The sequence below is a fragment of the Channa argus genome, chromosome 22 (genome assembly GCF_033026475.1).
Source record: "Channa argus isolate prfri chromosome 22, Channa argus male v1.0, whole genome shotgun sequence".
Classification (NCBI taxonomy): Eukaryota; Metazoa; Chordata; class Actinopteri; order Anabantiformes; family Channidae; genus Channa; species Channa argus.
The window spans coordinates 10,545,745-10,686,112 of NC_090218.1; the positions used below are offsets into that span (position 1 = coordinate 10,545,745).

At 41.3% G+C, this 140,368-nt stretch overlaps 12 protein-coding genes across 21 annotated transcripts; 6 read left to right on the top strand and 6 right to left on the bottom strand.

Annotated features, from left to right (window-relative positions):
- Positions 1–3,532: 3,532 nt before the first annotated feature.
- Positions 3,533–13,225, bottom strand: sar1b (secretion associated, Ras related GTPase 1B). 2 transcript variants are annotated; one of them, XM_067492163.1, is made up of 7 exons: positions 13,061–13,225; positions 9,079–9,154; positions 7,590–7,709; positions 7,329–7,394; positions 6,766–6,869; positions 6,321–6,452; positions 3,533–5,221 (listed from the first exon to the last, which is right to left on the bottom strand). In XM_067492163.1, exons 2-7 carry the CDS (start codon positions 9,134–9,136, stop codon positions 5,105–5,107), a joined length of 597 nt encoding a protein of 198 aa, XP_067348264.1. In that variant the 5' UTR covers positions 9,137–9,154; positions 13,061–13,225; the 3' UTR covers positions 3,533–5,104. The 2 variants fall into 2 exon arrangements, with proteins under 2 accessions (XP_067348264.1, XP_067348265.1); XM_067492164.1 differs by lacking the exon at positions 13,061–13,225 and adding an exon at positions 9,283–9,407.
- An 820-nt stretch (positions 13,226–14,045) lies between these two features.
- sec24a (SEC24 homolog A, COPII coat complex component) lies at positions 14,046–33,480 on the top strand. Of its 2 annotated transcripts, XM_067491949.1 has the most exons (24): positions 14,046–14,434; positions 17,351–17,935; positions 20,903–21,067; positions 21,464–21,541; positions 22,127–22,189; positions 22,720–22,886; positions 23,299–23,486; positions 23,641–23,743; positions 24,685–24,811; positions 26,112–26,221; positions 26,353–26,465; positions 26,684–26,802; positions 27,036–27,091; positions 27,402–27,608; positions 27,985–28,108; positions 28,352–28,510; positions 28,968–29,141; positions 29,267–29,377; positions 30,317–30,492; positions 30,737–30,874; positions 31,083–31,187; positions 31,665–31,757; positions 31,843–31,946; positions 32,178–33,480. In XM_067491949.1, exons 1-24 carry the CDS (start codon positions 14,374–14,376, stop codon positions 32,290–32,292), a joined length of 3,441 nt encoding a protein of 1,146 aa, XP_067348050.1. In that variant the 5' UTR covers positions 14,046–14,373; the 3' UTR covers positions 32,293–33,480. The 2 variants fall into 2 exon arrangements, with proteins under 2 accessions (XP_067348050.1, XP_067348051.1); XM_067491950.1 differs by lacking the exon at positions 21,464–21,541.
- Positions 33,481–35,388: 1,908 nt separating this feature from the next.
- camlg (calcium modulating ligand) lies at positions 35,389–41,836 on the top strand. Of its 2 annotated transcripts, XM_067492293.1 has the most exons (4): positions 35,390–35,667; positions 37,467–37,924; positions 38,572–38,637; positions 39,074–41,836. In XM_067492293.1, the coding sequence occupies exons 1-4, from the start codon at positions 35,517–35,519 to the stop codon at positions 39,263–39,265; spliced, it is 867 nt and encodes a 288-aa protein (XP_067348394.1). In that variant the 5' UTR covers positions 35,390–35,516; the 3' UTR covers positions 39,266–41,836. The 2 variants fall into 2 exon arrangements, with proteins under 2 accessions (XP_067348395.1, XP_067348394.1); XM_067492294.1 differs by lacking the exon at positions 38,572–38,637 and having other exon boundaries at positions 35,389–35,667.
- A 945-nt stretch (positions 41,837–42,781) lies between these two features.
- Positions 42,782–53,594, top strand: ddx46 (DEAD (Asp-Glu-Ala-Asp) box polypeptide 46). The gene is made up of 23 exons (XM_067491528.1): positions 42,782–42,929; positions 43,184–43,348; positions 44,140–44,262; positions 44,492–44,579; positions 44,673–44,841; positions 45,065–45,303; positions 45,483–45,593; positions 45,848–46,013; positions 46,492–46,612; positions 47,353–47,528; positions 47,692–47,813; positions 48,110–48,188; positions 49,191–49,273; positions 49,480–49,644; positions 49,853–50,015; positions 50,519–50,712; positions 50,925–51,062; positions 51,500–51,649; positions 51,783–52,010; positions 52,200–52,418; positions 52,662–52,806; positions 52,903–52,976; positions 53,139–53,594. Exons 1-23 carry the CDS (start codon positions 42,913–42,915, stop codon positions 53,184–53,186), a joined length of 3,183 nt encoding a protein of 1,060 aa, XP_067347629.1. The 5' UTR covers positions 42,782–42,912; the 3' UTR covers positions 53,187–53,594.
- Positions 53,595–53,731: 137 nt separating this feature from the next.
- c22h5orf24 (chromosome 22 C5orf24 homolog) lies at positions 53,732–60,645 on the top strand. 3 transcript variants are annotated; one of them, XM_067491531.1, is made up of 2 exons: positions 53,732–54,050; positions 55,766–60,645. In XM_067491531.1, exon 2 carries the CDS (start codon positions 55,772–55,774, stop codon positions 56,393–56,395), a length of 624 nt encoding a protein of 207 aa, XP_067347632.1. In that variant the 5' UTR covers positions 53,732–54,050; positions 55,766–55,771; the 3' UTR covers positions 56,396–60,645. The 3 variants fall into 3 exon arrangements, with proteins under 3 accessions (XP_067347632.1, XP_067347631.1, XP_067347633.1); XM_067491530.1 differs by having other exon boundaries at positions 55,769–60,645; XM_067491532.1 differs by lacking the exon at positions 53,732–54,050 and adding an exon at positions 54,081–55,138.
- Positions 60,646–61,183: 538 nt separating this feature from the next.
- On the bottom strand, positions 61,184–62,581 carry LOC137108221 (tripartite motif-containing protein 16-like). The gene has a single exon (XM_067492584.1). The coding sequence runs from the start codon at positions 62,579–62,581 to the stop codon at positions 61,184–61,186; it is 1,398 nt and encodes a 465-aa protein (XP_067348685.1).
- A 1,675-nt stretch (positions 62,582–64,256) lies between these two features.
- LOC137107692 (tripartite motif-containing protein 16-like) lies at positions 64,257–66,797 on the bottom strand. The gene has a single exon (XM_067491534.1). The coding sequence runs from the start codon at positions 66,512–66,514 to the stop codon at positions 64,775–64,777; it is 1,740 nt and encodes a 579-aa protein (XP_067347635.1). The 5' UTR covers positions 66,515–66,797; the 3' UTR covers positions 64,257–64,774.
- Positions 66,798–66,919: 122 nt separating this feature from the next.
- On the bottom strand, positions 66,920–72,472 carry LOC137107693 (15-hydroxyprostaglandin dehydrogenase [NAD(+)]-like). Its single transcript, XM_067491535.1, has 7 exons — positions 72,212–72,472; positions 71,014–71,137; positions 69,899–70,005; positions 69,570–69,666; positions 68,486–68,562; positions 67,596–67,753; positions 66,920–67,464 (listed from the first exon to the last, which is right to left on the bottom strand). The coding sequence occupies exons 1-7, from the start codon at positions 72,302–72,304 to the stop codon at positions 67,350–67,352; spliced, it is 771 nt and encodes a 256-aa protein (XP_067347636.1). The 5' UTR covers positions 72,305–72,472; the 3' UTR covers positions 66,920–67,349.
- Positions 72,473–72,688: 216 nt separating this feature from the next.
- LOC137107691 (uncharacterized) lies at positions 72,689–76,645 on the bottom strand. The gene is made up of 2 exons (XM_067491533.1): positions 76,410–76,645; positions 72,689–75,401 (listed from the first exon to the last, which is right to left on the bottom strand). The coding sequence occupies exon 2, from the start codon at positions 75,372–75,374 to the stop codon at positions 73,623–73,625; it is 1,752 nt and encodes a 583-aa protein (XP_067347634.1). The 5' UTR covers positions 75,375–75,401; positions 76,410–76,645; the 3' UTR covers positions 72,689–73,622.
- A 1,686-nt stretch (positions 76,646–78,331) lies between these two features.
- Positions 78,332–81,366, top strand: txndc15 (thioredoxin domain containing 15). The gene is made up of 6 exons (XM_067492179.1): positions 78,332–78,529; positions 78,726–79,045; positions 79,577–79,723; positions 80,122–80,285; positions 80,711–80,841; positions 80,962–81,366. The coding sequence occupies exons 1-6, from the start codon at positions 78,433–78,435 to the stop codon at positions 81,156–81,158; spliced, it is 1,056 nt and encodes a 351-aa protein (XP_067348280.1). The 5' UTR covers positions 78,332–78,432; the 3' UTR covers positions 81,159–81,366.
- A 40-nt stretch (positions 81,367–81,406) lies between these two features.
- On the top strand, positions 81,407–95,708 carry LOC137107972 (pterin-4-alpha-carbinolamine dehydratase 2-like). 3 transcript variants are annotated; one of them, XM_067492180.1, is made up of 5 exons: positions 81,407–81,543; positions 82,230–82,672; positions 83,592–83,723; positions 93,856–93,936; positions 95,409–95,708. In XM_067492180.1, the coding sequence occupies exons 2-5, from the start codon at positions 82,574–82,576 to the stop codon at positions 95,502–95,504; spliced, it is 408 nt and encodes a 135-aa protein (XP_067348281.1). In that variant the 5' UTR covers positions 81,407–81,543; positions 82,230–82,573; the 3' UTR covers positions 95,505–95,708. The 3 variants fall into 3 exon arrangements, with proteins under 3 accessions (XP_067348281.1, XP_067348282.1, XP_067348283.1); XM_067492181.1 differs by lacking the exons at positions 81,407–81,543; positions 82,230–82,672 and adding an exon at positions 82,797–82,958; XM_067492182.1 differs by lacking the exons at positions 81,407–81,543; positions 82,230–82,672 and adding an exon at positions 82,805–82,962.
- Positions 95,709–108,253: 12,545 nt separating this feature from the next.
- On the bottom strand, positions 108,254–119,322 carry pitx1 (paired-like homeodomain 1). 3 transcript variants are annotated; one of them, XM_067492311.1, is made up of 5 exons: positions 119,169–119,322; positions 118,051–118,105; positions 113,579–113,728; positions 112,216–112,418; positions 108,254–109,545 (listed from the first exon to the last, which is right to left on the bottom strand). In XM_067492311.1, exons 2-5 carry the CDS (start codon positions 118,094–118,096, stop codon positions 108,997–108,999), a joined length of 948 nt encoding a protein of 315 aa, XP_067348412.1. In that variant the 5' UTR covers positions 118,097–118,105; positions 119,169–119,322; the 3' UTR covers positions 108,254–108,996. The 3 variants fall into 3 exon arrangements, with proteins under 3 accessions (XP_067348412.1, XP_067348415.1, XP_067348414.1); XM_067492314.1 differs by lacking the exon at positions 113,579–113,728; XM_067492313.1 differs by lacking the exons at positions 118,051–118,105; positions 119,169–119,322 and adding an exon at positions 113,838–114,050.
- Positions 119,323–140,368: the final 21,046 nt, after the last annotated feature.

Here is a 140,368-nt window from a genome sequence, read left to right on the forward strand (position 1 = left end):
AACGCTCAGTGTACAAATTGAAATGCATCAGGAGTGTGAGGTCTTAGCGCCCAGCAGGAAAATCATTTGTGTTAAGTTCAAGTGCTAGAACTAAAGCTCTTGATGTGGATTTCCACTTACCTACATTTCAATGAACATTTTTATTTCTAGATACTGTAATTGCAGATAGAAAAAAATAAACTAATATATAGGGTGAATGCAAATTTTCAGCTCCATCTTCTAATTAAGAACCACCAAAGATTTGCAACCACTAAAGTTGTCAAACAAATTCAAATCAATTAAAAGGTGGAGTAACTCTCTCAGTCTTCATCCTTATTAGAGCTTTGCCTCCAAGAATCAGCTGCATGAATAAAGATTTAATTTCACTGAAGGAAAATCTCCTCACAAACCAACACCCCTTATTTTATAATACAAAAGATCTTTCAGAGGATTCATTTTTAAACATCACATAGCAGTTTCGTCTGGATGGATGAGCGTGTACCTTAGAAATCCAGGTAAGGCTGGTGGGAGGGGGAGGAAGTCACCTCCTCTGGTGTAAGAGAGGAAAAACAGCAGTAGTACGTCAACTGAAAACTGCTATATTACTCTAAATACTACTGCACTGTATTATTATTTTGTTCCTCCTGTCACAATCCCATCAGGAGTGTTAACTGCTTTTATATCTTCAAATAACTTAGCACTTAGGTTATTACCTGTGTTCAGCTTTTTGGGACATTTAGTTGTTTCTTACATTTCTGTTTTTCTGTTTCCATGATAACACTGACATTTATGTAAGAGCCGAAACCGCTTTAAGTCTTAAATTTACTTGAATTGCTTTACTATAAGTGCTGACTATAACTATACTAGACAAAGTAATTTTGTAGTAAAATTAGCCACGTAAATTGGAGTGGCTGCACATGAGCAGTTGGCAACTGGGATCCACATGCGTAGAGAAAAAAAGTGTGGAAATTGGTAGCTGAATTTGGGACAAAACAAGCTGACTGTATAAAATAATAAGATAAAGAAAAGACATGTTAGATTTCCATTTCCTATACACTGAGATGACATTTGGAGGGAAAACTTAGTAATTCTTAAAAAAGAAATCCGGACTGTGGAATACGAGTCTAAGCATCTTTTGAATTTCAATATCGCGCCCCCTCACAATTTTAATAACGAAACCTCTTTTCTGGCAGATCCTTCCTTTCACACTCCTGCATCATGTCATATCAGGCTCCACTTGAGCTGGGAGCAATAACTCCATTCTGCACTCACCCAGGCAAAGCCCTGGCACCTCCTCCAACCCAAGACGCTCCATGTGAGATGGCTCCAGCGTGCACAACCCATAAGCAAGATCCCTCTCTGTCACACTGAAATCAGCAAATCTGTCCAAACTGTGCTTGAGCCAGAACCACCACAGGGCTCAGAAACCACACCTCAGCCTAAACCCAGTAGCCCAGTCCCTAATGTGAGTGCAGGCCTGGAGGGGTGAGGAGACAGTGTACAGGGTGCAGGAGAAGCTCAAAGCAAGGAGGATCACTGTGGACTGTGTGGGCTGGTTGTTCTCCTGATGCTCTTCTCCCCACTGATCATTATTGGAGTTGGCTGATATGACTGGAGATTGCTGTATATATCTTTCTTGTGTGTAGTGGTGATAACTAAGAATGCTGACTTAAATACTATATTCAAATATCCATACTACTTTTGGTATTTTAAGCTATTTATTATTTGGATTTTGTGGCATTTCATCCGTCAACTTTATTAGATTTAGAGCCAAGTATACTTTTACCCCATACATTTATTTTATAAATGAAGCTAAGTTCAATCAGGAAGAGCCTCTTTTATATTCTCCCTCTCTGGCTGAGGGAGCCTCACTTCCATCAACCACCAATCAGATCCTGCCACAGTCTCTGTGAGCCAATCATCTCATTTATCTCTCTGCACTGTCAGCTGTCATTTCAGCCTTGTCATCAGATCGGTGAGGTGTCTGAGATCCTTCACCACGCTCGTCAGACTCCTGCCGTCATATTCCGACCATAGATTTGGAGGTTCGCGCCCCACTCCCACACTGAATCTCTGAATCCTCAACAGCCCATCCTCATCCTCAGCAGTGCTGGTCCCAAGCTTGGTAGAATCTGGGGAGGGTTGCGTCAGGAAGGGCAAAAAAACTGTGCCAAATCAACAGGCGGACAAATGATCCGCTGTGGCGACCCCAAGGTCACGGGATAAACTGAAAGGACAAAAAAATGTTCAAAAAAAAGGACATGTTGGGTTTAGATCAAGCATCGTAAGACACAACTGGTTAGAATTAGGGCGAAGGTTAAATTCAGATTAATGTCAGGAAACAGTGCTCTCCTTCCCCAGAATCAACTCCAGAGAACAACATGCATGGGATGCTTTGAAACATGATTGGTATAATGAATCATTTACTGATATAAAACTGGTAGTGCTTTCCTTTTGGATAGCTAATGTGGCACTTGCTGAGGATATTAAAGCTTTTTCATATCATGTGCACCATCTAGTGGTTGAAGTTAAAGAAATATACTGTGAGAGTTAACACTGCTATGTAACCACACCCTGTATTTATCTCACCTTTAAGTGTCAGATCGTAAGAATTATATAAAGTCATCTCTTCAAAAGTAGAAGGGTCATGTGCAAATGTTGGTACCACCTCATATTTAAATATCAAGAAGAGTCAAACAAAGAACGACTACATTCGATATACATTGCTATACTGGAGTACAACTGTGAGGTACATAACTTGAAGGTTTCCATGTTTTACAGCAATACATTTGCTTGAAAGCTGTAGTTGTTGGTTATTACTGAGATTTAGACTTATATAAAACCTTTTCCCCCCCTGACAACCAGTGTGTATGTGTGTAAGCAGTTCCATTAACTGATTTCCTCTCTAGACATTTCTTTCTTTTAAATACACATTAAGTGGTTAAGAAGGTTTAACTCGATGTTTTAAAAGACAAGATAAATACATTTTACAATAAGTTCTTTTATATTTGTGCAGCTGAGATTAGTTTTTAGAGCCTCGACAACAAACTGGACTAATCGGTCAATGTTTATACATTTACATTTTATGTGATGGGTAATAACTACGTATTTTTAGAAAGGTACCACTGATTAATTTTATTCATATGCTGTTAAAAACTTTACTACAATTCAGAGGGAAGACCTTTAGTCCACTACATTTAATTTACAGCTTTACTTTTTGAAGATAATGAGTCTTAAAATATACAATCAACTAATAAACACAGATGTATTATGGATGAAGCAGCTGTCATAAAGTGATTAAGTCAGCTCCACCTGCTTTTATTGTTCCTCACCCACTTTTTACTCCATATAAAAATAGAAATAATTTTCCGCTTTTTAAAGTTGGGCTAGACTTCTATCTTTATCATATTTTTAAGCATGTACTTGAGTTTGTGTTCTGACATGGTTGATAATGTTGTAATGGGACTTTAATTAAAAAAATAGTTCTCTTGTCACTGATCTCCCAAAAGGAAAGGGAAAAAAAAAAAAAAAAAAAATCAGTCTGAATTGTCGGTCATTGTTAAAGCCTGTTACTCATTGCAAACATTTATTACATTTTTATGATGCAAACAACAGCAGGTCCCACCCGTGTTGGAATGGCTCATAACGAGTCATGGAGGAACAAAAGAGACACAATGGGACAGGGACAGGGACAGAAAAAGTGTGTATTACGCACAATTCCATGGTTTCCGTTAAAAAAAAACAAACATGACAACCAGCTCTCGTTGAAAATTTTGGCATCTTTTCCCCCTCCTGTTTGTACCCTGGAATAATGGTCATTACAAATCAAAAGAACAAGGCATGCATAATAGTTTCTGGTAATGCACAAAGACCAAAGGTTACCACTTATAAAACAAAATCCATGTACGATGTTCATGTACATTTCATATATAATCTATACATATGGTCCCTTTCTTAGAGGTGTCTTAGGCCTATTTACTTGTTCCCACTATGGGATAGTGTCCTCCGTTGTCTACTCTCGGTCACTAGATTCACCCTGTGAATAGCGCTGCAAAATACATCTGTAGGATGGACTTCTAATGTTGACGACTACTAGGTGTTACAACCATCACTTTATTCCCCCCTTCACCTCTTACTGCATGTTGTTATTCCAAAGTTTTGTATCCACTGTTCTACCACGATTTCATCAAACCTCACAGGGGTCAAAGCCCGTTTTATCTTCCATTAAAAAGCTCCTCCCATTCGTTTTACTACAACCCCATGCTTCTCTTTAAAAAAAAAAAAAAGGGAGCCCACAGTTTCCTTGGATCCGTATGATGCTATTTTACCCCCAATATAGAGAAGCCTGGAAGCATTTTAACTTCCAAGTAAGCTAAAGAAATGGATCTAATTTCTCATACACTAATAGAAATGCACTGGTTGATTTTAATAATTGCGCGAAACAGCCACATGTCTATGGTGAGGGCTGTACAGGTGGGCACACATCTTATTTATTGAAATCGTATATATATATATATATATAAAAAAAAATAAAAATAATGAAAATCCAAAATGTGGAGGTCAAGTATAATGTTAAATGAATGTCTTTACTGTTAAAATGATGTACTGCAAAGTATACAACTATGTTGCTCTCTCTCGAGCTTGAAAAGGTGTGAGTGTGTGTGTGTCTGTGTGTGTGTGTTGGGGGGGCAGCTCTTATCTACCAATGGACTCATGTACAGATTTACAGTCATAAATGCATCTATCATCACACTCAACAGGTGGCAGAAAAGGAAGGCAAGAGGGCAGCAAATGACCGAAACAATATAGAAAAGATTGAGCTGTTAGAATTTGAACACACTGTGTGATGTTGCTCTCTTACAAAAAGGAAGAGAGTTGGAAACAAATGTGTGCATGCGTGCGTGCGTACACGTATGAATGCTTTTAAGTGCGGAACCAAATGTTCGACCAATAAAAGTCTATTGGATCAAGTTGTACTGGTTTCTCAGAAGGTGGAGGCAGACTTGTTTAACCAAATATGGGGCTGAGTATGATGGCAATGGTGGCAACTGTGGGCGTCTTGAGTGATTGGGTTTAGCGCTCCTCTCTGATGACGATGACGGTGGTGTCGAGGGGCTCGGCTGCTTTAGTCGATGTACTGCGAGAGCCAGCGGAAGCCCTCGCCGTAGCCCTGCCTCTTCAGCACACTGCACATGAAAACCTCCAGTGGTCTCGTGTTCAGCTCCTTCATGGGAATGTTGCCCTGAGAGAAAGGCAAGACAGAAGGTCACAATCTACTTTTTTAAAAATGGAGGTCACAGGTTTAAATGGTATGACGATAGTTTTAAGTGATTCTGCTTGTTGTTCCTACAGGAAAATGCAAATTCTGCTCCGACTTTGGTTTAAAGCTGTAGTTTGCAAGGAGATAAAGAGGGAGTTCACGGATTAAATATGTAAACTTTAGATGTTAAGTTGATGTTGAACTTGGCAAATAAGGAACATTGTGATCCAGCCAAAAAAAAACCTGATTTTAGGTAAAGTTTTCAAAGACTAAGGTTAAATGTAGACTCGACAGAAAGGTTACGGCAGACTTGAGTCTGATATCAGGGACCATTACAGTTTTTTCTTTTTGTCCTTTCAGCTTATCCTGTGAGCTCGGTGTCGCCACAGCGGATCCTTGTCCGCAATTTGATTTGGCAGTTCTTACGTCGGATGCCCTTCCTTCCTCCCCCAATTTCTACCGGGCTTGGAGCGGCTCTGCACAGCTAGAGATGGGTATGGGCTGTTGGGGGTTCAGACCCTGTGGTCCTTGGACGACTGCCTTACCAAATGAGCTACAGCTGACCTTATCATGAACCTTTACAGTATTTTCCTATTTTTACTTAGTACTTTTCCTTGTATCAACTGACCATTGTACTATTAGTTTTCATTGTAGAGGTTTCAGCCAGTCCTGTTTTAACCATCCACAATTTGCTATAGTATCACAACAAACATTTACAATTAATATATTTAGGTCCATTGAGTCCTAATACTAGGCAATGTTATATCTGTTCTAATCTGGGACTTGGAGCAACCTAAAGACATAAAAACAGACATCAGCTTTGGTGATGTCTTGACTCAGATTTATTTTTACAAGACATAAAGAGCTTTTTAAACTCAGAGCTTAAGAACATTTTTGAATAGATAAAGAAAAGTCTTTCAAGTTGGTTTTGACAAAAATGACATTTCTTTCTCAGTGTGCTGGGGTGTGAAGACCAAGACTGGGCCTTCATGCAGCCCACTCTCTAGTCACCACTTAAAAGTTATTTCTCTCTTTTGTTTCCTTTCTGCTTTTACACTTTTCTTCTGTTGGGTCTTCTCACCTTGCCTGTTGTCTGTCCATACAATCCAAAGAGTTCCCTCAGCTTCTCTTCACTGATGGCTTCTTGCCTGTCAATCTTGTTGCCCAGGATTAGGATAGGCACGTTACCGATCGTCTCATCTGTCATTAATGCCTGGAAGAGCAGACGAGGTTTAATTATGCGTTCGATTCAAATTCTTGAGATGATAAGGGACATCATTGCCCTGCACTTTCAATTTGATACATTTACAAAAGGTACACAAGAAATCAAATAGGAGACAAAACAAATGCACGGCCATTTTATTAAGAATGGAAATTCACACTTTTGACTCTGCTGCAAAAGATTCCTCTTTGCACAAATTATACTTGCTGAGACCATCTACCAAATATCTCACCAAAATGTGTCATTTGAAAGTTTAGAGAAGTGTGAATGCTGTCAAAAACACTGCTCTATAGCAGGCACTTACATCAAGTTCTGTTTTTGATTCAGCCAATCTGTTGAAGTCTGCACAATCCACAAGGAAGACGATGCCATTAATGGCAGGGAGGTAGTTTTTCCACACTCTGCGGGCTGTGTGAACAAACACACAAACAAATATGAGTTTAAGTCTATCCCGCCTGTCTACATAAAATATGTTAGATTTATAGTGGAAATACGTTTACAGGATTTTTTGAAGTGCTGGAAAGTAATCATTTTGAGGTTCTTCTAATTCCATTTTACGTTACGTTAACTCCACTATATTTTATCTGACAACTTTAAATATTATCAAATAATGTATGACTTGTTCATTAACTGTCAGAACACAAAGTGGTTAAAAATGTATTCCACGTATTCATGCTGTATACAATAGTGATATTTATTTGTTGAAGCAATAATATAAATCATTCTGCATTCATTTTTCTTTTTTGCAACTAATGCTTCAGTAAGGCAAGTGCCAATTTCACTTGAATTAGTTGTGAGTCAGGTTTGTCACCAAAAGAAAAATCAATGATATCTCTATCAAAGACACACACACACACACACACACACCTTGTGCGTGGCCTCCAAGGTCGAAGGTGGTAAAGGTCATACCAGCAATCGTCAACTCTTCCGAAGCTGAAGGAAAGAAAGTGTCGAAAGGTGAAATGTCAGGCACCTCAAAATTCACTAACAGTCACTATTTACAAAAATGGTCAATCAATATTCATATAATATTTTTTATGTTGTTGTTGCTTGGCTGCTTTAGATACACAAGCAAATGTGCTTGTGTGAATGTGCATGTGTGCGAGAGGATGAGTAGCACCAACTCACTTGGATGTAAAGTTGGCACATGCTGTCCCAATCTGTCGTCTTTGAGCATGTGCAGTAGTGTCGTTTTGCCAGCATTGTCCAGGCCAAGAAATACTAACTTGCCGGATTTTTTGTACAGTCCTGAAACAAAGACAGAAGCATTTGAGAACTCACCCATTGACAGTAGAAATCATTTGCATGGCTGCATCATAATATTCAGCGTAGTGTTTGGAAATGTCCCTAGAATAAAGTGAACAGTCTGAAATTGAAGGCTTTTCTTGAAAAAGAAAATCCAAAAAAAAAAAAATAGATCTTCAAATCTCCAAAGCCTTGCTGTGCCGTTAAGTAATCTTTATGTTAAGTAGTAAACCATTGAAAAAGAAGGCATGCAACCTTTTCTCAACACCGCTTCTGCATTTTCTATTGTTAATAAATAAATAAAAATCAGGTACAGGTGGAAATTTAATTTAGAAATGGCCTTTTACATTACTGATAATCAATTCTATATAACAGTTACTTCCTTAAAAAGGATTATGAGACTTTTTGTTTGGCGGCCTCTGAGTCAGCACAGATACCTAGTGGATCTGTAATACTTGTGGCTGACTCAGCTATACTAGATGTCATCATTACTCACAACGGCACTATGCGGCCCGTCGGACAAGGAGAACAAGAATGACGGCTTCACAGGGGCAGCTCACACTCAGTGTGTACTAAAACTGTGCACACTGGGGAAAAGAGCTGCTCTTCCTGCACATGTGAATTGGTCACGTCCAGACAAATATGAGTTGAAAAATCGTGTCATGTTTCTGAGATACTATTGTATGCATTTCGTGATATATGCCATTGGTAGTGTGTTTTTAAACTGAGCCACTTTACAGGAACAAAAGCAGCATGTGTGAACCCAATGGGCATCAAATACATAAGACCTTTAGTGCTCGAACCAAGGAACTATAACGTAAAATACAATAATGCATTTGTTCCTAACCACATAGAAACAGCTTAAAAAGGGTCATATGACGTCTTTGAATATTAAATAAACTAATACATTGTGCCCAAAGAGAGCTTTAGGATAGGAGGCAAAGATGCTGTCAATATTTCTGCTGATAAACTTTTGTAGTGTGGATCTGGCACTTAGGAGCTGCTGAACCATGAGACTAACGGTATTTCAGATTTGTCTTGTAGAGAAACTCTACTTCTTCCTATCAGCTTACAGCTTACAGAACTGACTGACTTCCAAGAAACAAAGCATTCTACTGTGCAGAGCAGCCTCAGCCCTGCTTTGCCTTGTACCTTAAAGAAAAGAGGTGCACAAAAGACCTACACCTTCCTATAAGTTCTTTTTTAGGATCACAGAAGACAATCAGTCTACACACAATAAATCCTCTCAAATTTCCAAATCTGTTCATGATGACACTTGCACTTTTTTTTAACAATATCTGTGCAGTTCAAGCTTTGGGATTCCTATTCAAGCTTTCAACTCTTTAATTTGTGTTTGAAAACCAGTACTCACCTAAAAACTGTAGTACGCTATTGAAACCGCTATAAAACCAATCAAGTAGGAATGACATATCCGGAGGTGTTGAATCCTGAAAAACAACAAAGTGGACAAATGGTGAAATGAGGACATGAACACACATGCAGAGAAAGAAAAAAGAAAGAGCTAGGACATGTGTTTTTGCTGAAGCATCCATCGTTATTGTAGAGACAGGCTTACTCGTGTCCAGTTGTCCAATTATCCACTCCAGAACTGAACATTTGTTGAATCCCACGTTCCACAATTGAGCCCATAAAGAAGTAAGAACCCATGTACCTCCACAGCTACACACTCAACTATCCACGACTACCTTGCTGCTCTCCCTGTCCGTTAGCTCTAAAAACTGTGAGCAAATCATTGTGTCCCTGAAAACCGATTAGGAAATTTTCAAACGCTTCAAAAGGCAATTATGTAACTGGCAGCCTTATACATACACTTCTTAAATTTATAGTACCTTTCAAAGCAGAACAAACACGAGAGAAGACTCCTGTTGGCTTACAAAATTATCACAATGAAATTGAAGCAACATGAAAATTGTAACCATTTTTGTGGCTTTTCCAATTAGTTTCCATCTGAATACTTGCCATATGCATATATCATATTTAGAGTTTACCTAAACTACTCAATGTGGATTGAGAAATAAAAGTCCACACTAAACTGCAGTGGTACAAAAGTCGTCCTCTTTACCCGCAGCACAAACCAAATACTCACTGTGAGTGAGTATTTTCTTAACAGCACCAATTAAGAGGCATTGCAAACTTTTAAAGCGACCATGAAAAACACTGGGTGGTGGTGAGAATTCTAAATTAAAATTGCCATTTTTAAACAGCATATTTATAAGGTTAAAATTATGAAGACATAGAAGATAAAAGTAAATTTAAGCAATCTGCCAAGATTACACTGTATTGTGGAGCAATGTATGGATGAGAAACTTTAGTGCACTTACTAGTATGTTCAATCTAATAAAATAGCATAATTGTAGCCTGATTACAGACCCAGTCCCTACAGGGGAAAGTACCTGCAAACATTAGGAGAGGAACAATATACAACTCCAATTCAGAAAACAGGTGACCAAGAGTAAGATCAATAACAACCCGTTAGCACCATTCACCACAATCGTCCTAAAAGGAGACGGCACTCAGCTCTAGGAGTATGAAACTTATGCTTTCAACCTATCACACAGATATTGGTGACCAGAGATAAGAATAATGACTGGCTTTCTACAGTCAATAATTATCTTGTTCCTGAAGGAGTCTTTGGACACGAGGGCAGGACATTCAGAGCACTGATCACATACCATCTGACAGATCCTCAACAAGCAACTTGTCATGTTGGAAATGGAGCCTAGTCTTTTCCCTTTGATGATAAGCCTACTAGTCTCGATGTCACTCTTCCAAAAAGAAATAGATCTGTTAGACTATGGTGTAACTATGCGATATTAACAGCTTGTCAATTTGGTGTAAGAAAAATCCTTGCTTTGTACATTTCTCATTTAAATTCACAACCAAAAATGTTTGGGGAAATGTAATGGTCATGAAAATAACAGAATAAGTGGGGCAAAAAACACACACTTGTTTTCTCTGTACCCTTAAAGACATTTAAATCAAAGTGTTTTTCCAATAAAATGATGTGTGCTTCATTAGACACAAACACAGAGGCCTTTTATCTCAAGTTTTCTCTGTGACAGTTACAGAGGGATCAGGTAAGCTGGTGTCAACCTCTAGCCCTAGTTACCTAACATGCAAACATCTCCAGGGGTAAAGTATAAGGTAGCCAAAGGTCAAGACCACGCAAATACAGCTGAACTACACGTCAGCTGCTGCTACACTTTAGTCCCACATGCATCCAAGCCTGCCTCCACCAGTTGCTATGACACAGTGGGCTGGCATTACAGTGTCCCACATGTGGCGTGATATAGCTGTGAATGTGAAACAGCTTGACAGTAGCTGATGATAACTGATTATGAATATGAACCATTACAATTGCATGTAAAAAAAGAAAAAAAAAAGTGTGAAGTCATTTAAAAGCTTACCTAAACACAGATGCTTTAGTCTGTTTAAAAGTATGTGGGTTTGCTGTTCACAAGCAGTAAATGTACAAAATAATCAGCAAATAGGATAAAACAAACTATGTTGAAATAGATCAGAAACTAGTTATCATCATAATTTGCTGATTATTTTCTCAATGAATTGATTCCTCATATTGACCATTTTACATTCAGAAACCATACAAATTGTTCGGCTCAATGTCCCAGGGCACAAGGTGATCATTGAGCATCTTCTTTTGTCCAACCAACAGCAGACAACACAAAAATATTTTATTTTCTCCACATACATCAGCATATCACCTCATTTAAAAGTCAAAAAAATGCTACCCTTGTTAAATTTTATGCAACATAAAATGGTGTGTTTCAAAGTGAGCTACAATTTTCAAAATAGTATCTATTTTCTGCAACTCAGCTTTTAAATTAACCAACTACTGATTACAGCTCTATAATAAAGTGTCAGTAATATGTCTGGTGGCCAAGTTAAGGTTATTGAAGTTGAAAAGGATGAAATTGGCTAGAATTGTCCCTAGAACAACTGAAAGTACACACATTTTAGCACAATGACAAGTAACTAACTTTACTATGTCTGAAGAATATTTGATAAATGTTCCCGACTGTGTGGTTTAAAGATTCACATTTCGTCAAGTTCATCCGAAAACAATAGTCAGATGCTGCTGTGAACAGGCATTTCTCTCATTCATTGTCGCCAATGAAGAAATTATGTTCTAAAGCCATTTTTTTTTAAAGCTGATAAGGGGACAAAATCCACAGCTCTTGTATTATGCATCAATGGTTTCAAATCCAAATCTAAAACCAATACAAAGCTTCAATTGTCAGAGTTTGTCAAAGCATTTGGAAATATTCCAAATCTTTTTAAACCAAATTCCCTTGCTGTGGTGTGAGGGAAATGTGAGCTAAAAAGTCTGCAGAAGTTTACGCTATTTACTTAATATGACCAATTTCGAAGGTTAAAGTCTTATACTGCCTTTGGATAAATGTGCAAAAACATTTTACAAAAGAAGTCTCTTTTGGAATAAAGGTATATTTTGGAAGGAGGAATGGTCACAGCAAGCCTGTCTGTTTCATTGTACTCATGGACAGTGGCCTGTTCTTACATACAGACTTGAACCCATATTTTAATGTTAAAAAATGAAAGCACTTGAAATGCATTACATGTGTGAACGCAGCAGAGAACATCGGTTTGGCTTATACTGAAAAATTATCCTACGTTAACATTTTTTCTGGAAAAAATCAATAACAGGTGTCATGAAAAAAGGTTAGAATAATCACACGACAAATAAAATGAATATAAAATGACTTGGCTGTCAAACCAGTCCACTATCAACGTAGCAGCAAAGTTAGCTAACATGCATCCAAACAGGCTAACGTTACATAAATTGTTTGTCTCCGACATGTCTGGCTACGGTATAAAACAAAATATAAGAAGTTCCCAATACTGGAAAAACAAAACATCAGCTCAAATTCCCTCTTGAACATTAAAGCTAATCCTATAAAGGCTGGGTGAGGCCGGGTAATAGAGAAGCTAGCAGGAAGCCACTAGCTAGCTACGTGTCATATTCTCCGATAGGCGACGTTGCATTTAGAGATATTGGCTAGATTAGCCGTTAGCTAGACAAACACTTCACGGATGTCCAAACGACACTGTGATTTGTGATAGTGTATCTTCTTTTTAGTAATACCACATGCTGTTTAAATAATTATAACAGTGAGCCCATTACTATTTCTAAGCACCTTGAAGCTCGTTCACCCTAAGCGAGTTAGTCAACTTGGTGTTAGCCATGCTAACGTAGCACAGTTAGCAGCCGGGATAATTTGTTACCCAAAATGCCGAAAGCTCAATTATAATACTGCGTTCTGCTCATCCGCTTTGAAACATATACGAACACTTACCCGTTATCTAGGTATAGACTGGTGTACAGAGTGTGTTCGCGCTTATATTCATGAAAATTAGTCTCCCAGTCAAAAAAAGAGCCAGCGAAACGGCCAGGTCTTCTTCTCCTATTTCGTGTTTTGTTACTGAGCCACGACACTGCAATGGCTGACCAACAACTCCCCAGAAACTCTGCCCAGCCGCTTCCTGTTTATGTTTCACAATCATCTTTCCGGCAGGGAACTAAAATAAAGTGACTTTCTATGTGTATTTATATTTCTATTCCCATAGCTTTTAAAAACGTAAAAAACAAAACACATTAATAGGCTGATGTGCATGGGAGCTGTTTAAATATATGATCATTCTGTAGTATTTATTATCTAAATTCGTGTAAAAAAAATTCTGTTGAGCAAATTTGGCCTGATTATGAGAAAATCATTAGGCCAATTTCATTAACGTAAATTTGGTGCTTTCCAACAAGATGGTGTGATGATATATCTAATCTTGTGTTATATTCTGGTTTCTTTGTGAACCTGAGGCGGGTTTGGTTTTGCTTGATGCATTGCATTACAAGTATATCTCAGAAGATCATAATCAATTTTAACTGCGTACATACTTTCAGTTTCTGATCTGTCAGAGTCAGTTTGTGTCTATATTTGTTCCTAACTGTCTCTTTGGGGTCTTCTGGGGCATGATTATATCTTCATGGTTATTTAGTATGTAACTTTGTTCTTTCACTGCCGCCTTGCCTGCCTCTTTTTGGTCATTGTTCAACTGTTTATGGCCTCTGTGCCTAATAGGCGTGTTCTGTAATCGAAGTACATAACAGAAATGACTCATTCTGTCAGATGCAACAAAATATAAAAACACTGTAGCTGTACATAAGTCGGACGGTTGAAGCGGGTAGAATATTCCTCTTCCTCTTGTTTCCAGGACGCTCGAAATGCAGAGCACTAAAGGAAATGCCACGTGTACACACTGCGCATGCCCGGGGTTTAAGTTGATCCTTCTAGGTGATCCCAACTTCCGGCGAAAAGAGGAGAAGTGGTTCACACGATTACTCTGACAAGGCCTATCGTTACTCACACGTAGGTAGCTGAACGGGGGTTCGGTAATAGCCATGACCGTGTGATCGCCAACAAGAGAGCTAAATAACTCTTTCGAGAAACTAAGAGACGACGCCGTGTTTCGAGTTACGCAACATCGTCAGAGCTACAGGTTGAAACGTTACCCCTCGACTACCAGCTAGTTAGCGTGCTAGCTATAGACGCAGCTAACGTTAGCTATTCGCCAGCCAAGCACCTCTAAATTAGATCTTGGTGTCTATTTCAAGATGTCAACGGCGGGGTTCAACTCCCAGAATGGGACAGGGTCGGGACAAGTCTATGCGAATGGTGAGTAACATTTACATTCAAGGAAAGTTAGTCCAAGTTCCTCTTAACGCAACGAACAAGCTAACTAACAGTAGAACCAAATCTGTGGCAAATTGCTAACTGTTAGCGAATGGCTGTAACTTAAGGGAGCCGAGCAGGACCGAGCTGTCAGCTATAGGTACGCGGGGAGAACTGAGGTTAATCTTGACCTGTGTTACCTTACCGACTTACGAGGACAAAAATAGTTGCCATCATGATGGTACGATAACTGTCTTGCTAACTACTATCAAGTTAGCCAGTGTTTGCTAGAGTTAAAGTTACCTTTTGATTTGTGTAACTCAAATAGCAAACCAACAGGTTGACAAACCGAAGACATCATCACTATTAAGTTAGATAGTTTGTCCAATCATTTCACAATATAGTTAAACATAACGGCGATGATGTGATCACACCAGTAACTTGGCAGCTATTCATCACTTGTCAAGCTGCTCGGTTAGGAACAACTTTAGTGTCACATTTAAGGATCTAACCAGCGAGTTATGACTCGCATTTGCGTATCTGATCATTTATTCACTGATTTATTAGTTGCTTGCGTGTTGAGCAACACCAATTTTTAGAAGGCTAAAACCTCTGGCTTGTTTTCGTTCTACGCTATACTGTACATGTGGCACATTGGGCATGATCCAGATATGTTGCTGCCGAGCTTTCTCCAGGCTCAACCATTTACTTTCACTACTCCACTTTTGAGATCACCCACGTTTCTGTCTGGTTCCTATGAGAAAGCAGTCTAAGCACGCACAGTGACAGCTGACAAAAGTGTAATTGTGTGTAAACCTTCAGCTGCTTTTCTTATCTATGCCTGTAAGGGAGCTTCAGTGCACTGTGCAGATGAAGCCATCGCAAGTCCTGTTTACAGTCTCCCAGTCGGTTTTATAAGGCTGTAGATAAACGGGTGTTTAAACTTCCAATTTTCCCCCTGTATTCCTCTTTAATCTCATTCCTGTCAGCTTCGAATCAAATGGATGACTAAATGTCGTCAGCCCTGCTCTGTTCTTTGAGCTCTGCTCAGTCTGAAAACAATGTGTTTTTCTGACAGTAGAAACAAACTATGAGAAAATGTCAATAAAGCTGGATGAAGTGCTTGTTTTCAGAACAATGATTCTCATTCTTGCTGTAGGCTCTCACCAATGTTCAACTTGCTCCTTATGGTTCTAGTTTGGAGAGTACATGTAGATGAGTGTTATTACATTTAGCAGATAAATGATTAATTTACTAAAGGCAGAAGAGTTTCTTAACGTTAGATGATGTCACCTGGCACAGCAGGTTGACCAGACTACAATCTCTGTAGTATCAGCAACCACATGATCTCAGCTGAACAGAAAAGCAGCTATAAGCAGAAAAATATTTTTATCACGGTGAAAGCAGAAGGCAGTTTAATACCATTCATGTACTCTCCAAAATAGAACCCTAGGAAACAAATTAAAGATCAATTAAATAACCCTTTAATTTTAACAGTCAATTCAAACGTGAGTGAGTATCTGTGTAATTCTGCCACACCTCACATTTAGATTCTGTAACTGCTGATTATCAAATAGTATGAAGACCAAAGGCAAATGTAGTGAGCTGGCCTACTGTAATTAGCACACACTAGAAATCTTCTCCGCTCAATAGTGTTTTCTCATTGTTTTTATTCACATCGACTTAATGTAAATTAAATGGGCTGTAATGAAACAGTAGCTATAATAGGGTGGACTTGGACCAAAGACTAAAATAGTAAAGGTGGTGTCAATCATTTTAAACTTTCCTGTACTCCTCAGTTTTGGACACTTTTTAAAAATTTCCCTTTGTGTTTTACCAGTCAGCATATCGATCTTGGCTCTTTTTTTAAATGGGAAGGAGCTGTATTAGTTTTTATAAAGCGAATTGAGTTGGACTGTGTGGCGTCACCTATCCCCGTTTATTGAGAGGAGTTGTTTTTTAATCCCTTCTCACACTGCTGACCTAGCTGTGCTTCCAGTGGAAAGCGGTCAAACTGTTTGCATTATGTAATTATTTAGTGTGCAAACAGCAGTAATTTAACCACACACACTGTCTACCTGTTAGATTGTTATTTAGGTAACCTGTCATTTACATTAATTGCCACAATGATCTATTTTGGGCTTTACAGTACACGGGTAATAGGCAAGTATGTGAGAGATGTTTTTTTTTTTTTTTTTTTTTTGCGGTTTGCATAGTTTTGCATCATCTAGTATTTAGAACACCAATGTTCATGATAATGATTTTTGGCATTTTGCAGAACAAGAACCATTTTATAGTCTTGTATCTTTACAATACACAATAACATTTTTAACTATGTGTTATGTCTGTGGTGCTTGCTGCTGTGTTGAGGAAAGTGATGTCACACATGGATGAAAGACGCACACACTCACTGTCACTGAAGCCAGCTTATTCTGAATTAAATCCAGGTAAAGAGATTAGCCCCTGGGCTGTCAGTTTATTGGTCATTTCATGGATGTGAGTGCTTTTCATCCTGTGTCGTCATCTGTCTTTCATATACCATTTAAAAGTGTTTCAGATTTAAATCCAAGGATTTGCTTCAACTTAATGGCACTTGAATCACAAACATCTGTCTGCAAAGGTAGTAGATGGGCTTGTATGTCCCATGATGGTCCTGGTCAAGCATGACAGGACTATAACCAATAGCTTCGATCCTCAAGCTAAGTGGCATCTGGTACACAGGTGGGAGTCTAACAGGCTGTTTTCCTTTCATCACAGTGGCAGCACTGCTGGAGAGTTGTTTGACAGAAGAATGAAATTGACACATTTTAGAAGTAATGTGCACTTCACTGTGATGTTGACAGCTGTATATGTGTTGTTTTGGAGAAGAGAAATGTGCAATAATTTAATGTACCTCAACTTTGTTCTTCTGGTCTCTAGGTCCATCACAGAATCCAGCCGCCCTGCAGCAGCTGCCGGGGGTTAACTATGGCATGACTCATCAACCGACCTACAATCCAATGCAGGCCAAAGTTCCCCCACCCCCTGGCCCTGGACTCTACCCCTCTTCCTACCAGCCTGGTCATCCACTGACTTCCTACTCAGCTCCCCCAAGCCAGCCACTGTTGAACAGGTCTCCAATTGCTGTACCTCCCTCCCATACCCCTCCTCTATCTGCTAGCCCCAGCCTTGGTTTTAGGCTTCCCACTGCTCAGGCCACACATACCCCTCCTCCAGTATCTTCTAGTGGCTACTACCCAGGTCCCCAGCAGCTGCAGCCTATGGCTCCAGCATGGCAGTACAACACAGGCCCTCCACCACCAATGGGTACCCTCACTTCCATTAGCACACCTCCTCGTGGTCCTGTGACAAATCATGTGAACCCAGGTGCAAGCTTGAGAGCACCGCCACCTCCATCATCTGCAGCTTACAGTTCCGCACCACCAGCCCACCCCCCCCACAGCGCCAGCCATCCTTCAGGCCCAGGGTTGCCTCCCACCTCTCTACATGCATACACACAGCCAGGTACGAACACAAAACACAAAATTTATTTTTATTTTCAAATGACGGGTGAAATAATTGTGCAGAGATGAGGCAAAAATTCACAAATGATGCAGGTACTGGATTAGAGCAATGAAAAGGTGAATCTTCTTTTGGGTTTCAATGAAATCTTGTAAACTTTGGCCAATTAAGCTTTAGGGTCTTCTTTACTGTAATCATTTCAACACAAAGTCTCTGTTTGCAAAAAGCTCTACAGAAGGACTAATGTCTTTTTTAATTTATTTTGGTTCTCTTTCACTGACATGCTGCAGATATTCATATCTAAAGTTGCTGATATGTTGGAGCTGGACATTGCCCTCTGCTCCTGAACATGTTGTCTGCCTGCTCCCTTTGGCTTCCTTCCAGGCACAGAGTCTCTTTGGCTCTAAATTTGTACGAAGTTCAAATATAAATTTTATTGTTTCGGATTTATGGCAGGCATGACGTGGCTTTTAGGACAAATCCAAATTTCAATTTCAGTTTCTGGTGCAGATTGTGTTTCCAAAATAACTGCTTTCTACCCTTAGTATTTGCAGAATGCACACAACCGTATCGCCTGTGCTTTTAAAACATTTTCATAAATTCCGGTTGTAGTTTCTTGTCTTAAGGGAGCTTAAGGGTTACCTCAATTCTGAAGTATTTAGATTAGTGTCAAAAACAAAATTCCAGTCAGTGAATCTCAGTTACTTTGTTTTCCAACTAATCATTGATGTTTTGTCTGGAGGAAGTGGCTTTGTTGAGTCATATGAGTATAATAGAAGTTGTGTGTGTAATCTGTTGCCACATTTTGAATGACATTTTTGTTTAAATTAACCATGATTTCCTTTTTTTAGTTTTGGGTCTTATCTTTAGTGCTGCACTTCTGCATAAAAGCAGAGGTCACATGATTGCCACAGTCTGTTCGCAGCATATCTCTCAGATCTATGGGCACATTGACTTAAGCATTATTGTGCGCATGCAAAAGAGTTTGCTTGAATTCAGTGACCTTTCCCCCAGAAGCACCATGGAACACATCTGACCAGTACAATGGCTACTCTGAAAACCAGTTTTCCTTGTTGGAATGTATATTTTAAAGCAATTTTAAAATGTCACACGTTTCAGCAGCGACAATGATCTGCTGGGACAGTTTGTGCTGCTAAAAGTTTAATTGTACAGCTCTATATGGTTTAGTCTCCAGTCACAAGTATTTTGCAATCTATGCAATAGCGCAGTGCCAAATATGCAGTGTAGTAATTTTAGTCCTTAATTATGCCACCAGTTTTCCTCTGCGTTGCTTATTTGCTTCTTCCTTCATAGATAATAATTTAAGATTTGCAGTTGCCATTTTCTCTCACTGCAGAAAGTATAGTCACCCTCACAAGCCATGTCTTGATACCAGGTACTGCATTTTCCACTGCAGATATTACCCCCTTAATGTTATTGGCTGTCACAGCGGCGCTGCCTAAAAGTGCTCCGACGTTAACTTCAACACCACACACAGGAGAACAGCTGAGGACATCAGTGAAATGTTGTTCTCGATTCTCGGTGTGCACAGCAAGGAGACAAATGTTTTTTCCAGAAGAGGTTGGAGGCAGCAAGTCAAACGAGTGCTGAACAAGTTCAAGAGAGTTTGGGAAGCGATTCATCAGAGTTCTGATGATGTGATGACTGTGGTTGTGTAGTAACGGTTCTCTCTGACCAGTAGACTGCAGTGTTTTCATGTCAACTTCTGGTATTGTCTCAACTTGTTTGGAACCTCAGTAGAGGTGGTACCAGAACAAGTGATTGGTTCTATCCACAACTTTTGAACAGCACTTTCACATGTTTGCTGTTTTTACTATTCAATAAATTCATCCCCCTTGTTTGCCTCCGGACACATCTGAACTGGCTGTTCTGTCAATACGGTCGCAGTTTTGACATTAGCTGAATGACTGTCGTGCCACCAGTTGTTGTTGTTGTTGCCTCCACTCATAGCTTATAATATTATAACACCTCCAGGGAGCCTCATGTCTGCAAGAAAGGTGGTAACATGGTCGAGTTACTTGTTTTACATGGCACAGTAATGTTCATTTCAGAAGTACTCACTCTGATTATAATGGTTGTTAGTGAAAGTTTATCATCTCACAATAATTATGGATAAAGTGATGAGGCTTTTTGAGCTTCCTGGAATCAAGAATTTAGCTTTTTTTATGATAATGTTAAAAGGATTTGCTGCATTTTCTCAGTTGTATTTGATGAGTGTCACATTTTGATATGTTACAGCCTTTTTATTTTTTTTTTTTTTTGTCCTTTCGGCGTATCCTGTGAGTTCAGAGTCCCCCACAGCGGCTAATTTTCCCCATGTTTGGCACAGTTTTTACGCCGGATGCCCTTCCTGACGCAGCCCTCCTCGATTTCTACCCGACTTGGTAGACCGGCACTGCACAGCTGGGGAGGGAAATGGGCTGTTAGGGGTTCAGTGAATTTAGCTCTTATTCAGTAATTATTGTGTCTCTTGCCCAGAGACACTTTGATATATAGCCGGGACCAGGGATCGAACCACGGACCACAGGGGCTTTACCCAACTGAGCTACATGTTACGGCCTTATATACAACCCAAAATAAATCAAATGCATTATTTCCTCCAAATTCTACAAACAATACCACATAATGACAATGTGAAAGATGTTTGTTTGAACTCTTTGCACATTTCTTGAAAATAAAATAAAGTACACAAGTTTCTCAAAGGCGGTAAATACTTATGTAGTTAGTTAATTTTTAAATAAATTTGCAGAATTTCCAAAGAACTTTTTTTCATGTTGTCATTGGCTTTTGTTTGTAGAATTTCGAGAAAAATAATGAATTTGATCCATAACAAAATGTGGAAAAGTGAAGCGCTGTGAATACTTATATTTATTTTATTTATTTATTCACTTACTTACTTAAAAAAAAATTTTTATTAGTTTGAGGCCAATTGTTGGTTATTATCGCCAGGCTCCGCACCTCCACCAGTGAATCCCATGGCTTCCCACACATACCAACCAGGCAGAACTTCCTATGGGCCCCCACCAACAGGACCACCACCAGCCATGAAACCTACGTCCCCTCCCACTGGACCCCCAATAGCCAATGCCACACCGCCGCCCCCTAAAGTTGATGGTAAGTTTTGTTTTCTTTTAAAATTTTAGCACATTAACGTCATGTTATTTTATTGTGACACATGTTGTATATTAAGTTAGATTTTACAAAGACTAATACATTTCCAGCCAACAGCCTGGCAGAAACTTTAATTTGAAAGTTTTGGAATCCACTTTGCTAAGTAAAGAGAAGATGGAGCAATGGGACTTGACATTAAGCTTTTTCAACCACTTGCCTGGAAACCAAGTATTTGAAAAAAATCCGTGGGTGAAAACATGTTAACTTCTGGTATCACAGAGGGTTCAGATACTTGTACGGTAAAGTGAATTGTTGTGATGTTATATCAGTTTGGGTTAGCGATTTTTTGATCTGATCACCTTCCGTTGTTTCCCCTTCCTGCCTTTCTCTACCTGCCAGCTCAGTGTGGGGCGGCTGTTAACTGCACTCAATCCCCCACTGAGCCCGACTGCCAGGAAGGAGATATTGAATGTCCAGGTGTGGCCAAGTCTCTCAGTAGCTGTTATTTGTTGTGTCCGTGCTGTCCATCTTGTCATCTCCGTGCTGTTGTTCATTGTATCCAGGGATGCAGTTTGTTTTTCAGATGTCTTTTTTTTTTTTTTTATTGTATTCTTGCCAAATACGAAGCTTTGCAGAATCAGCTCCAGTCTGTTGGAGAACGGTGCAGATGACTTGTTAAGTAATCGGCCAATATGCTTCGCGTTGATTTCTATAACTTGTGCTTCTGTAGCTGGCTTTCAAGTGCTGCTTTAGCCCAATGTTTTGTTAGTATCAGTGCATCCCTGGTGACACATATTTCTTGTTGGTAGTTTGACTCTCTTGTCATCCACCTTCACCATCTTGCTCATGTGATGAATTCTGACTAAACGTCTTAAGTACTTAAGTACAACTGTTTCATTGCAATACTTTCTTCTAACTTCAGCATCATAAATAATATTTTAATACGTGTTAATGTCCATCCTCTTTATATCTCACTCTGTCGTTGAATGTTATCCATTTTCCGTCATAGCAATAGCAAAAACTGTCAATAAGATTATTCACGTCACATCTTTGCTTGCACAGGAACTGTGGCTGGCAGTGGCCCACCAGCATCCAACAGCTATAATCATGTTGACAACAAAATGGGTAAGGCTATTTTCTGCCAATTCATTTTTAATATAATACTTAATCATAACAAAAATATAAATATGTCCACGTCTGTGTCGAAAGGAGGAGTTAAAAAATGCCCCCTCTATGTGTCTTCTCCACAAACTATTACAAAGGCATTAAAGAGCTATTCCATTACACTGGGTTTGGCTGACATGTTCCTTTATCATCGTATAACATTGCTAATGGTGTTTGTTTTCGCTCGGCCACATTAACCATCATCTACAACTCCACTCATCAGCCACCAAATGTGTATTAACCCACTGAAGATAGTGGTCCTCACCAAATCTGCCATTTACATTCTGTTATTTTGTGAATCGTAGTGCTACCAGCAGACCTTGGAAGTTGGATAGTGTTGAGAAATCAAATTAATGTGTTCTTGGTTTGGCCTTTTCATTAGGATCTCTTGTGATTGGTCCAGCGCCACGATTTAAGGGTGTTCATTTTTTTTCAGTAACCCCATCAGGTTTGGTTTCTCAACTAAGCTGAACTTGTGTTTTCTTCCACAGCTAGCCTGCCCCAGCCTGGGCCCCCTGGTCGGCACTTGGGACACTACCCCTCCCTTCCCCCTGGGTACCAGAACACCTCCGCTCCCCACAGTTCCGCCTCTGCCATGCACCCTACAATCCAAGCCGCCACGCAGCCTTACACTCAAGCACCTCAGCAATACCAGCAGGTGAGAATGTAGGGAGCCTCATGCTATGCACTGATTTCGTGCTGTTAGAGCATTTTGCATATAAAATGTCTCTTCATGTGGTAAAGGATCCATTTGCTCTGCTACCTCTCGCATGCATTTGTTTGTCATGTTGAACATACGCAATACTCTTTTACACTTGCAAAAGAGTTTATAAATAAATACAATATTTTTTTTTTGACTGCATTTAGTTGTACCATGACTGTAGAGCGTCAGATATTTTTGAACAAATTATCATTATTATTTTTTTATACATTTTGGGGCAGTGACTATCAACTGAAATCTGTACCAGCTCATCAAAGCATAGGTAGCTTTCAGGGTTAAATGGATTTGGTTGTTATACGTTTTTGGTAAATAGATTAAATGAATAGTTTGTTCCTTTCCCTTCAATCAGCCTCCTGTTGGTCCAGGGCCGGCCCAGCTGAGTCCATCGTTGGCAGCCATGAGCCTCCAATCCAACACCCCAGAGGCCCTGAGAGTGCTCAACCTGCTGCAGGAAAGGAACCTCCTGCCACCAGGCCCAATCCCAGCCCCAACACCCTGCCTTCCCCAGGACCTGCAGAGGCTGAACTGCAACCCGGAGTAAGCTGTAGAATAAACCGCCAGAAAACCATTTACGCCGCCATTGATTTGAACCAAAAACCCACAGACTGTTCTGCTACACGGGCGTAAAACCGGCAGCAGTCATCTCTGAATGTAGTTCAAATACTGAAATTCTGTGTTTGTGCGTCTCCAGGGTTTTTCGTTCCACGCTGACAAGCATCCCTCAGACTCAGTCTCTTCTTAATAAAGCCAAGATGCCACTCGGCCTGCTGCTCCACCCTTTCAAAGACCTCTCGGTAACACCTTGATTCAGTCAATTTCATTAACCTTGTTATTCTCAGCATGTTTTAATAACCTTGTGGTCTAACTGGTATTACAAGGAACACAGTCAACGCAGCTCTGTTTTTCCTGGGGAAACAAAATGTTCTGTTTGTGCTTAAACAGGCTTCTTTCTGGTTGTATTATGTTATTGAAAGACTCGAGACAATGGGTCTCTGTGGGTGTGAGGGGTGGAAGAGAGAAGGATCAAAGCATTTTGTTGTGCATCCTCGTATCCAAATTCATAGTATGCTTTAATTAATCAACCTAATTATTTTGTAACAGGAACTTCTGTAACTTCAAAAGCTGAATATAGAAATGTATAATATACCTTTTATCCCTTGGCCTCCAATGATACCTTGTAAGAAATGCACTGCAGAGATATTTTGTGGTGTGATGATGATATCACTGGGCAATACATAGATGTATTGAGAAAATAATTAATATACATTGATCAGCCACAATATTAATAATGGGTTAACCACCTGTCAGCACCCAAATTGGTTAATTTGGAGAGTTTGTTTATGCTTGTACTTTTTCTTGAGTATTGCGTTATGTACATCTACCACATCTGTTATACACTGCATCATATGTTGCTGCACAGCCACTGCTCAGAGTGGCCGTGCTGACCTTTGTCCTCCATGACATTATCAAGGCCACCAGTGCTAATGTGCCCAGATCAGATAAGTACTGATTAAACAGAGAGAATCCTCAACTCATTTTTTTTCAGAGTCGGAATTAACTAAACACGCCCCGGGGAGAAAATATGTCAGAATGGATTTGTTTTCTCCTGCAGGAGAGACATTGCACAACAACAAGCATGTCTTTATTGAAATGTCAGTTGCAATGAGTTATAAAAAATGACTTTATCCAGAGGCTCTTTTCACTCAGGATTTGTTATGTTTTTGAATCCCCACAGCAACTTCCTGTGGTGACATCCAGCACCATCGTCAGGTGTCGGTCCTGCAGAACCTACATCAACCCCTTTGTCTCTTTCCTGGACCAGAGGAGGTGGAAGTGTAACCTGTGCTATCGGGTCAATGATGGTAAGGCATCGAAGAGACATGATGACCTGAGGGACTAGACGAGTCCTACAGCAGCAAAATGTTGTTTTCCATGAAATAATCAAAGAGGTTTTTTTTCAAGCTGCATTTTAAGAATTGTTCAACCAAAAACAGAAGTTTTATTGTAGATATGATCAGGTATATTTATGTTTTTAAGAGTAGAAAAAGATGCAGTGCATGATGGGAAAATACAACTACTGGTTAATAGTTTTGCTTCTTTTAACAGTTTTTACTTGGTTTTAGAGCAGTTTACTTAATATGCTCAGCGAGTAAAAAGCCAATAAAAGTAGTTTGTTAAAACACCCCCACGGAGACCATGTTTACGTCTCAACCACAGCTCACTGTATGTTATGGCTCTTGTGTAGCCTGGTTTGTCTCATAACTTAATAACTGAGCAGGTTCTGGTGGAGTCTGTGTAGCAGCCTCCACAATAAACAAGCCACCCTCCCTCTACCAGCTGTACCTGCTCAGCAGAGAGAGGGAAAAAAAGGATCATTGAGTCATAGTACCTCATTTCTATATTCATTTTAAACCTCACCCAGTGATTAATATCAGGATTATTTTTTTTATTTTATGTAGATTTTTTTTTAAAAGTATTTTTTTGGCTTGTGAGTTCAGGGTCGCTGGCCCCAGCGAATCATTGTCCGCATGATGATTTGGCACAGTTTTTACGCCAGATTCCCTTCCTGACACAACCGTCCACGACTTTTACCGGGCTTGGACCAGAGAGAGAAAAGCTGGGGATGGGAATGGGCTGTTGGGGGGTTCACAAACTAAATCAATAGATACAGATAGATAGAGAGACTATCTGACTTTTCAGATGTACAAATTAATTAGCTCCTATAATAGTATAATAACTTGAATTATTACAACTTGAAAAATGTTCCTTTACAATAAACTGGGATCAGATAAAACATTTGCAAATAACTATGGACAGTCTGATTAATTGCAATTACAATGTTTAGTGGTTTGAAGCCTGAATTGTTATTTATCCAGTATGTGTTAGCCAGCCTGGTAGCTAGTTAGCTAATGGCAAATATAAGTTTAATGACGAATGGTTTGGGACTCGTTGTGGTTAAAGTTAGTGCCTGAAAATGCTTAAAAGGTAAACTGCTGCATTTCAAAGGCGTTTGAAACTTGGGACAATGGCGAATGAAGGCGATTGAGTTACACATACAACCAAGTTACTTAGACTGAGAATTGAAATGCAGACAAACTGAACGCATACACAATTTAATAGTGAACCCTCGCTGGGTTTTTTTCTATTTGTCTCTGTATGTAGTTCCAGAGGAATTTATGTACAACCCAGTCAGCAGATCGTATGGAGAGCCACACAAAAGACCTGAAGTCCAAAATGCCACTATTGAGTTCATTGCTCCTTCAGAATACATGGTGAGTTTCAACAGTCTGCACTGACTCTGGTCCTGATTCGTCTTATCTGCATGCTCATATTTCTTTTTAGTGCAATATCGGTCTTTTATTGACCTAAGTAATGTAATTCGTGCACCCTGATTTGTGTCTAGCTGAGGCCACCACAGCCTGCTGTTTACCTCTTTGTTCTGGACGTATCCCACAATGCAGTGGAGACTGGCTACCTGAATGTGTTCTGTCAGTCACTGCAGGACAACATCAATGCGTATGTAAAACATTTCATTTCCAGTTATTGCATATGTTAAAAAGACTACTATATTTAAAAAAAAAAGTTCTTTATTCGTTGCCATAAAGTAATTTAAGTCAGAAGTAGCATAATGTCTTAGTTAGTTATAATGGGATCTGTAAAGAAAACTTAAAGTAGGTCATCTCTGTCATTGTAGCTTGAAGGAAAATGAAAACGTGGGTTTGTGTGTATTTTAGGCTTCCTGGAGACTCACGGACAAAGGTGGGCTTCATCACCTTTGACAGCACCATCCACTTCTACAACCTCCAGGAGGGACTCGCCCAGCCTCAGATGCTCATTGTGTCTGACATCGAAGGTGAGAAGAGGCCGTTGGCAAAGGCCAAACACTGGTTACTTTATTAACATGACACCGGCTGTCTGCAAACGTACTGCAGAATTGAACAATTGAATTTCTTCATTTAGTTCTTGATCTTATCAGTTGTTTCACAAACACTCTGATTTATGTTCTTTTAAATGTCTGACTTTATCGTAATTGCACTGTGTAACTGCCTTGTATTTGTTTGTATCATCACTTTCTTTTCTTCACAGATATCTTTCTACCAACACCAGACAGCCTTCTAGTAAACCTCAATGAATGCAAAGAGGTCTGAAACTTTACCTTTGAGTACATTTTAAAAACCTCTTCATCTGTCATATGATTATTTTTACTGTAGCTCACTTTTAGCAAATTGTATTCTAAAGCTTCATGCTGTGTAGTAAGTAACACTGATATCTGATATATTTAAGATGCCACCTCATTTCTAAACATTAAGGCCACACGAGTGCGTGAGATGCAACTTGACTCACCCTCCGGTCTCTTTGCAGTTAGAAGAAAATTTAAACGACAGGTTGCCCCTCAGGGTCCAATAGCTTGTTTGAAAAGTGAAGACTCACATTCTGTACTTGTTTTTTCAGCTTGTGCAGGATCTGCTAAAGAGCCTGCCAAGTTTATTTGAGAAGACCATGGAGACTCAGTCTGCTTTGGGTCCAGCTCTCCAGGCAGCCTTCAAGCTGCTGTCGCCCACCGGAGGTCGCATGTCTGTCTTTCAGACCCAGCTCCCTAATCTTGGCGTGGGGGCACTCCAGTCCAGAGAGGACCCCAATCAGCGTGCCTCATCCAAGGTAGGAACTCTGATTTCTCTGTGTGCTGGACCTCATTCAGTAGGATTAAGGTGGTGACTTCAGATATTTTTGATAAAATGAAGCCACAACTGTTGACAGTGTTTTGTTAGAGAAGTGTGAAACCACCATTTATTTAATCAAAATTTATCATGAAATTCAAAATCTTGATCAGAGAGCGGTGTCTCCTATCTGGAATTTAGTAAAATACATCAAACAGGTTAATCATGGAATATTTAAAGTTTATAGAATACGGTTGATCTTCAGAGGAGAATCCTAAAACTAAATGGGCAACATTTTTAATAATAATCATTTTGGATGGTTGCTTTACATTCATATTTAAGGTGTGATGTCTTACCCTGGTGTGTTGTCCCTTAAGGATGTCCAGCACTTATCCCCAGCAACAGACTTCTACAAGAAGCTGGCCCTGGACTGTTCTGGCCAGCAGGTTGCCGTTGACCTGTTCCTGCTCAGCGCTCGGTACTGCGATCTGGCATCACTGGGTGAGTCAGCGATAATCAGAAATTAGGAGGAAAAATCAGAGGAAACAATGGTGGAAGATTTATTTATGTTAAGTGCTCGGTACTTAATGCTGCTAATTTCATCTCGGTATTCTCTGTCTAAATGAATTAGTGGACAATAGTTTCACAGGAGGAGAACAAAATCTGTATTTTGTTCGTATAAACAGGACGATCAGCCTTTACATTTTCCATCATCTCTTCTCTTATGTTCATACTGTCTCCCAGGCTGCATATCCAGATACTCTGCAGGGAGCGTGTACTACTATCCCTCTTACCACCACCAGCACAACCCGGCTCAGTTGGAGCGTTTCCAGAAGGATCTGAAGAGATACTTAACCAGGAAGATCGGCTTTGAGGCCGTCATGAGGATACGCTGTACCAAAGGTCAGTTGGCAAGTGACCTGAAATTTGATCAAGTGTTAACTCTGTTATTTTTTTCTTAATATTTAATTAGATTAACTTGTAACTTTAAATTATATTCAGTTTCTCTCCCTGCATTTTTGTTATTTTTCCTCATATTTTCTGCAGCACTGTTCTACTTATAAATTATATATTGGGCTGCGTTGACTTTCCTGTAAATGACACTGACTGGCTGCTCTAAAAACAAAATGAGCAAAATGTTTGTGCTTTATGGCTCCTCGACCCACAAGGTTTTTATCATATTTGAACACAAACAATATTTTTCATTTGTATGCTGTACATACAACAAATACAGCTGCTGCACAGCAAAAAAAACGTTAGTGTTCCTCCATGACTTTACAGTTGAATCTCAGTCACGTCTTTATAATTTGGCGCGATTCCTCTAGCCTGATGGAATTTGTGTCTCGCTGTTTTTCTGCAGGTCTGTCCATCCACACGTTCCACGGGAACTTCTTTGTGCGCTCCACAGACCTCCTGTCCCTCCCCAATGTGAACCCTGACGCCGGCTTTGCAGTTCAGATGTCCATCGAGGAAAACTTGGACGACATGCAGGTTGTCTCTTTCCAGGCCGCCCTGCTTTACACATCCAGCAAAGGTATAGATACAATCACACACCCACGAGTGTTATGTTCTGTAAATCCATTGCAGTAATTGGTCTTTTTTTTTTTTTTTTTTTTTTTTCTTTTCCTAATTCAAATTACACATTATTGTGTTTTACAGGAGAAAGGAGGATTCGTGTCCACACCTTGTGTCTCCCTGTGGTCAATTCTCTGTCAGACATCTTTGCTGGAGCTGATGTACAAGCCATTACTGGCTTGCTGGCTTGTATGGGTATGTAAACGCTAGCAAAAGTACTTGTCAGTTGAGTACTTTGAAATGTTTAGCTTCACTTTTAGCTGATATTTGCTGCAAATCGGTGTAAATCTATGTAGTTTTTACTTCATTTTGTGTGTACAGTCCTCGAGTACCTGGATTTGCATGAAACATCTTTGAAATTATTCTTCATTGTTTTGATTGACTTGATATGAAATCATTGCAGGCTTTTCATCCACTTCATCGTTATTAGCGCTGACAGATGGACTTGAGTGGCGACAGCTGTGGTTGCCTAGCAACTGTCAAATAGCAAGCATTCTGATCCATCCGGGCTCATCTTACATTCACTCAGAGAACAGATGCTTGTTTAAAGATTTCTTCAAAATGTGGGACAGTCGTGTATATTATCAGTCTAAGCCATGTAAAGTGTGGATTAAGAAAAATTGCTGTAATATGTTCCCACAGTCTAATTAGAACAGTAAAAGTACTCTGTGCTGTAGACACACAGCAGTGAGACACGGCTGCACTTTGCGATTTGCTTTTTTGTTCCAGACGATTTGTAAAGACTGCTCTACTCCCTTTTCACACTAGTTCCTTGTCAAATTAGTAATGTGCGCTGCAGAGTTGGATGGACAACAAGCATCAGATGTGATGGATACATAAAAGTGCACTTGTTGGATCTTTTTAGTCTGATGTGATTTCAGTAGTGGGGATGTATGCTACAGTCCAAAAAGCTTTTGAATGCTTTTAGTCTCTGTAGGAGATGGTTTGAAAATAAAAAAATATAGAAAACCACAAGCTTTATCCTTTTAAAGAATCCCAACATGCGTAATACCTGTGAAAACAAGTCTGGCACTTGGAATTGCCAAACTATCGTGAGTCTTTAAATGCTGCCCAAAGGAGCTTAAAAGGACTAGATCCTCCTAATGATGACTTGAAATGTGTACCTCTCTTTAGCTGTGGACCGTTCGGTGACTGCAAGTCTGAGTGATGCCAGAGACGCGATGACCAATGCTGCCATTGACTCGCTGATGTCCTATCGTCAGTCTGTGTTGACCATCCAGCAGCCCGGTCTACTGGCCCCGGCCTGTCTCAGACTCTTCCCCCTCTACATCCTGGCCCTGCTCAAACAGGTCGGCTTTATTCACACATTCCAGTGAATAAATGTCTTCCTCTGCCTCTCCACTGAAATTTTTCCATCTCTGCCTGCATGTTAATTTTACCTAACTTACCTAAAATCTCAATGGGTGAGAAGTCTCAGTGGAACTTTTTTCTAGTAATTATTTTTTTTTAGTTAATTTGCCTTTGAGCTCTTCTGCCAGGATCCATTGGGCTTTCATTAATTCAGTTTCATGATTTTGTGTGTGCCTCATGCAGAAAGCCTTCAGGACAGGCACCAGCACCAGACTGGATGACCGAGTGTTTGCCATGTGTCAGCTCAAGTACCAGCCGCTGACATACGCCATGCTGATGGTCCACCCTGCTCTGTACCGCGTTGATGATTTGAATGATGAGGTACGGACCATCAACCAAGTTTTGTGATGAATTAGCAAAAAATAATAAGATAAAATACGTGTTTGGGCAGCTTTAGAAAAGACAATGTTGTTGTAGATTATATGGTTTTACTGAGCAAAGAAAAAAAACACTTTGATTTGTAAGGTTAAGACATTTTTTCTTCCCTGTAGGGGAACTTTAAACCCAATAACCATTTTTCTTTTTGTAGGGAGCTCTGAATGTCAACGAGCGGACCATCCCTCAGCCCAGAGTGCTGCAGCTGTCTGTGGAGAAGCTCAGCAGGGAAGGCGCTTTCCTCATGGACACTGGAATGGTACATTTTTAAAAGAAGCACACGTGACGAACAGAAATAAAGCTGATGTGTCAAGCCAGGCTGAATCCTGAGGGAAAAATCCAACTGACGATTTGTTAGTGGAATTTAATGATTGGCTAGGTTTTCTTTTCATAGCCTTGGTTCATATTATGTATAAAAAGAGGTAATTAAAGCTTAAAGTTTTGACATTTGGATGGAGGTGCAGTTTGGGCTGTGGACGTTAAAGCAGGGGTCAAAATCAAAGAGTTTTCTCTATGATGAAGGCTTCACTGATATCGATGAGCTATGGCATTGACAGTGATAGTAATTCTGGTATTTGCTCTATATTCTAGATTATTTTCACTCAGTTACTATTATGGAAAAAATAAATGTGTCCCTTAAACAACAAGGGCAAAATACACTTCTCGTATAAGTTTTACAATATTTTCAGCTGATCCTTTTTCCTTCATAAAGCCAGCTCTCTTTTCTGATCCAAAGGTGATGTATTTGTGGATTGGAAGAAACTGCAACCCCAACTTCCTCACACAAGTCCTGGGAGTTCACAGCTATGCTGCCGTGCCTGATAACCTGGTAAGAAACCTCGCGTTACAGCGGCCACAGTTTCTTTTTTTTTTCACTAATGATGCAAAGCTTAACCGGCTCTCATCTCTCATAGTATCAGCTTCCGGAGCTGGACACTGCAGAGTCTCAGAGAACTAGGGCCTTCATCAGTTGGCTGAGAGAGCAGAGGCCGTTCTTCCCCTCGCTGCATGTCATCAGGTGAGCAACAGACCACATTGTGTGTTGGAGCATAAACGGCCAAATAGGTTAATATGCTACTGCTGGTGGATAAAAAAAATGTGTCTTTTGTTCCAGACTCTTTTACAGAGGTCTGTATTTCAGTACATTTAAAGGGGGAAAAAAATAAGGATAATTGAAATGAAATCTGATGCCTTCTGAACATGGTTTTTTTTTTTTTTTTTTTTTTCACTTTTTGGTCGGTGTTCTCAGGGATGAGAGTCAGCTCAAAGCAAGCTTTATGCAGAACATGATCGAGGACCGAACAGAGTCGGCCCTGTCGTACTACGAGTTCCTGCTCCACATCCAACAGCAAATCTCCAAATAAATCTTCAGTGGGACTGTGGAGTGAAGGGAACACTGATGTGAGCATGTGCATACGTGTGCCTGTGTGTATATGTATAGTGTGTGTGTGTGTGTGTGTGTGTGTGTGTGTGTGACAGAGAAGGCAGGAAGTGGCGGACTCAAGGATATCTCTGGCTCCATCTCCAGCTGTGGTCCATGATCTCGGTTGAGAAATATTTCAAGCTGAACTCAGCATCGCTCGACTGAAACTATGTGACAGACAGTGCGAGAAGACTGGGAGCGACAAGAGAATCCAGTCTGACGCTAATTTTGGCACCTTTCACTCAACTGAAGCAATGCGTTGGAAGAAAAAAAAATTGAAATCGATGACGATGACAACGATCCAATGAATCAGTGTTTATTCTCGTAGAACAATGCTGACTGATACAGTCCAAGCAAACGGATGTGTGAGTGTTTCTGTTGAAAAAGCACAGTCTCTACTAAAACAAATCAATAAGTGTGTGTCTGCTTAAGACTAGGTTTATGAGACTGTTATCGAATTATTTGTATTCAGAACACCTGAGCTCTAACAACACTCTAACATTGCACCTAAAGGACAGAACGTGCTTTTTTTTTTTTTCTTTCTTTTTTTTTTTAATATTCATTAAAATTGTGTGTCGAACAAATCTGTAGACTGTTGTTAAAGGTGTTTAATGGTCGATTGAACCCCTTCCCATGTCATTGCTGCCTTGAACGTGTGGCAGTGGAAAAGCCTTTTCATCCGTCTGATCTGTCCTTCAATAACTCTCGCATTCTCTCTCTGGACATTCAGAACACCTCTGGCGACACCTCTGTTCCTTTTTCCTGATTAATTAATTTATGAGACTCCCAATCTGATTAAATTCTATAATTGCCTTGTATGGGAACTCACTTTTTATTAAACATCTGTTTAAATGCGGACTCTATGTGTAATATGTCTATATCTATGTATCTATTACAAGAGAGAGAGAGAGAAAGATATAGATATATAGATATAGAAGTTTTAATATAATAGGATATGGGAACTTCTTTAACACAGACATAACAAAGCCATTGTGATCTTTTAATCATGCTTATTGATACTTGTATATTGAAAAGACTGCAATATATAAAGGTGAAGGAAATGCTGATGATTTTAGTATAAACTTTTAAGTTGAAATGATGCTAAGAAAATAAAAAGTTTGGGACTTTTTATATGTAGTTTGTGTTGGTGGGTCAACTGTGTCTATTAAGTGAAAATGAAGACTACAGGAAACGAGTATGGACCAATATAGTTGACATTATAAACTGATGTTTTTTCATTTGGTCTGATTTCATACAGTTTGTAATCTATGTATTATATGAGCAAAAATGTATTTAGGAGCAGACAACTATGTTTTGATCTCAGAGTTTTCTTTCATAAAAAAACTGATTAAAATAAAAATAGCCTGTGGGTTTACAGAGTAAATTTCAAAGGTGTGGACTTCGACTAGAGTCAGACTTGAGTTGTGGATTTAACCTCGTACCTGACAAATATCGAGAACATCTGGCAACTTGGATTTTAACACCAAAGGCTTGTGACTTCACCTGTGCACAATGAATGAAATCTAATGAAAATTATGACCTGTGACTTCTCTCTTTTTTTTTTTTTTTTTTTTTTTTTTTTGGAAAGATTTGATGTCCTCCCCACAACATTTAAATGATTTGAATGCAGCCAGTCACTAAGTGTGAAGCTGTGTTTGGCAGACAGAAAAACAGATGAGATACTGAAAAGTTAACCAGTTTTGAGGGGAGATTTCTTTAGGTGCTTCAGGAAAGTAGTGGGCGTTTTTTTTTGTAAGAACTCTTTACACACATGCTAACAAGTATAAGTTGTAGAAAACTCCCAAACTAAAAAACAGGCATCTATGAGTATGTCTAATCTAATCTAATTTTTCAAGATTTGTCAATGTTACAAATATACCACCAATTTTCTTTCTGACATTTAAATAGACTTTCGTATTTACAATAAGACTCTAGACCTACTGGTGGTTTATTTTTCTAACCTGATAGAAATTTTTACAGCAAGCAGTGGATCACCTTTAATAAAGCTTTCACAAAGCCCCTTTGTCATGAATGTCATGAAGAAGAACTGTGGCTGGTTTTACCTCGGGTTAAACCTGAAAACTGGTCTGACTCAGGCCCGACTGTCCAAAGAAATCTATGTACATTTTAACAGAAATCAAACCTACTTTATTAAATATGGAGCTATTTTGGTGATTAAAACCCTTCAATGGAGCAGAAGTTTAGATTTTCTCTGGTTATCCTGTTTTATGAAATGCATCTCTGATGTAGAAACTGCTGGAATACAAAATGTCTAATTTTGTGCAAAAATTACTTTCAGGATTTAAAAATCTAGATTCGGGAGTTTGACTCACAAACACTTATCACTTCACTGTTTGATGTCAAAGCGCCTTCGTCTTTCAATCGTACATTCTTGTACCTATTGCCTGTAGTTCCAGGAAATATTCAACTGCTTTTCTATTTGTGTTAAAGATTTGATTTTATATTTACAAAATTACCCTTTTGCCTATAGATCAGATTTTTGAATTTAGTCAGACTCAGGGGCATTGTGCTCTATTTTTTTCTTTAGATGTGTGTAGTGTTTGACTGGTGGGCCATAGTTCAGAGTTCACATATAAACATTAGTTGTTTTTTTAAAAAATAAAACTACAAATGTTCTGATTGTGTTTCACCATGTGTAAATCTGCCTGGTGGTCCATAATAATACATTAAAATTTATTAGTTGATTACATTTCGTATCAAGAATCTACAACTGCGACGTAACAAAAGCTGTCCGATAATTCTAGTCGAGTAAAAGTGTTTTACTCTGTAATTAAAGTAATTAAAATATAACAATTAGACAACGTAACAAAACCTAGTGGGAGAGTACACTGGTTGGAATGCAATCACCTCATAAATCATTGCATATTTCCTGCTTTGATCATTCGAAATTAGTAAATTAAGCACATTTTATTGAGATGTTCCTGCCACTATTTGGTATCTGCTGGAAATCTGCTTTCAGCCTCTGCTTCCTGCGAGTCCGCAGCGAGGGCTGCAAACTCATGCAAACCGCTACGTCATTCTAAGCGATGACATCATCACTGCGCGTCCCTTCAGACAAAGCTCGGTTAATTCTGTTGTGTTCACCGTGAGCCCGAAGCGTTTGTGTTGCCCACAAACCTTTGGCTCGCTTTACTTTTTTTCGACATGGAGTCCGCGGAGGCCAACAGCGAGAAGACTGGCTCCGTGTCGGCGGCGCAGCGGAGAGCGGAGATGCGGAGGAGAAAACTGCTCATGAATTCAGAAGACAGGATGAACAGAATCGTCGGCTTCGCCAAAAACGAGACGGAAAATAACGGTATGCTACGATATAAAACCCCGTTTATACCGCAGTTACGCTCCGTGAGCCCTTTGTATATTCATCGGGACTTTCACGGCTCCATCCTCCTGCCTCCGTCAGCACATTACGTCTTCAAACCCTGCTCTGTTTTATTAGTCAGTACACACATATGACACAAGGTGAAATGTCGAGCAGAAAGAAACAGCGGCGTCACTATTAGGTGGGAGGACATAAAAAACACAGAACACTTTTGCTCCGGTTAACTTGGTTTGATTAGTACAGGGAATTCGCTGTGGTCCGATCTCAACATGAAGCACAGTAAAATTAATAATCGCAAAAAGAAATGAACGTTCTAATGTAGAGGAAGCAGAATGTAGAGTGCAGTTTAAATGGATCCTGTGCAGGGGATCTGTGTATTGCATTTTGTTGTGTATGTGTGTGTCCGTTGAAGATGGCTGTGGCCTGGCGAATGAAGCTGTGGAGGTGTCGGGTGGCCTTGGTTCTCTGGGAGGGGTGTTCTCTTTTTTAGAAACTGTAATGGATAGCTTGCATCTTACGTCGTCTTCTCACCTGTTTGTCCCAGCACACTGAAAATGTTTAGAGCCAAAAGTTTTGTTTTGCTGTATGTGTGGGTGTTTTCCATCTGGGATTCAAACCAGCAACCCCTTAGTCCTAGCGTGTGTGCACTGGCTCAACTAAGCACTGATTTAAAAACAAAAACAAAACACATTTATAGTTTCTTTTAACCAGTAGCTGAAACAATTATGGGATTAAACCATTATCTGTTACCACTTATCCTGTTCAGGGTCACTGGGGGTTGGAGCCTGTACCAGCTGTCACTGAGTGAGAGGCAGATCTCCAGTCTCTCTCCGGGCCATGACGGAGAGACCACGCAGACAAACATTCTCACTCGCATTCACACACAGAAAGGCTGCCGCTGGCCAGGGATGCGAATCGGGGACCTCCTAGCTGTGAGGCAGCAGCGCTAACCACTCCTGCATGACCTAAATCCCAGGGTTCTTCTATCATTATTCACGTTTCCATCAACCTTAGCTCGAGCGGTTAGATCAGCCTAAAGCTTACTGGCTGTTTGTCTCCTAAGGCACTGACAGTCTTAAACGGCATAAGCTGACAGAGTGGGTCATGATGGTTAGAGGTTCAGTCCACATGTCAAAGTCGGACAGAGTCCAAGAACCTCAGGTAGCTCCTGGTAAAGTCCCTTTGGATAAAAGTGTCTGCTACATGACAAAATGTGAAATATAATGTCTCTAAACTGAAGCAAGAACATGCAATTACTGTTGTCAAATGTAGAGTTGCAGCTTTCAATCGGCTCCTTATTTTGTCATCAATCATTTAATGGTGGTATGTCACAAAATTGTAATAAAAAAGGAAGCAGTCCAGTACAACTGCAGTCTGACCTGTGGCCACTGAGCAGCTCCACTGGAGAAGTCAGCTTACATAGCGTTTTTAACCAAACGGCTTTACAATGTTGCTTCTTTTTCATCCATACGCATACACACACACACACACACACACATTCTCACAACGATGGCGGTGGCTGCCATGCAAGGTGCTCAACTGACCTACGGGGAGCCAGAAGGGACCGGGAATTGAACCATGGACCCTGTGGTTCGTGGATCACTGCCTTACCAACAGAGCTACAGTCGCCCCGCTTCAGTGCTGTTGAGAAGATGACAAGAGCTGCATTATCAAATGTCCCACCCAGGATTAATACTGCAAATCCAGGGTATTGAACTGGCAAACTCCTCATACGCTCGCTTTTCTTTATTAAATGTTGTTATTCTTTTCCTCAACAGGAGCATCCCGACGTCCCACAGAGCCGCGCTTCCACCTCGACCTTGACAGGGCAGAGCTGTGGCCATCTCCTTCCTCGTCCCAGAGACCGTCTCCCTTCCTCACAGAGGTTTCGGGACTCGGCAGCCACTCCCACGGCACCACCCCAGAGAGGAGGGGCTCCCCACTGCCAGGCTGCAATGAGCTGCCTGGAGGCCTAATGGAAGACGATGGAGGGGTCCGACAAAGACCCAGAGGGGAGCGGGTGTCAGACGACATCAGCGGCTCACCACGCAGAGGACTTCAGAAGTACTTGTCTCGCTTTGATGATGCCATGAAGCTGCGGGGTCAGCTGGCCAGCGAGAGACCGGCCCAAGACGGAGGCTCCGACTCAGACGAATTTGATCCTTTCAGGATCTTCAGGCTCATCGGCAGCGTCCTGCTTGCTGTTTTTGTCAGGGTTTTTGTCTGCAAGTATCTGGTGAGTTTGAGTTTGCTGTAGGCACCTTGTTGCTGGGATAATGGACATAATCGATATCTTATGTGGGTTCATGATGCTACCAGCATGACACAGGAATGAAAAATAATACATTAAAAAACAAAGTTATTTGAATGCTTGTGTAGGACTGGACTACTGTTCGGTTTGATTGTCACTCATAAACAATGTGGAAAGGAATGCTGTCTTATAATCCATAGAGATGCCATGAAGAGTTTTTACATATTTTTATATAGTAGAAATATCTTCCAAAACATATCTTTATATGGAGAAGTTATGTCTATAACTTTGGTGAAGTCAGACTCACAGAAAGACTTGCTTCTGAAAGTGTTTGAGTGAGATCCGTCCTTCTATCCAGTCAGGGAATTTCAACAATTTCTGTTTGATTAGTCATTTCTGCAGCTTGTTAATGTTACTAGATTATGAGTAACAACAGTGCATTTGATTTGACAACATGAGACGGGTTTTTTTTGCTTTCTGTTATTTAATCACAGCACCCGTTTTCCTATCCTCTGAACTTATTAACTGTGTTTTTATTCAAATATGTTTTTGGACCCTTATAGTAATGGTGCATTTAGTGACCAGGAACATGACAATTATGTTAATGTAACTGCTTCTTGTTTCCATTCTAGTCCATATTTGCTCCATTTTTGACCCTCGAGCTGGCCTACATGGGTTTGTCCAAATACTTTCCCAAGGTGAGTTTGTTAACGTAATGTATATTTCACTTCATTTCCTAAAAGCAATATTCTGTGTGGTTTCAGGGCGATGTTCCAATTTGCTTGGGACATAGTTGTATTCCAGCTTGACATGAACCATGGTTGTTGCTCTGACTTCCTTGTGCTGTCAATTCGGCCTTAGTAGCCTCCACAATCTCCCGGCTGACCACACCCAGAGTGAATGTTGTTGAGACGTTGGGTTAAGGCAGCCTGCAGGACGTCATTGGAACAGAGACACGAAGCCACAGATTGGGTTATTTTGAATTCTAACTTTCAAAAAACGGGAGGGGTGCGGCAGGAAGGTCATCCGGCGTAAAAACGAACGTCTTTGGCTGTGGGGACCCCTGAAGGGACAAGCTGAAAGCCGTTGATCTGTGCATCATAATGATCATTCTGTGTATTCCTGTTCTTTCAGGTAGAGAAGAAGACCCAGACCACTGTGCTAACCGCTGCCCTGCTGCTGTCGGGCATTCCCGCTGAGGTCATCAACCGCTCCATGGACACCTACAGGAGGATGGGCGACGTCTTCGCCGACCTTTGCATCTACTTCTTCACCTTCATTCTCTCGCACGAGATTCTGCTGATCATCGGGTCAGAGACTCCCTGATGGACCGCAAGGACTCCGCCTCCTTGTCGCCCCCTCCCTCTCTTTCCCATAGCAACCAGGCATGCTCATTCATACCCTTTGATGTGGGTTTGTGGGTTGTTGACAGTCTGGAAAGGAATCCCCTTCTGCCTTGTGGTCGGGGTGGTGCATCGGCCGGAGGAGTGCCCATTATTTCAGTGCTTCAGGATTCCAGTCAGAGACCAGAGAGTCCAGTGTTTGTTACTGATGTCAGTTAGCTTTTCTCTGGGCAGAAGCTCAGCAGCAGAACAACTGTTTGTGTGTGTGAAGAATGTACAGCCAGTGATATTTATTTGTTAGGTCCTGCACAGATGGTAAAAAAAAAAAGTGGTAAAAGTCTGATGTTACACTGGGCGGCGACAGATTCCAATTAACTTAGGAATGTGAGTCTGAAGTCCAACAGGGCTGGGTGATATTTCTTTTGATTTATTTAAAGGATAAGCCTGGTCGTTTTCAACAATTTTAACATTTGTTTCAACAGCCCAGAGGCTTCTCTGTATACTTCTCAGCTTTTGCATCTCATTTAGTAAAAATACTAAAGGTCACACTTCACGAGCCACCAACCTGCTACTCAAGGGAGCGGAGGGCCTCACTGATCCCTGATCAGTCTCTAGAGACAGTTTCTGTTTGTCTATAGGACTTATTGATTGTGACCATTAAAAAAATTATCTAATCTCAAATCATTAATTTCCAAATTCAGATATTGATCCATATTAGGATATGGCAAATTTATGTCCAGTCAGATAAAATAATCAAACTTGTGGTAAAAGGCCTAAAAAGTGTTTTGTTGTGTGCTCTGACATTCGTGGCCCATCAGTGTTGTCACAGTGCGCTGATGCCCTCTGGAGTACATTTCAGCATCACTCCAGCAAATCCAACCACTGGAGCTCAGCAACATATTCCGCGCTGCTGTTGTTCTCCCAGTAACAGCAGCCACCGTGTCCACACAAAGCAAATACAGGCTAATGGTAGAACGTGGCCTGACAGTGTGTTTAGGTGACTAATTTTTTTTTTTTTTTAAGATACTGGTCTAATCAGAGCAGAGTCACGATACAGCTGATAAACCCCTAATGATGACACAGTTACACAGTCTTGCCTTCAATAGGAGAATTTATTATTGCCATGATGCAACTCCACTGAAACCTAACAGACAGACATGTTGAAATCTCTCTCAGCCCCGAGAATTTTAAATCTTAATGAACTCTGAAGACGGTTCACATAAGCTGTGCAAAGTGTCATATTCTGAACTTATTCAAACTAGACACCCGAGCAGGTGTCTGACTGTGCTGTGAAACCACATGTGCTCATGAAACAAAGAGAACTACTGGAAAAATTTGGAGTTAGATCTCCCAGCTAGTATATAACACTAGGAATGCATTTTCTTTTGGGTTTATTGTTAGTCAGCCATGCAGTGGGTCGGGTTCAGTGATTCGGATTTGACTGAATCTTTTTTTTTTTTTTTACATTTCTTCTCTGCTTTATATTTTATAGCTGCTCCTGTTTCTAAATCCTCAGCCTTTCTCATTATGTCCCAGTTTAAATGAAAATACCACTCAGTCTCAGTCTTGTGGATCTGATTGTATAACAGCAAGAAAGAAAAGGCAGAGCCACATTTTCACCACGTCCTCCAGCATTCAGGAAGTAAATACAGGGACAGCTAGTGAAACCAGTCTTTATTTAAACACACTAATGTCATAATCATAGGAGAAAAACACAGGATGATCAAAATTCTCAATCCTGATATAATATACAGAGCTAGAGCCTTGAACAAAAGGTTATATGGGATAAAACTTAATTTCTAATTCAAGAGATAAAATTATTATTTCGATGTTTGAGAGCTTTTTCTTTTTTCTTTTTTTTTTTAGGGCTAAATTCAATTTTCCCTATTTCGTCAACTAAGAAACTGACCTTGTTTTGATCAAGCAGCATTAAAACTAGCCACAGGCAACATCTAACAACTTGTTAGCTCTGTGTTTGCAGTGCTTCATGTTTTCTGTCCAGGGTTCAGAAAGGGTCCATCTACATTATGACGCTTCCTTCCTTTTGTTTAAGTAAGATGAAGCAGTTAATCGTTGAACGTGGAGTGTGTTATTTTGCACGGCTTCGAGCTTAAATACACGCAGTGATTTTCAAACAGTAAATGTTCGTAATGAAACGTGTCATTGGCGAGGATGGTTTGGGGCGGGTGGGGTCCTGGAAAGTGACAGTGGGCGTTTTAATCGTGTTGAAAACATATTTTATGTACAGTATACTCTCTACTTCTATGCCGTTATTGTCCTCGCTTCATCCAAATTAATTTATTATTGTGGATTTTTTATTTTTTTTTTCATGTAAATTAATTGGTGTCATTTATCTTACAACCTAACCTGTCTGACCTACTTGATTGCTTTTGATAAAGTTTACAGATTTCGCTGTTTTTAATTGCTCTTACAGTACATTGACCTTAGTAACAAATGTAGTGTTGACATGACGTAAACTGTCTCTGCATAAAAACACAGTAAATAACCAGACACTTCTAATCAAATAAATACTACTTGTGTGATGTACTCCTCAGATTTGGTTCTTACTTTCTCCGGCAATGATGTGATGAAGATGCGATAGGTGTTGCTGAAAAACTGCTTTGTCATTATATAGTTTGCTTCAAAGAAGTGATTATTATTTATAATTGAAGTGAGCATAACATACTGTAGTTTTCTAGACTAGGCTCCATGACAAAACGATAGTTTCACTGTAATTGAAAATGATCTGGTTAACAGGAAAACTAAATTGAGCAGTAGCTCTGTGCAATGATTCTTAATTATTACAAAATAAATATCTTGTCCAATGAAATTCATGATGATGATGATGATGATAATGGAGCAAACATGTAATTAGAATATACAGTGGGCTTTATTTGATTTGGCATATATTTAACATATAGATTATTTAAAAAGTATTTTATCTCACAGTGATTCCCTTAATCTAAAAACATCAGACATTTAAAAGAGTAAATGCTCCACTGACATTTTATAGATCCAGCAGCTGGGTTTTTCCATGCCACTTTTTAGGTATGAACATATTTGGCACCTGTTGACTCGAGTCTCGCTCCATTCATTAGGAATGTATTCGATTGCACTGTGTTGTCTGGATAGAATGATAGACTTGCCGAGTTCGACACTAAGCAGCATCTAAAGACGGTGAGTTGAACTCGGACAATAGTGAGATATTCCGAAGTCTAGAAGTTTTCAATCAGAAAAGAAAAAGTTAGTGTGATTTTGAGTTTTAACAGTTTTTCTGCAGAGGAACAATATGTGCCACGGTTCATAATTTAAAGCTGAGTATCTTTAGATTGAATCATGTCAAACTGGGCTTTTTTCTTCAGGGCTAGAAACGTTGGAGCTGAGGAATTAAAGCTCCCTAATGCTTGAGCAGAGAGCATGTTTTCTGCTGCGGGCGTTTTTGGAGTCGCGGTCCAGGCCTCCGGCCGCTGGGGGGCGCATCACGGTGCTGGCGCCGCAAGTTTCAGTTGAACTGTCGCAGTTTTTCGACGTGCAGGTTCAAAGACACAAACAACCGTCCGCCGCGCAGCCATCGTTGCAGCTCATGAACTAAAAAGACTTTTTCTCAGGGTCAAAGTCCGCGAAATAGTAATGGGACGTGAGTCGAGGTATGTCCGAATTGCCAGTTCAGTTTTTGTGGTTGTCACAAGCTAATTCTTGCTGCTGCTAAATTGCCTATTTAATTTCGAAGCTAACGTTAGCATGCTAGCCAGCACATTCACGTATATCATCCTAAACCAGTGTTAATATCACAGATTAAGGTTTTACCGAATTACGATGTAAAACCTTTTATATACCGTTAAGTGGGACGTTTTGCCGGGTTTTCCCAGCTAACACTGTAATTCCGCTGTTTGCTCTCCAGACACTACAGGAAACGCTCCGCAGGTCGGGGCCGGTCAGGAAGCCGGTCGAAGAGTCGCTCCCCGGACAAACGCTCCAAGAAAGACGACCGAGACCGAAACAGGAGGGAGCGCTCACGGAGCCGAGACCGCCGCAGGTCTAGGTCCAGAGACAGAAAACGAGCCAGGTGTGTTGCTAATTTAAGACACAAGTGGTTGTTAAAGGAAAGCACACACTAACACTTGAACTGTGTCTTCGTAGCTTTTCAGCTTGGGGGGGTTAACGGTGGAGAAATGGTAAAAAGCAATAATCTCCTAACTCCTCATCTTCTAACTGTAGACTCCCTGCAAAACTTTCAATTGGACAACCTCCGTGGTATGAGCAACCAGATTCAATGCTCTCAAGTGACAGAAGTGCAAGACACGATTTAGTACAAGAAAGCAAAAAAGGTTTAATACATCTATATACATGTGCGGTTTTGTTGAAACTTTTTCCTGCACCACAGTACTCTGACATAAGTGGTGCAAGAAAAGTTAAAGTTTCAACAAAGCTGGTCCTATTTTATGCTTTTTGATAAGGCATTTTCAAGCACGGGCAATGTAAATCAATATAAATCAACAAATCTTTAACTGAATGGTTTTCAGGGCATAGAAGTTGTAATTTGTTATTGAGAACTGACTAAACAATGTGTTTTGTGCAACCTTCAAATTTATACCATGTCAAACCACTAATGCCTATATCAGCCTCCATGAGACAAACTTAAACTGTAAAGGGCAACACGCAGAAGAGATGGGAACAGAGTTGTGTTTGCAACGGCCAAATCAGTTTAACCCCAACACAAATCACAATTAAGCATCTCTGTTTTCAAGGAAAGTTGTTTAAAAGTTCCTAGGAAGTTGTCGTTGATATAATTGTACATGGAAATATGGACCAAGTGTGAAAATACTTTTAGAAATTTAACATACTGTTGTTCTCCAGACGCTCCAGAAGCCGAGACAGGAGGAGATCCAGAAGTAGAGAAAGGAGGCGATCTGGCAGCAGAACTCGAGCTTGGAGGTCCCGTTCTGGCAGCCCCAGCAAAAGTAGAAGAGCAGATGAAAAGTAATTTTTTTTTTTTTTTATCTCCAAGATAATCAAATGTAATGCATAAACTAATGCTTAATTTGGTACAGCTTGTGTAATTCATCTGGACAGGGTGAGGAGTTGCAAAAGGCTCACTTTAATTTCAAGCTAAATACAAAGAGTTTGTGATCCCTGTGAGCCTGGATCTGATGGTTGTGAGGTTCACAAAGTTACTACAGTTGTTTCTCATTTTATTTTTCCTGTGCAGGTCAAGGAGCAAGGAGAAAGACGGCATCGATCCCTTATCCGAAAAGAAAAAGGTTAAAGAGGAGAAAGAGGATGAGAAGGTTGAGGACGTAAGTGCTACATTTACAGTTCTTGCTATCTACTAAAAGGTCTCCACATAGTAGAAGAAAACAGTTTGAAATTTTTCCTTAATGTCCATGCAGCAAGACTTTGACCAGAACAAGCTGGAGGAGGAAATGAGGAAGAGGAAGGAGCGGGTAGAAAAGTGGAGGGAAGAGCAAAGGAAGAAGGCCATTGAGAACATTGGAGAGCTCAAGAAAGAACTGGAGGAGATGAAGCAGGGGAAGAAATGGAGTCTGGAGGATGACGATGGTGAGAAAATACTCTGAAAATAGCCTGGAATACTTTTGTTTAAAGCTGCTCTACTTATCAGTTAAAATTTTAGTTAATAGCTTTATGGATTCACTTAAATACTCCCATCTCCTTAAACAAAGCGTATGATTTTTATAATGGATTTTCCAGTTATTTTAAATAGTGAAAACATTGTTAGTTACCTGGTAATCATACTTGATAAGTACCCACTCTATAATTTCAGATGATGATGAGGAGGGTTCAGCGCCGATGGAGGCTGATGACGAAGATGGGGAAGACAAGGGAGAACAGAAAGAGACGGAGATAAAAGAGGAGAAGAAAGAGGAGGGGGAGAAGGAAAAGGAGATTCCCATGGAGCAACAGGCTGAGGAGGATGATGTGGATCCTCTGGATGCCTACATGGAAGAGGTCAAGCAGGAGGTGAAGAAGTTCAACATTGGAGCCATGAAAGGAAACGATAAGGTGAGTATGAGGAAAAATACTGATTTACTTTCGCCTGGAGCCAAGTCAGTCATGAAACAAAAGTTTCCCCGTGTCCGTTGTAATCTCACACTTTGGCCAATTATTGTGGGACCGATTGAAAATGTTGTTTTTCTGTTTTGTTAGATCACGTGTATGTTTGTTTTTTCTGTTTTCTGCAGAAAGGATCAATGATGGTAACCAAAGTGGTGACAGTTGTTAAAACTAAGAAAGGACCTCACACTCACAAGAAGAAGGGTGAGCTGATGGAGAATGACCAGGATGCCATGGAGGTGAGTTCTGTTTGTTTGTTCTGTTTATGGAGGACATCAGATTTCCATACATTAAACCAGCATATCTTTTAGTTAATAATTTTTTTTAAGAAGAAAGGTTATCTTAGTTCCTCACTTTACTATATTGCAGCATTTATGTATAGGGAATGAAACACAGATCCTAATCAAGATTAAACATTCATATTTAATTCATATTTCATATTCTTATCAAGTCATGTGCCGAGTAGCTAAAACGTAGCCGATGTGTTTGTCAGTACTCATCAGAAGAGGAGGAGGTAGATCTGCAGACGGCTCTGACCGGCTTCCAGACCAAACAGAGGAAGATCCTGGAGCCCGTGGATCATGGGAAGATCCAGTATGAGGGTTACCGCAAAAACTTTTATGTGGAGGTGCCTGAGCTGGCCAAGATGACTCAAGAAGGTCGGTGGACAGAACAGAGGTTTTATATACAAAAAAATCACAGCAGCTTGCGTTATTTAACGCTGCACAATCATAATTTAAATTAATATATTTTTAGTTTGAAAGATGTCATTTTAGTTGTACACATACAAGTTAGTGCTGTCAGGGTTTAAAAGTGGTACGTTAACTGATTAGGGGTGTAACTCTTTGACCCAACTACGGCCACGTTGGAGACATCTTGCCTATTTTCGGACTTTCTGGAAATCTCCAGCGTATTTATAGCAGGCTAAACATTTCTAAAGCAATGATGTGTCTGCTTAGCAGGTGTAACAAGGCAAAGTCATTACCTTATAGGGTTAATAAAGTTCCTGATGGTGGGTAGTGGAGTCGTACTGGAGTTCATTATAAGAATAGGTCTTTCTAAAGTTTGACCTCAGTAATAAACACATATTAGAGTGCTGTTTTTTTTTTGTTTTGTTTTGTTTTTTTATCTATATAGAAGTGAACGCGTGCAGGCTGGAACTTGAAGGCATCATTGTCAAAGGAAAGGGCTGCCCCAAACCCATCAAGACCTGGGTGCAGTGTGGGGTGTCTATGAAGATCCTCAACGCGCTAAAGAGGTGAGTGTGACTGAAGGTTCTCGATGATGTGATAAGACTGGGCCACTTTGCGGGGTCAGCTTAGTAATTTAGCAGTTATCTTGCCAATAAAAAAACGTCTGAGATAGGTTTAATGATCAGCTGCTTTCGGCCTGCCACTTTTCATTTTGTCTGGGCTCGGGACCGGCACCAAGGTCGCCCTTGTTGGCTGGACGGGGCCACACCTGGTGGGGTTCTATTGGAACCCACGGCCTTCTGCATCTCAACTCAGTGCTCTACCACTGACACACCAGGCCCCATCTGAGATAGGTGTAATGATTATACAGTTGAGCAATCAGTTTCTATGTTGAATTACACACAGCTGCAATGAGCAGCTCCCATTTTTTAAATAATAAATATTTTGCACAGATAGTTGCAGGTAATGCAGCTAATACACTACTAATGATCTATTTGTCAAGTGTTCACAAAATAATTGTATCCAGACTTGTAGAGAATGTGAAGGTACATGATGCTGTGTTAACGTTTGGGAATGCGAACGCTGTCTTGTGAGGTACACAGCTGATTGATAACCTGTTACCTGCCAACTTTCTGTTTGGCAAAGCTGTTTAAATTATTTAAATTTGAAGATTGTGAGAGATGAGGAGTAACAGTGTTTGGCAGAAACATGGCATGATGTCAACTTCACTTTACATGACACTTCATTCAGGCTAGGAAATAACGCATCGGATTTGTTTAAATGCCTTTCTCCCAAACTTACCTAGGCATGGCTACGAGAAGCCCACCCCCATCCAGGCCCAGGCCATCCCTGCCATCATGTCAGGACGGGACCTCATTGGCATCGCCAAGACCGGCAGTGGGAAAACCATAGCCTTCCTGTTGCCCATGTTCCGACACATCATGGATCAGAGGCCACTGGAGGAGTCTGAGGGACCCATCTGTAAGGAACAGATGATTTCACACATCCTTCATAAACCTCTTGATACACCACCTTCAGCTTCATCAAAGACATGCTGTGTCAAACTTTGTATAAGTTTGCTCAAATGAGTTAGATAGGAAACACACCTCTGTGTTCTCATCATATTTTCCTGTCTTTGCCACAGCTGTAATCATGACGCCAACCAGAGAGTTGGCTCTGCAGATCACTAAGGAGTGTAAGAAGTTCTCCAAACCGCTGGGGCTCAGGGTGGTGTGTGTTTATGGGGGCACAGGTATCAGCGAACAGGTAATCACACACACACACACACACACACACACACACACACACACACACACACACACACACACACACACACAAATGATGCCTGTTACGCTATTTTGAAATGGCTATAACTATTTCACTTCAAGTCCATATAACAAATGTTAGTTTTTAAAAATATCTAATCAATATTTATTTATTAGTAGCAACAAGTGTTTTCTTTTTTTAATTGCTGTTAAAGCTTGAACATGCTCACTGTCTTCCCACTGTCTTGCCAGTCTGTGAGTTGAGCTTCACTATTGTCAATTACTGTTGTGTTGCAGATTGCTGAGCTGAAGAGAGGAGCTGAGATCATTGTGTGCACACCAGGACGAATGATCGACATGTTGGGGGCCAACAGTGGTGAGTTCATATGTCTCAACCTGCTCTCTTCTTTAGTATGTATCTTAAAATCCAAGTGAGCCGCCATGAGCATTTCACTAATTGCCTTGCATGGAATACTTGTGACAAAATGAAGTACATGATGAATCACGTCAGTACCATTTACTAAACTGTTATTTGACATTATTTGACCACCTTTGAGATCAGTCATTTCCACAAGGCACTGATGTGTTTCCTGAAGATCAGGGCAAGTACAGGTAGGTGGACCTGGTGTTGCCTCCATGGTTCGTCAGTCTTCAAGCAAAAGACTCTGATAACTGTGTCGTAACATGGATATTAGATGGTCAGGACCTGTAATTTTATTTGCTCCATATGCTCAACCAGGGTTCTACGGTGGTATTGTTAAAGTATAAAACCTCCCCGTAAAAAAAATTCACACATGTACACCTATATATTCAAAGCACAGACAGATTTTCTAGATGTTCTTGCCTCTCACTTTAATTTGGGACTTCTGAAAATAACTGTAGAGCCCTGCACAGCACTAAGCATTTCAATAGTGAAAATGTTGACACTTTTATTGTACATTATTGTGATAGAAGGGGTATTTTCTTGTTTCCACACATGCGAGGTAATCTGTAATATGTTTCCCTTGTAGGTGAAAAGGCGCTTGGTCAGATAATTCTTGATGGGGCTCCATCTCTTGTATTGTATCTTGAGGCTGTTTTCTGACTTTTACAGGTCCCCCATGCCCCTGAGATGGTACGCAAGACCAGAGTTGAAGAGTCTTTTTAAAATGTGTATATATGTAGAGAGAGAGAGATTTTAGACATGAAATATAACTCTGGCCCCTTGAAATTAGATCTGTGAAGATTATGCTGAATTTAGGATACTTTGTTGTCAGTAATCTTAAGCTGAGAAAGGTTTTATGTGTTTAGTAGATGAGTTGAACGTTTCATGAACAAGGCAGGATGGCTTTTCTCAAAGTCAACTGTTTTCCTCGCGCTCCTCTCCCTCACTGTGTAGGTCGAGTCACCAACCTGCGGAGAGTTACATATGTGGTGCTGGATGAAGCAGACAGGATGTTCGACATGGGCTTTGAGCCACAGGTGACTGTTACCCACACGCGCTATGTCTACGTACATTTTTATGGGTAATGCTTTGTCAAATTAATGTCTGCAAATGTATTTATTTCATCACCATGTTGGATTTTATGCTGCCTACTAAAACACAAACGCAAGGTAAAAACAGTAAGTGAAGAACGAGCGGCCAAAATTCGCTCACCTCCATGTGTTTTCTTTTATTCCTTTGCCAGGTGATGCGTATTGTGGACAACGTGCGCCCAGACCGTCAGACCGTCATGTTTTCGGCCACCTTTCCCCGAGCCATGGAGGCGCTGGCTCGTAGGATCCTGTCGAAGCCCATTGAGGTTCAGGTGGGAGGCCGCAGCGTCGTCTGCTCTGATGTGGAGCAACACGTGGTAAATCATCTGTTTCCCCACTCGCTCTCATTACGCTTTCTTTGTTCACTAACTACACAGATTCCAGCACCGGCTGATATGTCCCTTACCAGTCTTTTAACTTAGCTTTTGTTAAATTGATCTTCTTTTAATTTCGTGTTGGTGATCCATCCACATCAGACCTTTTTATGTCTCACTGACTTTTTATTTTTTTTTATTTTTTCCGTAGCTGGTGATTGAAGAAGACAAGAAGTTCCTAAAGTTGCTAGAGATTTTGGGTCACTACCAGGAGAAGGGCTCGGTCATCATCTTTGTGGACAAACAGGAGCACGCAGACGCACTACTAAAAGACCTGATGAAAGCCTCTTACCCCTGCATGTCTCTACATGGAGGTAAGAGTGGATAGCTTACTTATGTATTTTTACAAATTGATTAAGCAGAATTCTATCTGTTAAAACAACACACAGAATTTTTTTACTAATGTAATACATTAAATGACAACTAGTAATTTACCAAATTTATATGGATTACATTGTCCACAATAACCTTACACATGAGACTAACATTGAATGTTCTCAACTCGCATTGGGTTAGTTGGCAGCCAGCAGCTTAGATTAGCTTGTTCATGACAAAAGAGGTCAAGTGCGTTGACAAACGCACTTCATCCACTGGATGTTTGTTCCGTCCATAAGTGAATTTTCTCAAAAACACGTTGCTCCATATAATCTGATCCGGCTTTTACTGTTACATAATTAAGAAATATATTCACTATCATAGGCCCTGATTCTTGCAACATTCTACTTCTGCAGGTGGATAAAATAACCCATTTTTAGTAGCATCTCCTGAATGCTTTCTTCCGTGGATATGTGTGATGTTCTTCTGCCTTCCTCTGTAGGGATTGACCAGTACGACAGAGACAGCATCATCAATGACTTTAAGAATGGAGCTTGTCGTCTGATGGTGGCCACCTCTGTGGCAGCCAGAGGCCTAGACGTTAAGCAGCTGATCCTGGTGGTTAACTACAACTGTCCCAACCACTACGAAGACTACGTCCACAGAGCTGGACGCACAGGCCGGGCAGGCAACAAGGTCAGTATTTAAAGCAGAACTTGATTTTACACATAAGGTCTGTTTGTTTACAGGGTTAGAGGGACACTAATGCATGTAGCACCTCCGAGCTACATTAACTGCTCTGAACGTAAAACATCTGAATGTCCCGCTGAACTGTTGCTGGTTGGGTGTCATCAGGGGTAATGTTCTGACTGCTTTAAATCGTGACGCATCTGCTGATCTTCTCCCAGGGCTATGCCTACACCTTCATCACAGAAGATCAGGTTCGCTATGCCGGTGACATCATCAAAGCCTTGGAGCTGTCAGGCTCACCTGTCCCACCAGAACTGGAGCAGCTTTGGGCGTCTTTTAAAGACCAACAGAAAGCGGTAAGATGAGTCAGAGGAGGAGTGTATGAACATCAAAGTAGAGATAATTGATGAATGATTTAAATAATTAATTGATGACATTCCCCTGATTTTATATATTGTAATGCTCTAAAAGTAAACAGACCTCAGTCCTAAATGTCACCCTGTTGTTGCATTTCAGGACCTTCTGGATGAATTTCCAAGACAGTCTTTACTTTTACAATGCTCATTGTTTAATATTTCACTCTTCAGTCATTTATCTCTTTATTTAATATTTGCTAAGAAGAATAATATGAATACTTTAAATGGTGAAATGGGTTCAAACTGTGGGATTTTTTTTACAATTCTAGTAAAGTCTGCACTTTTGTAAAGAAAGAGGGGTCCCTGTGAGTTTTAAATAATACATCGTGATCTTTGGTTAAAAATGTAGTCTTCTCTCTCCTCCATCATACATGCAGGAGGGTAAGACCATCAAGAGCAGCAGTGGCTTCTCAGGAAAAGGTTTTAAATTCGATGAGACAGAACATGCCCTGGCCAATGAGCGGAAGAAGTTGCAGAAAGCTGCTCTTGGACTGCAGGACTCTGACGATGAGGATGGAGCTCTGGATGTAAGTAACCTTTTAAATCTCTCTGTTTCATCATTTAACCTTTGGACATTTAGTTACAGTGTTAAAGCAGCAAAATCTCGTACTCAAAAACACGTATGCAAATTGTGATTTCCCCCCCCCCCCCCCCCCCCAGATTGAGGAGCAAATTGAGAGCATGTTTAACTCCAAGAAGAGGGTGAAGGACCTGTCTGCTCCTGGCTCGGCCGCCGGTTCTGCTGGAACAGCTAACGCCACGGCAGCTGCCCCCGGAGGGCTGCCAGGCCTCGGACCCACGTCTGCTGGAAACATCCAGAAACTGGAGATGGCCAAGAGGCTGGCGCTCAAAATCAACGCTCAGAAGAACCTGGGCGCTGAGGCTCAGGTACAGGGCTGGGCAGTAGAAATGATCTTGATAGTTATTGGGATTAAAAAATTACCTCTGACAATGGTAAACAGATGACTAATTGTCATCAATGAATAAATGTTGTGCTTCTGAGTTAACTGCTGCACAATCATCCAGTTAGAGCTCAGTAACTGAGTTTAGTCTAATGGTCTGTTTCTCCATGTGCAGGATGTGATGCAGCAGGCCACCAACGCCATCCTGCGGGGTGGCACCATCATGACGCCCTCCGTGTCAGCGAAGACTATCGCGGAGCAGCTGGCAGAGAAGATCAATGCCAAGCTCAACTACACCCCCGTGGAGAAGCTGGAGGAGGAGCGGCAGGCGGCTGAACAGGCAGAGACCGTGAAAAGATACGAGGAGGAGCTGGAGATCAACGACTTCCCTCAGGTCAGCAGAGCATAAACAATGTTTTTTTTTCCTTGTGCCAGTTGACTGAATGATGGAAGATGAACTGTGCCCTTATTGGCTGTTTATGCGCAACACATTAAAATATAAACTCGCTGTTCATTTGTCAATGTTAAAAAAAGCAATTTTATTTAGATGGAGCACTATTGATGGAAACTGGAATTCAAATGGAAAGAAAAAAGCTGTTAAGGCTCACAAAAGGTTTCATATTCTGTCCTCCTGCAGACGGCCAGATGGAAGGTGACATCTAAAGAGGCTCTGCAGAGGATTGGTGAATACTCTGAAGCTGCCATCACCATCAGAGGAACATACTTCCCTCCAGGCAAAGAGCCCAAGGAAGGCGAACGCAAGATTTACCTGGCCATTGAAAGTATGTGTCAGGAAATGTCAAAATGGAACTCCATCTGGAATCTGAAGTTCTTAAATCCGCGTTTTATTACATATGAATGTTGTGTTTGGTTTCCAGGTGCTAATGAAATGGCCGTGCAGAAAGCTAAAACCGAGATCACGCGGTTGATCAAGGAAGAGCTCATCAGATTAGTGAGTGTCTTCTGCATCCTAACATCAATAATGAATACTTGGCTTTGTGTTATCAGGCTAAATATGAGCATTTGTAAGTGTGAAAACATAAAATACTGCAGATTAGCATAAATAAAATATGTTGGTCATTAAAAAAACAAAATTCTTCTTTCTTTTTCTCAGCAAAATTCCTACCAGCCAACGAGCAAAGGCCGGTACAAAGTGTTGTAGAGGAGAAACCGATGCTCACTGGAGCAGTCGTCTCTACAGTTTCATCCAAGGAAGTGAACAATGTTTTAGTCTGTATTTTTAATAATACTCCCTTCAATTGCTGACTTTTAGTGTATGTTTATTTTTTCTTAGTTTCCTCTGTGCTCAGTTTGAGTTTCGGGTGATTTATTATAATTTTTTTTTTTTCCCAATACACAAAAAACCCTAAACACCAAAATGTCTGAAGCTGTTTTCACTCACATTTTCAGTGTCTTTTAATGTAAGTTTACTTTACATAATTCTGGCTGGCAGATATGTACAAGTCACATACCTGCTGTCATCTTTCTGAATAAATCATCTTGATGATTTGTACTTTACCAAATAATAAAACGATATGTTGCTGAGGAAATAAAACTGATCTGTTATTAAGCAGCCTTTTATTTCAAGAATATTTATCAGTATTAATAACTAGATTGCAGCGCTATTGAAGATTTGCCTCCAACGTCCCAGGTTCTTTTTTTTTTTTTCTAATGAAAACAGCGTTTAGATGTCCAAGTGCTTCAGGAGGGGACGGAGAAAATCCTCTCTGCGCATGCTCAGACTGCGCTCCCCGTCTTATTAATTTTTAATGGAAAATGGCTGCGTTTCTTATCCAAACCTCTGGAGCTGGGAAATAGAGATTAAGGAAAACCTCGTTTATCTGAAGCGCTGGGCGTCGTACGAACGTGCAGAGCGGAACAAAGCGGATGCGTAGGCTGAAGACGAGCTGACCGAGGTCCTGTGCTGAGAAAATCTGTAGGAAAATGGATCGAGTCGCGCTCTGAGGGGATGAAAGATCATTTTTCTCCTTAACCCTTTCAGCTCCGACATCTGCGAACAATCGAGGTACAGTAACCTCAGTACTAATACTACTGACACGGCCGCGTACTCGGATGCATTACACGGACACAATCGATCCAAATGGACATTCGCGCGCTCTTCCGCTATTTGGGCCAAATGTTAAAGCGTTTTCTGCACGAATCGCTAATCGGGCCAGTGCGAGGCTAAACGGAGCCGTTTTGTGTTGCTGCACGGGGGCAAAGTGACGTGGAGAACAGGGGGTTTTGTCTGGTGGATGCAAAGATGCGGAATCCATGTGCATGTTTTTTTTTTTTTTTTTGTGAATGAGTTGTGTGCGATAGTAAAGTCCACACCTCTGTGCGTCCTCTGCAGCAGACAGAAGACAGGAATCTCAGCAGCAGCTTTCAGGATGAGCATTGTGTCTCTCAGTTGGTAGCAAACATAAGGCTTATTGTCTCCCAGTTACTGCCAGTTTATACTAACATGCCAGTGGTGGAAAATAAGTATATTTACTTGAATAGGAGCCAACTTGCACTTTATTCTACTTTGTAATTGACTCCGTTTGACAGCTTTTGCTACTTTGCATATGTACATACTCTATAATCAACAAATGAGTAATCAACCAATAAATTATGATGTATTGTTGTAGATTATGTCAGTGTTCCAGCGGCTTATAGTCCTGGTTCCCCACATGTCATTGGGAATTATTGTCTATTTTCTGCACATCTACTTATTTTGTAGATGCCGATTCGCACAGCTCCATCAGCTGCGACATCATCAATGTTTACATATTAATGCACCCGTAGTTTTAATCCGGGAAAAACTTAAAATTATATATTTATTTTAAATCCAGTTAAAACCAGCAAGGGAACCTAGTTGCAGACAAAGATGGGGTCCCTCTCGGTATTAGCTGATGTTATCTGTGCAGAAGATGTCTTCTTTCTTATGTTATTGTGAAAACATTTCAGATAAAGCTTAAATCACATCTTTGTCTCTTGAAGCTCGAGAAAAGTGTTTAATGTCGCCCCTCTTGTAAAGACTGTACAATTGTTATGTGCCAGGGGATGTTTTCCTTCGGTCTGAGGGGGCACAGCTCAGCAAGGTGCAGTGAGGCAGTAAACTCACTTCAATAGGTGAGACAACGGTGAGGTTTCGGTTTTAATTGTAGTCTTTGCAAATAGTAATTTTCAGTTTGAAGAATGACTTAAAGCAGGACGATGGGGTTACTATCCCCACTTCTGCTCAGCTGCTGTTCTAAAGATTTCCATTAGATTCACCCAGAACTGTTTCCTAAACCGTGAATGAAAAGGTCCCAAAGCACCTGCTTTGAACCAGGGGTCTCAAACTCCGGGGCCTTGGAGGCCGCAGTCCTACCTGTTTTTCTACTGTCCCTACACAAGCCCCATCCTCCAGCTTTTGATGGATTGAACACACCTGATCCAGGTCGGTAGTGCAGGGATTGTTGGAAAACAAGTAGGACTGTTGTCCTCCATGTCCAGAGTTCGAGAACCCTGCTTTAGTCTAAATGGTGCAAAGTCCCAGACTTTTGTTGTTTGCTCCAAGCCCAACAAATGCGAGTGGGTGAAGTTTTAAATGTGTCAAAATGAGGACATCATCAATATTTACTGCAGAATGAAGCAGGTTTTGTAGTTCCTCCAAATCCTTAGTTCAGTTTCCTTTAGGTTTTACCTGATGTTGCATGAGAGTCCTACTGTCTTTGTGTGTTGTTAAAACACTTGCACCTTATTTCTGACTCCCAGCAGACGATGATGCGCCAGGTGACCAGCAGTGACTTCTGCATGAACAGCAGGCCATCGTGCCTCGCAGAGGACGGCCACCACCCTGCCGCCCACTTTAACCTGTGCACCTCCCAGTCCAACAAGTTCTACCCCCCTCCTCCACCATCGTCTCTTCAGATGACGTTGGCGCCCATGGCTTTGCCCGCACAGAGCCACAAGCCCATGGTGTGCCAGAGACAGGAAGTGCTTGGGGGTGACCTGCGCTCACCTGGAAAATTACCGGGCGTTAAAAGCGCCGATCAATTGCAAGATGAATCGAAGAAGAAGACCAAGGCTGCTGGGAAGACAGGGAGACGCGGAAGGCCTTTGGGAACCACGAAGCTAGCTGGATACAGAACCAGCACGGGGCGACCCCTCGGCACCACCAGAGCTGCGGGGTTCAAGACGAGCCCGGGAAGGCCGCTGGGTACAACCAGAGCAGCGGGGTACAAGGTCAGCCCCGGCCGGCCTCCTGGCAGCATCAAAGGCCTCTCTCGTCTCAACAAACTGGCTTACGGTAGCACCTGCAGCGGAGCGGCTTTCCCCTACCCACCACCACATAAAGAAATCCTCTGTGAACCTTCCTGCAAAGAGAAGACAGCGAATGAGTAAAGGCTTGGCCCCGCTCACCCTCCATCAGTGGAATCAGAGACGCACGCGTGCAGGTTTACTGCCTGGGGGGGGGATTGTAATGTTTCTGCTGTTTCTGCTAAGAGGAGGAGGTTTTCTAACGTTTGTGTTGGTGCCATCTGTGTGCCTGCCACCTGATATAATACTGTTAGTTTTTCAGTGCTACTGCTGGAGATCAAGTGTGTGTGAAAGGTTTCTCTATACCTTCCATTATCTGGAAAAAAAAGTAAAGCGGGAATATGGAGCTTTTTTCGCACGACAACAACTGTAGTGGTAGTTCATCACAAGTTTATTTCTTTTGTGTGCAATGTGTAGCATTTTACCACCATCCAATAAGTGAAACATTCATTTCAGCGTCTTTTAACTGTGGAAACAATGGAGGCCATTTTGAGAGCACCGGTGGCCAGAGTTGGGTGAAATCTGCAAGGCTGCAGTTTGAGTGTCATTTGTATCTGCTCAGCTTTATGCCCCTTAACACCGACCCAAACAAACGAGATGATTGAGGGGAAAAAGTGAGTTTGCTGGAAATGTGGTTTTCTAATTTCAAAAACCAAAATGCTGCATGCAGCAATTTTTATTTGTTTATTTTTTACCTGTGTCACATTCTGAAAAAGTGAGGCATCACACTCTGGATTCAAATCTTTCTTTTGAGCGAGTTGGGGTCAAGTGCCTTGCTCATTGGCACTTCGACAACAGACCTTCATCCAGGCCAACAACAAGTCAAAACGTTTAAGTCAGTCAATCCAGCTTTTTCCAATCCCGAGTTAATATTACAAAACACAGAGTCTCGGTTTTGTTTGCATGCAAATGTCATTGAAGCTGTAAAACTAAAACTGGAAAAGGCATAATTTTTTCACCTCCTACTTTTGTTACAACCTACTGAGAATTGGCTAACGTGGGACTTGACTGTGTCGCTTGTTCATTCATCAGTAATGGAAAAGTTTGCAGGGAAAGCTTTGGCTTTTTTTTCTCCCACTTTCCATGAGCTCCGTGTCATTTTAAAAAAGTTTTGATACCAACACGCGATCACGAATCCTGCTAGACGTACCAAAATTCTACCTTTCATAACTCACTTTGTGCTTTGTGTCTGACACGAGGGTTTAACTCGGCCTCACAGTAAAAATCTCAAGTGTACACAAAGTCTGTGAACGTGTCCCATCTGCTGTCGCATGTCGTACAACAAACGCACCGAACCTTTTTTGGTTCCAAGGTTTAGTCTAGAGAAGGGAAAAAATTAGGAGATGCAAATAAAGGTATAATTGGCTTTAATCTGCCCCCTTATAAAACACAATTTATCTTCATAGACAACATTTATTGGGTTTTATTTTGTTTTAATTTGTAATTTCTAGTGAGACAGTTAACGAGAAGACGTTCCACCACTGCTGGCTCTGTTTTTACACTGAGATGGAGAAAATGTGGTGGAAACAGCTCAGACAGAGGGGGCAGCTAGTGCACAGCAAGAAGCCAAATCTGTCCGAGATATGGGCAGAGTGGTGGTGGAGTGGTTTTTTCCGTGCCGCCTCACAGCTAGAAGGTCCCTAGCTCGAATCCCCGCGGCCTTCCTGTCTTTAGTTCGCATGTTTTACAGCCTTGCTTGCGTCCGTGCTTCCGTGCTCGCGTGGGTTTCCGGCTGGTAGTCCAGTTCCCTCCCACAGTCCCAGGACATGCACGTTAGGTTAATCGGTGAGTCTAAATTGCCGGTCGGTCGGTGTTGGTCCCGAGATAGTCTGGAGACCTTTCCAGGGTGTAAACGGCCTCTCGCCCAATGAAAGCTATGATAGGGTCCTGAACAGCATAAGTGGTTACAGATAATGGATGGAAGTCTGAGATATCATCACATCCATGGTCTTTAACAACTTCCAGGGAGGAACAATCGACAGGTGTTTGAAGAGACTACACTGCTTCGCCGTTATGGCCTCATTTATTTATAATCATCAGCCTGATGACTCATGATGTTTCCATAGATTAATATGCACAGGCACTCGTAAAATAGACAAGTCAGCCTTCAGCAATCTCGAATTATGTCTGATTTCTTGATGATATGATGATATTATACAGTATTTTATCAATGCATCACCACAGCCTCATAAAGCACTTGGATCTGACTGTTTGGGAAGTTTTTATTTAATTTTATTTGTTGACGAGTCCTAAGATAATTCTGTGCAGACAGGTTTATGGCAGAAATAAAGTGATTTAGCATTTTTATTAGTTTACTGCACTATATACAGTATATTGCAACCAGGAGTGGTAGAAATACACAAACTCAATACTTGTGCAAAAGAAACTTCACTACAAGTGAAGTACAACTTCAAATGTTTAACTGAAGTAAAAGTAATAAGTACATAAGTACAAGTCCTCCACTAAGACAAAAGTATTTAACAGTATTAAACAAATTCCAGATTTGTTCAACTGTCTAAGGTGAGAAATAAAGTTAAGCAAATGTCAAGAAAATCACAAAGAACCTACATCTGCAAAAAGTAACAAATGATCAAATAGCTCTAGTGGAGAAAAAGTCAAAGTAACATAAAATGGAAATACTCCTCCAAGCGGTACTTGAGTGCAAAACTTGAGTAAATGTACTTGGTTATTTACCACCTCGGCTGGCAAATGTTTATTCTTGCAACTTGCCCTGGTAGACGTTCGGTTTCAAGTATTAGTCCTAAGTGGGAAATTAACAATGCTGACAGAAAGATTTACTCAGTTGCTCTCTCATGACAAAATGTCACGATGTTAAATTTGGTGCAATAATCAGTCGTATGTATTGTACTGTGGAGACTTTGATACTATCACTTTTTATTATTGTTGTATTTTGATACTTGTGTACAGGGCCTTCTATCACGTGTGCGTAGTGTTAAGAGAGGTCACTGAAATGTCACATACGAACATCGTTTCCACCCTCCTCTACCAAAGAATATCATGTTGTCTAACTGTGGGCTTTTATGCAGTTTGATTTAAAATATTCCACCATTTTAGAAAAGAAAAACAGCATGAAAATTACTGTGTAAAATGTACTTGAAAAAGCACTGGAGGCCGCTATCACACTAAAGTTAAATGTTCCCTTTTTACATACAGTTCTTATGTAGCCATGTTTGATATATAACGTTGTGGAGGTTTCTGGCTGTCTCCGTTTCATTTGTACCTGTTTTGTTTTATAGGTTTGAGATGCACACTGTAAGCTAGAGTCTAATGGCAGGAACACGTTGACAGGATGCGCTGGTAGCTACAGCAGACAGGGAGACATTTTGACATGTCGGTTGCGGAAAAGCACAGGTGGAAATAACAAACTTAACGGTTGCTTCCAGTTTCAGGGTCCTGGATCACTGTCACACTGTCATATGGCTGCTGGGAAACCTGAACAGACTGTTAATGTTATTTACATCACCTGTGCCACTTCTGTGTCATGTCCAACGTTCTATTGCATGTATAAAACAAAAAAAAGAAATCATTTCCTCCATCTTCTAAATGGCTTCTAAAGGTGGGAGGAGTCACACCTGTGCTGTAAAACCTTTGGGTTATGTTTTTCTAACACTCAGATGCTGCCACATTTCGCCACACTGTCCAAAACCTCTTGCCACGACATCGAAATGAGTTAAAATCATTCGTGATGTTAAATTTGCCTTGGATTATGGACGGGTGTGTTCAACTGAGGTTTCGACAGGATTATGGAAAGAATTCAAGCAGAACCACATTCTCCACAACAAACGCTTTTGTCATGTTATCTCCAACATTTGGCAACATTTGGTCCAAAGACCTGGAACTGATGACAGGTATGACCTCAGAGCACCATGATACTATGTGAGAATCTGTTTCACTCTGTAACTCGGGAGTTTTGAAGTTTGTCCTTAAATAAATGGATAACATCCGCATTTTGTTAGGTTAATGGAAAGTACTAACATTTGGAACCATCACAGAAGCTATAAGCAGATAAAGGATTATGAAAGTACCTATTTTATTGACATTTCGGTCATTTTTAGGCGTAATAAAAGTTAAATCAGTCCAGACTCTCACATATAATAATATTTTCCTTTTTTCAGACTTAATTCAACACATTGTAGATGATGATTTTGAAACCATTACCTCACATTTTGAATGTTTTTGAGAATATGTGAAGCCCAGTTATTCCTACTGTGACTGGCAAAGCCTCTATACACCTTTGTATATTTCTCATTTTATTCCTGCATGATTGTTGTGGACTGTCCAAAAGTTGTGTAATAAATATAAGTTAAACCGTCTGTATGTCCGTCGGTGTTTTCAAAAACCTTTTCCTGTACAATAGCTACGTTTTCAAAGAATAGCTGAAACAATCCCCTTTTTTAAAATATTTGAGGTTAAATTTGAAACAATCAAAGAACAGCAGTTTGCAAATGTCGACTTAAAAATGATATATTTATTTATTTGTATATTTTTAAACAAACAGTGAAATCAGGTTAGATTTAAAATGATGTTGACGCAAACACAAACATCAAAAGAGTGAATTGTTCTGCGATGTTTACATTCAAAGAGCATAAAAATAAATGTACTCGCAGCATTAAAGTTATTAAAAAAAAGTAAACAATAAATGGTACAAGTTTCTTAAGGTTTAGCCCCAGTACATGTAAAGCATCCAACAAGAGGTTAATCTCTGTGAAGCAAATATAAAGGAACATTAATTAAGACATTTATGTTATTTTACTTTTTGACTTAAGGGAAACTCTTAAGCTGAATCGACATGTTATATTTTACAGTGTAGCACCACAGATCAACTACACCTGCTGTAAAACTCTTTGTCTACTAGAGCTCACAGAACTCAGCATTGTCTCCAGCAGTATCTGGAAACCAAAATCCAGGATAGACTGGCTGAGTGAACCTGGTCTGGACTCTGAAGAGGAGAGTCCAGGTTCCAGAGATGCTGTAGAAAGACAAAGTACCTGCAGTGTGATCCAGGTACACTCCTATCCTGGCTGAGTGTGGACCTGTGACCGGCGTGGAGACGTTGTTGTGTCTGAATGTATAACCATCGTCACAGCAGTCTAATGCCCAAGATTTGACATTGTTTCCAAATCCACAATCTCTCCTGTTCCCTGTTCTGCTAATATCTCTGTAAGCAACTGCTATTAACACTTTTCCACGCCACTTCACTTCCCAGTAACAGCGACCAGTTAGACCGTCCAAGCTCAGAACCTGCCACCATTTAACAAACTGTTCTGGGTGCACCAGATTAACAGAGAACGGTTGTGGGTAGATCCAGAACACCTGCTGCTGTTCTTCTCCCATTAGTGTTGCCTTTCTGTTATTCTTAGACAGCAACAAAAACACGTTGGCGGTGACCGGATCCAGTGTGATTTGACGAGCCCATTTCCTGAACTCAGATCTGGTTTTGGGCTCCGGCTGTTGCTGTGGTAAAACCTCCTGTCTTTTACTTTTCTGTGAGCTCTTTCCCCAGTCATCGTTCAGATAAGCCTGCAGTTGATCTCTGGCCTTCGACACGGCTGCGATAACGTCCTCAAAATACTGCTGAGACTGAAGCTGTGTGGATGCACACTGAGGTGGCAGAGGGGGGTAGTAATCTAGAAAATGGAGGTGATCCTCTGAGTGTGAGAGATGCTCCAGCTCCTTGGCTTTCCTCCTTAGCTCAGATATCTCTTGCTGCAGCTTCTTTTCACAGTCTCTCACATGGCTTACTTCAATTTTCTGCTTGGATCTGATCTGCTGGATCACTGTAAAGCGTTTCATATCAAGCTGACACATCAAGCCAGTGAATATCTCCTCACTGTCTTTCACAGCTTTATCAGCAGAACAGTTGATAGCCTCCACCTTCTCCTGAAGAACCTTGACTTCGTTCTCTCTGTCCTGGATTCTCTGTTGGATCTTTTGACTTACCCCGAGCTTACCCCCGAGCTTCCTCTGCCTCACATTTCTTTGTGTCCCTACTGGGCCTGCATTATGGCCTTTGGGGTCACTTACGTCCAGATTTGAAGTGGCCTCGACCAGCTTGTGTTTCTTTAACGGGGCTATGTCGTAGTGAGGCTGCAGGTGCTGCCCACAGTACGAAGCCAGACACACCAAACAGGACTTGATGGCTTTCCTCCCAGTGCAGAAATCACAAGCCACATCTTCAGGTCCAGCCAGATAAGATGACGCAGCTTGAAGTCCAAGATTCTTCAGGTCGTCTACCAAGTCTGCTAACATGGTGTTTTTCACCAGTGCAGGCCTCGGTGTGAAGTCCTTCCTACACTGAGGGCAGCTGTGTGTTGTCTGACTATTATCACTATCCCAGTAGTTTTGAATACAGCTCATGCAGTAGTTGTGCCCACAGGGAATCGTCACCGGATCCTTTAGAAGATCCAGACAGATCGAGCAGCTCAGTTTTTCCTGGTCCAGCTGAATCCCTTGATGAGCCATTTCTCCTCTGTGTGTTATGTAGTGACTGTCACTAAGTTTCGTTTCCACTGAACAGATAAAAGCTGAACTAGTTTCCTGGATGTTTACTCATTGATCTGCAGCATATCTGCTTATCTGTTCTTGCATTTCAGCACATGGTGTTTACACCATCTGCAAACTTGTAGATCTTTGAGAAAGGGTGGGAGGGGCATGGACTCAGCTGTAAGAGGAGGAGCAGGGGGTGGGGATTGGTGGAGTTGTCATCTTGTGCAATGACTCACATTGGAAAGAACTTAAACGAGACGTTGTTCTTCATAACAGCAGCTTTGCAGTTATATCTATGATATTTGTCTTCCTATCCTGTTCAAAATGGTAAAAACTGAAGACCTTGAACTGATGACAGTGTATTGATGGGTGGAGAGAGGTGGAGAGAACTTTACTCCATTCAGCTATTACTCAACCCTGAGGAGTCTCCCAGTCACTACTGCTGAAAACCACCCCCACAGCATGATGATGCCATGGCCTTTGTTCTGATGCAGTCTGCATTTTCAGCTGTGAGGCCTTCTACAGAGAGGTGTGTGCCTTTCCAAATGGTAAATCATGTCCAATCCCTGTAATTTAGCACAGGTGGACTCCAATTAAGGTGTAAAAACATCTCAGCAACAATAAAGAGAAATGGGAGGCACCTGAGCTAAGTTTGTTGCAAAGGCTGTGAATACTTAAACCAACGTGATATTTCAGTTTTTCTGTTTAATGAATTTACATACTTTTCCAAAATTCAGTTCTCACGTTCTCCTTATGGGGCACTGAGTGTACATTAAGGAGAGAAAAAGGAATTTGAACAACTGCAGTATCAGGCTGCAGCATAACAAAATCATAAAAGGGGAGGGGGTCTATAAACTTTCTGAATGACCTGTATTTTCCGGATATAATGTCAGAACCACCTTCATAATCTGCGAGAGTCCGTTTCCCTCTGTAGCTCTGAGTTCGGATGTATGTTTCTAAATATATGGATAAGATGTTAAACCTTGACCAAAACAATCTTTTAGAGAACGGACATTTGGAAATTGTACTGAAATTGTGGATTATCTATTTTATTTTTAGGCGTAATATAACTTATATCAGTGGTGACTGACACAGATAATATTTTTGTGTCATATGGTCAGAATTAATTCAGCACATTGTTTGTAGATGATGACTTACAAACCATCACCGGACATTTTGAGTGTCTTTGGGAACATGTAGCCCAGTTATTCCTACTGTGTGACTGATAAAGCTTCTATAGAGCTTTGTTTATTCCCCATTTATTCCTGCGTGATAGTTGTGGAATGTTCATATGTTGTGTAATAAATGTAAACGTTAAACCGTCTGTATTTGTGTCATAAACCTTTTCCTGTAAAATAGCTAAGTTTTCAAAGAATAGCTAAAACAATAAGAACAGGTTAGATTTAAAATGATGCAAACACACAACAAATCATGAAACTACTTTTTCTGTGACGTTTATTAAAGTTTAGCACAGCTGCATGTTAATTCTTCATTCATTTGGCAGATGGTTATTTTTCAAAGTAAAAACCAAAAACCCAAATTTTACATTTTGTAGGTATTGACATAATAGACTTCTGCAGTCTTCAACTTGCTTGGTTGTCCTAACTTATTGTATGTTCTTAACTTTATTCACTTATTAACAATATGCACTTCTTACTAGTTTTCATCAATTCACAGTTAACTTATAACTATCAAGTACAGTAGCAACAAATGAGGCAATGACACCACTTAACCAGTGGGAGGCAGCAATTCACAAAAAGGCAGCTAGAAAAAATGTGTAATCAAGTATCAACAGGGTTAAATAAAAGCAAATAAAAAGGAACAATAATTAAGACTTTTAAGTTAAAATTGATTTCACTTTTTGACTTAAGGGAAATTCTTAAGCTGAATCGACATGTTATATTTTACAGTGTAGCACCACAGATCACCTACACCTGCTGTAAAACTCTTTGTCTACTAGAGCTCACAGAACTCAGCATTGTCTCCTGCAGTATCTGGAAACCAAAATCCAGGATAGACTGGCTGAGTGAACCTGGTCTGGACTCTGAAGAGGAGAGTCCAGGTTCCAGAGATGCTGTAGAAAGACAAAGTACCTGCAGTGTGATCCAGGTACACTCCTATCCTGGCTGAGTGTGGACCTGTGACCGGCGTGGAGACGTTGTTGTGTCTGAATGTATAACCATCGTCACAGCACTCTAATGCCCAAGATTTGACATTGTTTCCAAATCCACAATCTCTCCTGTTCCCTGTTCTGCTAATATCTCTGTAAGCAACTGCTATTAACACTTTTCCACGCCACTTCACTTCCCAGTAACAGCGACCAGTTAGACCGTCCAAGCTCAGAACCTGCCACCATTTAACAAACTGTTCTGGGTGCACCAGATTAACAGAGAACGGTTGTGGGTAGATCCAGAACACCTGCTGCTGTTCTTCTCCCATTAGTGTTGCCTTTCTGTTATTCTTAGACAGCAACAAAAACACGTTGGCAGTGACCGGATCCAGTGTGATTTGACGAGCCCATTTCAAGAACTCATTTCTGGTTTTGGGCTCCGGCTGTTGCTGTGGTGAAATCTCCTCTCCAGTAATTTTCTCTGAGCTCTTTCCCCAGTCCTCGTTCAGAACAGCCAGCAGTTTTTCTCTGGGCTTCGACAAGGCTGCGATAGCCTCCTCAAAATACTTCTGAGACTGTAGATTGACGCTGGGTAAGTCTGTGGAGGGACTCGGATGTGACAAAGAAGAGTAGTTGGCCAGAAAATTGAGGTGATCCTCTGTGTGTGAGATCTGCTCCAGCTCCATGCCTTTCTTCTTCAGCTCAGATATCTCCTGCTGCAGCTTCTTCTCAAGTTCTTTCACAAGAGTCACATCAGTTTCTTGTTGGGATCTGATCTGCTGGTTCACTTCAAGGCTTTTTTTCTTAATCACAGTGATCAAGCCAGTGAATATCTCCTCACTGTCTTTCACAGCTTTATCAGCAGAACAGTTGATAGCCTCCACCTTCTCCTGAAGAACCTTGACTTCTTTCTCTATGTGCTGGATTCCCTGTTGGATAATTTGCTGCCTTACCCCAAGCTCTGTCTGCTTCACAGCTCTTTCAGCTGCAGTTGAGACCATGTCATGACCTTTATGTTCATCCATGGAGCAGAGATAGCAGATGCACTGCTGATCAGTGCGGCAGAAAATCTTCATCACCTCGTCATGATGAGGGCAGATGTTCTCCTGAAGCTTTGAAGTGGCTTCGACCAGCTTGTGTTTCTTTAACGGGGCTATGTCGTAGTGAGGCTGCAGGTGCTGCCCACAGTACGAAGCCAGACACACCAAACAGGACTTGATGGCTTTCCTCCCAGTGCATAAATCACAAGCCACATCTTCAGGTCCAGCCAGATCAGATGACGCAGCTTGAAGTCCAAGTTTCTTCAGGTCTTCTACCAAGTCTGCTAACATGGTGTTTTTCACCAGTGCAGGCCTCGGTGTGAAGTCCTTCCTACACTGAGGGCAGCTGTGTGTTGTCTGACTATTATCACTATCCCAGTAGTTTTGAATACAGCTCATGCAGTAGTTGTGCCCACAGGGAATCGTCACCGGAACCTTTAGAAGATCCAGACAGATCGAGCAGCTCAGTTTTTCCTGGCGATGCTGAATCCCTTGATGAGCCATTTCTCCTCTGTATGTTGTGTAGTGACTGTCACTAAGTTTCATTTCGACAGAAAAAATAAAAGCTGAACTAGTTTCCTGGATCTTTATTCATTGATCTGCAGCATATCTGCTTGTCTGTTCTTGCATTTCAGCACATGGTGTTTACAACATCTGCAAACTTGTAGATCTGTGAGAAAGGGTGGGCGGGGCATGGACTCAGGTGTAAGAGGAGGAGCAGGGGGTGGGGATTGGTGAGGGAATACTATATTACAGGTACAGTATAGTTTCACTCTAACTTATGCAAGACCCAGAAATAACTCACTGCTAAAGGAAAACACGGTCGGTGTAAGTTTGGACGACTACATGCTTAAAACCTAAAAGGCAAAAGTGTAAATTCATGTTACAGTAATAAGTCCTATTTCCCCAATTTGATGTGATGTAAACCAAACAGAGAAACACATAAACAGCTGCAAGATATTAATATATTTATTATCCACGAACCAGGATCAGTAATATTACATGCAGAATATCGCACAATTAAAAAAGAAAATAAGCAGATATTAATAAACCGGCCTTTATAATAATGCACAGCAGTTAAACTGCGACACCATATTTGGACTTTAAATCCAGTTGTGGGAATCCTCCACATGTTGCAGTCGTCCTTGCTGTGTGTGAGGAAACACTGCTTCACATTTACTGTAGCACCAAAAGCTCAAATAATGCTGCAGCACTAGTCACAAATGAATAAAATCCAGCAGACGAAGCGCATTAATGATGCCCAAGGAGTTTAAACACCTTTGTACTTTTTTTTGTCTATCTTTGCACATTGAAGCACTGCAGCTGTAGAATTCCCCGCTGGGGCTGGTGCTATGCAATGGTTCCTCACAGCCAGCAGCTACTACATTGAAGGAAAAGCGACGAAATGCTTCCCTTTGCCAAGAATCACGAGAGCCTCTCCGTTCTTCGTCTCGTCCGTCACCAGCTCGAGCACGGCCTCAGCTACATCAGACGCGCTGTGGGAAAAAGATCAAGAAAAAGACATCAGAGAACATCGGCTCACACAGAATAACACACACACACATTCCGTTTAGCAACATGTCGCAGATTAAATAGCTTTTTAGTTGACTTTAACAAAAGCACTAACCTTAATATTCCCATTACTTCTAGTATCTGATTGGCTGACTGTTGCAGGGGGGAAAACTGTCCCAGTTTGAGGCTGGAGTTGTTGAGGAGCTCAGTTTTGACGGGACCCGGGCAGATGGCATTGAGCCGTATACCGTATCCTGATGCAGTAGAGTTGATCTAATACGAGACACACACACACAGATTAGGTTTTAGATGTTCATGTAAAACCGCAGACTCAAAACAAGGTAATTTCACTTTAAACCTGCTTGATGTTTAAATGCTAAAAGCAACTTTCTTTACCTGCTAATCTTGCTGCCATGGGAAGGTTGACTATAGTTAATCAGAGCATGTTAATCAGAGCCAACAAGGTTAAAAGACTGGTTTTGAACTTGCGTCCTCTGGTTCTAGTTTGGGTACTACATGTAAATAAGTGCCATTAAATTTCCCTCTGACTTCCCTATATTAAAATATCAACTACTTTTCAACTAGAAGCAAAGAAATATTCGGATATAGTGAAGTCAGTCATTAAATTCCATTTACACCCTAAACTAAAGCCATAGAGAGCAGGTGGAAAATTTGTGAAGCCGCCCTTTAAAGAGAGACTTTAGAGGTGTTGGGGAGCAGCGATGCTACTAGTTCATTAGTAAAATCCTGCAAGCACAAGCAGCTAAAACAGCTGGATTTGGTAATTGTACAACTTTTTAGAAGAATGACAAGCTGCTTCGCATGTTTTTTAGATGGAATACTTCTCCTGCACATACTCTATGTTGCAGTGCAGCTGCAGAGCAGCGACGTCCCCTGAACATTACTTTGTGTCCTCCCTAGTTTACGCTGCACAGGTACCGCACATTGTCTGTACTCGCTCTTCAACGTACACAGATATTATACCATCTACTTGGAATTTCTTACCGCCATGGCTCGCGTGAAGCCGACCACTCCGTGCTTGGTGGCTGTGTAAACAGGACAGCCCTGCACAGGATACACACCTAAAGGATGCGGGTCGAGTCAGTAAATATTCTCTAATCATGTTGAGGCCTGTGCTAAGCTGTCAGAAGGAATCATTGCTATTGCATCCAATTCTAAACTCTATTCTTTAAATTCATTTGAGGCTGGATATGGTGTAGATCCTTCAGAGTTAGGGTTAAATACTGGGTCTTTAGGTGGTGGTGAATTCCTCGCAAAACAAATGATGCTTTTTGCACCAAGTAGGCATCTTATGTAAGTAAAGAGGTCTGTTTTGTTCTCTTCTTCTAAGAGGCACGTTCATTTATGTTTGCTGCTTTGTGTAAAAGGAGCTGATGATAGATACGTCATTTACGTAGTAGTAGTAGTTACTACGTCTAAGACTAAGTCTATGAAATAGCATATATCTCATGGGAAATTTTATTTCATCAGATTAATCCTGACTTAGTCTATAGATGCTTAGTGGTTTCTTTATTCAGTGATTTCCACTCAAAAAGTTCATGATTTACAGAAATGTATATAAGTTTTAAGTATATAAGTATATAAGCATTTTACAATCTTTCTTTACTATTTGAAAATTGGAATGAATTAATGAAATTCAATGCGGGTTTAACAATTTATTTGCAAATGTATATTAGGTGTATATTTTAGGTATATTTAGAACAATACTTGTAAACTAGTTTGTACCACCACAATTACATGAAGTAAGAAATATTACTATGAATCTAAAAAAACCTACAACAACAACAAAAAAAACAGCTGGTCATGATGGAAGTGGTTTAGTAGTTAAACTATCTGACATCTACATGTTTCGTTTTTTCTCTTTTAATTGTTTTGCTGTTAACTTTTCTATGTTTCATTTAATAAAATGGTATTTAAATCTTCTTGTCAGCATTAGAAAAAGTCCACGTTTTCATATTGCTACTGCTTAAAACTAGGAACGTCTTAAACCTTTTGTATATGATTTACTGTTTTTACAGTTTGTTTTATGGTTTTAGAATGTTACTAAGCATTAGTTATTGGATGTTACCTGTCATTGATGCTGTGTTGACGATGACCCCCCCTTGACCTCCAGTCATCTTGTTCATATGCTCCAGAGCCAGGTAAGTCCCACTAATAACAGCCTCCTACAACAATACATGGTTTATTCTGGTGACATTTGTGGCAGCAGGAATGTTTTTGAACCATAACATCGTGCGGTTAAACATCATGTATTGAATGAGACTTGGTGGTAAAAGGAGCTAAAATACTGCAAAAATAAACTTTTGACGTGTAGTTTTGTGTGAGTGGTGCAGCCAGGTTGAAGCCAGACTTACTCACAAACAGATGCAGGCATATGTTGCCATTTCTACTCCTTACCAGGTTTATGGAGATGGTTTTCTTCCAGTTTGTCTCATCTACGATGCCGGCATTGTTGCACAGGATGTCAACTCTTCCAAAGGTTTCTATAGTTTTCTGAAATGCAGCTTGACAATGGGGGAAAAGAATGTTAGTAATTAATTCCCAAAGGTTTTGATCATTTTCACACAAAATTGAGAAACCTTCACTGCTCCAGTGTCACAGTTCCTGTCTCAGCTCCTAATCGATTGGTTTGTCTCCCTTTATTTCTTCTCCCTGCCAACATAAACCCTTTCTCTCTTCCTCAGTTACTTCGCCACACACTCACCTGGCTCCCATCAGCCAGTCAACCATCTCGGCTTTGTACAACTTTCACGCCTTCATCATCACCTGACACAGGAAGTCTGCTCATTGGTGTTAGAAGAGTTGAAAACTTAAGAAAACACATGGCCGACCACTGCAACTTAGCTTTCAAATTAAGTTTCCAGTTTCAACCAGTGTTGCTATGGAAACAGATACAACAAGAGAGGGCCAGCTAACTTGTCAGGAAAAGGAGCCTAATTTTTATTAATATTTCCATTTCGGGTTGTATATATATTTAAACAACAAACTTGCTCATTAGCATATTTGTATTGAGGCACCTTTTAGTAGAAAAAGTGATGTGCCTGACCTGCACAGCCATGAGGCGACAGTTTGAAGGAACTTTTATTTACTCGCCTGGCTCAGATCTTGGTGTTTTCCTGGTTCATCAGCTCGCTCTCGGCCTTTCTACCAAATGTGCAGATGTAAGAGGCTCGAAGGAGGGAATGAACCTCATGCAAGTTCACCTTCGTGTTCTTTCATATTCAACCATAAAAGGTTCTGTTCGAGGGCAAATTCGATGGATCGAATGATCTTAAATCTTTAGTCAAACAAGCGTGTTTTCCTTGTCTGAAGTAAGGAACATGTCTGGACCAATTGTGAAGTCTGTTTAAAGTGCAGGAAAAGTGCTGCATGTCCCAAATTCTCTAGAATTATTTAAACATGCCACTTAAGAATTAATTTCTTTGTACAACTGCTTACTGCATCTTTTCACAAACACAAAAAGGAGTGTGTGTGTGAGTGTGTGTGGTTTCTTTTTTATTTATTTTTTTTACCTTGGATCTGCTCCTCTGACTCAACGTCACACTTCAGGAACAAAGCTCTGTCTTTCTCATTCTTGTTTTGGAGCTCATCCATTAAAGCCTTTGCTGCAGGTTCATTCACATCCAAGAGAGCTACCTGTACAGGTGAAAGAGCAGCAGATATACACAGTTCATCAGTTTAAAATGAACTGAACATGAAATGAATGAAACCAACCAGTCTTAAAAGAATTCCCACCTCTGTGAGGGGTATAAACTTTATACCCCCTGAGAGTTTAATCAGTGTAATCACTGCTTTGGAAGCTGTACTTTGTGATGCTGTTGAACCTCATTGATTTAAAGGCGGTGGACAAAAAACTAGAAACGCTTCCAATTTATTAGCAGAGGCTTAGTAAACTTTTTTTTTTTTTTTGCAGCATTAAATTGGTGCCTTGTTGTTGAGGCGCAGCTTTATTCTGGGCTGTTAAATGTGTTAAAAATGGAAATCTTTTAATCATATTTGTGTCTACTATCGACCCGTGAAAACGTAACAATCCCGAATATTTGACCCTTTTTAGTTTAACGTCATCCTTGCAGCCGTGGAATTAGAAAAATGTAGATTCATCTAGATTCTTCTTTGCCGTCGTTACCACACCTCACACACGCCAACTCCAGGTAAACCGGACCATCCAACAGATGTCCGGTTTACCTGGATGGTCCGGTTTACGCAGTGGGCAGCATGTGACTTCACATGAATCACATGAACGCCCTTAATGACGCTCAATTACGTCACACTCGTATCAAAAAGGTGTGATTCATAGTTGCATAGTATTTCAAATTGATCAGATTTTATTTTACAGACTTTGTTGAACAAAATCACAACACTCGCAGCATTAAAACATCTTCTGATAAATTGTTACATGATTTCACCTGTCAACGTGTAATACCAACATATGACCAGCAGATGCCGCCATTTGTGTGACATGCTTCAAAACATTGAACCATTTTCAACACAATTACCTCATATTGATTCAGGGCTTTAGACAGAAACTAACTATAAATGTGTGTGTGTGTGTGTGTGTGTAGCTAGCTGGCTTTTCTTTTCACCCACTTTTCAAAACCATGCACAGAGGGTGTTTGCATTCTCGTACAGCAAAAACGTGCACAGTGAACCAATGCTGCTTCTCACAGAATCACATAACCATTGTACTGCAGTGTAACATGCAACTTTTACCGTGGCACCGTTTTGTAGAAGTATCTCAGTTATCGCTTTTCCTATTCCCATTGCTGCTCCAGTCACCACTGCAATTTTCCCGCTTAAAGCCATCTCAGCTCTCAGTAAGAGGACAGGAGGATGTCAGCTGGAGGATCCCTGCAGATAACAGGAAAATCTTCTCTGAAAAGAAGTTAATGTGTTTGTAATCTGACACACAATCTCACAAAGGCGTGTGAGGACAAGCTCGCACAAACGAGGGAGCGGAGGAATGTAATAAGTAAAAGATATGGTAATCAAATGAAATGCAATACGAGGGAAACCTTGCTCCTTTGTGGATTCTGTAGTATACTGCAGTCTTACGTAACCGCAGAACTGGGCCAAAATCAACATGAGGACAAATGGTCCACTGTGGCGACCCTGAAGTCAGAGTCCAAAAGCACAGAGAATTTTTGCTCATGTTTTCAACATCAAGCATTTAAGCAAAAATATGTGATGACTAACCACAGTTCCCAAGCACCTTTGAGATACTTTGAACTCAAAAATGTCGCCGGCCAGTGCTACATTACTGAAAGGAAATGTGTTGGACTTTTGGCAAGTTAACAATTATAAAAGTAGCCAATTTACAAAAGCTCCATTGACTTAATTGTATAACAAATGGGATTATCATAACTTTCAATTTTAAACGCTTAAAAAGCTTGAGTGATTATATTCCCAACCAAACATGTATCTTCTTAATCTAAACACAGAATTTCAAACCGTAGTGTTGTAATGTACTTGCAAACAATCATTTTAACTCAAGAAACTAGCCGGTTGTTGAATTGTACAGAAATGTCCTGAAACGTCAGGGTTACCACACTGAACAGTTCATCATCTGATATCTGCTTTCTATGCATTGAAACATTGGATTGAGTTGATCCCATAGTGTCATTAGGTAAATGTTCTGTAATGACAATGTTCACCTGTTACCTGAAAGTGAACGCTGATTAAGATTATTTGCAAGACGTGAACAGTGTTGTATTATTACAAATAGAGGTATAAATAACTGATAGTCAGAATGACCAGAGCTGGCTGATGTAGAATAGAGGTCTTCTTATTGTGTTTTCAGCACCTCCCCCCCCCCCAAAAAAATGACAATTGAGTCAACCAGTAATAGAGGACTACACTGTAATTATTAGGATGCCTTTATTGGGGAACATAATATTTTAGGCTTTAAAACCTTAAATCTGTGACACCTTAACAAAGTCACAGTGAAAGCTGACTGGTTTCTGGCAGCCCATCTAATTAACAATGGCCACACCAAGAACACGTGTAAACCTCTGTCGTAACATGTATGTTGCTCATATACTGGAAGAAAAAAAATGAACACATGATAAAAGACTTTGATACATTCGGAACATGTACTGCTGTGTACTGTATGTCCATCTCCATACTACACAATATCCATGGTATAGTAGTTGCTGGTCAGTACATTCTCCATCTCCACATACAGCTCTGGGTAGGAGTTGTACGTGCAGGGTAACGCCAACAGGGGTCCACACGTGTGTGCAATTGGTCGCCGTGCTAGTCCGTCCAAGGTTGTAAATTTGACTGTTATTTTAGCAACACAGATTATATCGGACCCTGTCACGAATCTCAGCATTCTTCTAAGACCCTCCTCGTCCAATCCAACTATGTATCGCTGTAGAAATCTGAAGCTTCGGTTCTCAGCTGGGGTCTCGGGTCTTGCCTCAATCATCTTCAGGACTTTTCTGGAAGTTGGTTTCTTCTCCTCATACATGGTCTGTACTTTTGCTATAGTGGTTAATCTGGTCCTCAGCGACTGGGCTGCAACGGCTGACATGTTATCAAGAGCATACTTTGGCTGTTGAATTATTTGTTTGTGCGCCGCTTGAATGAGGACGGCTTTGAGGGTATCTTGTGATGGAACGGTTTTTACTCCCAGTCGATCCAGCAGCTCTAATAACTCCTCCTGGCCATCGCCGTCGAGGTCCTGTTGTAAAGCAGCGTTTATGAGTTTCTTCTCACCGTGACTTAAATACAGCGTAAAAGACTGAAACAGTAAGTCACTGCAAACAGCGTGCTCTCCAAATATCAGGGCTGTGGTAAAGGCTGGAGCAAGGCGCAATGGAAAGTAACCTTGTTCTGTAAATCCCTTTGCCAAGATTCTTCCTACAGCCTTCCACTCCTCCTCCTGCCACTTTGCCAAGAGAGAGGGTACTCTCATCTCTGCCCCCTCTGCTGCACAATCTAGAAACTCTGCCCAAAAGGCCGCATACACATCCCTGGCCACACCATCTGCATCCCGGGCCCTCTCCTTGATCAAGCTGTACTGTAAACGGTAGTTAAGGATGGATTCATCTTTGAACTGACTAATCATTTCCTCCAACAGAGTAACTCTGTGAAGTTTAACCTCCACTAAAATCAGCTCGCTGTTTGCACAATGTTCATTTTCCCCTTCTATGACAGTACTGGATGCGGAAGGTCCGCTGCCACTAATGTCTTCTGTGGGAGCAAAATCCAGAATAGGCTCAACCCGATGGGTTTCATTAAGTAGCTGATAGACAGCATTACCACTTGTACGGAAAGCAGGTTCAACATGATCTTGTACGACAACCGTGGGCGTGCAAAGGGCAACCCTGAAGTCTTCCTCTGGGAGAAGGCAAACTGGAAAAGTGTCCTCCGGCTCCCTTGCTGAGGATGCATTTACTGAGCCACCTACAAACACCTCTGAGCAGTGTGCACCACGTTCATTTTCACTTCCTATGACAGTACTGGATGTGGAAGATCTACTACTACTACTGTCTTCTGTGGGAGCAAAATCCAGAATAGGCTCAACCCAATGGGTTTCATTAAGTAGCTCACAGTCAGCATCACCACTTGTATGGACAGCGCGTCCAACATGAACTCCTAAGACAGGAGTCGATGTGCAAAGGTCCTCTGTGAGGACGCAAACTGGAAAAGTGTCGTCCAGCTCGCCCGCAGAGGACGCATTTACTGAGCCACCTACAAACACCTCTGAATCATAAGACAGGGACGTAGGATCAGTGACCTCAACAACAGCTGAATGGGCACTGGAGGTTCTCTCATTGCATTCATATACATCTAAACCCTTTTCCTGGTACTGATCAGCATAAATGCTCTGTGTCATCTGATCCTCTTCAGTGTCACCATGTCTGTGCATCTCACGCTCCACAACTGATGCATCGATCTGTGAAAAAAGAATGAGAAATTACCAGTGCCAGCTTCAAGGGAACTAGGTTTTTAATATAGTGTTATACACTGTGCAATATTTATAACCACGACTTTTGCAAAAGTAAAACTTCCTCCAACAATGCCATTACACATTAAACTTATGCTACACAAAAGATTACAAGTTTTATTTAAAGTTACGACTTATACTTTTATTGAAATATTTCATATTTTTGAGCAACAATTTGAAACAAAAGGAACACTGGGTAAATAGCTAAGCACATTTTTTTAGTACATTTTTAGCTCGTTGTGTCTCAAATACTTTACAAACTGTATAGAATTAAAGTTTCATATCACTTGTGATCAGACGTGTGGGTAAAGATTCAAACCGTGCTTGCTCACAAAACTTGTGGAGTTGTTTAAACTAAAGTAACATTGAAAAAGATTTGAGGATGGTAAAATTAGTGCATAAGTTACAGTCACACTTTCAATATGAAACTGCGATTCCTGATGTCTTTGACACTAAATACCTATAGTTGTTAAATGTCAGTTCATTAGTCCAATTTGTATCTGACAGCAATTCATAATGATTATAATTAGTTTACTACTTTAATTATTTATAGGGCAACAGTGTCAGTTTCTTTGGCTGTGCTCCATTCTTTGAATTACCTCATCCTGCTGCATTTGGGTAATGTTTTCTTCAGCAATGGGCTGGTGATGTAGAGTCTGATCTGTCATTTGTTCTGTTTCCAGGTGCAGTGACTGCGCTCTTGAAAAAGCACACACTTACAGTTTTATGAGGTGTGTGCGCACTAAAAGGTATCTTATTTTAATATTCAACAAGTCTGCCAAACTCATGGCTATTCCCATTATCTTGTGTATTGTTAGAAAATGAATTGTCACGAGCTGTTTTTACGGGAAAGTTCAACAGGAAAATATCTGAAAAAGGGCGGCGGATGTTCCGCGTATCTATAACCAAACTACGGTGCATCTACAAATGTCTACACCATACACATCGTATACATACCTCCACAGCGACACACTCAACTTTCCAGTACTACCTTGTTGTTCTCCACCACTTCCTTGTAAGTCCACGTCCTTCCATTAGCTCCAATAGCTGTATCTTGCAGCTCCAATAGTGTAAAACAAACAGCGTTTCCTTGACAACTGGTAAACATCAAAGGCAGTTATGTGACGTCTTGATGACATCATCTGTACTTTTATACACACAGTAGCGATCACAGAGTCTTATTGGGGCCCTAGATGGCTACGGCGTTCGGCTTCAGGGGTCGCCACAGCGACATGTGGCATGTTCCGCATGCTGATCTGGCATGTGTTTTTAGGCCGGATGCCCCGTCTGCTGCAAGACTCCTGTTTTTCTCCGGGCTCGGGACCGGCGTCAAGGCTGCCCAGTGTGGCTGGAGGGGGCCACTCCTGGTGGGGTTGGCTTCAAACCTTCTGTATGCCAACCCAATGCTCTACCACTGAGCCACCAGGCCCCCACCTCAGGCAAAAATGTATGCACCATACAACAGCTATGCTTAGGATATGGAAAATACAATAAAAATACCTGTACACACCACACTGCTTAGTAACTTACAGTAATACACCGTAGTGATTTATGGTACACTACAAATTTCTTTTTATGTAACGTTCATAACTTTCTTGAAATCCACTATCATCTCCACTGTGTGCAGATCCTGGAGGATGAAGTGGAGGGCCATGTTTACAGAGTCATCTGCAGATCTATTGGCTCTATAGGCAAACTGAAGGGGGCCCAGAAGGGGGTCTGTAATGACCTTTGGGTGGGGCAAGATGAGGTGCTCAAAGGACCCTGGTGAGCATCACATATACTTTGATCCAAAGGCATCACCAGTGCTGAAATGCAATGCTTCTTTATCCACCATTTAAACGATCCTTCGTTTTAATTTTTCATCATTTGCTCTTCTGTCCCCGTCCAGGGAGGTTAGCTACAGTACCATGGGCTGTAAACCTCTTGCTGATATTGCGCACAGTGGACGCAGGAACATTAAGTTCCCTGGAGATGGACTTGTAGCCCTGAGACTGTCCATGTTTTTCCACAATCTTTCTCTCAAATCCATAGACACCTGTTTACACTTCCCACTTTTCTCCATGCTCAGTGTAACAAACTACACAAAAGTCCACTTTCCTCCATTTTAAATGGTTGCAAGTGTGATTACTACATTGCCCCAACATGTAACTTTCCACAGGTGTGTCTAAACACATATTACAGGAGCATCACATGCTTGAAAAGCACATTTTTCTTACAATGTTGACAAGGTGCCAATAATTTTGTCCAGTCCATTTTTGAGATCGGTGTGAATTTCAATCAATTTTGACTTTTCTTCTGTTTTTTTGTGTTGTTCCAGTGCGAACAACAACAAGCACGTGAATACCAAAATATTTGCAATTAGAACCGTTTTCTAAGAGAAGGGTTGTATTTTCTGACAGAATTGCAAGGGTGGCGATAGGCTTTGGCCATGTGTTTGTGCGCATATACACAGAGTAATGTCACAGGAAATGTTACTGCACATTCAGCGGTATGTTTACGGTAAACTCCGGTCTGCTGTAACGTAATGACGTGCATCGTCTCTACGTCATTTCCCACGCAGTTTGAAGACATAACAACTTAGTACCCTATTCCATGCTTTTTATCTTTATCCTTTTCTGCTCTTCCTCTTTTTTCGCTCCCAAAATGATAACTCCTTTTCATTTTCAGCTGGTTCAGCTGGTTTTCGTTGTTTGTTTTTACTGATTCATGTGCTACTTGCCACTTACAGATAAAAACCCAGTTGGCTCATACAGATAATACGTGTGTAAGTGCAAAAAGTATGTTACAGTGATTTTTACTATTAAAAACCCTAAAAAAAAACACTATTACAAGAAACTGTTTTTATAACCGGAAGCTGAATTGGAGGTGTAACGTTTATTTTCTTCCGCTACGGCTGTAAACGTTCCTGTAACATTACTTTCACATCAACATGCCGTGATGATTGTTCATATGTGTACCTAGATACACTTGAAGAAAGATGGCAACGATTTTGAACAAGCCTCAAATTTTGTATGCTTTATTATTTATGTTGCATCATTTCAATTTTGTGAGGTTTTCGTCTGTGGCAGCACAAGGTAAGAGACTGTAATGTTAGCTACACTGTGCTAACAAACGGCACAGTGACAGGTCCCGTTAAAATTGACCTCAGTGACTGGGATGTATGTTAATAAGGTTTTTATTTTAACTTTTATACACTAAAAAAAGGAAAACATGAAAATAACTTTGGGAGGATTGTTTTATATACTGAGCTAAACATTTTTACTTATCCAGAGATTGATGAGTCCCAGGAGCTCATGCTGTCAGAGGATGCCGTTTCCGATTTGGAGAACAGTCCCAAGTTCGTGGAGCTAGGTGACTTGGAATCACTGCCAAAGAGGCAGTTCAAGACCGCTGAGATTGCAGATGCTGTGATGGGCACAGAAGCACCCATCGATCCATCTGACATAGAGTCTCTCTTCCCCAAAAATGTGAAAGACTTCCAGTCAGGCTTCTCACCGCCTTGTGACGAGAGCAGTGCCCAGTGTGGTTCTCCAGAACTGGCGGCTAAAGAGAAGTCTCTTGAGGAGAGCAGCGCTGAAACATTACAGCAGGTTGTTGACTAGAGGCAGTGTGATGTTAATATGAAGTTATTGCAAATTGCAACCTAAAGAGAGGTTTGAGAATCACCTTCTTTGTTTCATGTGAGAGATAGTAAAATTTAAAAAGAAGGATCAAAGATATCTCGACTCCTACTACTTACAAGTTGAGCTTTACGAATGCTGGCGTTTAAGCTTAAAATCAAGCAGTTCACTCCTCCATTAAGCCATTTTTGGATACCAGCAAGCTAACAAAGGTACTGCAGACCCCTCTCTCCTCAGCACATTCCCCCACTTCTCATGAGGATTCAGGTGGAAGCCCATATCTTATAATATCCCTGCCTCCAACACGTTGATTGTTTATAAAATGAAACTTCAGCCCATACTTAAAAAAAGTGCAAAACATCTTACAGCTGTAATCATTATTAATTTTTGTAACAATTGGTATATCATTCTGAGCACTAGTCCTGCATGGGTCAGATAAAGTAAACACAGTTAAAATGACATTGTCCGACAACTGACTTCTTGTTTGTTCTTTACCTCCAGGTAACTCTTGACATAGTGCATGCAGATGTTATAGCAACAGAGGAGCAGAACAGCACAGAAACTGCCAAGACCTACAAGGTGAACTGTGATGAGAGGAACATCACAGGAGTGGATGTTTTCACTGTGCAGATCCTCAACGCTTCACAGGTATTAATACTTGCCTCTAGATGTTATTAACACCTCACATCACTGGATGCCTTAATATGGAGAGGTGCTGTGCTCCATTGACACTGAACAACACTGGTGGCAATGCAGAGAAATTCAGCTCTAAAAGTGCTGTGAGCGAGGCTCGACCTACTGACCAGTCACAGAAGAGCAATGATTTCTCTGTCCTGTATTTATTGAAATGTAACTATGACTACTTGAAGGGCTGTGCAGAGGGTCTTGGAGGAAAACAAGCAAAGTAAAGCTGTTTGAGAGCAGGGGGAGGAGCAGCTGGGCAGAGAGAACTGATTCTGAGTTTCACGTTAGTGCTAGCTCAAGTTGCAAACTGTACCTTTCCATACTCTGTAACCCATCTGTGTTCTTGATCTTCTTTGCCTCAGGACCTGATGGAGTTCCTGAACGCCAACGGCACCGAGTGCTCTGTGGTGCTGTTTTTCACCACGTGGTGCCAGTTCTCAGCCAACCTGGCTCCCCACTTCAACGCCCTGCCCAGAGTCTTTCCTAGCATGCACTTCCTCGCACTGGATGCCTCTCAACATAGCAGGTGAATGGTCGGTCTTAAATGTGTCATTCCTTCTCTCCATCTCTGTGAAAGCTGATTTTTTTATTGCCATTTTTTGTCTGCAGCTTGAGTTACCCTGAGTTAGCCTGTGTCATTGTTTTTTTATCTCCTACTATTAAACCAGCTAAACAGATTAGGGATCCATTGAAAAGGTTCTCCAGCACTGAGAAAATGGAAATGTATTTAGACATTTGGGCAAAAATCTAACTATAAAATAAAGCTTTCTTTGTGTTCTTTGGATGTTGGACATCCTACAGTATCTAAAACAGCTTTGTGTAAACTCAAACAATTCTGTACTCTTAAACCAGAGGTTCTCAACCGGGGAGCAAAATAAGACCAGTACCTGAGGTGAATTGGTAAAACTGGATCCTCGTTCTTATGTCTTTTCCCACTCTGTCTTCCACCAGTCTCTCCACAAGGTTTGGGACTGTGGCAGTGCCCAACATCCTCCTGTTTCAGGGGGCCAAACCCATGGCTCGCTTCAACCACACTGACAGAACGCTGGAGACCCTCACCACCTTCATCGCCAATCAGACAGGTACCAGAAACAGTCTGAAATAATATTTGTACGTTTCAAAAGTAGACATAATTAAAAAAATATATTTTTCACCAAAGCAAAATGGAAAACGTTTTTGAAAAAGCTTTTTATCTGTTCCAGGATTTGAAGCCGGCCCAGACAGAAATGTGACTGAGGCAGACCGCCTGGGCCCCCTCCCCAGTGTCCCGGTGAAGAGCATCGACTGGCTGCTAGTTTTCTCCATCCTGTTCATCTTAGGCTTCACTATTTACGCCATCTTGCGGACAGACAGCATCCGCTGGCTCATACCGGGACAGGAGCACGAGCATCAGGACTGAAAACACACACACACACACACACACACACACACACACACACACACACACACACACACACACACACACACACACACACAACTCAACTCACTGGATGTAAAAAAATGTTTGTTAAATGATTTAGTTTGTCATTAAAGTTGCTAATATGCTCATGTTTGATAAGTGAAATTATTTGAACCACTGTGGTTTATAATAAAGACTGTGATTTGTTGAGGTTTGCAAGGCTGTCGACTACTTCACATTACAGACATGAAAACTTTGTGTCGATGTTTTCTGTCTTTTATTAGATTCTCTGCCACAGTCCAGAAGCACAAAGTACAGAGAAGCTCTGACTTTACTGATACGAAGTTGGAGGAAGATCGCAAAAGGATAATGCTGCAGAAATGATGTAGGTCAGAAGTTAAATTTAACGACCACAGCTAATCATCCAATGAGAGCATGACTACACCCCTGTCCCCTGTGTTATGACGGGACTTGTTGATCACATAGTTTATGACAGCTGTTCATAGCTCACTCTGCGTCAGTGATAAAGTGGGTGTTTTAGTGTTCTGGTGACTTTTCATCTGTCTGATAATCTAGAGATTAAGTTGACTTGTGACACTTTCACTTATCTCAGATGCCACGTTTACCACTATATATATATATATATATATATATATATATATATATATATATCTATATATATATCTATATATAGATATATAGATATATATATGAGGCTTTGCTCCAGTAGCTCCATCAACATGCAGCCATTGCTAACCCTCTGATGAGTCGATCCAACAAACCCGAATGACATCTGAATTTCAGTGTCAATAGATAAAACTCAGCGGGGATTTTCTGACATTTTGTACCAAAGAAGATGCAGAGGACGGGGTTAGATGGAGGCCGATGATCAAGCCGAAAGCCGTTGATCTGTTAAAAAATCATGTCTTCATCACTTCTTGTGTCTTTAAATCATTTATTGATGTACATATTTGCAAGTTTATAGGGAAATTCCACTTTTAAAAATGTGGATTCCTCGGTGTACAGCATCCTAACAATGCAATTCATTCCCACATGCACTTGGTGATCCAGCTCACTCCAGTACTGCAGTGCACAGAAGATAAAACCAATCTTGGCCCAGTCTAATAAGAAGTACCACGATTATGGGCTCTGATGCAGAAACAAGAGTAGAAACGAGTACTTGAGTCTATCTACTGGTTTAAGAGGACGCATTCGTAGTAGAAATACGACAGCTCTTCCATCAGTGACTGTTCTTTCATGTTGTTTGGCGCAACCAAGCTCCCATTGAAAAACAGGCCATTTTAATCAGGCACTGAGCCGAACAGCTATGGTGAAGTGTGAGAAGACAGGAGAGGACAAACTGGGAGCCGAAGAGGTGCAACAGGAGAAAGGACACAGCTGACTAAGCCCTGGTTATGTCGTGGTTAATGTTTAGCCTGAGGACGAGCATCACATGGCCTCAGCTGAACCGTCTGATGCTGCCCGCACTCTCCAGGAGCTGCTCGTCTAAAATGGTGAGTGCTACGGCGTCTGTTTAGCGTTAGCTTAGCAGTTCTAACGAGCTCAACGCCTGGGAAGAGTGATGGACACCGGAGGGAGGGGGGATCTCATAAGACCAGCCGTGCACTGTACACGCGTGTGGGCACAGAACTAACAAGTGGCGACGGATTAGAGGGAGTCGCGTCATTTGGTGGCAGGGAAAACCGCTCGCGCACCGAACTGTATTGGACGAGCGGCAAATTAAAAGTTTGAGTTGGTACCTGTAGACTGACCCGCGATACAATGAGAGTGGGCGACCACGTAGGTATTTGCTGAGAACATTTCTTCAATTCGGCCAAAATATCTCAACACAAGTAAATCGTGTGTATTACTGCAGTGTCATGGAGTTGGGGGATTTCTGCAAGACGTTGTGCTTTGGAGAAAGGAGAGCGTTTTGGAACAATAACGAACAATTTAAAATATTGTGGGCCCATATGCTAAAGTAACTTAATGTCTTTGTGGGGATTATGTGCTTTCTTCGGAATCCGTTGTCCGTTTCGCGGCTGGGCTTCCACCGTGTGGACGCAGAGCGAACAGCGCTCGGCTCCTGCTGCAGGTGACAGGAAGCCAAGTTTACTGTAAACGTGGGATTTCACACTGTAAAGAAAGTCTATGAGAAATCTAAGACCTGTGCAACAACGTGCATTGAAAATAATAACGTGGTCTTTGACTTAAAACGTTTTAGAGAAGTGCTAAGTTACGATCCTACTTCCTGTTATAGAAAATGAAAAACAGCAGACAAACAGCAGCCTTTGGCTTAGGAAGTAAAGTACAGCAGATCCAAAATGGGAATAAAGACAGAAAGGGCTCATTCCAATGTAATAATACAACAACACAAACTAAATGATGTTGTGTACAGTTATGTGGTTTTTTTTTTATTATTTTTTTTTCCAGTCGTCAGACTCCCACTGGCTCTCTCCTGCTGACCGGGATCAGCTGGTGACGGAGCTCAGGGCTACAGGCTGGATGGAGGTGGAGGACCGAGATGCCATCTTTAAAGAGCTTCACTTCAAAACCTTTAATCAGGTGTGTGTGTGTTGCAGAGGTCAGATTTATCAAAGTAGGGATATTCAGTCACTTTGTTTTGTTAGTTTAAGGTTCAGAGTTCAGTTTAAGGCTTAGATTGGGTTTAGTCAGTGTAGTCAGGTGTGTACTGTACAGTGTCTGATTTCCTGCGTCATGAAAGTACTGTGTGCACATACATCCTGTGCAGAGACATGGTTGTACATAGCAGAGAGCTTCCAATAGAAGCAGTGCTGATAAAGGTTATGTTTCAAACTTTCAATCACTGTAAGACTGATTCGAATTTTGTCGTGTAGGCAGCATTAATACATCTGATTCCACAGCTTTCTTTAAATGCATCAGGGAAGAGCTGGATGCAAATGCAAAAAAATGTCAGTCATAAAAAATTTGTATGGCTGTGCAGCTGGTGTGTGTGTGTGTGTGTGTGTGTGTTTTAAGAAGGCACACACACACACATCAACATTTGTTGTGGAAATGTGTTTGTGTCTGTGATCTGCTGTGGTGTTCAGGGAGCTGGAGGTTTGTTTGATGGGGATCAGGATGCAGACTGCACGACGTACGGTCAGCTCCCCAGTCATCACAAAATCCATCTGTGTTTAAATGCTGATTGGTTGCAGGTGCATCAGGGGGCAGGTTCCTGTTTACTTTCACTCTTTTCTTTTAGTGTTTGGATCGTCTCCAATAACTCTTCAAAATGTGTTTTTTTTTTTTCATTTAAAAAAAGCCTTTATTCCTACTTCCCGTGGGCAGAGCACACTGGGCACTTCATGAAACACTGCCAATTAGTTACTATTTAATTACTACATTTACGAATTTGTAGGTGTCGTTTCAAATTCCTTATCTTAGTCAATAATAACATGCTTTCCAAATTAATATATTTATGTTTTGTTTCATACAGCACCTTTTAAAATGGTTATATAGGATTAGACCACATGCAATATCCCTTTATTCTGGCTGCTGAAATTGATACTTCTTGTTTCTGTGGTCAGAAACTTACAACATAGGTGTTCATTTAATTTTATATATATATATATATACACACACACACACACACACACACACACACACCATTCCAGTACTCACTGTAAACTACAACATCTCAAGGCCACTTAGTGGACTTCCTCTAATCCTGACATTAGTTGTTTTAGCCTCTAAAATAGTCTGTTTTTACACTTCCCCGTGTTTGTAGTCGGGGAGGTCGAGGGTAACGCTGACCTCCTCCATCTGCTCCTCTCGGCTCTAAAGCCTCTCCTCTTACCGCGACACATCAGCCTGCATTACCCTGAGATGTACCAGCCGTTCAGTTGTCAGCAATTAGGGATTGATCAGAACGATTTCTTTCACAAACAATCAAATTGGTTAAAATGTTTCATCTGGTTCACAAACCACTAACAACCCCATCATTCCTTCTGGTACTTGTGCTTTGCCGTCTCTCTTTTTTTTTTTTTCTCTTTTTTTCCTCGTTGCCACCCTCCTTCCCCTGCATGTCCATCTTTCTGTCTTTGTCTGTCTCTCATTCCTACTCTCTGCCCCATGTTATTGGGGAATCAGCTCATGTTGTTCCAATTTTACATGCTGGCAGCTCTCTCCGTCTGTCTCTCACTGTCTTTTATTCTCTTTCCAGCCACCCTTAAATTCTCTGATGCATTTTCACAAACTCTCTGTAGCTCCTTTTTCATGGCCCTTCTTAAAGGGCTTTTACCAGAGGAGGATGGAGATGAGGAGCGACATGCTGGCTGATTTCCATTCGCCACTTATCTCCAAGTGATGGGCTTGAGGAAATCAGATCCCCGAGAGTTTATAATGAGAATAACAAAGTCCCCTTTTTGGGAGTTGAAACGCTTCCTCTTTCGGTCTGTAGGGGGCGCTAGAGCAATACACATGGCTACAAATCCATAGCTTGCTGAAGTGGACCTGAATGCAGGACGTGCACTGTCACTCATAGCTGCAAGTGAACTTAAAAAAAAACGAATATGACAGCCGGACTTGCTATTTTTTGGTTTCTTTTTATTTGATTAGAGCAAATGGAAAGCATTATGAAGCTCTTGTGTGGAGCACAGCAATTTATCTGTGGCATGTGGGGACAGTAGTCTGAGAAGTAACTGTGAGTTATTTTCCTCGTCAAGTCTGGTTTATTTAATCAGGTTTGAGCGGTGAGATCCTCTTTCTGGAGTCACTCTGGTCAGTGAGAATCCCTGCAATTATATGTGGAAACATGTCTGTCTGTGTGTGTCTCTAATGCTGTAAAGTTTGCTTGGAACTGTGCATGTTTTTAAGTTACAGGCACTGATCTTGTTTATGCATCAAGCTTTAAGTTGTGTATGTTTACAGATGACCATCTGCTTTAAATTTCAGTGGATGAAGTGGAAACATTCATGCGACACTGAATGGGCAGCCTCACGATGCCGTTTGCATAGGAGATGTGAGCTGTGCATGCTCAACTGTTTGTGCTGTGTTGAGGTTGACAACAATTGCATATCTTCCATCCCCACAAATACCCAGCCGTGCGGCACCATTTCTCCCTAGCAAGCTTCATTTACTAAGGAGAAACGGTGGCGTCCAGTGTAGTAGACAGGTATTATTGACGGGTTAAGCAGGTGAATGATGTTTTGCATACAAATTTGCAGGGTTTTTTTTTTTTTTAGTTTTTTTTTTTTGTTTTATTAGGCTCAGAATGCAGATTGGCAAAACTATTTATAAATAGCAATTCTGAGAATTGGTAGAAAAAAGACTATTTATTGCTTTTTCAATAAATAGTTTAAATTCAGTGCAAATGTAATATTTAGATTCAAGTATTACGTAATCAGGCTTTAAATTTAATTAGTTATTCTAACAACTTTTCTTAAAATTTGAACTACACATTAATCAATAATTATTTAGGACACTTCTACACCAAGTTTGATCTAGTTAGTTTAAGGTTAGATGCACATTATCAGCTAAAGGGTTGAGTTTTAATGTGGAGAAGGGGAACTTCATGTCTGATCATGTTACATGTCCTGACGTATATATAACAATTATCTGTGTGCACATAAAAAACAAATGGTGTTTCCCCAGTCTTGGATCGTTTGCATTCCTAGTTAAATATATATATATATACACGGCATTCTCATATCCTTGCAGTGACCTCCATAAATGTATAATGTGAAAAGACACACATATGTGTTGAAATTGTATATATATTTTAAAAGGTCAGTAATTAGGTCTCCAAATATTAAGGGCTAATAAAGAGCAGATAAATGTCAGACTGGTGCTGTCGTGCACTAAAACTCTAGTAACTTTGGAAAGAGTTTTCAGATCATATTAGAAAGCTGTCAGAATAATTGTTCCCGTAAATAAAAGTAGGGATAATTGGTATTTGTCGGTTTTTCAATATTTGCTTCTAATATGTTAATGCAACAGAAGCAAAGCAAAACAAAAAGTAAAAAAGTTGCTGCATTCACACGGCTTCTGGAGTTTTGAGACTGAGGCAGTAGCTGTGTTCAGACGGCTCCCTCTCCTCCGTTCTCCGAGACTGATCCCCCTCCTTTTTTCTATTCAGTCAGGGGCTCCCTGTCCACCAAATCTCCTTCAAGCCTCTGCCTCTCGTTATGGGCCTTGCTCTGCTTATGTTGAATAAGTTGTCCTACAACTAAAACTGAGCCCCTGGGTAAACCAGACTCTCAGAGCCCCCCCCCCCCCTTTTTTTTTTTTTTTAAAAACACACACATGCACCAAGCTTAGATTGATGAACTATTTTTTCTGGCCACATCCTTTATATTGGACCATTTGCACTTCTGAAGGAAATAATTTTTTCCTTAGACAATGCACCAGCTGCAGAGTCGATAGAAACATGAAATGATGATAACGAGATATAAATTTGGTCAACTGTCACAAAACAGAAACATTTGCTGGTTACAGATCCAGAAATATTCTGAATATTATGATGAGGGTTAAAGGATTCAATAATTAATAGAAGAACTAATTAGTAGATTAGTTTGCACTGGAAATAATTAGCTCCAACTAAGTTATTTGTTCAATTTTATTGTTTGTATGTTTCTCCCAGACTTTTGAATTTATGGACTGGGTGTGGTGAGCCACCTTGTTTTTATAGAGCTGCTGAGTCTTGTGTACTTAGTGTGTGGACAGGTTCTGTGGCATAAATAAACAGTTTTGCTGTGGAAAAAAAATAAAAATTCATCTTAAACCTGGCATTTTCTAGTTACATTTAAAAAAAAAAAAAAAAATTAGCAAAGACTGTCCCCTAATCTTCTATCTAAACCGAATCGAAGCACAAGTATGTGTTAATACTCGCCTTAAAGCAGCGCTTGTACTGTATCGTAATACTGTACTCAGACTCTGCTCCACGGTGTTCAGTTCCTACCTCCGTCTCCAAACTAGAACTTTCCCTGGGAACTGGAGGCTTCCTGCTTTCATTTCATCCTGTGAAAATGGCTGCGGGGAGGCCGCGAGGTGTGGCGCCCAAGCGGGGGTGGTTAGATAATCTGGCTATCAGTGCTTTGGTAAGATAAGATGGCCCTGACGTCTGCTGTCTTTGGAGGAGTCCAATGTCTTTTTAAGCTCCTGCTGGCAACCCTGCACTTAATGATGGGTTTCGCATACATTGGCCTTAATGCCATGCTTCAGCATTACATGACACTCTTCTTTACATAAATAGACGCTCATGCGCGTGAACATTGGTTGCACGTGACATTAGTCACTCGACAAGTGTTCGCAGCACGGGCAGAGCATGCAACCCCTTTGTCAGAGTATCAGATTGAAGATCTTTTCTGTGTCAACTTTAAGAGCATTAATTTGGGGCGATGAATACGGCTCATGATACACATGCTCAGCAAAGCTCTCGCTGCTACATGAAAGACCTTCAGCATTTGGCAGCTTCGCTTCGTAATTACCTGATAGTTTGCTTTAAGTTACATGTCGACTTAGCGGACGGGCCTGTCCGGCCAGCTGGAAGCTTATGAGGAGCTGTTAGGAAAGGAAGAGAAATGAGACTTAAGAGGTGTGGTCATCGTCATCATCATCATCATCACCACCACCAAGCAATTCACAGCGTTCTTGCCTTTCACTGCGGAGGAGCGAAGGTTTTCCAGGAGGCCGACACTGACGCGGGTGATGATGGGGCTCGCGGCGTAATCCTCGGCTAGTCACGGCGGTGTGTAATAGAGGAGAGCGGCTTGTCTTCATGTGTGTTGGCACATGGTTGTGTGTTTGCTGCGGAGGTTTGCACACATGCATTTGTACATGCATCACCGTGCATGTGTGTGTTTGTCAGAGGCTAGTGAGAGTAGGCGCAATCTGCATGCACTTAGTCCTGGCAAGGAAGAGCAGGCGTTTTTAAGCCCCTGGACTGTGCGGCGGTGGAAAACCGATCTGTAAATAACAGACACATGTGTTTGAAACTCAGTTCTGTATTCCAGGCCTCGGCCGCAATGAGAGAGAGAGAGAGAGAGAGAGAGAAAACACCACTCGGCTCCGACGTCAAATTGTCTCATCCAGTGCAGTGCGACAATCACGCTGTAATAGCACCAAAATGGCTCCTCAGAAGCGAGTGGATGGGGAAAGGGGCATAGTAGGGGGGCTGCCATCGAGTGTTTCTGATTATTTGAGATGGGGGGCCTGCATAGTGTCACGTCAAATTATCGGACTCTGACAGCTACAACTTGTTGGGCCCGTTGGAGGGAACGGCTGTCTGGCTGAAAGCACGGGGAGCCGACTGACTGGCTGACCTGTTGACTCCAAGTGTGGCCCGTACAATGCAAGCGGGGTAAACAAAGCACTTTGAGAGGGAGAGTCCTTGACCTCTGTTGAGTTGAGACCCCGGGTGGGAGTTGAGTGCTGGTTTTATTTTGTTGTTTGGCCTAAGTGGAGGGTGCTGAGATGACCTTCCAGTGACAGACAGTTGCCGTACTTCCCCGCTGTTGTCCTGCTGCTCTGCTCACTGCCCTCGAGGAAAGGAAGCCCCCCACCCCCCTCCGTGAAAGGATACATTTACATGCTTTCGGAGGATTTTAGGTTTTTCTGAACATTCTATTCCTTTGCAGATTACTGTTTTCTCTTCATGTTGTCTTGCTGACACTTCTCTAAGGGTTCATGCTGCAGGCTGAACTCCTGCTTCACCTCCCTTCTCCTTCCTGCAAATCACATTTTGATCAGTGGTACATTTTCACATCAGTGTATATCTGTTTTTTTAAATTTGTTTTTTGGGGACATGTGACAAGTGGAAATAAAATGTTGCATGTTGTACAACACTACTTCAAGTTTAGATAATGAGTATAAGCTGTTCGTTTCACTATGAATTCAGTTGATTCAAAATGCAAATAAGAAAAGTGCTTATTTTCATACCAACTTAGCATTTGTTCTTAATCATTAGTGGGCTTTATCGCGCAGTGATCCAGCATTGCAGGAAAAATATTTTTCTTGAACAAAAACTGAATCGAAGACACCAATTATTAGTCCAGACTAGAACTTCTTTCCTCTGCCAAGTTTGGGAAATATGTGGACTCGTACAGATGTGGCCGCAGATGTTTGCAGGGCCGCCATAATGTCAGTGACTCTGTAATGGTGTTTTAGTAATAATTTTGCTTTGGAGTGGTGTGACCTAGTTGGCAGACATGTTGTGTTAAAAGGGACCCTCCCTGTATTAAAGAGGGAAGTACACCCATTATTCACACATGCTGATCAAGGCTAGGGGTCTGTAATCCATTGGGCTCCAGTGGGAATAAAGTAATTCACATATGAGAAGCCGTTCCAGCGAAAAACTACACTTTCTCCATGAGTCACGAGCCCCGACAGCATACAATATTTGCGCTCCTGACCAAGAATGTCACGTTTTGACAAAGAAAGTTAACCCGGGTTTATTGGCCGATTCTTTTGGTCAGGTGCTGCCCGTGGAAGTTTTGATGTAACATGAAGTGAGCCGGTGCCTACTGACACACGGAGCAACAATATCATCCACCGGGTGTTTGCAGGTCCGACAATCATTTTGGAAGCTCTTTTTTTTTGGTCTCTAACAACTGCTAAATGTAAAATGTTGGTTGCCGATCAGGGTTTTTCAGAATAAAAACTGCTGCCTGCTGCAAGTGCAAATGTCACCATAAAAGCATAGAGAGGCCATCGAAAGAATAAAACTGTGGAGCGGACGGAGCTGCAGAGGCAGGCGGTAATTTTCTGTAGGTTTAATCCCAACAACTGGCACCTTGAGCTGTGTCAAATTGTTTTCACATTAGCATTAGTTGCATTAGATTATGTACAAATATAAATTATACCTCATTTAAAGCTACGCCAGATTTTTGTTTCTAAATGTTTTTTAAGGTGAGGCTCACCTTTCTAGCCAATCGGAGAAGAGCAGCGATTTCTGCTTCATTAGAAAGTCATCTGGCATTTTTACTTATTGTACTTTTGTAAAGATGACTACTGGAAGTGCTGGGCAGAGTGTAGCAGAGTATAACAGTTTTTTTGTTTTTGTTTTTTTTAACCAAGAAATATGACTTTTTGTTTCTTTATTATCTCAAATGTATTGTATCCAACACACACACACACACACACACACATCTGGATGTTGCATTAAATGCACTTGTTAAATGTAGTTATAATACAGTAGCATCATCATCATTTGCAGAAGTGTCAAAGGCTAATGAAATTGTGTCTAATTAAAAACATTGAAAGTGAATGATTGAAATGTGAAATAATGTATTTGTTGCACATAACTTTGTATCTTGTGTGTCTTGAAATGCCAAAGGAGAAGTTTCTTACCCTGTAACTGAGTACAGACTGGAAAGACAGTTTTTGAAAGAACATGGTGTTTAGAAAGGGGACAATGTGCAGGACCTAAGTGTCCACACAGAATCCTTTCTACCTGTCACTCATCGTTCCTCACCGGCAGATTAGCCGGAGCTGGTCCTGAGAAGGAGTGAGACGGAGAGGGAGGACATGTTTGGACAACACCTGAAATGACAGGCCATTCAACCACCTCCATTAGAGCCAATGAGAACTGAGAAAAAGCAGACGGCCTCGCTCTCTAAATTGGTGCCAGTGGGGTCAAGTTGCAGGAATATGCCAATTACTTAAATTGATCAGGAGACGGTTTCCTTGATAACCAATTTGATCAAGCTGCCGATCATGTTACACTTGTTGCACTGCACGGGCACCAAGCAGGACGTCTCCAAAATCGGCTACAACACGCCAAAACGGCCAAAAGCAATTTCCTCTGCGAGAGCAATTCTGTGTCGTCATGTCAGGTGGCGGCCGGGGCTGCAGACGTGGCCTGTAAACAATGGTGTTTCAGTTGATTTAATTAGGCAGCGAGGAAGTATTTAGGGGCTTAATTGAGATTGCAGTGGGAAATTGCTCTGAAATAGGTCTACCTGATCCCCCCCCCACCACCCCCACCCCCCCACCTCCACCCCTTCACAGTGGGCATGACGAGGGATTTCACTCTGCTCTTTGTAGATAATTAGAATAACCGTAATCACTCCTTGGACTGGCTGTGATTGGAGAGACCCACATGCCAAACTCGAAATATGAAGAGTGTGCATGTTTCTGACGGTGTGTGTGTGTGTGTGTGTGTGTGTGTGTGTCTGTACTCCTTACGTGGGTGTGGAAGTATGCACACGTGCAGTGCTGAGGGGTCTCTGCATGTGCTGCTCTCTGCCTCAGAGGGCAGCATTGTCTTTTTTTTACGTCTGCCATAGAATAATTTAGTCACTTATCTATAATGAGAATAAGAGTTAGTTGCACACCTGCTTTGTTCGCTCTTGGCTTATTGATTCGTAAGTTACTAAGTCGAATTGATGTCACCGCAACACGCGTGGATGCAGTGACATTAGCTTTAAATGAGCATGCTAATTTTTTAGGACAATGTTTACCTGTTTTAACGTTTTCACTCTTTCATTGTTATAACTAAGAAGTTTAGGCTTTTTCCACTGGGTCATCTTTTTTTAAATTTTTTTTTTAAACCTAACCCCATTTAGCATGTAGAGGCACCATCCACATTTTCAGTACACGATCAAAGGATAATTTTGGTCATTTCCTAAATTAACTTTATTTTCAAAAATCTCCGTACCGACTCTACTCATAAGTTTAGTGAATTCTTTGTTGGTTTTAATGTCCATCAGTCTGTAATCTGGATTAACTCATTCATCTGTGCCGTAGACCTGCGTTACATCAGCCAGACGTGAGCTGTTAGAACGAGATCTCTGATGGATTTATGCCGATCCGGAGCATGTTTTTTTAAAAAAAAAAAAAACAACTTCTGTATGGGGATTGTTGGAAATACCACTAATTGACAAACGTTTTCCTTTAATTAGACATTTTAATATAATGTACTTGTCAACACCTTTTACCAGCACCTGTGGCTACACAGAAGTGAAGGCTGCATCACAAAATGCCAATAACTGACATTTTGTATGCTGTTTATGAATATTAAATAAGGGTTAAAGGTCTGTGTTTTAGGGTTTAGATGTTTTTGTTCTGTGGGTTTTTGTTGCAAAGTTGCTAAGAAAAAAAGATGTACGTTTCACAGCTGAGCAACAAAAGTAAAAAAAAATATTAATTTAAGGATCAACTGCCATTTTCTGTTTACTGTTTCCTCTTGTTTCTACATTAGGGAGTTGGGTTTAGGGAAAGTCTTTCTTTGGGAAATCGATTCTTTTGTTTGTTGTCCCCTGAGTTACCGTGAGTTAACAATGTCACGTCGTCGTAGTTGTGGAAAGTAAATTGCAAACTCAATTGCTAAATTTGGATTCTGGATTTTTGGTTTGGGGACAGAGGAGGGAACAGCCTTATTTGTCCGTGCATGTTGCACCCCTAACCCCGAGACAATACAATTACACATAAAGATCCAAATAAAGAACAAATGCCACAATAGTTCTAAGCAACACTAGTTTATTTCCCCTTGTAGCTTTAACCAATGCAGTTTTATACAAGAGAACTAAGATAAAAGTTATTGATGAATTATTTTACACTAAACTGTGAGTTGTTTCTAATATTTCTTTCACCCTGATAACACCAGTGATGATGAACTAGACTGAAAATGTCAAACAAAAGTATAATGGTTAATGCTTAATGGCGACTGCGCTGGAGGAGAATTTCACTTCCTGAGCTGTTTTTGATTGACAGTTGATTGTTTCCTCCTGCCCAGGCGTTCGGCTTCATGTCACGGGTGGCTCTGCAGGCGGAGAAGATGAACCATCATCCAGAGTGGTTCAATGTTTATAATAAGGTAATAACTTTATGGTTCCGATCACGCTGTGTAGAGGTGATGGAGGAGTCATTTACATTGCCGTGTTGGTGTCTGTTACACAAATTGACTTGTAGGATCAGCTATTACAGCTACGTGTTGGAGTCACAGCCATATTTACAACCACATGCTGGGTTTATAACAAATTACACACACCAGGCGATCAGTCAAATCTGGATAAAGACAGATTTTATTTTTATTTTTTTTTCATGTCAGACAGTCCTTGCTGGTTGTGGCTAGCTCTCCACTCAAAATCTGATGCTCACTCTTTGGTCAGAGCAAGAAAAAAAAAGGAGAGCGGGAAAGAAAAAACGCAGTAGCTTCACACTGTAATCCCATCGTTTTTCTTGTGAAAAGCTCTGCACATATCTCTTGACTCCCCTCCACGAAGCACCCACAGCCCCGACGCTCAAACACACACACACACACACACCTTTTCAGCCTCAGAAATAAAGTAGTGGTTGATATGACAAACCCAGTCCCTGAAAATCTCTCAGCATTAGGCCGTAGCCACTGAGTTACTGTGTGGTGGAGCAGGCTGCTCTGACAGGAATGCTGCTCCTAATCCACTCTTTATTAAAGTGGCTGTAGGAGGGTGCTGCAGGTCCCTGGGCCCCCACAGCACTTTCCACCAGACACTTGCACATAAATCCAACACTTGCTGAGGTTCACCTCCACAGAATGGATGCTGTTCACTGAGCTACTGCTAATCTACTTTTTCTCAAATGTGTGAGCTTCTCCCCTTTAGATGTTAGTGATTTCTGCTAAAGTTACTGATCGTCCACCGAATTTATCACAACTCCTGCCAGGTAACAATATTCTATATTGTTTGTGGACTATATCAGTTTTAGCGAGATATGATTAAAATTAATTTGTATGCAACTTTACAGGAGATTATTTTTAGAAAAAAAAATATAATTACAGTCACATTAACTATACTTTGTCCCATCTGGCTTTTAGTCCTAACTCTGCCCCTTAACTGTATTGGAAAAAATAAATAAAAGTACACTGAATTCCACTGAATTTATTAATATTGCTGCCAAATAACAAGATAATCAGGGCGGAATCACATCACGATACACAATACGTACAAAATGTTCGGGATATTTAACTTTCGGTGAAATTTCAGAATGTCCCTTAAATTCACTTTAACCTTTACAGGTGAACTTGTTTCAATAAACTGTCTGAGATGAAAAAAATGACCATTGCATGCTTCTACTTTCATGATATGATACCACTGTAGCATGAACTTTTTCCTGTGACATTTATGGAAAATATATGTAATGTAAGTCGAGTATCCCTAGCTTTGTTTGGGAGCAGTGTATGTCGTGACATTTCTCTTCACGATGCATCATACCATCATTTCATACCATTACAGCATATTGATGAAAGTTTATAGCTGCATGAGACATTTAACTTTTTCCTGTCTGACTTGTGATCACGTGTCCTCACAGGTCCAGATTACTCTGACTACACATGACTGTGGAGGACTGTCGAAACGAGACATCAAGATGGCCAAGTTTATTGACAAAATTGCACTTGCTGTGTGATATTTTGTGTTTATTCTGAAACACTCGTCGTATTCTCTCCTTTTTGGTTTTCACTGCTTTGCGTCCCAACTGCTTCATTTACTATGAATGTATTTACTGTTTTTGTCTTATAGAATATTTTTCACATTTTATTTTATAAGTTCTTCATTTTATTTCTACAACTTTTATTTCTACAAAATAGGAATAAACCTAATTTTCAAACGCTAGTTGTCTTTGTTATTGATGTACAGTTACGTGGCCTTGCACTGACTCTTGAATTGTACAGACTTTCTAAGGATTTGTAGAAAAACCCCGCTCTGTGCTTCGGACCCAGAATTCCAACAGCAGCTGCATCTGGAAGATTCCACTTCATTGTGCGTGTCACTGTGCGGCTTTCCTGTTTTCAGCAGTGTTTATTTTCACACATGGAATTAGAATGGAGCGTAATTGCCCTGCAGCACTATGTCTGGTGCTCCCCAGTGATCCAGGATCCTTTTTCCTCTCAGTCCTCCACCGGACCACATGTTCTCCTTTTGGAGTGGCGCAAAAGCAGCAAAGGGTCAAAGTCAGTAGGAAGGGGATTTATTTGATTTACAGTTTGGTAACGGGTGACTCAGGTAGGGCTCCTGGGTTTTCCTGATTGGATCCCCAACAGGAGAACGAGGGAAGAGTTAAAGCCAAAGCAATAGAGATGTGTTTATCCTGCCACTGGACTTTCTACGTAGACAGAGATGGGCCTTGAAACAAGGTGCCGAACAGCTCGGGTGGAACTTCCCTGCAAATTCACAATTTATTGTCAGACCAGATGTTCAGAGTCCCTTCGGCCTTTTAGCAGATAATGTGATAGTTTCCCATCTTGCAGCCGAGGAGCGTATAGAACAATTGTGGCGCAAAAAATATGTTACGCAATATTGTTAGACCTGCTTGGAAACGTGCTTGTTAGGGTTGAGGCAGTTAGAAGTAGCATTTAGAACAGTTTTGGGACCTGGACACAAAGTCAGGAAATGGGGGGGAAATGACTGTGGCAGTGTTAAGAATGTGACATTTGAATGTTCATGGGCAGGTGATGTAAAGGATGACCGATGCCTCCACCATCACTACTGTAAGAGAGCGTCTGCAGCAGCGGCTACGGTCTGAAAAGCTGCAACAAATTGCCTGGCTGCTGCAAATTTGCAGAAGGGGAGCTTCACGTTTATGAATATTGTAAAAAGACCAGAAAGACCGTCACAATTGGGTGCAACCATAATTCCCGTCCTTCCCAAAACAACACAATCCCCCATCTCCCAGAGGATCTCGCATAGCTGTGCATACGCTGCTTGTGTTTTCTATGATTTCAGGGTTTTCGTGCATTTCAAATAACAGTACCTTTCATTAGAGAAGGTCATATTTAAAAAAAACAAAAACAAAAAGCTGATGTGTGTTAGTTGGGTCTCAGACCTGTGGAACAGTTTGCAACCCCTCCATTTACCCATTTCCTTTCAGCTTTAGCAAACGTTTACCAATGTTCGACGTTCTCTGGTCTGTAGAGTCCAATCTCACCAATATTGATCTTTTGAGTATCACACTTGCTCACTGCTTCCGGTTAGAGGAAGACATCCTCAAGGGTTTTTTTTTTTTTAAATGATACCAACATAAACCACCTTACCTCTTTCTGTGCTGTGCACCTCCTTGGATTAGTGTCAGGTATGACAACACCTTCACCTGCAGAAGCTCCTGCTTGTGATGTCTGTGAGCGGAATCATGTCTGCGTTGGTGGAAGAAGCACTCAGATCATTTATTCGCAGTATGTTACACTTCCTGGCAGTACTAAAGAAAGTAATCATTTTACTGCAACAGGTTGTTCAAATCTTCATTCTTTGAATAGTGTGCTTATAAATTTGTGAACAATTAGGAGTTTACTCTATAACTGTATAATACGTCCTAAAACATCACACTTGTTTGTTTATTTTGTGTGAAAAATGATTCAATCTTACATATTTATGAATGGCAAAGGTATGGGAACCTATAGAGTTATGAAATCCTATGATGGGGTTAGAATCTGAGAATCTTGGTCTTCTTGAAGACTTTAGAAGAAGAGTTGTTGGTGCTTGCCAGACTCGAAAAGGTTAGAAGAGAATTTCTAAAGAGTTAGAACTGTGAACTTTGAGCTATATGAAATTATCCATTGGGAAGTGAAGCTCATCAGAAAGTGGACCATGCAACAAGACAAAGACTAAACTCACGTCGTGCCATCAAAGAATTGTTGAAGCAGAAGAAATGTGTTGGAATATCTGAAGCAGGAAATTTATGCACGGAAAACAACCAACCTGAGCCGAAGCTGTGCAGGACAAATGGGCTACAAGGGGGTCACCCCAGTTACTGGAGGCACAGGTCGGAGATTGAATCATTTTCCACAGTGAATATGTAAGTTTATTGCTGTCTCTCTTGTTTATCTAGAGTCGTGTGAAAGTCTGATCATTTGAAGGATTCACAAACTTTCAAGCATCGGAGCTTCAGGGGATGCAGGTTCAGGTTTCTTGTCTTGTCCAATCATCTAAATTAGCAGTTCAATAAAGTGAATCACAAGACTTAAATGAACCTCACTCTTCTCTACACTCTACAAAGCCGACCTGGGCCAGACCAGGCCAGATGTGGCCTGAAGCAGCTGACGGCAGAGCCGGCCCTTCCATTAGCTCCTTAATCTGCTTTCAGCTTCACCGACTAATTCTGCACCTCAAGCAGCAGGAGAAAGACCAGGTGAGGGATTTTTCCAAGTAGCTGCTGTGCGTGATAACAGCACATATTTCTCCTCCAGTGTGGGAATTGCAGTATCACTCCTGAGCCACGTGGGAATGGGGTTCGGGGCGAGGAGGGGGTGGCGGTGGTGGTGGTGGGGGACCGGGAGTTGCAATCTGATACTGTCATATAAAGATAACAAGGTCGCAGAAAGTCCATCTGGACTAGAGTGTGGCTTCCTTAGAGTCTCCAGGGGAGCACACAGGCCAGCGTTTAGCATGTGGGCTCGTCTGTTGTGGGATTCACCGCTGATAGTAATCACAGCATGTGCTTGATGCCAAAAAGCAACTGGGAGCTTAACATAGCAGAGACATTTGTTATTTGTTCAATTGCTCCCCAGTGGGTATTTGCCCATGTGGTGCGGCTGTGGACGACCACCGATGTTCTCAGAAACACATTGTTGTCTGTTTTGGCTGATAAATGGCAGTTTCACGCTGTCTTCCTCCATTTGAAAGAGAAGCTGTCAGAACTGCGTTTTTGTTCAAGGAAAGATATGAGGGATCTAATGGACGGCGTGATGATTCCAACAGGAACTCAAGTGTCAGCAACAGAGAAGCTCCCTAATACAGAAAACCTGCTGCCGCTGTCCAAGCGCTGTGAAAACCAGTGTTTAAGGCAAATTACCTTTTCGGGACCTTTGTCTTGCTCTGTGACAATACATCTTTAAGATAGTTTAAATGGTTACACTCTTTTTTTTATCATCCCATCAAGGAACGTCTAACCATTAAACACAATATCAGGATGCACATACGGTACCAACAACCAAAAGCATGTACACAATGACTAGAACTAGACAGAAAATGACAAAAAGCAGAAAGAAATATCGCTGCAATTTAAAAAAAGAATATTTACCATTTGCACTCCATCCAACACCCTCGAGGTGGATAATCCTGTTGACTTTGAGCCAAATGCTTATAGCCCAACATCAGTGTCTGACCTTTGGTTTGAAAACGTTTAGAAAGAGGCGAGCAAAAGATTAGTGCTCATGTTTTCCCCGACACGTTCGATGACATAATGCGTTCATTGATGTGTTTAGTGTAAAAGTTCAGTTTCTGTCTCGCATCTCCCACAGCGTTTTATGTCAACCCCCACCCTGCATGTGTTTCGAATACATGAACAATTGAGCTCAGGATTTTTGCTTTTCCTCCCTGCCCCGCAGTAACTCCACCCCACTCCTATTTGGGAGGTTTGATGGGTTATACAGTCAGATAATTAGCTTCCATTAGGATCAATAAATGATGTTGAACCGGATCCTGAATACAGCAGGCTTCGGTCTTCATAGCCACCCACAGCTACCTCGAGTTTGTGAAGCACAGACACACAGGAAGAGTCACTGCAGCTCCACTCAGCACGGTCACTAATCCCAAAATGACTGTCATGTGTCAACTTTGTCAGAACTACTGCGGAGTTGTGGCAGTAATTACGCCATTTTCTCAGGACGTATAATTATAGTAATTCGTGCTGTTGTATTTGGGCTTGCAACTGCACGCACTTAATGCCCGAATGTTCTTTTTATTGTGTGATGTTGTCATAAATGTGAAGTGCCGTGAATCAAAATGCACAGCTTTGCAGCACAGCATAGATAAAAAAAGAATATAGATTTAATAATAATAATAATGGATAATAATAAGATTTTTAAAAAACGTGTTAGTCCACCTCAAAATACTTTAAAACTAAAAGGATCATATTGATTATAACAAAAATAGTAGCAACTGTGTTGTCTGTTGTCATGTTTTCTGCTCAGTGATGAAAGTTATTCAAACACAATAATGCTTTTGTTGAATTGTATCACCTTCACTGCGTTTAGAGCAGAAGGACCGTGTATGTCGAACTGACTCATAATAATGAAGGAACATGTAACTCTGATGCATTTTTTTGTGGCACAGCAGAATAAGAGCAGGCTTAGAAGCTCTGTCTTTATTTAAATGGTAAATGGACTGAACCTACAGCACAGTATTTAGACAGTGTCGTGCGTTTCTACCTTATTGCATAAAATCATTTACAATTTGCTTCTTATTCACCCTGTGCTGCGACCGGTGATGGGGGAGCTGCCATGTGAGGTCCTGGAGATCGGAGATCAAAACACCAACATTTGGATTATGACCTGCTCGGCCTCCTCGTCTACTTCGCTTCTGCATTTGCATCATCATGTCCTGCTTTCTGCCTTATGTTTTTTGCTGTGTCCTATTCATGTACTGCGTGATCCCCATTAGAAAAACCTCTGCTTCGTGTTTTCTTACTTCTAAACATCATCAAAGCTTGGTTCTCCTGCTCTTCTGGTTATGTTGCCACTGGGGATTTATTTCCCTTCATATCTAGGCTTCTCTGCTCTAATTTGGAAAGTAGATTAATTATTTAGACATTTTTGCCCCCAACTGCTTATTTTGCCAGTTTGTCTGTTGGATACCTTACTGTACAAGCACCCACATCAGCCTCACACTCACAAAGTGAGTAATAGCTGCTTCTTTTCCTGTTTTCTGGCTATTGGTAAGAACCTGCACGGCCGCCATCTTCTCAGGACCTTCTGAAGTCCAGGTCAATTTCCAAAATTTCCAAATAAATTAATTAACACCCATGTCATTAATCCAGAAAACAGAACTCTTCAGCATCTTCCTATGCACTTAAATCTATTTAAAGAAAAAAAGAAAACATCCTTTCTGCTCTTTCTCGCATCTCGTGAAATGTAAGTACTTTTCTGATAGGACTTTTCTTCGATGTTTTTCTCCTTGACTTAGATTTTTGCTGCCTTGTACCTCTGGTGTAAGTCGCTTTGGATAAAACCGTCGAGTATATTATCACAAGTGTTCAAGTAAGTACCCGGTGTGAAGGATACAGCCCCAATGAGAAACCCCTCTACCAGTGAAGGTACAATCATGCCACTTGTTTTCTGAGAGTGCAGAGGACCACCCCTTATAATCTAATGGGACTGGACCAAACCACTTGACGGGGGAACTTACCATGAAGAACACCTCCATGCACATAATTCAACCACATACATATATACAATTGTTACACTTTTGTTTGCCCACAAACAACAAATCGAAGCGCTGAATGTATATGTGACCACCTTCTCAACAAACACACCATCCATTTAAGCTGGACATGTCCCACCCCTCCTAAATTCAAACATGGTAGATCAAGGAAGTATAAACAGATAGGGGATTGTTGTCAGGCCCTTTTGCCAGATAATTACAAAGTCACAAAGGTAAGAAAGTGCTTGGATTATTGCAAATAACATTGTAGTATTTGTCCTATTGTCTAACAGTTGGTCAAACATAAAACCTATTTAGAGCTAAAGTTACTAAAGTGGAGGTGGAACAACACAGATTCGCTGTAAGCATTTGTTTTTTTTAATTAGTAAGTGTCATCAGACGGCACTTTGCAACTGTGCCAACATGCTTTGGTTTGAAGGTTCTACCAACATCAGCTAGTATTAGTTTTAAAGATGTTGCTCCAAAACTCACAACAGGTGATATTGGAGACAATTGAGCAATTCAGAACATCTGGTGGCTTGAGCTCTTTAAACTGCACCCCACCATTTTCTTTTCCTTTTTTTAATTTTTTTTTTTTTTTGGTGGTTTCCAGCACAACTTAATGAGATGAGTTCTCAAGCTATGGCCATGCTATTCACTCGCTGGTGATTTTCCCCTTCTCATAATCTGTGTTCACAGTATACAACCTAAAATTCAGAGCATCGGAGGTTTGACTGCAGACATCGCTCACTGTACACGTCGGCCGTCGACAGAAGACGAAAAAACCCTGTGAGGTCAGTTCTGTAAAGGTGGAAAGGAGACGTGTGGTTGCTGCAGTTAAACCGGTAAACTTACCCATACGCCCACATGCGACTGTTGGAGAGCACATTCCAAACACCATAGGCAGTTTACAGACAAATGCTTCCACACAGACTTTGGAACATGGCTGCAGGGATTTGGTCTCATTCAGCAACAATTGAGTTGAGAGACGGTCTTGCTTGTCATCCCTTCTAGTTCATCCCAAGGATGGGAATGAGATTACTGTACATCTCTGTGCAGGCCTGGGAAACACTTCTATATGGGTTTTGTCAAAACAGGAAAGTCTGGAAGCTCACTGTAGTCTTAAACCTCAATGAGCGTCGAGATTTCCATTGAGGCATCTCCATTAGAAACTAATTGATCCAGAGACACATCACTGAAGGTACAAACATAAAGTTACAACCGCTGCAGACAGCGAGACACACACCAGCGCACAGAAAGCCGACTGCACTGCTGTGTGTCCTGCGCTCAGTGAAAGCTGAAAAGCGAGATGCCATAGCCCAAAGTGTTAGCAAGCAAAACATGCAACCTCTTGAGTTACTGTTTGTGATAGGAGTCTCATGGCAACAGTAATCCATAAGCAATCAAAAGTGAGCAGCCGTTCAGGATTGAGCGTGTTGGTTTGCTTTTGCATGAAGGCGCTTTGTTCTCTGCCAGTCTCAGATTTGAAAGGGGTTTTTGTACTCCGCTGTGAAGGACCACACAGCACATTTAACACCATTTACTAGTCATCATCTGTATTTTAAAAGTGCATCTCTGCCAAGCACTTTTTTTTTTTTTTTTTTTTAAGTTTGAACTGAGCACATGTGTGTTATTTTCCAAACAGCCTTCACTTTTGAGTCATTTTAGGATCATAAGAGCCCCTGTGAGATGGTGTAAACATCACTGCGATTGAGCGCGCTGAAGGCCGGTGCAGCGTTGTTGCCCTGCGTGACCCCCGGCTGTCATTGTTCGATTACGGGGTCACTGTTCTGTTATAATTCCAACTCGTGCTACTGCATAAACTACCGGTTTGGCTGCAAACGGGGACTCGGTGCGTTTGCACCAGCTGTCGTGCAGGTTTGAGGATCGGATGAGCTGCTGCAGGGATCTGGCAGTGGCAGAAAACAGACAGAAGCTGAGCAGCATTGTAGTCATAGCTGAGGGCAGGCTTGGGTGTAGCAGTGCTTGTTTTGTTAATTAGGGTACGCCAGATGGGCGGGGTTGCTGAGACTGTTCAGATGTCAGTCAGAGAAATATGGTGACGTTCCGCTACCACATCGGGCTTCTTTATTATACATGTGCCTGTCAAACATTTGGATGGTATGTGATGTAATTGCGGCTGGTAGCTGTGCCACCCTGTGAGGACACACTTGTTTCCAACAGGAGGGTGGGTGCCGCCTCTTTGGCCTGGGGCCTGCTGTGTTAGGTGTGTTTTGGTCTGCACTGGGATTAATCTTCACACAAACTTGACAAATTGTGCATTGTTCAACTTTGATAAATGCCTCTCGATTATTTCCCTGATATCACCGTCACAGCCGGCTTTCATTTCAAGGCAGGCTAGTGGACCCAACCGAGCTGTCGCCATTTAGGGGCTGAATGCCGTTTTCACCAGAAGATTCTAACGACTCCATGAAATGTCTTGGCTGCCAAACTTGTAGTTTTGTTTACTAGCAGTTATCTAGTTTTGTAGGTTTTTCGGCCTGACGCTAATCCTGATATAAAGGCTCTTCAAACTGTTCTACACTTCTTAAAAGAACGAGCTCGGATTCATACAGTAAACCACAAAAGGACGATTCGGAACCTACAGATGTGACCAGTTAAAGGAAAATCCAACAGGATGTGTCTTAGTAAAGTTTTGTGCCACCACATGTTGCCAGAACCGCTTTAAAGCACTTTGGCACTGATTCTCCAAGCGTCTGGAGGAACGAAATGCCCTTTGTCCAACCGATATTCCCTGGATTGGTGTTCCGTTGGCGGCCATCTTGAGGTTCGCAGTCGCCTTGTACTCTCTTTATTTAATGGGACAAATTAGGCCAAAGAAAGAAATGCACGTGCAACTTGGTTCAGTATCTTTTGGTTGTTAAATGTAAAGACTTAGGTTACTTTGGTAATTAATGAGGTTCAAGTACAGTAGCCTATTTTATTATTTTTGATCATGGAGGTGTCACCACTGAGCAGATCTGCTTTGTAATGGCCACATTTTCCTCTTAAGGGCTGCAAGGCAAAAATAATAATCAAAAATAAATGAATAAAAAGCCAAACAGCCATTAGTGACTCCCCAACACCGTGCGCTGTGTGCACCCTGTTACCCGTACACAATTTAATTAAGCACAACACACACCACGGCAGCACAATGGAAATTAAAATAATAAAGTAGTCGCTAACACCACCAGCCGACACACACTTTTGGTGGACAAGTTGCCGGCTTGACCCTGACTGCTGATCCAGATTTGTCTCAGTACATCAATGTGGCCACTAGGAGCACAGCTTATTTTTTTATTTTTTATGAACAGGACCTCGTGAAAAGCCGGAATCCTTTCCACACTACTACTACGAAACATGATGCTTTTCCAGCCAAAGTTTGTTGGTTGTGTCGGGGAACGTCTGAACCTTTAAAGTCCCTCGTCGTTTCTTCTTCATGCATCTCGATGTTACATTGCAGTGAATTTGCAGTATTTGTTAGAAATTAATGTTGGAACAGTTTAAGTGTGCAGCTTTGAGTTTAAACACGTTTTATTAAATATGAACCTGCTGTTTATTTACTATATCAATAATTGGTTTTCCTACTGAAGTCACAGAAATTTAAAGCATCAATGAAATTATTATATGGCCTTCAAATAGTTTTTGTAAAACTGAAACTACCAAATTTACAGTAACATAAGATGGTGAAAAACTGAAAAACTGTGAACGTTAAATATTTGACATTTTTCCCTTAGAATCACTTGCAACAATTTTTCGTGTGTGTGTTAGGGTTCAGACTTGATTTAAGGGCAGTGGGGAAAGTAACTAAGTACATTTGCTTACTACCCATGAGTACAAATTGAGGTACTTGTTCTACTTTAAATATCGTACTTTACTCCACTATTTTATTTAATAACTTCAGTAACCTGATTAATAAAACAAAATACAATTTTATGAGGCTTTAAAGAGGATATAGGTCCCTGGCTGGCTGTGAAATCCACTTCCCGCCAAGCAGAGTATAACAATTCACATCATTTTAAGCTAGTTAGTCTGCTCCAACATTAAAATGATGAACACAATGCATCAATGTTTTTTTTTAATATGAACTACATTTTTCATTGAGTATTTCAAGTTCAGTATTTTTGTACTTGTCACTTGTGGCAAAAACTAATTTTACTTAAGTAAATAATCGGTTTATTTCTATTCCATATTATACTGTCTATAATAGTCCAGGGGAAGTGGGGAATTCCGGACCAGAGTTCAAATATTTATCTGCTACAAATCGGTGAGTTGAACTTTGCCCCCCAGGTTCAGGCGCGTTCACGCAAGCGCGCGCTCGGTCTTGTTTCAAAGTGGACGCAGGTATTTATGGGTTTACACTTTGTTTTTCTTACCAATCAGTCGGAGCTTCGCCTGCGCTTTGTCCTCCCGTCAAACATTTCCAAATCAAAGCGGATAGCTGCGTTTACAGCCAGTGCGCATGCCCGCCCTGGGTAAACTCCCCCCCACCCCCCCACCCCCTCCCGCCGTGCACGCGGGCGCGCCCAGGGAAAGAATTTGCCGCCGCGCGCTTCTGATGTTACTGTTGTGACTTGTTATGAATGAAGGAAACTAAAACGGCTTCACTAAGTGATAGAAATATACTGTAAGAATATGAAATGGTTTTTGGTGACAAAACGGACATAAACGCGCCTCTAAGCGTCAAAGTCACTAAAGGATACAAATCATTTTTAAAGTAGTATTTCAGTTACTTCAACGTGTCAGAGCCATTACATGTTATAGGGTCAAACATAAACTCTAATAATAAACTAAAAATAAGTTTGAAAGGTGCTAATATAAAATATTTTAGGAATTAAAGATAAGTTCCCCCCAAAAGAGACTAAGTTTGACTTCTGAGACTATAACACTTATTATTAAAATTATTCCAATACTATGAAAGTTTTGTTTCTTGACAGCGATTGTCAAGAAAGTCACTGAAGTGCTTATATTTAAAAAATATTAGAATTAATTTAGGAGAATCTCTAAAAAAAAAAAGCTCCTAACGTCTCTGAAATATGGTCAGGGACCAACATCGGAATAAAACAAAAAGCCACAGTGAGTTTTAACACACGCTACAAGTAAAGATAAATTATGAATATTATTGTGAATATGGCTGCAGAGAAGCCACTGTAAAAAAAAAAAAAAAAAAAAAAAAAAAAATGAAACCCACTATGTGGAGGTAAAATATTGCCAAGATGAAATCACCACATTCATGTAAAATATCATACCCAAATTTGAAGCTGTGACTTTGACTTACAGGACAGACTACATTAGGTCTTATGGTAAAATAAAGTCTTGAGTTTCAAATACACCATCTTAAGATGACCCAAGTATATCGAGTAAAAACCTTCTGTAAATATGACATAAATACACTAATATCAGATGCAGTACCAACAAAAATGGAACTGAATCGAATGTGCAGAGTTCAGTATAATGAGTGCAATAATAAATGCAATTTTTGAGGCGCTTCGACTGGAATGTTTCAATATGTTTTTACAGTTCCGCAGGAAATATTTTTCCTTTCCTCCAGTGCCTTATGTTTTACAACTGTAGTTTTATTGCGATTTTTATGAAACACAAAAGCAACTAATGTGTCATTAACCATCAGGACATAAAGTGCTTTAAATCAGTTTTGGCATTTGAAAATGTATTATTATGAATGTACTTTGCCATAATTTAAATTAGAAAGCTTGTCAGACCTTGTCATTTTATGTTCTCAACATCAAGTTCAATAAAACAATTCCATTTTTTTCGGCACGTAGTTTGATTTCTGTATTGAGTTTGTGCGTTATAGTTTCCAAAAAGTTTCTGGCACAAAAGTCCCTTTTGGTGTCACTGACAAACATAATACTGATATTGAGATAATAACGGGGCATAAATATGAAAAGGCCACCATATTTCGGGACACACTAAAGTCGAATAAAAAAACAAATAAAAGCACCTGAAGATTATTTACTAAAATGGCACAAACCCTGCAAATTAGCAGACTGCAGGAATCTTAACATGGCAAAAGAAAAGTGCAAAGTAGAATGAAGTGTAAGGGGCAAAACGTGAGGCACAGCAGACACTGTAACTCCCATTAATCTTGGTGGGCTGGGGGATGGAGAAGCACATATTAAAATTACTATTAGACCAACAGTATCGACCCTGGTTTACTTTGGAGAACTGCTGCCTCCAAACGCCGCTGGCCTGCAACTGGCTCATGTAAACCATGTAATAATTCTTCTGTTTTATTAGTCATCAGACGGTTTTACGCGTGATGGTTTATTAAAGTGCTGCCTCTAATCCTAACATCCTCCCTTCACAGCCGCTATCAGGTGAAGCTCACAATCACCGCTGCTGCGCTAATATCAGTCCGTTGGTGAGTAATATAGATATGGAGATTTCTGCAGGTGTCGGGAAACAAGATATGGCGCTGATTGAGCCCTTGTTGAGAGCACGTTGAGTTTTAATTGTTGTTTTTTTATTTATTATTTTTTTTGGGCGGGAGGATTAATGCAAAATGTGCAGGACGCGCGGAATCATCTGTGGTGGCGACGCTTGAGCAGGTAAAGGTGCAAATCCGAAGCCCCGGCATGTGTGGGCGTCTGCCAAACATTAGTGTGAATGAGCCCAAGTTGATTTATTTGTTAGTGTGGTGATGGGAGCAAACTGAGTTGGAATAAGCTGCGATGCATTCGGAAACCGTGTTTTATCAAATAAAGCGCAGCAGAGGCGCGTGTGACGTTGGGGTTTGCACGTTTGCGTAATTTAACTCCAGATGAGCTGCATCTCCCTTTTAACGAAAAAGGCCATTTGATGCGTAAAAAGCAAAAATAAAAAGGCGTCGAAATTAGAAAAAGGACCTAAATGCGGTGGTTAAAGGCGCGACGACAACTTTTTTCAATCTGACTGGATCATTAATTAGGCTGGGGATCTTCAGCCACGTATTTCGTCCCTCCTGAGGACAAATCGGAACCACTGCGGCTTGTCTGGTTAAACAAAGACTCCTCTAAAACATACTCGACTTAAACCTCTCCTCCTGAAGTTTATTCAAACATAACATGTTACCATACACACACACACACACGAGGACTTTGAATCACCTTGTTGTATACAGTTTAGGTTAATGAACGCACTTCTGCAGAGTCTTACATTATCGTACAAAAACACGTTGCACTCAAGTTATAAACATGCGGGTTTCAGCAAAGAGAATGTGAAGCATCTCAAAGTCACTGAACGGGAGTCGGACAGGCCGGTGGCGCCCTGCATAGGCTGGAAATGGAAAGCACACAGAAGCGGTATAAAATATGTACAAGATTTGCTAGATTTCTTCTTTTTCTTCCTCATTGAGTTTCGATGATGTGCTCGACACTTTATTATTATTATTATTTTTTTTTTTGCAAATCCTTATTTTGGTCGAGGAACCCCCAGCCAGTCTTTTAAAAGCAAACAAGCGCGCGAAAAGAGAAAAAAAAAATCCCATCGTCTCTGTCATGTCAGGCTTGTATATATATTTACATTTATATATGTACAATGCATCAAGGTAACACGTCTTCATCATTTAAAAAAAATCCAAAAGACCTGGACATTTAAATTGCTGTGCAAGTTCATTGGTAAACACACATAACCCGCATAATCCAGTTGAGTTGTGTTTGCTTTGCGCCATCCGCAGGTGGCCCCTCAGCTCTGACACCGGGTCCGTCCATCACACGCAGATTTCATTTTCATTTGATTTGTAAGATTCAGGCCCCGCTTTGGTCCCGTCAGCTGTTGTACTGACAGGCGTTCAGGCTGGAGCCGGGGCTCTGCAGGCCGCTGTATCCGAACGTTGGATGCTGTTTGGATTTGAGTCTGAGCGTGGCCAAGCTGGAGTTGCAAGTGTCCCGGTAAACGCTGTACGGAGAGCCGGGAGGCCCGTACGGACACGCGGACGACGACATGGCCGAGTTGATGCTGGAGGTGCCGATCCCATTCAGATTGCTGATGTTGTTGAGACCCGGGGTGGGCATGCCCGGCACGGCGGAGTGGCCCATCCCGGACGCCATGGTCATGGAGGAGATGGAGTTGGGCGCCGAGAACATGGACTGCGAGGTGAGGGGGCTCATGGAGTTGAAGAAGGTGAAGTTCTTGGTGGAGAGCGGCGCCGGGGCGAGGCCCTTGTTGGTCCAGTTGTTGTAGGTGTAGGCCGGGTACATGTCGTCGTAGGGCTGCATGAGGCCGCTGAATTGCGGTAGGTAGCTGTTCTTGCACAGGTCCATCTGCTGGTTCCGCTCCCGCTTCCTCCACTTGGCCCGGCGGTTTTTGAACCACACCTGGGTGGGAGACACAAGGTTACAGAGGACTTTAACGGCAGGGACATCTGGAGTATGAACGAGAGACAGAACACACTCCAGAAATATAAAATAGAAAAAATATTTTTAACAGAAAGTGTCAATTTTCCCGCGTGGGCTTGATTTGGGGGAATTTGTAATGAAGCAGTTTTGTCTTTCTGCTGGATTTGGTCCGGATTGTTATTTCCTACTAAAATCCATTGCCGCAGAGCGCTGGCTTTGGACTTAAACGTCAAGTTCATTAAGTAGCAGCAAATTGTTTAGTGTGAACAAACCTCGTAGGTGTCACAGTGCACTTCACTTTCAATTTTTTATTTTAGTTATTTATTTTATTTTTTTTTACACGAGAAGTTTTACATGAGCTGTATTGAGTGGAAGTATTGAGGAACACAATCAAATGGTGAACTTTTGTCCACAGTTAACACACTTTAAACAGTATTGAGCATTAAGAAATGTTTAATTAGAAACCTTTGTTAAACATTTAGCAATTTAATGTATTTACATTGGGAACTTGGTGGTGATCAAATTTAAATAATTCCGACAAAAATAAATCATTGAAAAAAAAAAAAACTATGGTGGCAGCCTTTCTATGTGTGCTAAGGATGTTGAACTATTTAATTTTTTTTGGGGGGGGGTTGGGGTATAATCTTAAAAAGACCCCTTTGAGAGGAATGGACGCTGCTTTGTCTTAGTATTTAGGTCAGACTTTCAAAATAAAACCAACAGGTTTACAGCAGGAGTCAAACTTGTCTGTAAAAGAATCAGAAACGTGCCTCTGGAAGTCCTCACGTCTTATCGAAGCCTGGCAAAATACCAGTGAGTCGGCTCTCTGCGACTCATTTTTAATTCATAGTAGAAACAGTTTACAAGTGGCCTCATCGGACGGGCCCTCGGGAGGCTATTTATAGGCGCACAGGGAACAGGGTGCTGCGGACAAATTGTCCACAAACTCATGAACGATGTGACAGAGCTGCGGAGGAAACACTCAGGCTGCGTGTCACGGCAACTGCCTCGGCTCCCGTGAGGCTTTTGTTTCCTGGAGCGAGCAAAAGAAAAAGGAAAATCTAGCTTTGGTTTTAAATGACATATTAAAAGGAGCCAAAAACTAATTAGAGTTAATGAAACGATGGTGTTTAAAAAAACAAAACATCAGCCAGTGTCCTTACAGCATCTGTCAGGCTTCATAACCATTCATAAGCAGAAAAGGGTCGAGTTCAAACACTTAAGAAAGTGTCAAAACATTTAACAGAACGTCCGGTATGGATCCGAAATGTGTCACACATTTTCTCCTTATTAAAAAAAAATGTTTAACAATGTTGTCTTTGTATTCATCTACCAAAAAAAAAAAAGCCTGCTCTGTTTGAAATTCATCCCCTTCCTTGGCTCCAGAAAAGACTCCACACTGAAGTTGTTCTGAGACTTTTTACGTTTTTCCCTTTTGCACTTTAAATAGCTGTGTGCATTTTTTGGATGCAACTTGAGACGCTGGATTTTGCAAGGGACGGGCCGCCAGACGCCAGTGGCTGTAAATGAAAACCAACTGTAATTGTTTAGTGTTTAACACGCGTTTCTTGCATACACACTATTTTTTTTTTTCCAGAGGAAAACAGCAGCCAGAATCCATAGGTGTGTGAAAACGGATTAGTGTTTACATCTTGTTTGGCGTCTTTGTGTCTCCTTAAAAAAAAAAAAAACAAATAAAAAGAACGTAAGATGGAAATAGTTTGAAGAAGGTTTGGTTCAAATATTTTTTTCCCAACTTGTTAAATGCACCGTCCTGCTGCTGAACCCCCCCCCCCCCCGAATAAATAGAACCACATGCTGTTTCTATTCATTACGCAGCTTCAGGTAGATTTGGCAACGTGAGCGACCTCCGCCAGAGGGAGAAATAATAATAATAATAATCCACTATTGGCTCCATCAGCAGCGCGGATACACCCTGAAACAGCACGCGTCATTTCCCGTAGGCCCAGACAGGTAGACGACTTGTATTCCTGCTCATCTTAACATAAAATGTTAACCTGAACTTGTATTTTAAAAAATGCGCCGTTTCTCCTGCTTGTGTCAGAAAATCCGCCCCGTGTTGAATTACATGTTTTGATAATTGACTTACGTTTTGGATGCACAGCAGCTAACAGTTGTACATGGCTGCAATTTGATCTGGGGAGGCTGACGTTTTTGGAAATGTCCCACTTTTTAGTTTTTAGGTCACTGAACTCCGTTAAAAGGTTGGATTTTGGCTTTTTCATTCAGTAAGAGCACAACACGGGATAAAGAAAGAAGGATTTTTTTTTGTCCTCGATAGGTTCTGGGTACATTTGCAATAAAATGTTTTAGTAATATTGTGAATTCAGCGGACCACACACACACACACACACACACACACACACACAGTAACTCTGATATTGAGTAGTTTCTGAATTTTCTTGGGTGCTGATTATTTTATCTCTTCTGTTCGGCCAGTATCATTTTATTTCTATTCATTTGAATTAACATTTCATTATTTAAATTTGCTTATTTGTAATTTTTCCTTCTTTCATTTAAGCAGGAAATTGCTCGAGAATTCTCCCTAACAATTATGTAATTTATTGGTCAAATCGTCTTTTACGCACGCATTACGCACGACCGGCGGTCTGCCTGCTGGCCCCTTACCCGGACTCTGGCCTCGGTCAGGTTGGTCCACACTGCGATCTCCTCCCTGGTGCTCATATCCGGGTAGCGGTTCCTCTGGAAGGTGGCTTCCAGCTCCTGCAGCTGCTGGCTGGTGAAGTGAGTCCGCTGCCGCCGCTGCTTCTTCTTCTTCGGGTCGTCGGCGTTCCCGTCATCGCTCCTGTGTTCAGTGCTCCTCTCCTTTTCTGTGGATAAGGAAATTGAGCGAAATTACTCCATTCTGAAACGTTAGCGTACTTTGAATAGCATGTAAACAAGGAACTCTTTTGCATCGATCAAGTCCGTATCTGCACCGTAACCGCTAAATGATTAAAGACTGGAAATAAGCGCAGCAACGTGCAAAAAAAGGGGTCAATAACCAAGCAGACCTGTCAGCAAGAAATAAGCACAGCCAAAACTATAAATAAATTATTTACAAAGTTCTCCATAAAAAAACAACTCCAAGGGGAGAAGTGACAAATTAAATCCAAATATTTACGAACACATCTGAGTTTTCTATCAATTCTGTCAAACACACTTTCTGCCTCGGTTTCCTGCCGAGGAGCTCTGCCCACTCTTATCTCTCATCTACTGGCTTGTATTCGTGTCCTAACAAGGATCGCCTCATTAAACTTAGGGTTGACCCCTAAGTTTAATGAGGCAACAGTTAATCACAAAAAGGAATAGTCACTTGACCGCTTGCCAAGACTTTAAGAACGTCTTTTCCAGCTGCAGTTGACCAGTGGTAACAGAGGGCATTTAAAATAAACGGACGTTCGCTCACTATTTGCTATTTATTAACGTGAATTAAGACAGAAGAGCTTTTTGTTTTTCTAAAAACATGGCAAAGTGAAGGAACAATAAGCTTCTCCAAGAATTGTTAGGACAGACCTTCTGGCTTTCAGTTTAGATTGGTGGATAGGCCCAATATTTATAGTTTGTTTTAATGCATTTATTGACAGCAGGCCAGGCTGTTCTGCACATTTTTCCCTGACAGACCTCAGGATCCTGCCAAGTGTTTGGTTCAGCCAGCGCAATAAACAAAAAAACGGGGTGTAACTGCACCACAACTGGACTATTTTCCCTATTTTGGAATATTGATGGACACTAAAGTGTAAAGCAGAAGATCAAACTGAAGTTTACTGCTGGGTGTTGATGTATGTGCGCGCATGTTGCACCGCAGCACACTGACATAAACAGTCGCTGCGGTGAGAATAAGCAAACGCTGGCACATAAAAGACAATTAAAACACTGTTCGTTTTCATGCATCGGCTACAGCCCTGAGGAAACGCGCTTATGGAGACGAACAACAAACAGTTATTGCACTCAGAAGAAGGAATCGAGTAGCTAAAAGCACTGTGTGTACCTGCCAACTCTGTGTCTGAAGACTCGCTGCTTGAGTTCTCTAACGTTTCTCGGCTGCTGGTTGAAGTTCTCGGTAAATGAAACGCGGGGGCCACGTCGCGGGGCGGCGGTGCTCTCACTGCCTCTGTGATTCTGTCCAAATTCATCCCACCTTGAAGAGAAGGATGCGTACAAAGAGGGAAGTGGGTGAATCCTTGGGTGCACACAGTTTCTCCTCAACGGCTACGCTACAAACAATCCACCCGCTGCCACACACACACCACGACATGAGAGGATACACCATGCAGGGAGAGATTCCGCAAGTTTTAGTTTTCCAGGAGGAGGGGGGGGGGGTCTTGGAGGAAACAAAATCACACAGTCTCCCTTTCCCTTTTTCTACAGCAGTGACAGCCCAGTGCGCCCTCCTTCTACCCGCTGCAGTGAAAAGCTTCTGCTGGCTGTGACCGAGAGGAAGCTCCGGCTCTCCAACTCCACACAGGAGACCCACCCATCTGCTACGTTTAACCTCCACAACGCGAGAGAGCCCCACCCACTAAGGCTGCGCGCTGCAAAAAAAAAAAATCCATCCAAACAAGATCATTATTCTGCGGTGGATCTAAAAGATGAAAAATGTGCCATCAGGCCAATTAATTAGACGTTTGTCTTTGGAGCAAGCAAACGTCTTCAATCACATTTAGGCGGAAGTGAAGAAATTGAATTAGCCATCTGAGCAAAACACACAACCCCTAACAAGTCTGGCACTTTAATCACTGGCTAATGTGAACATTTTTTGCAGCGTTCACTTGCTTTTTTTTTCCCTCTCTGGATGTCGGGAGCGCGCAATGCAAGGCTTTGCTCTTCGGGAATAAAATGGGCCTTTTTTTTTTCCATCCTTGCAGGCATGTTTGAAAAGTGTCCAGCGCAACGCAGCTGGGTGGGTGCGCTTATACACACACACACACTCCCACACCACGTATGTCTCGGATATGTACTGAGCTGAATAAACATTTGCCATCTGACACGGGCCTGCCCTGTGAAATGAAGATTGTTGTGCGTATGAATGGCACACACTGAACGTGTACGCGCACTATCAAGCGACAAGTGTCACACTATCAGCTCAGGCTGACAACTCCACAATCAGGACTAATGAAAGGCAGTGTATCAAAGCTCTGTATCACTACATGGACTGTTTCTGTAGCTGACAGCAGCAGCTCTTTCAGCGCAGCACGTTCCCCAAACAGCCTCCGGTTTATAACCAAACTTTCCTAAAAGCTGTTTTTAAACTCAAACAACGTTGCACTCTTATCTCACCGTCTCGCTGGTGTCCAACCACCGGTCACGAATTCCATCGCTAACATGATTTGACTTAATGGCCCGAACGTGCACCGCTGATGGTGACACCTTCGCCCTGAGTCCGTTGGTTTGGCGCTGAAGCAGAAATGGCAGCCGGCGGTGGCTCGCAGGCGCATCCCTGGATGTTTCTCAGTATGCGGAGACAAGTATGCGGACGATGTGGAATCTTAATTGAATCAAGCCCCGTGCGATACTTGTGACAAGTGAATGTGGGAAAAAAAATAAATAAATAAAATAAAAATTAAATCCGATGTTATGATCTGCATGGACTCTCCGCGCTGCTAAAGGGAAGTGCGGCCCTGCGTACAGCCACATACCTGAGCTTCAACCGGATGTTGACTTGCTGCTTCCACCCTTTGCTGCACTGCAGTCAAATCTGATTTAAAAATTTTAATATGCATATTGTCTCGTTTAAACTATTTGGGCCTGTTCTCCTATTTGACCTTTAAGCTCCCTGTGCTGTGATGTGCGCGTGTAGACGTCCTTCAGAATTCCCAATTTCAATCAGACAATTTCCTATTGTCAATACCAAATCGAGGATTTTGTTGAATATACCATTTCTCTTTCAGCCCAAACACAACCCTCAATGGTCTGCGCAATTAAGCACAAACATAAAAACCTGACTTGTTTCACAGATATATTTTCTTGGTTGATCACAGGCCAATATCTTTCTCTCTGTTGCGCTGTGAGACCATTTGTCCAACTGTTTCGCAGTATTTCGGCCGGTATCTGCGCCCATGCGTCAGGTGACCGCAGCAGCAGCTCGGACCATCACCATCTGACACTCGGCACTGCCACCGGCGCCAGTCTCCAAGCATTTTGGGCCTTTTTGTATGACAGTGACTTTTGACATGAGATCCCCGTCCGACTGGAAAACTCCCCCCTGAGGCCCTTTTCAAAAGCCAGTTGTGCAAATTCTCAACTGATCACGTGCCCCTTTCCCATTTAGATTCGTCCCGCCTCTGTCTGCACTGAGCCTGTTCTAAAGAAACACTTTTAATAGAAGTAGCAGAATTTTCAGAAATGAAACTGACCATTAGACATATATTATTTTTAAAGCAGATTCCTTCTCCAGCACGCGTCATGCTCCGCTGAGCGCACTCAAAGCCAGACTCTCACATGCAGACTACCGGAGTACTTTTGGGCACAAAAGCCTGCGGCTCCTACCTGGTTACTCACTTCCTGAGATGCAACCAAGTGCGTAAAAAAGCGGATTAGGGGGTATTTGGTGCAAAAAACACACACACACACACACAAACAACAACCCGAGAACGAACGGACGAGCAGCAGATGATGCATTTTGTAACAAGTGACCTCCAAGACCTTGTTTCCCGTAGTGTCATCAGATGGTTCTTACTATGCAGATTGTAAAGGCTGAATGGCCGCTGCGTGTTAGTTAGTTGGGGAGGTCAGTGGGTGCAACGACGGGAAATGCGTTCAGCTGTGAGCACGAGCAGAAGTGGAGCTGTATCACTGGCTACAGAAAACGACTTGAACCTTTATCATAAATGTCTGGGAAATAGGACAATTTTCAGGGACACAGATTGGACGCTGTTGTTCAATTAATCGTTTAATTAATACTACAACAGCGTAAGTGCAGCAGATAAGCGTCGCAGTAAGATCACACTGACCCTTTAAGTTCCCACAGGAATATTATGGGATTTACAGCAGATGGAGATTTTCCATGGAGGCGCTGCTGTGATTCTACCTTCCTCTGTCCTCCAGCAGATCTCACAGCCTGGATGGTTGGGGTAAATCTAAATAGCCAACCTCGTCATCCGGCATCTCTGCCTGCGTCCCGCTCCACTTTTGCTCTACTCTGCTCTGCTCTTTAGGGCACTTTACTGTGATGGATGATTTAAAAAGCCTTTTCATCCGGCAGCACAGGTTAAAGGCCAGTGACAGTGCAAACACTCCTATTTTTCCCCTCCGAGAAGTGAAAATAAGCTCGACGAACGCCGTTAATTACACACCAAGCGCCCACAAAAATGCAGCCTCGGTGTATTTTTCTTAACTGTAATGCAAGCGAGCAAAGTATAGCTGACCACAGGGGCCAAACAACAAAGCATATAGAAAATTAAAGCCGGTGAGCAGACGCAGAGGCAGGGCAGCAGGGGAGATGTAACTGGACTCTGCGCGTAACTGGAGAAGGACAGAGCTGATTATTGCTGTGGTGATGCTTTCCCTGCTTCGTCCAAGGTCTGTTTAACCTGGAGCCTGACAACCAACAAAGACACAGGGTGCAGCTCTTTAAAAAAAAAAAAAAAAGCTGTCACAAGATAAATCAGTGAAAATGCCAGAAATGGTCGAAGTTCTTTAGGAATTTCGTTTAAAACGCTCCTGTTTAAAACGCCCTGCGGTTTTAAAGAAAATTAAGAGGCTGGTAACTTGTGTAAAGGTGGAATTATTATCTCTGAGTTCAGAAAATGCACTTTAAAAAAAAAAAAAGATCGGCGCCTTCTTCAGACAGCTTGTATTTAAATGAAGTTTTAGTGTTGCGTTTTTCAGCACCTGAGCCTCAGGCTGAAGCCGTTTTATATTGAGAAATGTTTGTTTTCTGGATTCTTTACAACCAGTCTGTCATTTGCATGGCTGGAATTTAAATGTCTGAAACCCTGGATATTTTATCAAGTGTTGCCCTCTGCCATTTTCTGCTTTCTGTTCTGATTAAATCCAGAACAAACGCTTTTTCTACCCTGATCTAATCTCCGCACTGAAGAGACTTTTGTTACTTTGTGTTTCTCCATTTTTGAAAGGCAAACACGTTACCAGGAAATGATCAGAAACCAGACACATGAATCAAAGCAGACTGGCTGCAAGTCAACTGCAGGTTACATTGTTGAAAACTTTGTTGCGCTCTGCTTCCATTTGCATCTCAGTATCTGATATTTTTGCAGATGCCCTGCGATTTAATGCGCCCACGTATAGAACACACACTGGGCCTGAAAGCAGACCCCTGCAAACACACACACACACACAACCCCTTGTGCCATTTACCAAGTTTTGCCTTGGCTCCAAACCGAGACAACAGCAGCCTTTTTGTTTTTCAGAAATGTCCATCATTTTCGCAGCGGACCATAACACACTTTAATTCCATCCAAGCCAATTAAACAGTTTCAGTGAGCAGAGAACAAGTTGTACCTGAGTCCCCACAAGAAATAACATTCTTCGACAGATTCAGTTCCATTCCAGTTGCCTGAAAAACAAACAGAAAGTTGCATCAGGAAAAGTTGCCCGGCTTGTCAGATACTTTCAAAATAATCCAAATGCATTTAGTTTCCTCTTAAAATAAATTGTTAGAATTAATGTCCAATTATGCTTTGGCACAGGACTAATTCATGTTTGGCATCACTTTTATTTTACCGTTATTAAAATGGATAAATCTGTTGACTGTGTATCGACATGGAGGGGGGAGAGAAATTATTAGCACATATTTAATACAAATTAAAGACTATGAGAGCAACATTAAATGAAACACTAAAAATAAACCCAATTACGGAGCAAACTCGCATTAAAATATTACAAACCATTTGCTAAAAATAGATTTAACTATTTGCTGTTAATTCTCTGAAAGTCGCAGCACAGAAATTCATGGTATTTTAGGCACCAAGTGACATGAGCAATATCTAAGACATTATTTAAAATGTTTTTACCTTTTACTATGATAACACGCAAACACGCGCACGCACACACACACACTCGCGCCCCTGTCATCCACAGGAACCCATTTGCTGTTTTTATGTCTTCAGGGAATCTTCACTAACGTTTTTTTTTTTCTTGTTTTTTTTTCCGCGCCTCACCGCGCGCCCACATCTGCACTTTTGTGCGTTTCATTTGGTTCATTTTAAACGTCAGTAGGCTTGAAATAATCCAGCACACTACAGGGTACATCTGGCTGACAGTGATGCTCAGACACTGATTCTATTTATGCTCCTAACTTTCCTGTCTACAGGCGATGTCGACGTTTAATTCAAGAAATGCGTAAATCCGCTCAATCCGTCCACTTACTGCTCGGCTTCTCTGTGGTCATCACACAGTCCCTGACCCTCACTAGCTGACAGCGTGCAGGAGATCCTGGAGCATCGACTCTTAATCGTCGCCATCTTTTTTGAAATGTATTTTTAGAAGAAAACGGGCACCCATCTTTGCAGCATTTGAAGCATAAATCAGCCAATGGCGAGACGCCAAACGACCCTCTGACCAGTTCCCACAGCACAGATCCCCTGACCCCAAAAACACGGTGCATGTGTTTTACTCACCAGTTGGTTCCCAGCAGGGGCAGATGACAGGAAATAAAAAGGAATAAAGCCTCAGAGTTTCCCCATGCAAGTGTTAAGTAAATCCACTGTGTGCGTCGGCTGCGCGAATACGCTGCGTCCGCGGTACTCAACGCTTTGGTTGCGTCTCTGCGGCACAGCCTTGGGTTTTCTTCGCCAGCGCTTTGCTGCACGCCTCGCTATGACGTCACAGCACCGCAACAACCCCCCCCCCCCCTCGCCCCCTCCGCTCCCACCACAACCACCTCTTTGTCACCCATCTTCTGCACATCCTCTTCTCAATCACCATCTCAGTCATTTAAAAAAAAAAAACCAAACCCTCATTGAATTCCCCATCTTAATCATCATTATCTTCCTCGTCTGACGTCACCCAGCGTTTTTCTCTTCTCATCTTTATCCCAAAATGTCCCCTCAATTCGTTTCCCAACATCTTAACTTTTTTCATCCCTATTTCTCCGTAAATGTACAACATTTAAAAACTAAAAAATTAAAATGACCTATGCTATATACCTATTTAATATCAGCTTATCATTTTCTGTGAGATGATACAAAATTATTATTTTCAGCCTACGTGCAAACTGTGAAGAAAAGGGCTCGGATGTAAAAACGTATTTTTAGGCTGCTCCATTTGTGTACAGTCCACGTTATCAACCACTTTTCTGTGACCTCACACTGTCTGTGATTCTTTCATAGAATCTTAAAACATTTTTCCATTTTTAAAAAAGCGGTTTAAATCTAAAGCAGCTAAGCAAAATTCATCAATTTTAATGTGGTGCTTTTCGAGACAAACACGAAAAAGCTCATTTCTATCTGACCTCATTTACTAATGTTTGTCTTCTCGACAGTAATTGTTTCTGCAAACATGAGATGTCTGAACATTGTCGCTTAAATCGCTCGTTAAAGGATGATTATTTAAACAGTTGTTCACGTTCTAATGTTTAGATGCAGCTTTACGCGCAGTTCTTTTTTATTTGGGTATCATCATTTAACCTTTGTGCTTTTTATCATCGCCGTTCAGTCATCCTGGCGCTGTCCAACACATTCATCTTATATTTTCTTTGTTCGTTGTTTCCCCCCTTTTTTCTCCTAACAAGGCAAATTAATTTCTCTCTGGAATTAATAAAGTTGTTTGCATCTCGAATGATCAAAACATTTTAACTGAAAGTGCGCTGTGGTACACAACTGGAAATGTGCCATTTTATATTAGTTTTGTTTTGTTTTTTCAAATGAAACCTTTTAAAATAAAGTTAAATTAAATAAAAAGAAAAAAAAAGCTTAGTTGAAAACATTCAGGCCTTTGTGTCTGAGCTGCAGCGGCGGGAAGGTGAAGTGTAAAGAGACAAACGCACAAAATAGAAACGAGACACAAAATATTTGTATACAAAATATGTCTTTTTAGCTTTTCAGCAAATATATCGATAATTCAGGTCAGAGCTTTGGAAACTGCAGCACTGTTGTATTAACAGACAAAAGGCCTAAAGGGGCAAAGCCACAGGCGGCCGAGACCCAGATTAGATTTGAAGCACGGAGCGACTGGTTAAGTCTGAATAAAAAAACGTGAAGACAAAAATGAAGCATTTGCATCAAAACAATTTTAAATACTAATTTAGTTTCATCTACGCATTTATTAGGAGCCTCCACGTTTGTCCTTTGAGACAAAAACCCACTTTGCTCATCCAGCACAGCGTCTGTGTGGGAACGAATTCCCAGCTCCACATACTTGGTTTAAAATCTCCTTCTCTTTTTGGCGTGAGACACGGGAGAGAGTGTGAAATTTGTCCCACCCTTACACTTTCCTTTTTTAACTCGGCCAAGAGCTGCGCACGAAGCAAAGCCCGGCTCTGAGAGAGGGATCCTGGAGGGATTAAAGCGGAGCTTCGGGCCTCCCTCCTGGACACGGACAGACCTCCTTCTCATGGTGCCTCTCGGAGACATTAAAGCTTTTTTTCCATTTATTCTCACGTCAGCTATTTATTTTCTTTTTCAAGAGCTCACCACATTTTCTCTTTATCAAACCGATCATGGTTTTTTTTATATTATATTATATTATTATATTATATTTGTCCTGCACATAACCGACAGGTAAGATGCAGTGATGCAACGCTCAGGCCTCAAGTCTGAAGTCTAGAAAACCCAGTTTGGACGCTTGCAGGCACTTAATGGTGCAGTCAGTGCTTCAGTTTGATTTTGTGCCAAAAAGATTAATCTGCCAGAACTAATGTGCCAAGTAAAACAATGAGCTGTATCCACTGGTTGCACATTTTCGTTAACTTTGGATGGGAAACAATATCAATGCTCCTCCATCTGCAGCTGTAGGAGGCACAAAACAAAAACGCACTCGTGGTGTTCAACTCTCCTTCATATACTGACCCCAGCTCGTTTGCATGCAACTGTATCTCAGAGTAGTAATAATGGGCACTATCGGTCTGTAATTGTCTACCTGTGAGGGCTGCATTGCTAAATAATGAGTCTTACACACACTCACACACACTCACACTGTAATTAGGCAGTAGGCAGGCAGCTAGGAGAATGCTGTGATTACTCAACTAGTGACTCGAAGAGTTAAGTAGTACCCTGAAGGTGAGGCCGTGGCCTCATCTCTCCTGTGCAAATAGATGGAGGGATTATTTAGCCCATTTTGTGTGTGTGAAGGGGGAAGAAGAAGAGGAGGAGGTGTGTGTCTGTGGTCAGGACCAGTCTGATGGTCACCTCTGCAGCGTAAATAGTTATTTCTAAACAACAGAAGGGCTGATGCAGGCTGGAGGAGAAAAAAACAAGCTCACACCCCATCACACATGGAATGGGTGTGGGAACGTGTCAGTGTGTGCTTGCAGGACACTTTTAAGACACACACTTTGCCAAGTCGTCCGTGTGTGCGTTTCTGAATCAAGCTCACAGCAGAGCTGGCTCTTTTTTTTTTTTTTAACCCCACAGTAAGGATGACATATTTTTCTCTTCCTTGTAGTCCTTCAACCAGCAAGCTCCCCATGCAGGACAATCATAATAAAGCAGCAGAGCTGGTGGCATTAGTGTGTAAGGCCGGTTTCCGCTGAGCAAAGTGCAGAGAAGTGCTTTTGAAGCGTGTGTCATCCAGACTCTGTAGAATCAATCAGGAGGGTTTTGTGAGCTTGACGTTGGGCAGCTCCACAGGATGGAAAGCATTTTGTAACGTTGCAGACTTTTTTTTTTTTTTTCTTCTCTAACTCAGAGCAGCAGAGCGGGGAGAGCCCGCCTGCATGTCAACAAGCCAAACACCCACCCAAGCAACCAGCCACAGACACAGCCAGCCATGCAGGGGTATTTAGTGCATAAAGTTTCCACTACTATGGACATCTATCCTCTTCTAAACATGTGAGTGGACCAGGATGAAGTCACCCTCTCATCACTGGGGCGATTATGAAGAATTGTTACTTCCCAGTTGTTGTTTTTGTTTCCCCTCTGCCAAGCAGTCCCCTCCATCCTTGAAGTGTGTTAAACGCAGATGTCACAGTTTCCAATCGGCAGTGAAATTAGTGATGTTTTGATTACACAGTGCTCGGAGATTACCAATGTAAACAGGTCTGGTGCGTAGATCATTTCAAGAAGAGGCATCGTCCTTTTTTTTTTTTTCCCCTCCCACTTTACACAAACTCAGTGGGCCTCTTTTGGCTTTAGTGCTGATGAGAATCGGACGTCCAGCTTCCAGTTCTTCATCTGAGCATAAACCTAATGCTGGCGAAAGTATTTCCTATGGTCGACCACCAGACATCGCCACACTTGGACTGAGCTCTTTTTTTTTGACTCAATACGTTAAAAAAAAAAAAAAATCCTCTTCTGTTATTGGGAATTTCATTTCAATTCCTCTGTTTGAGATTTTGGTGTAAGGATGACTGTACGAGAATCTGATCTGCAGGACTGCTGATGTTGGAGGTCTAACGTTTAGTAGAAGTTAGTTGGAGGTTTAACTTTTAGTTGTACAGCATCAATAAAAAAATAAAAAAAACTCCTGGCTTGAATTAAAGTTGAAAGCCACCTGCAGCATGAACAGATTATCAGAAACTAGACCCCTGGGCGGAGACAGAAGCACCTCCAACCTTTTGTTTTCGGTTGTTTTGAGTCAGTTTGTGTCCATTTCTGGATGTTTTGTGTCTATTCTTGAAGGTTTTGAGTCTGTTTTTTGTCCTTGTCCCTCGTTTGGACAGTTTTAGGTCATTGTTTTCGTCATTTTGCAGCGTCTTGTAATTTGGGCACTTGACGGTAATTTGGTAGCATGGATCCCGGGGCCTATGCCCTGAAGGCCTATTCAGCAATTTAATTTAACAGAGATGTCTACAATAGTTTTTGTAGATTTGCAGCATTTTAATGTTTATTTAATGTCCAGTGGAGTCAACGAAAGTCCCCTAAACTTAAAGTATGTAGGTGATATAAATGTTTGGAGACTTTTCTTGTACCAGACAAAGAGGGGAAAAAAAAAACATAAATTATCAGCTGGACTGGCCTGAGAGTTTGATTCAGGGCGACTTCACCAATTTCAACTTGCTCTCTCTGGCTTCAGCTTAGAGTCCAAATGCACGCTAATGCTTTTAAACTTCCCTCCCGTTTCCCTTATATTACAATATTTAGCTGCTTCTAGCTGAAAAACTCCTCCAGATGACATCACTCAGAGGAGTTCTTTTCATTAGGAGTTCAGATCTGGAGGATGTGGAATGGCAGGCGGACCACGATTACAACTCCATAGTATGAGTGGCTAGATGACATAATCTGAACTGAAGGTTCCTCCGAGTGATGTCATCTGGAGGCATTTGTAAGCTAGAGGTAGAGATATTTTAATATGGAGAACATTTCATGACGTTTATTTACATGGACCACCCAAACTAGAACCAAAAGAAACGGTTAAATATCAATGAAGGCGTCCTTCATAAAACCTTAATGCCAACGATCCACAATGTCTTTAAACTGCTTCCAGTCGTCTTAGTCAACCTTAGCAGTCAGATCAGTTTAGACTGAAGCACGAATGGCTGAAGCTCACAGAGACACCAGAAGTTCATTTGGGCAGGCTGGGTGAACGTCTGGGTCATGGATTGTTCAGCGGGGGCAAAGGATTCAGATCAGTCCTGCAGGGGGGTCGAGTCCCAGGACAGCAGGAGTTCATGTCCAGAGGCAAAGGTCTTAAATAATAAATCATCACTATGCTCTGCATGGTAAGATTTTAAGCCGCTGCTATTTATTCCACAATGAGCTTCCCATATCGCTTTATCCCTTCAATCCACCTGCATCTATAAATGATAAAAACTAATCCGGAGGAAAAGGCCTGTTTTGTATTCAGGAACACCCTGAGCTGCACAGAGGGCATGTTGTTATAATATCGTTGTTGTCCCAAATGGGATTAAAGTACTGATTTCACACTCTGGGAGTTTGGATTCCACATTTTGGGTTGGTGCTGTGCGTCCCATACTGATAATCAGTTATTTCAATATCAGTTGCATAGAAGCACATCTTCAAGTCTTTTTTTTTTCCCCCTTCTTCAGTCCTGATAGATTGTTTTATTTACGGTCTTTCTCCAACATCTGGATTCTGGCCTCTGGAGCAGCACACAGCACTGAACAAGCTTGCGAGCTCAGAGATTTATGGCGGAGGCTTTAGAGCACTCTGCTGTGTTTGGGATAGCGTTGCCCTGCGCTGTCCTCCCCTCTCAGTCTGCTTCTGTCGCCGGTGAGGGACAATAAAAACCTGGAGGTCATGTGGCTGTTCTGATTACAGGAGGTTTGGAGCCCAAGACTCAACCGGGCTACAAGGTTCTTCACAAATGAGTTATTTACGGGCTCTTTAGAAAATCGAAAACCGGGAACAATTTGGACTAATACTCATTCTGTTTTTGCTTCTTTTTGGTCTCTACCTTCTACTGAGGGAAATATCTGGCTGCTCATTGCTACCTGTGCATGCACAAGTCTTCCAATCTAAACTGCTATGTACACGGTTTGTCCCTGACCTGCTGCATGAGTGCACCCACGCAGGCCTGCAACCTTCTGCTGGAATTGGAAGGTGCATTTTGGCTTCTGGTGCCATGTTTTACAGTTGCACCAAAATTAACACTACCTTATGTTCTGGTCTAACACTGGATTCCAACTGTACAAATGAGACACAGACTAACAGAGGAGAAACCTCTAAATGTCAACATTTATTGGAGCATGTTGCCGTTATAGGTCATCATGACTGTTTGAACATCACGGCCAGCGAGAATCTTGTTGTTGTTCTCTGGCTACTGTCTGTTTCTGTGGCCTGCATCAGTTGCTGCAGCTCCGTTTCCTTCCGTCATTGGAGATGAGTTATACTCCCACCCTAATGTCTCTTGACTCAACATCACCAGGCCTGCCCACAGTATCCATAAAAAAAATCCTTTTGGCTTGATCAACAGGTTCCCAAAGTAAAATATTTGAAAGTAATACTAGAGAAGCTGTTTTTGGCACAAGGGGCCTGCACTTTGCTCTAACTGGGCATATGAAGCTGTTTCTCAGAGGACTTCACAGGGCTGATACATGTCTGTATAAACCTACTGACAGCAGGCAGGAAAAACAACCTGGCTGGAAGAGAGAATGGAAAGTAGAGTGCAGAGTAAACGAGGGAAGGAGAGAGAGTGTCTTCAATCCGATCCACCCAGCTTTCGACCTATAGTGCTCTTTGTGTTCCCCTGACACAAAGATTTATTATGCAAACAGTACCTTTCCCAAAAATACATATTGAAACAATTTTGGACAAACATGAGAGACAAAGTGAGCGTCCTGCGCTGTCACGGGAGGCTGGAGCTCAGGGCGGGACGGCGAGGCGGCGAAGAGAGCAACCGGTGCATTAGTAGTCTCGCTTCAGGAAGCCTGAAAAGGTGAGCAGGCCGGGGCGGCGGTGTGGGCCGTCACACAAGAGCGAAGGACTGTCAGAAGAGAAACAAAAAGGAGGGGGGGGGGTGGGGGTGGGGGTTGATTAAGGAGCTGCCACAGCCTCCCTGCCTGTAGGTGTACCTGCCTGCTCAGAGGAACCAGGCCAGAGAGTGTAAACACTTATAAACACACTCCCCTGTACGTGCACAGCTGTTTGTCCTCACAGCATGAGCACCGACACACGTATGTATCGCTGCAGGTTCGAGGTCATTCTCTGAGTAGGCCGCACACCGCGGCTTTCAGCCTATTTATACTTCGCAACGGAATTGTTGCGCTTCCTGTTCTACAGGTGCCCGTGGCGGCTCTGCAAGTAGGGTGAGCTGCTACGATGCACCTTTTTCAATAATGGGCTATTCAAACTACTCAGACCAGAAACATGTACTGTTGGCTGCAGAGCTGCTGCTGAATAAATAGCACTTGATGCAATTTAGCTGGCTGTTGTAGCTACAATACACGGATGGTTCCCGGGTAAGCTATGTACGTGCGGTTCTCACCAGATACTCCAAACTTTGGCACCAGATTTACGGTTTGTGCTGCATTTTTGTACTGTCCTTATATGTGTCCCATTGTCAAAGCAGTTTAGTTTAAGTTAAATACATTTTTAATGAGACTTTAAATCGGCTTTGCTGCTGTGAGAAAATCTTGTAGTCACAGCAATTCTTGGTTGAAACCTGGATATCGGTTATCATTTATGCACATTTTGCGCTTGTTCCCTTTTCCTAAAGTACTTTTTTTTTTTTTTATTTGGTTACATACCCCAGACCAAGATATTTTCTTTTACTCTCCTGCATATAGAACAATTTGTCAGCAAACTCCCAGCTCAGTCAATATCATAGAGGTTGTTTGGAACCTTGAACAGCATCACACCAAACACTGAGACTCATGTACTCACTAGTTCCCCTTCACAACTTGGTTGAGTTTATAACTCGCGATTATTACCACGTTAACACATTAAGCAGAAACGTATTGGCGAAGTAGTAAGTGTGTACAAATCATTTAGTGGTGATGCTGCGGTCACGTGACTGGTGTCGTTCATTTGTATCCTATAGTATTTATTTTCACTTTTTTGTATCTTGTGCTCATTTTAAGCATTTGCTTATTTCCCAGGTTGGCCCGTAATAAAACGTCAGTCCTACAGTCCTCTACTGAACGTAGAGTGACTGTTTAATGCACGACGAGTTGGCTCCTCCGAGTCGCAGTGACTGTTCTGCTGCGTGGTGAGAAATGTAAAGCGGGTTTGCTCTTTGAATGGATGCACAACACTGATGCACGGTGCTGCAGGGGACTTCATGGCTCCCTACCATGTGCACAAAAATATAAGCCCTGCGGTTTGTCTTCCATTTTTAACCTTCTAACCACCTGAACTTTCCGATTTGGGAAAGAATGCATTCATTACAGGAGTGGGTTGCACTAACTTATTTCCTAATTTGTAAAAAACTCCAAGTCTAAAAACATGAATTTTTACAAGGGTTTGCTTTGGAATAGGTTCTTGGATGTGTGCAGACTTACTAGAGCGAATAAACATGTCTCCCAAAGTGCTCAACTATGGGACATTGTTGGAGTCCTCAGTACTGCTGATGTTTTGATAAATGGGCAGTTTGTCCAGTGTGCCTCATTACAGTGGTTTCACATTTTGCAGTTTGCTGCATTATCACTTGAGTTATGAAGATGGAAAAGCCTGCAAACATGTGGACTTTAGCTCAGCAGTTTGTTAGTGACATTACAGTGCAAACGAGTGGGTCTGCACGTCACGAACAACGTGAAATGTGGGTCTCTGATGCAATAATAGATGCTAACGTTTCATTGACTTACACCTCAGCTTCCAGAGAGCTGACAACGTTCCGTGAACCGACCGCAGCGTCGCTTTATAAAACCACCTGTGTGTTGCAGGCCTTTCTGAAAGGATAATGCATCAAAACAGCATCCTGCACTTTAGCTAACGGAGGTGACATATTCTTGGCAAGGTCTGAACTCGTCTGTGGCGAGTAAACGTCCCATATTGATCAAGAGAAACCACTGAGGTTCAATGAGCCTCCTCCACATATTTGCTCTGGAACCTCCGCGGTGTTTGTCCATCAACAAAAGGTCAACCACGTATTTCATTTCTCACAAAGCAGCCAGCTCTCCCTATTCACTGCATACTGTACATTGTCAGACCTGAGAAAGTCACGGACTGAACACATTTACATGCACACACACACACACACACTGCTCCACCTCAGGCTCACATCCTTTATTTAAAAAAAAAAAAAAAAAAAAAAGTGATGTATGTGTTTTTCAGAAAGGACACGTAGGTGAAACTCAACATACCTCTTGTCTCTTTCTCAGAATGAAAGGTATTCAGGAGGGAGAGGAACACATCGCCCTGCTGGACAATTTACTGCCCTTCTCTGGGAATTCCACATGATCCAGGTATGGGAATGGAGAGTAGGAAAAGCTGCAGCAGTGAACTCATCCTGGCAGTTTTATCTTGATTGTCAGATAAAAAAACACTATCTGCTGCTCTAAATCTGTACATGAGTCTTTAGCATGAGGCTCCTTCCCACGTTCTGGTTTCTGATAAAAACTGCACGAACACAGTCATTAGCGGGAACAATAAAACCTGCACAGAGACATAGAGCTTCTTCTAAAGACTTCCTTTAAATAGCAACATACTTTTGGAGGAAAACCTTTAAAGTTTATCAATCACAATATCTCACACAATATCTTTTCTCTGAAAAACACTTATGGCCGATGTGTAATTTTTGCCAAAAACTGATTGTTGTGGAGCACAGATAAATTCTTTTGAAGGAAAAAACCTTCACAAAGCCTCTGAAACTACAGTTTTGTGTAAAAGAGCTCGTTATCAGCCACAAAATGACTTGCAAGCCCATAAAATGCAAATGGTCTCAAATAATGAACAATGACCTAAAGCTATTGCAAAGAGGTACAAATGACCGACAATTGGCACGAAACAGCCACATAGCCATAAAGTGACCAAAAAGTTTGAACGGATTTATACAAGCTTGCACATAAAGGCCCCCAAAAATCAATATCTCCAATTGTATAAAATTACCAAAAAGATGCAAAGCATCCAAAACTAGAACAATGAAAGTGGTCACAAAATGAGCAAAAAGATGCAGAACATGCAGAAACAAAGTAAAAAAACATAACAAAAACAAACGTAAAACAAAATGTTTAGAAAAAGACACAATGAGCAAAAAGAGAGATATCAGTGGGGGTCCATTTCCTGGTCTGTGCCCAGGCCCCATTTCTTTAGAATCTGTCCATGCTTGCACACAATGTATCAATTCAGACTTTTTATTTTTTTTATTTTTTCAGGATTTTGTCTTGTGCAACTAGTTTCCACACACACACACACACACACACACACACACACACACACACACACACACACACACACACACACACACACACACACACACACACACACACACACACACACACACACACACACACACACACACACACACACACACACACACACCAGTAGCCTGACCCAGCAGATGAGGTTAGGGGAGGAGGAGGATGAACTGCTTGGAACTCTGGTTATGCTCAGTCAGGAAAGAGTGTTTTCCCACAGTAGCACATGCAAACAGACTGACATGGCTTCATGTGCAACACATCGCTCAACTCTCCTGTTACTGCTCTTCCTCTGTCCGACGTCATAATATTGTTTTGGCATTAAAAAGAAATAACTGATGAGCCTCCATCAGTGATTGTCTTAAGTATTACAGCTGTAGAACTGTAAAAACATAGTTCCAGTGTATGTAATGACTGAAAAAAATTAATCAACTTTATGTAATCTCAAGAAATCAAATTATGGTTTGGAGAAGTGGCAGAAGTACACAAGCTCACTGCTCACTGCAAATTCCTTTAAGTTGAAGTACTAAGTATATGCTTGAAAATATTTAAATGCAAGGTAAGAAATAAAGATTCTGCAGAAACCTAAAATGTTCAGGTCTATTTAAGTGTAATTCATGTACTGATCCAAACAGATCCACTTAAAAAAAACAAACAAACTGATCTCTGACAATTTGCTTTGAAAAATGAACATTAATTAAATTTTATAATATCCACTGGCGTGGAACAGAAAACAGCCGGTGGCAAAGTTGGAGCTAAATCCAGGATAGTGAATGTAATTAGTTACTACTTAACCATGTAACATTTCTAATGGGCCCTGAACTCGATCAGGAAATCAGCCTTTGTTCCCTCAGCATTTTCCGTCAAATGAAACAGTAGCTTGGCCGTGTGCTTTATTCAGCACTTCAGTGTCACTCTATGCATGTTTGAACACATATTGATGGTGAGATGGTAAATGATAAAAAGCAGCATATCAGAAGCAACTAATTGTAGCTATGGGACTCACCCCTCTAACATTAGCCACCGCTTATGAAAACAAAAATAGCAGAGAGCGTGTTTTATTGTTTATGAATTCATCTTTACATTTTTAAGAGATACAGCCTTTTATATCCTTTTTCACGCCACCCAGTCTCACTAAATATAATTGCCCCGACTTGTCTAAAGAGAGAAGTGCTTAAGCTCTGTTACGACATGAGCAAATCTGCCTACAATATTCATGTTTATTAAAAAAAGAAATGAAATAAAAACAAAAACATGAACAACCTGGGGGGAAAAAAAAAGGTAGACTTTGTTGCTTCTTCGCCAGTCTCCTGTTTGCCCTCCTCATCCATTTCTTGCTGCTCGTTTTTTCCGGGTCCCCTCTCTCCTCCTTCCACCTCCTTCCCTGTGGCTGTGATCTTCCACCATCTGACATCTGCTGTGCAGAATGAACAAGCTAGTTGCCAATGTTTAGTTGGAGGAAAAACAGTAGAAATACACTCCAGTGATAAAGCAGGTGTGGGTGGCTTTTGTTAGACTCTTGTCTCATGCTGCGAGTCTTAATTCCCAAATGTTTTGAATTGTTTGGAAAGCCTGAAGTTGGCAGGGATTTGCTTCTTCTGTGTGCATGCAGCACTGTGCACTTAGGATAGCTGTGTGTGAGGGGGAATTATAAAACATATCAAACCAAGTGTCACTAGCCTAATGCGTTGATATTTTGGAATTGGCCAATATTTGTTAATACCGATGATGCATTTTGCAGTTTTCCTTGCCAAAACTGACAAATGTGCATATTGAAACCTATTGTAATGAAAACATATTGACCAATATGGAAATGTGATGCTGCTGTTTCTGGACTGAAGCTGCTGGCAAACGATTCCACATATTCAGCATTGCAGTGAAAATGTTATTGTTGGCTAGAAAAATCTCTGAAACAGCATTTTAAATACCGTGCTCTGTGGTCTGGACGTACTCTATGGTGTTTGAATGCTGTTGAACAGACTCTGATTTTTAATAGACAATAAATATTGCGGATGATTTCGTGCCTTCTAACTTCAGGCCACTGTGAATTATTGTATATTGTGCTTTAGCTGTGTAGCAAGTCAGCCAAGAAAAAAATATTAATATTGCTTGTGAAACATGTCATTATTTTTAGTTTTATCACAACCTATGAGAGTAAACGTCTTTGTCCTGAGCTGCGGTGGAGGTGTGAATGTGTACTCGGTCTCTACCAAAAAAGAGAAATGTAATGTCCGATACCCCCACGTGCCCCCTTCAGATGGCTTTCTGGCCTTACGCAGAAAATCCACATTGAGGAATTGCCAGGTTTTGTTCAGACTTTGAGGATGTGGGAACCCTGCTTGTTGTGCTGTGTTAACGTGGACAACTTGAAGATGTTTAAAGTAATTTGATTGCACTAGGATGAGTAATGACCTTTTCACTTAGATTGCATCATTATTATCTCAGGAGACCCCTGAGCCCCTAATATTGAGCCTTGAGGTGCACCGCATGTGATTTAAAAAGGGAAACGACACAACAGGAATCATTTTTGTTGTGGCCTACGTAATGATTGATTTATATTATTTATATTATATTATTTATAATTAGGGTTGATTTATATTGGTTTATTAATTAGTTTTTGTGTTGTTGAATTTACTGAGTATTTCTTCATGTTTTTATTACTGTAACAGTTTGAAAAATGGCTTCATTTAACTGTGTCGTTTTCATAGTTTTGCTTCTTAATTCCTTAGGTTATAATTTGTTGCATTTATCGGAGTTTGCAAAGGTAAATATTGGTCAACCATTACCTACCATGCTGACCTAAATTTAGCCTCCTGCATGCTGTTTAACAGTGCAATCGGTAATCATACATAATTTATTTGGAATGTGAACCTCCTCAAATTCTAAGTTGACGTCAAAAACCACAACTTAAAGTATTATTATGCATAATGCAACAGTATTATCACAATGCAGCTAAATCTATACATCATAGCTACTATATGATGGTGACATAGACCAAAACAGTTTTGCATGGCTGCAGTGTAACAATCGTACTAATCAGCTCACTAATGTCAGTAATTGGTCGCGAATCAGAAAGCAGCACGTTTTAAACCAACTCTGTAGAATTATGTATATTCACAACATTTAAGTTCATATGTGCAAACAGCGGTGGCTTTGGACTGGCTGCTCTGTCAGGTGACTCATTTTCACCCAGACTCAAATTTTGGATTTTGCAGAGAAAGACCCACATTAAATGTCGGTTAGATGAGGGCTGAGACTCTGGGAGAAATGGGAGCTTGGGAGGTGCGTGTAGAAAACACTGGAGACGAAAAAGGTACAGACTGGAGCCAGTAACGGTGGGAGAGAGGTGGGAGGAGGGTGTGGCGGGCAAGACTGAGAAGGGTGAGAGCCTTTCTCAGCTAGGTCTGCCCAAACATGACGGCTTGTTTACCTGTCAGGTTGTTGCTTTTGTCTGGGCCTCCCACAGGAGACAAAGGACGCAAAGCTTTAGCTCTTCTCCAAGCAGGACCACCAGTGTAGTGTAGGTGTGTGTTTGTGTTGTGCAGGAGCGTGTACACGTCGGTGTGTGTGTTTGTGTTTAGCTGTGCACATGCGTGTAATGTGAATGGGTTCATACATGTATGCATGCACGGATGCATAAGTGTGTGTGTGTGACCCTCAACGCCTCTTATGCTTGTTGCTGGGCGGGTTTGTGTACAAATGCAAATATGTGTGACTAATTTGTTTTCAAGAGCAGCAGATCAATGTTCGACGGCTGTGGAATTGGGTTTAGGGTTAGGGGTGTGTATTTGTGTGTATGCGCAGGGTGTGTGTCTCTTTGTCTCTCCATGTTAGGGTATGTGTGTTGTAACTTGAACACTGTCATTGTAACAGCCGCATTCATCATGGAGTCTTCCATTGACTTACTGTAGCCACAGTATACAGTGTCATGCCAACACAATGGACAAGTTGAAATTTTGTCAACAGCTTTGAACAAAAGCTCCAGCGTATTTGGGGCTCGTATGGCCTGTGGCATTGACTATGGAATTTCTGTCATAACATACAACAGGTTGTTGGAAAAAGATGGAGGCCATAAACATTTAAGGTCAAAGCTCATGATATTCAGAGACCAGCTATATGACCACCTGTTGTCCCCTAATGACAATCTAAACCATGTCAGGGACGGCAACCAGATGTGGTTGAAAGCTTTGGAAACAGCTTATATGGGACGTTGGGTTTATTGTATGTTTTTATTTGTCGGTAAAATTGTTGTTTCTATGGTCAATTTAACATAAATCTCTAGAATAATTTTTTTTTTTTAAATATGTGATCAATGAGACAACTTTTTACAGCCATTTATTTCATGATTGGAATAACAAGTAAAATGTATAATATAAAGTTGAATTAAATTCAATGTCTTTAATAAAATGTTTTGTATAATTGATCAGTGGCTTTTAATTTTGAGCATTTCCAACTTATCGGGAAGGATTGAGGATTGTTTCCTCCGGATGGAAACTGGCATTGGAGCAACAAAGGCACTGAAACACTTTAATCATCTGCAGACACTTAAATGCTCTTTTACAAAATCACACTAATCTCAGTAAATCAAAGTCAGCCCACCTGTCAAATAACGGGGGGAACATGTGCCTGTAAAAAAACAAAACAAAAAAAAATAAAAGTGTGTTAAAATAATTTTTCTTTTCTCACTTCAGCAACATCAAATGCATTACTTTGACTAATTTACTGTGAAAAAAATTAAATAATTTCATATGCAAATTTAAATAACCGCAATAACATTCTATTTTAACATTCAAAATGACATCAATAATAATAATGATAATGAGGCTTGAAAGCCAGATTCTGATGGATGTTCTAAGTTATTTGAAAGTATGAAAATGAGAGTAGATGGAAAAGGAGATGGAACGTGGCCACGGAGACACACAGGGAGCAGCAAAAAATACAAAAGTATTACAAAGAGACCTGAAAATACCAGCAGGAGACAAGGAATTCAAAAAAACTACGAGACACGAAATCAATTAATCTTTCAGCCTCAACATAATTCAAAATGAAAATTCAATGGAAGAGATGGCTGAAGGAAAATAAATATCACAAAGAAAAAACTAAATCGTACAATAAATATTGACAGTACTGAAGCAGGTTTGTAAAAAAAATTGCACTAAGCTACAGTGGGACTACTTATTTGCAAATAATACTGTCTTAGTACAAATGAAAAGTATCAAAGGCTCATAAAATAAGTGCAGTTATGAATACTAGGCCCTTATGTCCTAGTGAGATGTGGAGGATTACACACATTACAGGTAGATGCATATTTCCAATTGTGCAACTCCAGCAGTTTGTAAGCTGCGTTGCCGCCGTGCTGTACGTAACCGCGTGAGTCCGGCGCTTTGGAAATGCACATTCTGAAATACTCGCCTCCTTCTTAAGCTGCACATGCTCGAGGAAACCACATACACGCCGTTGCAAAATGTTTCTGAGGAGAATAAAAGGATATATTCTTATGGACGCATGTTTGCAAGCGACACGAAAGCCGTGTTCAGCAGGCTGACGAGCTCTTTAAATTCTAGCCAGTAAAACAACATAAACGCACTTGGTTTATTTTTTCGTGAGCAACAGCTTAGAGTAATTGCCACAGTGCTGGATTCATTTTCATGCTCCTGGTGCTCGTGCTTAATTGTGTGTATCTTAAAGCTTTAGTTGCTGTCTGCCGGTGTGTGTGTGTGTCCTTGTGTGTCATGAATGTGTGTTTGACAGAGTGTCTACCTGTGTGGCGGTGGGTAAGCCCCGTAATCTCCCTTTGTCTCAGTCTGAGAAGTATAAAGGCTGTGACTCATTCCCGGGACGAGTGTGCTAAAACCCGGAGAGCGCTATCTATCATAGAAATTAACAGTTGCCACTGTAGTTGACTAACCTAATCCTCAAATGCCAAATTAATATGCTAAGTATAGGTGTGATTAAATGATGTGAAAGATCCCAGTAGACTCCAAATGTTTAGTGAGCGTTCCCATCTGTGGTGAGTGAGGATGAGTTTAATCCTAAGAGATCTCTGCCTTTTCTTTACCTCGGGACTGTGTGGGCGATTTGCTGCCATGTCTCTGCTCTTGGAATTGATGTTGATGAGTGGGGATTTTTTTTTTTTCCTTCCCTTCTTTAACAATGATGGCCGTTGTTGATGACACTAACAAGGTAGTTGTTGAGTTTAAACAAACAAAGCTGCTTGTGCTGCTGTCTGATGAGGAGCACTGAGCCTGGAATCTGTTGCCGACATGTTTCGGCCACTTATTCTCATCCTTTGGTTTGTGTGCTGATTTCCCAGCTTCAGGAGCTCTAATGAATATTTTCTGTTTCTGTCTCTGGGCCTGTTTGGAAGCAGAAACAAAGTACAAAAACCAAGACATCCCACCCATTTTAAACCGTCCCAGTAAAACCCTGGATAAAGATCAGTTGTGTTTTTTTGGGTTTTTTTGGTTTTGTTTTTAGTCATTGCAGGTCTGTTATGGGTTACGTCATATTTTAGAATATGCAACTTTAAAAAACCTTATGAAATTTCCAAGTTGCTTGATCATTTTTGTATTCAGCTCATTTACAAATGCAGATGGAATTCAGCGTTTCTCTTGGCTCCGTGATCTAAGCACTTGTTTTCCTTTAATATTTAATATGACTAGATGGGTCGTTTGTGTTGGTTATTTTTCCTGCCAGTACAAACGTGCAGGCTGTGGTGAACATAACAGCCACTGAGTGATTAGACACAAACTTTTTTAGTGGTTGGCTGGGTCAACAAAGCAGAGGACTTTCCCACAGGAGATCAGAGTTTGAGTCCAGTGAGAAACAACAGTTTGCTCCTTTGTAATAACAAGTCACGTGACGCGAGCCGTGTATCAAATGTGCGAATTGAAGCAAAACCATGATATTTTAACGCCTAGCCCCGTTTTTTTTTTTTTTAAGTACTTCACCCGAAAGTAACCCTGAGGTCTTTGTGCCTAATCAAACCGTTGTGTTTGCACAGTTTTCTGGCCAGTGTGTTGCTGAGAGTTTAAGGGGAAAAATGGTTCAACACCTCGCCACCATTTTGGTGCAGTTTCAACAGATGCCTGCCTCCATACAAGGAGGCGCTTTTTCAACAAACACTCCCGTTGGTTGCATGAGACAAATCACCTACACGGGTGTTAAAGTTGAAGGACTTGTTTAACATTGATGTAACTCTTACAGCACAGTGCTGTTAGCGTGGGATCATCTACTTTCCCACATCAGTAAATCTCTTTGTTGTCTCCTTCAACTTTTTTGCCTCTCCATCTCCCATACTTCCTTTGTCAGCCGCGCCCATTTTTCGCTCTCCTGCTGCCTGTACCTCTTTCCCACCTCCCCATCCATCCATTCATCCGTTCTCGTGTAAAACCAGATGCTCCTCTTTCTCTCTCCCTCCTGGGTTGCTGAGCCGAGTGCTGAGGCCTAGGAAGTTAAATCCAGCTGGACATGTTTCACAGGAAGAGACAGAGGGAGAAACTGATTTGAATCAGGGAGAAAGAGGTGAAAGAACAAAATAGAGCTTTGTAAAGTCAAGTGAGAGAGCGGGAGATGGAAAGATGATCGGGGGGGGGGAATAAGACACATTTCAGTTTGTTGGTTGGGAGGCTGTTGGGCATCCTTAAATTAATAGCATCTATATAAGTCAGTAACTCGTGTATTTGATTACTTTTTGAATATTTCATTTTGACAGTTGAAATTTTCTTTTCCAAACATTGGAGTAGCTCTGCCAGGGTGCAGGAAACCGTAACATACGATTGGGTGTATCTCAAGCTTTCGTCCCTTGTGAAGCCTCTGCTTTTGGTAGTGCAGCATGAGGCTGGATTAGGCTGATCTTATCTCATCATTATTATTATTATTATTATAATCCTGACACTAAATCCTGAGGCTAAATAATAACCCAGACACTACTCATAGTGTCTGTCAGCCCAATACGTTCTCATGCTACAGCGTTAGAAAATCACGCTTCCTAAAGCATCAAATTGTGCCACTTTTTTCAGCCGCCTTTAGCCTTTAGCCATTTTCACTATTGAAAGCTCCAGAACTGCCACCATTTGACGCCACGTGAACAACTCTATATACACACAAACACTGAGTTGGGTTTAGGAAAAAACGGGTTCAATGACAAGACCAAATGCATAAAAACAAAATGCTACAAACGGTGGCGCGACACATGTACTTCCTTACTATAGTAACCATCATTATTAAAGCGCGAAACGTCTTGCAGTAGAGTCAAACCCCGCTCTCCTGTGGAAAAGGCTTGACTTTATATACTACGTCAATGCTTTAGGCGTCAGGGTTTTCCACTGTACTACACTGAAAGCTCTGTAGGTCCATCACCAACGCAAACGAGTGCGTCAGCGTGTAACACAAAAGTACCAGATGAAGTGATGCTTTTTGACGCCTGTGGAATGAAAACAGCCTGGATTAGTTGATTCATCTGTGCTGCAGGCTTTAGAATAAAAACTTATCAGACATGACATGAAAATAAACTAACATAAATTTGCCCCAAATGCTCTGCATCATTAGCTTTTACACTGGCTGGAACTATACACCTACACAGCACCTTACAAAGCCATCTGCCCTGCACCGTGTGTTCTGACACCACTTGTCCACAATAATCTGAAAATCACCATGTGGTAGTATGTTTAGCCTCTTAGCTCAACAAATATCTATTTCATTTTTTGCAGAAGCGAATTCCTGAAACGGGTTTAAACAAACACTCAAATCACTGAAACAAGAATGAATGAACATGTTGAACAAGTTTCGCAGCCCTGTCTCACGAAAACACCCGTTTGTGTAAAACTAATCATCTGCATTAATGGACTGTTTTCAATGCATATTGTCATCACAGCAGAAGTGTTTACTGAGAACAATTTCTCTTTTGCACTTCAGCTGCTGTAGTTTTCCACCGTACAAAAGCCCGGATCGCTGAATATTTTTAACTGCTGGGATCCGAATTAAAGAGAAGTGTGAATGGGTGGGCGTCCTGACTGTACGGTTAATCTGATGGAGGGTGGTTTAGTTTTTCCTCCAGGTGTGTTCACCCACTCAGACAAATGTGTGTTTCCTGCCCGGTCAGTGGGTGTAACCTTTGCTCCGTTTTAATCAGGTAAAGTAGTGCTTCAGTAATCCCCTGTTTGCAGCCGTGCTGTAGCGAGGTATGTGTGTGTGTGTGTGTGTGTGTGTGTGTGCCTGCTAGTCAGACTGAGGTCTTGTGGAGATTGGAGTGGCCTTGAGGTGAAGGGTCAGATAAACACAGCTGGCACTCTCCTCCTGGCTGGCTTAGCGTAGTTTCTTTTTTCTTTTTTTTTTTTTTTACCTCCTCCTCCTCATCTCTCCTCATCTCCCCACCCTCGTCTATCTGTGTCACTCCTGTTTGGTCTCCCTTGTGATCTTTCTTTCTTTCTGTCTCTTGTTTCTATTGCTTTTGCAACTTTTTCTGCCCTCTCCCACTTTCCTCTCTTAATCCCATCTCTTTTTGTCCTCCGTCATCTCTCTTCTTAACCTTTTATCTTGTTTTCTCTGCCTTTTTGTGACTTTTTTCCTGTTTTCTTTGCTCTTTATTTCATCTGTCATCAGTCTATTTGGATTTTTCTGTCATTTCAGTCTTCAGTCTTGCTGGTCATCCCTTCCCTTAAACACTGCTCCCCCCGATGCCCAGATTTATTACGGCTCCACACTGTTCAGTTAAACCGGCTTTTTTTTTTTTGTCTTTTTGTTTCTCATTTGTGTACATTTAAACCTTACACCCATAGGTTACTGTTGAACATGTTAACAATTAGTATTTGCGATCAAATCTGGATGCATGAGCAATGTCAGATGCTAAGATGTGTGCTGTTTGGGTCAAGTCCAGAGTTTGTCCACACCATCCTGGGAAAACACTGTCTTATACTAGGAATTGGCCTGTGTGGTGTGGGAACTTGAGCATAACAAGGTTTTCATCAGCTGAACATCCATGTGGGGGGGACTCAAGGATGAACTGATTAGATTTTGATCTTTAAAGAACAAAGGTTCATCGTGACCCTGCCCCAGTTCTCATCAGTGACTTCACAGGAACATGGAGGTTTTTTTTTTTTTTTTTTTAAACCTCCACTTGGATTCAGACAAACTGATTAGAAAGGGATGTCAGCTTGACTGCGGCTGCATGTCCATAATATCCACCTTTGCTTCCAAAGGACACAATGAATGAAGGAAAAGCTGTAAGAGTTTTATGCTTCTGAACACCACTAACAACCTAAAAGAACTCATCACAACACACAGCAAAGATCAACGGCTTTCGGCTTTGATCCAACACCTCAAAATTCGATGGAAAGGGAAAATGGTAACAGCAACTTACTACAATGAATCACTTTAGATTGGATACTACTAATACTAATACTACTACTACCGGTAATTATGATGATTATTATTATTGTCATCCGACCATCACTGGGGGTTGGAGCTGTAACTGGGCGGGAGGTGAGGTACGTGTTGCCAGGCTTATTACTGAAAAACATTGACATGCTAAATCCACATTGCCAAATGCCAGATCTTCACGTTTCCTGTTGTCTTGATGACGACACCCGTGTGATGTGAATGCAGCATATTGCACATGCAAACTATTAGCCCTTAAACTATTTTTCATTTTTTTTACTTTAAATCCAACGTTTGTCTAAAAAGGTTTCGACCTCTAACACAAATGTAGAGATACAGTCAGATCAATAACAGTAGTAAATACATGAATGACGTTTCACTATGTGCATTAATGTGTGTGTGTGTGGGTACTATTTGTCCAAATACTCATTGAAGCGCATACTGTGTCTGTGAATGTCTCGGAAGCGACCGTATCGTCCAGACACTTTACCGGACAGTACTTAATCTATGGTTGAGGTTGTGGATCAAAGT

Coding starts and splice junctions, on each gene's coding strand:
- sar1b (XM_067492163.1), bottom strand. CDS start 9,136: ATGTCATTCCTACTTGATTGGTTTTATAGCGGTTTCAATAGCGTACTA. Junction 7,710..9,078: donor TAGCGTACTACAGTTTTTAG/GTGAGTACTGGT, acceptor TCTTTGTTTCAG/GACTGTACAAAAAATCCGGC. Junction 5,222..6,320: donor ATGGACAGACAACAGGCAAG/GTGAGAAGACCC, acceptor CCTTTCTCTCAG/GGCAACATTCCCATGAAGGA.
- sec24a (XM_067491949.1), top strand. CDS start 14,374: ATGTCAACGGCGGGGTTCAACTCCCAGAATGGGACAGGGTCGGGACAA. Junction 21,068..21,463: donor GCCGCCCCCTAAAGTTGATG/GTAAGTTTTGTT, acceptor TCTACCTGCCAG/CTCAGTGTGGGGCGGCTGTT. Junction 31,758..31,842: donor CTGCCGTGCCTGATAACCTG/GTAAGAAACCTC, acceptor CATCTCTCATAG/TATCAGCTTCCGGAGCTGGA.
- camlg (XM_067492293.1), top strand. CDS start 35,517: ATGGAGTCCGCGGAGGCCAACAGCGAGAAGACTGGCTCCGTGTCGGCG. Junction 35,668..37,466: donor AAACGAGACGGAAAATAACG/GTATGCTACGAT, acceptor TTTCCTCAACAG/GAGCATCCCGACGTCCCACA. Junction 37,925..38,571: donor TTTTTGTCTGCAAGTATCTG/GTGAGTTTGAGT, acceptor TTTCCATTCTAG/TCCATATTTGCTCCATTTTT.
- ddx46 (XM_067491528.1), top strand. Junction 45,594..45,847: donor ATGACCAGGATGCCATGGAG/GTGAGTTCTGTT, acceptor TGTGTTTGTCAG/TACTCATCAGAAGAGGAGGA. Junction 52,419..52,661: donor AGATCAACGACTTCCCTCAG/GTCAGCAGAGCA, acceptor GTCCTCCTGCAG/ACGGCCAGATGGAAGGTGAC.
- c22h5orf24 (XM_067491531.1), top strand. CDS start 55,772: ATGATGCGCCAGGTGACCAGCAGTGACTTCTGCATGAACAGCAGGCCA.
- LOC137108221 (XM_067492584.1), bottom strand. CDS start 62,581: ATGTTAGCAGACTTGGTAGACGACCTGAAGAATCTTGGACTTCAAGCT.
- LOC137107692 (XM_067491534.1), bottom strand. CDS start 66,514: ATGAAACTTAGTGACAGTCACTACACAACATACAGAGGAGAAATGGCT.
- LOC137107693 (XM_067491535.1), bottom strand. CDS start 72,304: ATGGCTTTAAGCGGGAAAATTGCAGTGGTGACTGGAGCAGCAATGGGA. Junction 70,006..71,013: donor GTCAGAGGAGCAGATCCAAG/GTAAAAAAAATA, acceptor CCCATTGTCAAG/CTGCATTTCAGAAAACTATA. Junction 67,465..67,595: donor GAAGTAATGGGAATATTAAG/GTTAGTGCTTTT, acceptor TTTTTCCCACAG/CGCGTCTGATGTAGCTGAGG.
- LOC137107691 (XM_067491533.1), bottom strand. CDS start 75,374: ATGCACAGACATGGTGACACTGAAGAGGATCAGATGACACAGAGCATT.
- txndc15 (XM_067492179.1), top strand. CDS start 78,433: ATGGCAACGATTTTGAACAAGCCTCAAATTTTGTATGCTTTATTATTT. Junction 79,724..80,121: donor AGATCCTCAACGCTTCACAG/GTATTAATACTT, acceptor TCTTTGCCTCAG/GACCTGATGGAGTTCCTGAA. Junction 80,842..80,961: donor CTTCATCGCCAATCAGACAG/GTACCAGAAACA, acceptor TATCTGTTCCAG/GATTTGAAGCCGGCCCAGAC.
- LOC137107972 (XM_067492180.1), top strand. CDS start 82,574: ATGTCGTGGTTAATGTTTAGCCTGAGGACGAGCATCACATGGCCTCAG. Junction 82,673..83,591: donor GGAGCTGCTCGTCTAAAATG/GTGAGTGCTACG, acceptor TTTTTTTTCCAG/TCGTCAGACTCCCACTGGCT. Junction 93,937..95,408: donor GGTTCAATGTTTATAATAAG/GTAATAACTTTA, acceptor GTGTCCTCACAG/GTCCAGATTACTCTGACTAC.
- pitx1 (XM_067492311.1), bottom strand. CDS start 118,096: ATGGAACTGAATCTGTCGAAGAATGTTATTTCTTGTGGGGACTCAG. Junction 113,729..118,050: donor TATTTCTTGTGGGGACTCAG/GTACAACTTGTT, acceptor CTTCTCTTCAAG/GTGGGATGAATTTGGACAGA. Junction 112,419..113,578: donor TTCAGACACAGAGTTGGCAG/GTACACACAGTG, acceptor CCTTATCCACAG/AAAAGGAGAGGAGCACTGAA.